Source organism: Canis lupus, chromosome 19 (genome assembly GCF_011100685.1).
Source record: "Canis lupus familiaris isolate Mischka breed German Shepherd chromosome 19, alternate assembly UU_Cfam_GSD_1.0, whole genome shotgun sequence".
In the NCBI taxonomy this organism is placed as follows: domain Eukaryota; kingdom Metazoa; phylum Chordata; class Mammalia; order Carnivora; family Canidae; genus Canis; species Canis lupus.
In genome coordinates, this window is record NC_049240.1 from 15,271,515 (window position 1) to 15,415,693 (window position 144,179).

General features: G+C 33.8%; 1 protein-coding gene and 1 long non-coding RNA gene across 5 annotated transcripts; both read right to left on the minus strand.

The window, feature by feature from the left end:
- Positions 1-8,621: 8,621 nt before the first annotated feature.
- On the minus strand, positions 8,622-11,194 carry LOC483833 (N-acylneuraminate-9-phosphatase-like). Its single transcript, XM_038565226.1, has 3 exons — positions 11,144-11,194; positions 10,718-10,775; positions 8,622-10,093 (listed from the first exon to the last, which is right to left on the minus strand). The coding sequence occupies exons 1-3, from the start codon at positions 11,192-11,194 to the stop codon at positions 9,339-9,341; spliced, it is 864 nt and encodes a 287-aa protein (XP_038421154.1). The 3' UTR covers positions 8,622-9,338.
- Positions 11,195-15,992: 4,798 nt separating this feature from the next.
- Positions 15,993-102,001, minus strand: LOC111091112. 4 transcript variants are annotated; one of them, XR_005373943.1, is made up of 5 exons: positions 101,794-102,001; positions 92,566-92,714; positions 87,721-87,816; positions 16,532-16,705; positions 15,993-16,051 (listed from the first exon to the last, which is right to left on the minus strand). It is a non-coding gene; the product is annotated as an uncharacterized LOC111091112 (long non-coding RNA). The 4 variants fall into 4 exon arrangements; XR_005373944.1 differs by lacking the exons at positions 15,993-16,051; positions 16,532-16,705 and adding an exon at positions 51,808-52,228; XR_005373942.1 differs by lacking the exons at positions 15,993-16,051; positions 16,532-16,705 and adding an exon at positions 58,322-58,818.
- Positions 102,002-144,179: the final 42,178 nt, after the last annotated feature.

A 144,179-nucleotide genomic window follows, 5' to 3' on the forward strand; every position in this document is an offset into this window, starting at 1 on the left:
GACAGTTTTTTTCTTGCCTGTGGACTCAAACTAACCAGCAACTCTCCTGTATTTCTACTCTGCTAATTATAAATCTGAAGACATAGATTCCATAATCATCTTGTGAACCAATTATTTATAGGAAATTAATTAGTATTTATATTCTTTATACTGTCTCTCTCTATATATAAATATACATACTCTTTATGTAGATATAGACATAGATGTAGATATATACCATTTATTGGTTCTCTTTCTCTGGAGAATCCGAATACAAAATGTAATTATTAAATAACCTAAATAATTATAATAATAAATACATAAATGTAAAATGCTTAAATCCTATAAAGGAGGGTACTATGTTGATAAATACAAATAATACATGAGATATATGATGATAAATTCAGAAGCAACAGGAAAAGGAAGGTGAGTCCAGGAGAATTTCAGACATAGAATACTATGGTGTAAATGCTTTGTGTTGTGAAAGAGCATGTGGCACATTCCACAAAGGAGAGGAAAGTCAGGTCTAAGTTATAAAACTAAAAGAACCCATTGTCTTTATGGGTTTGAAATGAAAGCATATATCTGAATTATATAAACTAAATGAAAGCATATATCTGAATTATATAAACTACATAAAACATAATTTCAAAACTTTTTCAAATAAGATATTTGAACAGATATAAGAACTCCAACTTTGTAATCTCACTAACTCTTTGAATCATATCCTCTATGTTATACCAAGAAAACGTTGGAATCTCAGTTTTATTTACTGTAGGTCACAATTTTCTTACTGCTTTTGAAAATCAGTGTAGCAAATCAGTGTAGCAGTGTTTCTAATAGTTCAACCTAGCATGCTAAATTCAAAAATTACAGTCTGATAGATGCACCCATAATGACAAATTTGTTCTAGTCTCATACTTTATTCTTCTCAATGTGATTTAACAGTTTTTTTAGTTCATTCTAAAATATACTCTGTAATATAATATCTCTGTTAATGTAAATTTACAAAATTTAACAAAAACAAAAACAAAAACCTCTCATCCTTTTGCTATGTAACTCCCTTCATAGTTTGCTCTTGTTCCTGAAATCTGCTGCAAACTCATTATAGGTCTGAAGGAAATAAGAGTTGGTAGGAGTAGACAGTGAGTTAAAATTTTCATCTTCCTGAAAGATAAATGATCAAAGCTGGCAAAATGATCTTTATACAGAGGAGGATTAGGCTCATTAGATGGGGTATGAAGTTACTTCTATAGCAAGGGAACATCATCAGCGATTAAGGGATTCGACATATTCAGATTCATTCAAATACACAGTAGCTTCCTACCTCAATATGCAGATTCCCACTCTTTTCCAATCATTTTGCCAAATTGAATATCAGAAATCTGCTGAGACTGTGATGTTAACTGTAAGCCATTGAATCAAACTCAGTATTTTTTTTCAACCTCATCTATCCAGCGTGACAATTCTACAAATGTCATAGAAGATTTATGATGCTCTGACTGTGCCTTGAATGAATAATTTAAAATCATCAGCTTCTCATTTTCTGTCTTGAAGTTCCCCATTGAAGTCAGAAGTCCAGCCTAGAGCTGGATGAAAATATGAATCAGATGAAATTCACATTTTAGAATATAAGAAATATCTATTCACATGCATATAGATGAAATATATTATAAAATAATATAGAAGCATTTCAAATCACTGAGGAAAGATGAACAATTTAATAAATAAAAGATTTTGGGATAATTAATCTGCATTTTCAACAAGATAGTGATAAAGCTAAATTTATGTTTTATATACCATGCAAAAATGAAATCTAGGCAGATTAAAGAAGTAAGTACGTTAAAAAAAAATTTAAAAAGGGCAGCCTGGGTGGCTCAGCGGTTCAGCTTCTGCCTTCCGCCCAGGGTGTGATCCTGGAGACCCAGGATCGAGTCCTGCTTCGGGCTCCCTGCATGGAGTCTGCTTCTCCCTCTGCCTGTGTCTCTGCCTCTCTCTCTCTCTCTGTGTCTCTCATGAAGAAATAAAATCTTTTAAAAAAATTAAAAAAAAAGAAGTAAGTGCAAAAAATACAAGTAGAAAATACAGAATTGCTTAATTTTATAATTTTAGAATGAAGGAATTCTTTCAAAAGAAGAGGAAAAATTCAAAAGTTTTTCATAAACTGAAATCATTGATTACATGAATATGTAAATTTTTGTATGACAAAATATAGAATAGGAAATATTATGACAAGTTTCAAGCTGATATAGAAGCAAACAAAATATATGTTATATGGGGCACCTGGGTGACTCAGTTAAGCCTCTGCCTTTGGCTCAGGTCATGATCCTGGGGTCCTAAGATTGTGTGTGTATATATATATATATATATATATATATATATACACACACACACACACACATATATGTAAAATTTATATATACATATATATAAAGATTTGTACTTATATGATTTGAGCTCACTGTAATCATTTAGAAAAAGATAACCAATTTAATGAGCAAAAAGTATAAACAACACAGAAAATTAATGCAAATGGACAAATAACACATGGAAGAAAGCTCAATCTCAGTAATTAGCAAAATTCAAATTTAAATAAAAGTGGGATACTTTTTTTTTAACTGATTATATTTATAAACATTAAAGAATTTGATAGTAATTACGTATTCTTGCCAGAATACGTATTCTTGCACATGGATAGGTGTGTGTGTCAGATAAGGAATAATTCGAGAAAAACAAATCTATAAAAATAAAACACATGCCCACACATACAGTAAGTATATCATTTATGTGTGTGTGTAGGGTGGGGGGAGAGAATGAGAAAGGAATCCTTCAAATAAAGTGTTCTTCCCCATTTGTCTGCTAGCCTACAAATCATTTGTGGAGGTTGGGGCTCCAGTGGCTATCCTTGACCAGGAATTGATCTTGAGAATGGAATCTGATATTAGGACACTTGAGTAGAAAGTCAGAAAGAGTCTGTATTTTCAGTGACAGTGGAGCTATTTTAGGCATTTTAGACTAACCAGGATTTCTGTATTTACATTGAAAAGCCACAAAGGGAATCATTGGATTATTGTAGCTTTTTTTGTGTATTATCTGCGCTCCACAGACAATGAACACATCCTGCTTTGCTCAGGATAGTACTGGTTCACACTTGTTTTCTGTGTTTTCTAATATAAAGTTATTGTTTTTCTAGTCTCTGGGGTACCACAGGTTGACAGCTAATGTCCATCAATTTTCACAGTTTGGGATTCCCATGCTCCAACACACACACTTAAGAGTTCCAAGTTGCCCCTTATGAAGAAGCTTATCACCTAGCAACAGAAGAAACTCAAGGCAATTAATTAGTATTCTATTTTAAGATATTAATTAATAAAACATTGACAGGCATATTCAGAAAGCAATCAACTACAGAGAGGAGCCAAAAGACAAAAAAGAAAGTCCAACCCTACAGAAAACAATAATTAATGAAAATAATTTAAAAATTAAAAATAGAGCACTCACTAAAGAAATTGAGGAAGACACAAAGAAATATTCCATGCTCGTGGAATGGAAGAAAAAATATTGTTAAAATGTCTATGCCACCTAGAGCAATCTATACATTCGGTGCAATCCCTATCAAAATACCATCAACTTATTTCACAGAGTTGGGACAAATAATCCTAAAATCAGTATGGAACCAGAAAAGACTTCAAATAGCCAAAGGAATGTTGAGAAAGAAACCAAAGCTGGTGGCCTCACAATTCCAGACTTCAAGCTCTATTACAGAGCTGTAATCATTAAGAGAGCATGGTCCTGGCTCAAAAACAAAAACAAAAACAAAAACAAAAACAAACAAACAAACAAAACAAACATATAGATCAATGGAACAGAATAGAGAACCCAGAAATAGACCCTCAACTCTATGGTCAACTAATCTTCAACAAAGCAGGAAAGAGTCCACAATAGAAAAAAGACAGTCTCTTCAACAAACGGTGTTGGGAAAATAGGACAGCTACAGGCAGAAGAATGAAACTGGACTATTTCCTCACACCATACACAAATATAGACTCAAAAAAGATGAAAGACTTAAATGTGAGACAGGAACCCATCAAAATCCTATAAGAGAACATAGGCAGCAATATCTTCTACCTCAGCCACAGCAACTTGATGCTAGATACATCTCCAAAGGCAAGTGAAGCAAAGATAAAAATGAACTATTGGGACTTCTTCAAGATAAAAGGCTTTTGCACAAGGAAGGAAACAGTCAACAAAACCAAAATAGAACCTACAGAATGGAGAAGATATTTTCAAATGACATATATAAAGTCCTAGTATCCAAAATCTATAAAGAACTTATCACACTCAACACCCAAAGAACAAATAAGCCAATCAACAAATGGGCAGAGGACATGAACAGACATTTCTCCAAAGAAGACATACAAATGGCCAACAGAAACATGAAAAAATGCTCAACATCACTCAGCATCATGGAAATACAAATGAAAACCACAATGAGATACCACCTCCCACAAGTCAGAAATGGCTAAAATTAGCAAGTTGGGAAAAAACAGATGTTGGCAAAGATGTGGAAAAAGGGGAACACTTTTACACTGTTGGTGGGAATACAAGCTGATGCGGCCACTCTGGAAAACAGTATGGAGGTTCCTCCAAAAGCTGAAAATAGAGCTATGATACAACCCAGCAATTGCACTACTGGCTATATACCCAAGGATACAAATGTAGTGATCCAAAGGGGCACCTGCATCCCAATTTTTATAGCAGCAATGTTCACAATAGCCAAACTATGAAAGGAACCCAGATGTCCATCAACAGATGAGTGGATAAAGAAGATGTGGTCTATATATACAATGGACTACTACTTAGCCATCCAAAAAAGAAGAAGAAAATAAATCTTGCCATATACCATGATGTGGATGGAACTAGAGGATATTATGCTATGTGAAATAAGTCAGAGAAAGACAATTATATGATCTCATTCATATGTGGAATTTAAGAAAACAGAGGATCATAGGGGAAGAGAGGGAAAAATAAAACAAGACGAAATCAGAGAGGGAGACAAACCATAAAAGACTTCATCATAGTAAACAAACAGAGTTGCTGGAGGTGGGGGTTGGGGTAACTGGGTGATGGACATTAGGGAGGGCACATGATATAATTAGCACTGGGTATTATATAAGATTGATGAATCACTTACCTCTACCTCTGACACCAATAATACATTACATGTTAATTAATTGAAGTTAAATAAAATGTAAACAATTTTAAAATGGTAAAAATAAAAATAAAAAATAATCAAAACTCTCTGAGTCTACTCTGAGAAATTAGAGAAGTTGTTATATTTGCCAAATTATATCTATTATGTTACTACTAAGAAACATTTTGAGAACTTTAAGGAAAGTCCAGAGAGAAGCTGACTAATGAATGAGACTTCTTTACACAAGCAAATTTTCGAGTTGTTTTTTTCACAGTCTCTCCAGTATGAACTGAGCCGAGGATCATCAGGCACTTGACCCATCACCATCAGGGATGTTAATGCTCTGTTGCTGTACTGATTGTGGAGTCTGAGGTTCAGTGAGCAGACTTGCACTTACTCCTCACACCTCCCTTCCACAGGCACCCAAGTAGATCCAAATTAGCTTCTTCAGACTACTTGCTGGTAAACATGAACACTTTAACTTGGATTTGCAGATCATCTGTAAAGCACCTCATATCCAGCCCTCTTTTTCCACCTTAACATATTAAAATAAACAGACAACAAATAGAATCCAGTTAATGTTTTCCTTATATTCTACATGCAAACTTTTTATTTAGTTTTTTGTTTTCCTCTCCTCAAGGCTCACTTTAATGCTCATGTCAGGAAACATCATAGTAAAGTATAGAGTAGTATCTGAGAGTGATTTTTTTTTTTTTTGGTTTCTAATTAAACCCACATTAGATTGATACTGGTAGCGACAAGTATAGACTGGAAAAAGAACAGATTTCAAAGGAGAGGCAGTTCTTAAAAATTTTGGCTTGGGTCCATTGATTTTAAACTTATAACACTGTCAGTATCTTTATTCTCCCTTTTGTACTTACCAAGATATTTTGAAATATTTTAATATCTATCATTTCAATCTAAAATAGTGTCATATTTTGAGTTACATATACCTAAAGTCTATTTTATGTCATTCCAAAAATATATACTTTGCACATGTACTTTAAGTGATTTAGAAAAGGCTTACTTTTTCCATGTCATTTTGTGCTTTTAATTCTATTTTATGAATGTTTACTTTTAATATTCTCTCTTTTTCCCCCTTAGGCCCATGTTGCTGAGTTTATTGCTGAATATGATTTCCTCTATTTATATAAATTCCCCAATCACATATCTACATCTTTGTTATTCTTTCTTTCTCTTTTGTATCCTGTGTGCATCCACCCTTTCCATACCTTCCATGCTTTAACTTCTTCACCGAAATCTCAAGCCCATATATCCATATATGACTCAGCAGTGAAACTGTACCCACTTACTCTGTTCATTATTGATAATAAACTTGAGAACAAGAAATTTATTTAGATGAAACACACTTTATACAGAGCTCACACAAACATAATGTACAATATCAAACAGCATATAATTGCAAACAAGGGTGAGATATTATCTTGAAAATATGTTAGCTTTCTGTAGTTTTCTTCAGCAAACATGGTAAATAAAATCCCTGATGGGGAAATATGTGTCTATTATTTTTAGTTAAAAAGTAAAATAACAGGTTTATATAATGGTCTGAAGTTTTATAACAGGAAAGAGAGTTTTTTTTTTTAATGGAAATCACCATAGGGAAATGTTCTTACTCCTATATTTAGAGTGTATATTCTTCTCATTAGTGAAAAGACCACTGGTATGATATAAAAAATATGATATAAAAACCAATATGATATATAAAACAAGATTTCAGTCATTAGTTAATTGCAATCTGATATATAAAACAAGATTTCAGTCATTAGTTAATTGCTTGATCCTCATCAACAATTTTTTCTTATGCTAGAAATTTCCACATGTGTTTTTTTAGATTGAGTCCTAGATTTGATTTTCCTTGACCTTCATAATCAATAGTTATGTGATGCCTATCGGCTAGCAGGATTTCTTTAGCTGAGAATCAATGACCTCTGGTTTTATACTTATTTCCTCGCCATATTTATTTTTCAGTTCTTCTTGACAGTTTTCTAAGCATGCCTTTGATAATGTCATTTGTCACATTCATTTTCTGATAGTTTACATAATCTCCTTTATTCAAACTTCAGTCATATCTATACCCATAATAAAGCTTCCCTTATTGTACAGCGTTTGTTATTCTCCTTTGAACTATGATAATTTATTCACTAATATATAGGTAACTGGCCTTTTTGATGTTCCAAAATAGCATGGTACATTTCAATGCATATTGTATGTAAATGTTCCTAAACATTTCTTAATTGCTTAAATAATTCTCAAAAAATATTCTTGAATGAGAATCCATGGATCAATTACATTCATCTAAAATTTTTGTGTATATACTGATATATAACATCAATTCTCTATAATTATCTAGTTCTAGGTAAACATAACACAACCATAATTATTTTTGTATTTATTATGCTAAAGAAGCACTTAAGATTTAATTGCTATGAGATTCATCCTTGTGTTCACTTGCATAATTTATCCTTTGTTATTTCTAATATCCCATCATATGTATATATAACTTATTCTTTCTTTCTTTTTTTTTTCCTGCCAAGATCATCCAATTTAATAATTTTTAAATAGCTAAATTATAATCAAGGTCACATGGGCACCATACCTGTAACTATACACATACATACCCTGTTCACAAATGGTTAGCTTTATAGCAACAACATTCTGGGACAGTCAAGGGTACAATCACAGTTTTAAAAATTAAGAGTGAAAAGTAAACACAACAGGACATTTGCACAATAGCAGAGAATCCTGTTCTTGGCAGTGAACAGGAAATGACTGGCTAAAGAAATAAGAATAGGCATAATCTAGAATCTAAGTATTATAATCAGAGGAGTTATAGCTATACATATTCTAACAGCCTAATATTTTACCTTAGTAGCTTCTTATACAAAAGTTAAAAAAAAAAACCTGCCAAAAACCAACCCAAATTATTCTTTTTCCTTAACCATTTTACTCCAAGTTGGTGAAGTCATGAGACTGTCTAGCTTAATGGCCTAGAAAAAGTTTTCTAGTTGCAAGATGTTCTTAGTCATTAATTAATAAGCTTAAACACTGAGTTGGATATAGAAATTGGAAACAGGATATATTTCCTAAAATTTGCAAAATAGGAGATGTAAGGCAGATGGTAACACCAAAAGCCACTTAAATTATATTAAAATGGCACCCTGAAATTATTCATAGCAAAACATAATTTCCTATTAGTTTTCATCATACAGGTCAAGTTATTCAGTCAATAAAGAATTTATGGAAGAGCAGCATAGTTATGCTGTACCTCTGAGGTACCCACACAAGGAAAATGACTTTTGGTGTCATGTGACTTCTACTTATCACCAGCCAGGAAGTCTAGTCCCCTGGACCCATTGTGTACCTGGGAGAAGATTGTAAAAATACTTCTGTAAGAGGTAAAGACTAATAATAATCTATAAGTGCACTCTAGAAAGATGTGAAAATGTCATGGAGAAGGAGCACCATATGCTGATTTTAACAGTTGTTTTACTGGAGAAATTTATTTGTCATGTATACACCATAGGAAAATTATCCCCCCTCCCCTCAAAAAAGGTCATGCAGAAAAACTGGATTCATAAAAGAATGTATACATTCAAAGTAGACAAAAATATGGTAGATGTTTTTAAAAAGAAAATATGCAAAATAATTTCACTATGGAATGCCTTGATTGGCATGTGACTTAGCACTTATTTCCTATTATCCAGATCCAATTGTTCTGATAAATCTCTATTATATATCTGTTTTAGAATATCTAGAATATCTATTTTAAAAATATATCTATTTTTAAGACAGAACATAAAACCTGTATTTGTGCATCCATGTATAAGCTATCTTGTCTGATATCTTCATGGATCCAAGATGCTAAAAGATTAATAAAATAATTTTTCAAAAACCTCAAGTCACAGATTAACAAATAATAGATTTCCTCAAGTTTTCTGAATTACACTACTAATAACTAGTAAGTTGTATTTATTAATGTGCTCTGGATTTTCAGATATAAATGCCAGTCAGTGGTTGGCTGGCTATTAAACTGTAAGTAAAATTATTCTTAGAACTGGGTCTTAATACATGGAATGCCTTAACTTTTCTTAGTTCAAAACCTGTATTTGACCCTAAAATACATAATCATGCCCTTTTCTATACTTTAAGTTGACCTACTGACTGTACAATCAATACTTTGTAAGACAGCAGGTAACTCTAGCACAGATGAAACTATATAGTGTGGCATGGGGGAGGACTTCAGTGGCATTATTCCATTTTTATTTATCCAGACTGTTGCTTTCAGCCCTGCTTTGAGGCCTCCTTGTATATCGGTTTCTAGTGTGTCACCAACCATCACACAGTCCCCAGGCTGTAGTCCAAGGAGATCACAGCTATGATAAAATATGGAATGGGCTGGTTTCTCTTCTTTCTGCTCTCCACCTATAACGATAGCATCAAAATAGGACTGGCAGGCACAAGCCTCAATCTTCTCCCTCTGGGTCTGTCGGTCTCCATTTGTTAATAAAAGTAGGCGGACTTCTTTCCGAAGTTCGGTGAGCATGGCTTTGACATCTTCTGCTAGTATCATATGCTGTAAACGTGTAGATTTCCACAGGAAATAACATTCTTCAGCCAATTTCCTATTGGCTGCACCACCCTTCGTTTCAAGGATTGCTTCCTCCCAGGGTAAAGTCCTTAGGTCAGTAATGCATGTACTGGAAGGATGAAAACATTCCTTGCTGAGTTTAACTTGAGCTTTGTCACAGATGGTTTTAGCCTCTACTTTATAGTGGTATTTTGATTGTAAAAGCTTTATCACCTCCAGCATGCCTCTTCTGCTGGCCGCGGCCGTGTGGATGAGTGTGTTATCCAGGTCGAAGAAAACGGCTCGCACCCGGTTCAGACCATTCCGCCAGCCTAAGGCTCAGGGCCCCCACCACCCGCCGCCCCTCTTTTTTCTTTTTAAAAGGCGAATATGGAATTAAAACTATTAGAAAAATGTATAAGCATCTAAGTGATATACTCTTTCAATTGCACTAATAATGTAATGCAATTAAAGATTCGGTATAATTATCTTCATTCTTCAGTTTGGTTAAGTAAAATCTTTCATATCTTTTAAAACTCAGCCTGAGAAATTATTGTTCTATAGAACCTTTCAATAAAGCCTAATGACGACAAAATTAATCCATTCCATGTATATGAGTGTGGAAGAATGTGTGTATGTCTGTGTTGATGATCTATGAAGAAAAAAAACCTAAAAAAAATTAAATCTGGTATACAATATATTTCATGGTCTGTAGATATTAAGCATATGGAACATATTATGCTAAGATTTAGTAATCTTCACTAGCTCTGTTCTACTCAAAGGGGGTGAGATTATTGCTATGACTTTTAATCTAAACTCTACAGCCTGCCTATACTAACACTTCACTAACACACCATTTTTCTTATGTTATTCTAATATTTTAATTTGACCACATTGTTCATATGAAATTAACATAGCAAGATCACCAATGTTGTAAGAAGGAACTATGAACTCACCATCCTCTCGCTCACAATCCAAAAGCCTTTTGTTATCTTTAAGTTTCATCAACAAAGTCTAAGAAATCACAGTATTTTCGTAATAAGTATCATCAAACAGATGGCCCCAATTTTGTGGAGAAAAGGCAAAATTGTTTTTCACTGCATCACTCATCATTGTGAATGCATAGTCTCCTCATTTGTATCTACTACCTATAGTTAACATTTCATTTCACTAATCTTCTACAGACCCAATGACTTTTTTAACATGTCAGAAACATATCTCTGAATAAACTTTTAAAATTGGAATGCTTTTTTTAAATCAATAATTGATATTTTTAAATAAAGTGACTAGTGAGGGCTGACTATTAATGAGGCAACTGTGGCAGAAAGTAGGCAATACAAATCTGAATACATTACAGTTGCCATGATTAAGGGATTCATTACCTCACGTATTGGTATGATTTCAGGACACAGAGTGTTGTTGAGAAAGTTCATACGCAAATTTTAGGTGATGGCCTGTCTTATTACTGATAAAAAGATGATAGAATAATACTCGTATGTAAGTTTACCTTACCAGTGTATGCTACTTGTCAAAGTATCGTTATACTAAGAAAACAGACAAAAAAATAGAATAACAGTATAAAATAATATTTTTAAAATTTTTAGTTCTTTCCTTTTCCTATAGTTTTAATGGATTAGTTACCTTACTATAGAAATAGTAGGAAAACAGGTAATGCATATTAACAAAATTTATTTGATTGATATTATTCTCTTATTCTCTGTTAATTTTTATTAAATGGTATGAAGACTGTAGAAGATAGGAGGAATGAGGAGAGTATTGGTCAGAGAGGAGGTACATATCAGAGATGAAGAGTAAAAGACAAATTTTCCATTATGAATCAGATGCCTCCTTTATTTTCTCTTTTCTGTACTCATCAATCATGCAAAATATATGTTGTATATTAGATCTTATAAGTACGCTAATTTATTAACATTGACCAGGTGTGTACAATAATTAGTTTCTTTACTGCAACTATTTCTCATTCCACTGGATATACATGAATGTATACTTTCTAACACACTGATTCTTTTTTTTTAACATATTGATTCTTATAAATCCTTGTAAACTTGGTGATGCTTATAAAATATTTCATAAGTGAATCAAAGCAAATGTGCATTATACTATATTATTTATCATTCTTTGTATGTATAGTTGATCCTCATTATTCATGGATTCTATATTTACAGATTTGCCTACTCAGTAACATTTATTTGTAACCCCCCAAAACAATATTTCTGGGTCATTCACAGATATGCACAGAACAATGAAAAATTTGAGTCATCCAATGTGCACATTCCCAGAGGAGGTCAAACAAAGCGACACTCTGCCTTGTTATTTCAGCTTTTCTACTTATACAAATGTTCTTCTCATGGTCTATTGAGCACACTTTTTTTTTTTTTTTTAAGATTTATTTACTTATTTTAGAGAGAGAGAGAGACAGAGAGAGAGCATAAGAGCAGGGGGCAGGGCAGAGGAAGATGAAGAGAGAATCCTGGAACAGACTCCTCACTGAGTGCAGAGCCCAATGTGGGGCTCAATACCGGGGCCTTGAGATCATGACCTAAGCTGAAATTAGGAACTGTATGCTTAACCAACTGAGCCACCCGTGGGCCTTTAGCACAATTTTTTTTCTTTTGCATTTGTATGTGTTTTTTTTTGTTTTAGTTTTTTTTGGTGATTTCACTGCTTAAAATAGCCCCAAAGTATAGTGATGAAGTGTTGCCTAGTGTTCCAAAGCACAAGAAGTATCTTACAGAGAAGATACATGATAGATAAACTTCATTCAGGCTTTATTTATACTTCTATTGGTCATGAGCTCAATGTTAATGAATCAGTATTAGGGTACATCCAGAAAAAAGAAAAGCAAACTTGTGTTTCTGTATGTGAGGCTACTCCAGAAATACTAAATAACATCTATAATGTGAGGTGAAGCTGTGGATATGATGATAAAGAAGCTAAATTGTGGGTTCATGAGATGATGGTGGATAATAAAAGTGCTTTGGACAGCATTATTGTGAAGCTGAAAGACAAAGAAATTTATAGCCACTTTACCCAGGGTCATGAAATTATTAAGCCTTTCTTGGCTAGTACTGGCTGATTTGTATATTTTAACAAGTTATATGGCTAAAAAAATTTAAACTTGTAGATAGATTCTCAGATCAAGAGCCTGTAGAAGAACTTTTAAAAATACCTACTAAGTGCTATACAGGCAGAGATTTACATATAATAGCACATTTTCAATGCTAATAGAATTGATTTGTTTTACAAAAATGTTGGCAAATAAAGTATGTAACACACAAGGTCTCTAAAATCTCTGACTTTAAGTCATTCCAATGCCATGCAAATAATTTATAAGAGGTATATATTAAATAAGAGGCTTTTAAATAGAAACATACATAAAACATGCTTATCTATTGATTAATTGATAAAAATCTTATGGCTAATAGGAACCTAAACCTGTAATTTCCCTAGGATGAATGATTATGTATTTGCTAAGTCAGAATCAACGTAATAGAATGTAACTCCTGTGAATAGTGAGAATCAAGTATATTCTTTTTAATGGCCACTGAATAGTCCACTTTGTAAATATAAACACTGCTATAGACTAAATGTTCGTGTCTCCTTAAAATTCATATGGTGAAACCTAATCCTCAATGTGACAATATTTGGAAGTAGAACATTTGGGAGGTAATTGGATGGAGCTCTCAGGAATGGGATTATTGCCCGTATCAAAGAGACTCCAGAGAGCTCTTCTGCACCTCCCTCCATGTGAGAAAAATAAAAGACAGCCATCTATGAACCAGGAAGCTAGTTCTCATTAGACATAAAATCTTCTGGCACATTGATCTTGGGCTTCTCAACCTCCAGCACTATTAGAAATTTCTTTAATTTATCCAGATATTATTTATATATTTTGTTGTAGCAGCCTGAACAGATTAAGTCAAAAACTGGTATTGCAGGTGAGTTGCTGCTATAACAAATACATAAAAATGTTGAAGTGGCTCTAGAACTGGGTAAAAGGTAGAGGCTGGAAGAGTTTTAGGTGCATGCTAGAAATGTTGACATTCTGGTGTGCAATCACAAAGAAAGAGGAAAGCTAGAGAGCTGCAGCATGGGTTACAATCAGCAGAGCCAAATGTTGACTGGGGCCCTGGCAGAAAGTCACAGTGTGGGGCAGTACCCCACCAAGTTATGGGGAGATATTGATACCACAGTGGGTCCAGTACACAGACCATTAAGCCAAACAAGATTATTATTGAGTCTTAAGGTCTAATGGAATTTGCCCAGTTAGGTTTGGGACTTGCCTGTCACTCCTTTCTTTCCCATTTCTCCCTTTTGGGAATGGAAATAGGTATCCCAAGCCTATTCCACAGTTGCATTTTGGAACCACATAACTTGTTTGGTTTTACAGGTTCACAACTGGGGAGGAATTTTGCCTCAAGATATCATCTATATATGATTTAGATGATGTTTAGATGAAACTTTGGAGTTTAGATTTTTAATGTTGATGCAGGAAAAAAGTTAAGACTTTTGGACTGTTGGGATGAAATTAGTATATTTTGCATGAGAGCAGGGCATGGATTTGGTGGGGGTAGGGATGGGATGTTATAGAATGAATATTTGAATCTCCCCAAAACTCATATGTTGAAACTTAATTCCCAATAAAATGGTATTAGGAGGTGGGATCTTTGGAAATTAATTAGGTCATGAGGATGGAGCCTTTATGAATGGAATTAGTGCACTTGTAGAAGAGGACCAAGAGAACTCCTATGTCCCATTGTCAGAGAGAAGAAGGTTGTCTATGAACTTGGAAAAGGGTCCTCACCAGACACTAAATTTGCTAGCACCTTGATTTTGGACTTCCTAGCTCCCAGAATTGTAAGAAATAAATTTGTTTTAAAATCACCCTGCCTATGGTACTCCATTACAGTAGTCTAAATGGACTAAGGCAACGGCTGATATAATCTTCCCATGGTATCTCTAACACTTTGACCATAGTGTATAAGATTGAGAATGGCAATAACATATGCTAAAGTAACTTATAAACTAAAACACAGCAAAGATATCTTTTATTTCTTTTACCAAATACTTTACATTTGACAAAGGTAGCTAAGACTCATAGACCAAATGCAATCTACCACCTGTTTTTTTTTAATAAAGTTTCGTTAGAACAAAGCGATACCACTTATTTATGTATTATTTATGGCTGCTTTCATAATACTAATACTGAGTTGTATAGTTATAAGAGAAATCTTATTGCCCTTGAAACCTGAAATATTTACAATCTGACACTTTATAAAGTTTGCTGATCTCTGACAAGACTACATCAGATAAGACATTTCACATCTCCCTTTAATCTAGTATACATGTTATCATTAATTTCTTATTTTAATCTGCTTACTAAGGCATTTTTAGTAGTTGTAACAGTAGTACCACCTTCATTCTAGGATATTTGTAAAAATTATGTTAAAAAGGATTTTAAATATCACTGTATCTAATCTCAGTATTCCTATAGGTAGACAGAATAAATATAAAATACTATTAAAGTCTCAGTATCAAATCTAGCCCTAAATTAATCCTTAGCATTTTTCACTTTCTCCATCTAGGTAAGCATGGTGGCTTTGAACAAGGAACATAATCTATCTGAGCCTGAGTAAAATACAATGTTATCTACTGGTTTCTGCTATTTTAAGTGTGAGGAGAGTGTTTAGTACATAGAAGACTATCATAAATGGTTGCAATTGTTATTACCATTCTATATTCTGAGCCTCAGCTCTAAAGTCGTATTTCCTGGGTTTAATTCTTGAGTGCTCCACTTAAACAAGTCAGTTAACACATGTATCTATTGCCATGTAACAAATTACCCTCAAAACTAATGGCTGAAAATATTAAACACTTTTTATCTCACATTTTTCTGGATCTGGTTCAGGATTTCCTACAAGACTGTAGTCAAGTTATCAATTAAAGTTGTGCTCCTCTGAAGGCTTAACTGGGACCAGAGGGTTCACTTCCAAGTTCACACGGATGTTGCAGGAGACCTTGATTCTTGGCTCTCTGTTGGCTAGAAGACTCAGTTACTCACCCATGGCCTCTTCTCAGGGATGATTAAGAGTTTATACAACATGGGTAGCCTGGGCGGCTCAGTGGTTTAGTGCTGTCTTCAGCCCAGGGCCTGATCCTGGAGACGCAGGATCGAGTCACACGTCAGTCTCTCCGCATGGAGCCTGCTTCTCCCTCTGCCTGTGTCTCTGTCTCTCTCTCTGTGTCTTTCATGAGTAAATAAATAAAATCTAAAAAAAAAAAAAAGAGTTTACACACATAATAACTCTTTTCCTTCAGAGCAAGTGATCTGACAAAGAGATCAAAGGGGAAGACACATGTCTTATATGAAGGAATGTCATAAGTCAACACTGTAATCACATTCTCTTTATATTGAGAAAGGCACTAAGTCTGGCCCACACTCTATACGGGGGAATTGGGCTCTACCTTTTGAAGGAAGGAGTACCAAAGAGCATATGGACATATATTAAAATTGCCATGCTCAACTTGCCTCAATTTCTTCATCTATAAAAGTGAATATAAATAACAATAAAATGATTGAGTATTGTTTTGATATTAAAAACATGAAAATCACTTTAAAAAGAGCCTCAAACATGGTAAGCAGTCTATAAATATTAGTGAATGTTTGCTTTATATGTAACTATATATAGGATGTTGAGAATCATTAATATGTATCATTTTCAATTTATACTTATTTCTGTATCTCTTACCTGAACTTGAGATTTTTCTTTCTTTGGGAGAAAATTTGTCTCTTAGGTTCAATTATTGACATTGTGAAGACAAAGCTTCCTTGTTTTTGTTTCTTTCATGTAAGAATTGATAGACCTTTTCCTTTACCAAAATGCTGCTCAATTTCATTCTCTGTTAGTGACCAGATATGTATCCTGTGTTGGATATGGCATAAATAGATTGCTTATCAAGGAGTAATCATAGCTATATTTCTGTATTTATGGCTAAGATGAACAGAAACATTATTTAGGAATACAGTGCCTATTTCTTTGTTTTCTGAAACTAAAAGAGGCCTTTAAAAATAAATTATTGAGGTGTAATTGACATATAATATTAATATTAGATTCAGGTGTACAACATAATGGTTAGGTACATCCATCTTTTATGTCACATACCATATATTTCTCAGTGTTTTAAATTATTTTTGTTATTTATTTTTTATTTTCTGAAATTTCTCCTTAGATTCAGAGTATCACAAACTACAGTATTTGTAGTGTAGTCTCATTCTGTGAAATATTAAGCTAGAAACCATAGATTATGTCATCAGATATAATGCTTCTCTGGACTGATTGTGGAATTATGCAAGCACATATACACTAATACACAAGGCAGGCAAGTCACATTGTCTCATTCTATCCTCCTCCATTAGGCATAAGAATGCTTGAGTATATATCCATTTAAAATGCAGTTTTGGGGAGATGCCACATCCGCTTTTTTCATAACTTATTTAATTGCTTAACACTAATTGTTGCATTTGGTTTGGGCCCAAAAGTCCAAATATAAGAATATAATCAAAGTCTATAAAATTTATATCAAGTATGACTTGGTGAGTAGAAAGGCTTTTTATTATGATTGGGAAAAATTGAAACCAGAGATCACAGTTTATAATTTGTAACAGTTTTCAGCTTTAACCTCATTTTCTCTGGGGAAATTTCTCTGACTCTCTTAGAATGGGCAAGGCTTCCTTGTGTTTGATCTCATGGCACTCTATTCTTTCCTTATCAAAGCACTTACCACACACTCTATTCTTTCCTTATCAAAGCACTTACCACACACTACCACACAGTACTTGTGTCCTTGAAGTTTATGTTGTCTGAATTTCAGTAAAGGATCTCTATCATATGTTGGAAGGCACAGTGGATCCTTTGTATACTACTGTATCATTAGTATTTGTGACAAAGTAAGTAAAGTTAAGATGATGTTTACAATATGGCTAAGAAAGATTTGATCTCCTAGAATCTCCCCTCCTTCCACACATACCCTGACCACCCAAAAATGTTTAGTAGGCTCTGGTTAGGATTCTGGAAGGATTTAAATTTACTAATAGATTATGAAAACATAATTAATAAATAATGGTATTTGAGATTATTACCATAAATAAATTCTGGTCAATTGAGATTGGCAGTAGGAGCTTGAGTACTATACTCGACTGCAACTCTTGTTACTATCAAAAACAAAGTATTGGAATACATGCAATGGAGGTGCAGCTTATTAAACTCTTTTTCTTTGTATATTATATTCATAAGTGTCTTTCTAAAGGATTATATAGTCAGCCTGTAATTTGAGTTGAAGTGGACATTAGAAGGCAAAATCATTTTATATTAAACTGCTCAGAACCTTCCAAAGAGTAACCATTAATTATTTAAAAAGCTTAATAACTATGGTAAGTATTCAATATCTACTATATGTCAGGCACTATGTTTGGTATTTTACAAATGTTACGTCATGTAATCTATACACCATGCCATAATGCAGTGGAGAGACTACCTTGAAATTAGATTTGGATTCATTTCTTTTTTTTTTAATTTTTTTTTTCATTTATTTATGATAGTCACACAGAGAGAGAGAGAGAGGCAGAGACATAGGCAGAGGGAGAAGCAGACTCCATGCACCGGGAGCCTGACGTGGGATTCGATCCCGGGTCTCCAGGATCACGCCCTGGGCCAAAGGCAGGCGGTAAACTGCTGCGCCACCCAGGGATCCCTAGATTTGGATTCAAATCATTAGTTTGCCACTTATATATGCCTGTGATCATGAGCAAGTTAAATACTGTCTTTAAGTATGTTTGTTCATCTGTTAAAACAGAGAAAGTATTGTTTTCTGGTATCTATTAATCATGCACTAATAATTGATAGTAGTTTTTATTATATTTGTACATATATACAGCTAGCACCAGAAGAGATTGCACTCTCTCCACAGCTTGTATAATGTACCAGTATTTCCTCTCTTATGTATGTATATATGTATTTATTTATTGAGGTATTAGTTCCTCTCTTATGTACGTATGTATACATGTATTTGTTGAGGTATAACCAACATACCTTTATTAGTTTCAAACGTACAACATAATGATTTGCTATTTGTACATATTGCCAAATGAGCACAAGAGTAGGTCCAGCTAACATTGTTGCCATATGTAGTTACAGTATGTGCCAGTTTTAAACATATTTTATCTTCTCCATTTCATTTTAAATCATCCATGGCATAACAAATATCCTTTGTTTCATTTCCATTTCAATATCATATCTTAAGTACTTCCCGATCTTGGGAGAACACTCCCACTTTGTATGCCTTTGTGTTCATAAAAACATATCTGCACAATTGCAAAGCACCTTCTGTTTTTTAAAGAAAAATACAGTAGAAGACTCTAAATGGTTGCCCCTTCCTAGGTTATCCAAAGAATGATAAGTACTCCAAAGACTTTAGTATAGATACTTGTGGTCCCCTGGAGTAGTTCAAATTCTACATTTTAGGTCAGTTTTTAAAGAATCACTTCTATGACTTGTCACCAACAAAATCCAGATCTTTATAGTTTTCACATGAATTAAGTTTTTTCACTGAAGACAATTTAATTATATTTTTTCTCTTTTTATTTCTGACATATGCTTATGTTTGGTACTAAAAATATCTTCTGAGAGACTTGTATATCAATAGTGTCTAGAATTTAAATCATTTAAGCAGAAGAATGCAGAGTATGGAATTGTCAGATCAGATAAGATACTACTTACGAATGCACATCATGATTTCCAAGCATATAAATTAAAAAAAAATTACATCTCATAATTCAGAATTTTGAAACTCTACAAGTTTTAAGAATTACAATTCATATTCTCAAAGAACTGAGAATTCTATATTTAGTACTCTATGCATAATAAATAATAAACTAATTGGCCATAATATTTTTAGAATTGATGAGGCATCTCTTGTGGATGAAATCACATACCATATGTCTTTAATGTTGTTCTTATAGTTCTCTGAGTACCTTCTATAAATTATATTTTCAAATTAAACTGGACATAACAGAATATTCCAAATAATATACTTAAACTGATCAGAAATAATATGAAGTTCAAAAATGATGTAAATGTTGGACATACTTTCTTTATAATATATAATATCTATTTTAAACTATTTAGTAACTTCCTTTTAAGATTCTATCATTATCTTTAATTTACCTACAAAATCCCATCATGAAAACCTATTAACTAACTTAAATTGATTCAAGAAACAATGTAAGCTGGTTTTCTAATAAAGTTAAGTAATGCAACTCAGTAGATTTTCTGTGAAGAGAATGAGCTCCAACCTCTTATTAGACTTGTAAATGTAAATTTTAAATGGAAACATTCTTTTGAATATGAGAGCAGTTTATAGTCTTATCCTGGCACAAAGTAACATAATAAACTGCTAGAATTTTAATTTAAAGCAAAGTTTAAAGGTTATTGTGGTTTGCCAAGATTATCCTTCATAAAAATTTCTTGAATGTTTATTTGTCAACAACTTATGTGATTATTCTAAATTAATATGAAACCAAAAGTGAACCCAACACTCTCAAATACTTTTGGAAAGCAAGGAACTTTTTTTTTTTTGGTCATGCTTTAATGGCTATGCCAATAAAGTAAAGGAATCTGAATTAAATAAGGAGATTGGGGGAGGGTAATGAGAAAGCAAGTCAGCTTTTGCAGTAAGAACTACTATTAGAAATTTAAAGAGACATTATTTTATCTCTAGGTTTTCAAAAAACTTTATGAGAGTCAAACTAGTGGTGCTTCTTTTTTCTTTCAAGATTTTATCACTGATAATAATTTTACTTTGGAGCAAATGTTATACATTTTTGATATTTCTATATCGTTTAGGAAGATGACTTGTGTTGGAGACCACATTTTTCTTTTTTTTTAAAGATTTTATTTATTCATTCATCACACACACACACACAGAGGCAGAGACACAGGCAGAGGGAGAAGTAGACTCCATGCCAGGAGTCCAACGTGGGACTCGATCCTGGGTCTCTAGGATCATGCCCTGAGCCGAAGGCAGGCGCTAAACCACTGAGCCACCCAGGCATCCCTGAGACCACATTTTTCGAGTATGTTTTTATTATACATCAGCCAGGGACTGAGTCAATTGAGAGAGGGTAGCTCAAATATCTCCTTTTTCTAAGCACAAACTAAAATCAGTAGCATTTGTCTTCTTTCTAAAACTCAGATCTTTCAAAAGTTAGCATCACTCATATCTGTGCACGTAGACAGATATACATATGGCCTACAGTGACTGAGTTGTGTGAGCCTTTCAAAGACATCATATACAATATTTTGTGTGCCATACAATCAAGAATTGCAGAATAATATGTGAGACTAGCTATAATATCAGCCAAAATATGAAATGTAGCCTGTTGCTACTTTAGCCTGGTAGAGGACATATCCACATGTACCACTGGTACTCAAGCCTAAACTTGGCGGGGACACAGGCAACACAGTAAAAACGAAACTAAACAAAACAAAGAAACAAAACAACTGTGTATTATTCTCTTTCTGTGTATAGGAAAGAGGGAATTAAGCAATCATCCAATGGTAGTCATGCCTTTGTATATATTAGTACAGTCAAAATCTGACTTTAAAGGCAACTTGGATAAATTGGAGAAGTAAAAAGGGTTGAGACAAAAGATTTGAGTTTATACTGTTGGAAGGTAGTCATCAAGCTGAATCACCACCACCCCCCTCAGTCTGTGAAAATTGCAAAAGAAACATTGTTCTAACATAGGATTATTATTTATGTGTCTAAATTGCTTCAAGATTAAAGGAATCCACCTGAAATAAATATGTAACAATCACAACTACAGTCATTGTCTGATTTTAAATAGATTTTCATGAGGCCATTGATTTAATAACAGCTTTTCAGGAAAACGCACGCAGCCAGACTTCAGGACATTTCAATTTTGGAAAAGTCACTTCTATTTTATTATCATGATGTGTAATGTGTCACTCACACTTTGGGGATCAATATAGGTTGAATAGGAAAGACAAAAACAGAAATTTACAACTCTGAAAACTAATGAATGTTCTTCTGATTATTTTTTAAAATATTTTATTTATTTATTCATGAGAGACACAGAGAGAGAGGCAGAGACACAGGCAGAGGGAGAAACAGGCTCCATGTAGGGAGCCCAATGCTGGACTCCATCCCAGGACCCTGGAATCACAACCTGAGATGAAGGTAGATGCTTAACCAGGTGAGCCACCCAGGTGCCTCTGTCCTTCTGATTATTAAGAAATTACTGGGGATCCCTGGGTGGCGCAGCGGTTTGGCGCCTGCCTTTGGCCCAGGGCGCGATCCTGGAGACCCGGGATCGAATCCCACATCGGGCTCCCGGTGCATGGAGCCTGCTTCTCCCTCTCCCTCTGCCTGTGTCTCTGCCTCTCTCTCTCTCTGTGTGACTATCATAAATAAATAAAAATTAAAAAAAAAAGAAATTACTGCAATGTTTATATGAGTGTATTGTATTGAGTGATAAGGACAAATTGTAATTAATACAATGGAGTACAGAAGCCCTCTTAATTATGATTTTTTTTTTTTTACCTCACAGACTGTGTTAAGCATGCATACAAAGACCACAACAGCAAATTTCTTATATGAGCTCTAATATTATATCACAAAAAGCAATCAGGACACATCAAATTTATTCTTCTTTTCGTATATGTACATTTGAGGTCTATGTCTTCTAAGTTATACCAGAACAGCTTTTGAAGTGAAGAAGCTATTAAAGTGGGAGTTCTCCAGAATGTAAAGCAGGTAAAAGCAAACCTGCTCTGATTCAAGTCTATTTTGAACACTCAGAACATTATTTACTTGGCTCTCCAGAAGCCTCCCTCACCACTATAACCAGGGTTGTGTATCTCTAGAACCCTTTTAATTTGTAGAGACCATTTCAAAAATACCTACAGGGATATTTATGTGGCTCAGTTGGTACAACATCTGACTCTTGATTTCAGGTCTTAGTATCAGGGTTGTGAGCTTGAGTGCCCCCCCACCCCCAATTTGGAAGCCTACTTAAAAAATACTACCTAGAAAAATAATGTGCATTTCTTTCTCTTCCTCCCTATCCAAATAATTTGGCATGGTAAAGAATCTATTGGCACACATGAACAAAATCTTTCAGTACTTTCAATGGCATTTGATATGTACATAAGACACCTGAAGCTGCTGGGCCTTTTGCTTGTTTGGCGTAGGCTTTAAAATCTGGAATACTTAAAATTTTATGAAGTGCAGGGAAAAAAATGGAATAACAATGGGATAGCATCCAGGTATTTTCGTAGATTATCATTCTTAGAAAGTTTTACATAAATGTCTTCAAACCATTTTGTGAATTTTGCTCTCCAGGAGGATATAACACTATAAATTTTACATCCGGCCTCTACTTTCATTAACTCTTTACATATGTGAGAAAACACTTTGGTAAAGATGTGTTTGAGGGCTATGACTTAAAATGTAGATACTCACTGGTAAAAATATTTTCTTGTTGTTGCGCACATGGTCATAAGCACAACATTCAAATGTGGCCCACCTGCATAGTACTTATGAAGAACTTAAAGAAAGTCTGTATCTGATAAATGCTATGTATGTGATGTTATGATCTTCTCTGGCTCCCCTAGTGGATTGTTTACTGTATTCCCTCTTGTTATATAGAACACATTGTAGACGGTTTGAAACAGTCAAGTCTTGGCAAAATCCAGGGTCATTACAAGTTGTCCTCATTAATGGTATGCAGGCCTCTGTCTTCTTTTATTCACTCCACCCCCAGCTTCATTTTACAACTTCCAGGATTCGTGAGATCACACATATTTCCCTGGATTAGTGATGAACTACAGATTACTCCTTGAAATCAATGACTAAAAGGGAGGAAGCAAATCAGAATGAACAAACTCTGAAGGGAAGAAAGCTCTAGTCTTTAAACATCAGAAAATAGAGGAGGAGAAAGCCAGGGATACTCTTGAATCTGAAGTTAAATGTGGCTGAGTTACAAAAGCAGGGCAGGGAAAGTAAAGCCCATTTTTGGTCTAACTGTGAAATTAGTGAAGAACTCAGACACTTAATAAATCCTTTTGTTGTATTACTTAGAACTTTTTCTCTTGTGGATGATTTGTTGCCAGAAGCATTCCTATTATATAATTTGTACTTTCACAGATTTCCCCCACCACTCTTGTCTACTCTAAGTGTCCCTTACAGATTCATGCTGAAACCTAACAGGATCTGCTGCAAATTCCTTTTACACTTTGCCCTGAGAATATGGAATGTGCTTTCCCTTCAATTCTCTGCCATGGGAATTAATTACCTGCAGTTTTCAGCACAGTGTGAAAGTCTTATCTGCTTTCTTTGGCAGTAAAATATTACTGCAAAGCTTTAAACTAGTTTTGAAGTTTTATTGTCTTTTTTCCCCCTAGGTTTTAATTATGGATGTTTAAAATATTTTATGTCAGTAGGTAATCTCATAGTTATTATGGTAAAAAACAATGAAAATAATCAGACTGAATTAAACTATGAAAATAAAACTTTATATACAAGGCTGGGCAAGGTTTTAAAGACCATTGTTTTACTGGGTGTTGCAGAATTTTAGTGATTTGTGTAAAGAAGAATCAATATTATTTACTAATAGGCAAAAAAGTGGGTTATTTTCCAAAAATGCATATCCATTACATTTAATCAGATCCAGATGATAATACTAATATTTATGATGGATCCCAACCTCAAAACATAACATGAGAACGGGAAGAAATAATGATTCAAGCCTTACAGTTCCATGGAACAGTATGTGTTCTTGGTTTTAGGGGGAAATTAAAGTTATAAAGTTGGAAAGAGTGAGAAAACAAACAGCAATTTTATGTTCTGAGAGTATACTTTACTTCTTTAGTACATGGTGGTTTAAGTCATGTAATGATTTTCTTTTTCTGAACTTAAAGAAAATAAACAAATCAAAATTAATAAATTAAAATAATTGATATGCTTCCAGATAAACTAGATATTCTAAAACATCAAACTTTATGACAACTCATTTTTAGTTTATGAAAAAGGCAATGCTAAAGGCCAAATTGTGTAAGTCTTATATTTGGCCTGCAAAATTTTAAATATTTTTATTAACTTTTTACACATTTTACCTCTCTTTTTTATGGTCTACTGAGCTCATATTCAATTATGCGTACACTGTCTGGATATTTCAAACTACATGTATTCTCACTGATTTTTTTTTTCTGTAGTCAATCTATACAGTGCATACATTCAATCTAACTTAGAAAATGAGATATAATATTATATGTGTTAGTTTAAGTTGTTTATTTTAGATTTTTCTTGTTTCCTGACTTAGGCCTGAATTACCATAAACTTCCCTCTAAGCATAGCTCTGCTGCATCCCAAAGATTTGGGACCATTGTGTTTCCATTTCATTGTCTCCCTATATTTTTTTATTTCCTCTTTGATTTCTTGGTTGACCCAGCCATTGTTTGATCGCATGTTATTTAAGCTCCATGTGTTCTTTCTATATTTTTCTTTGTGATTGATTTCTAGTTTCATAAACTGTGATCTGAAAAGATGCATGGTATGACTACAGTCTTTTTGAATTTGTTGAGAGTTGTTTTCCGAACTTGTGGTCTATTCTTGAGAATATTACATATGCACGTGAAACAAATGATTATTCTGTTTTAGGGTAGAATGTTCTAAATATGTCTGTTAGATCCGTCTGGTTATATTGTTATGTTCGGTGGGGTTGTTGAGTTCTCTTAATCTATTTTCACTTTTTATTATTCTTTTTTCTCTATCCTGTTCAGTTTGATTGCTTTCCATTATTCTGTTCTTCAGGTTGCTGATCCATTTTTTCATTTCTACTACTGATTCCCTCTATTGTATTTTTAATTTCAGTTATTGAATTCTTTATCTCTGATTGGTTCTTTTTTATGTTTTTTATCTCTTGTTGAGAGTCTCACTGAGGTCCTTCACTATTTTCTCAATTCCAGTGAATATCTTTAAGACCATTACTTTAAATTCTTAAATTCTCTATCAAGCATATTACTTGTTTGTTTTATGTAGCTCTCATCCTATTGTTTTGTCCTGTTCTTCCATTTGAGAGATATTTTTCTGTCTCCTCATTTTGACTAACTCTCTGTGTCTGTTTCTGTGTGTTAGGAAAGTCAGCTACATCTCCTGCTCTTGAAAGTAGTACTCTTATAAAGAAGAGGTGCTGTAGTGCCCTGCAGTGCACATTTTGTAGGTTAGCCAAAGTAAAGCCCCTGGATCAATTCCAGAGAATTGTTCTTCTTGCCCTTCAAGAAGAAAATTTAGGAAGCCAACACAATTTAACTTCTTTAAAACTGTGATTTTTGTTACATGCTTCATCTCATTCCTTTTAATTATCCCACAATGATTAAAATGAAAAAAAAAAAACAACACGTATGCTTGACTTAGTGCATAGCAAGAAAAGGAGTGGCAAATGAGGATGAGTTCCATTCTGCAGACATTTTTGTTTGAGGAATTCTGTAGGTAAAAGTAGATGGTAACATGATTACAGAAAGGGGTTATCAGGTTGAAACTGTCAGCAACGTAGTAAAGAAGAGTTTATACAGCTTTTCTTTGTTCTAAGACATAGGCCTGAGGTCTTAACTATTGATAGAACCATGGTATTTTTTCTCAATGTGTTTGGAAATCATTGAAATGAGCATCTTGAGGTTTAGAAATCTTTTATACTATGAGTGAGTTATAAAATACCATTGAAGATATATTACATGTCATAATCTGTTTTATTTATAGATAAAGTATCATGAAAAATGTGAGAAAAAACTGAGAAAGTTTGTGGAATTTCTTTCATTATTTAGGACTCATTGAAGATACAAAATGAACTGGATCTAATTAAATTAGTAGCTATATTTTGATAAATATATGCATTATTTTCCATTACATAACAAAAGAAAAGCAAAAGAAATATAATAGAGTCCTTCCTGTAAAGAAGAAAGATGAGACATGTGCTCATTTGGGAATTATTTTTATAAAAATATATTTCTTCAAATTTATTATATTCATGTCATGAAAAGCACCAAAACTCAAAACTGCAGTAAAGAGAAGAATGATACATATGTTTTTGTGTATAAAATGCAATTTATTTTATTCTATGAATAGAAAATAACTGTAAAGGAAAGCAAGATTGTAGATATATTATTTATATAGAAGCTTTTATGTTAGTGTCTTAAGGTTTCTAAAATATTAACTTGACCCTTTGTAAAGAAGGATTTTATTAAAACCACCTTTTTTCATAAATGAGGAAATTAGATTGTAGACAGTTTGATATAAGGCTTTGGAACAGAAACTCTGGCTTAAAGTAGTTCCGAATTTTCACAGCTCAATTATTGGAGAGATACTTCAATTTACCATGTAATAATAATGGCAGGAGTAGAACAAAAGGTGAAAAGAAAGAATAGTTCTGCAGTCAATATTACAATCTGGACTTATTCATTTCAAAATTATCTATTGGCTATTATATCTGTCAAGAAGACATGTATACGCACAATTATATAAGATATCATATCAAAATTTGAACAAAATATTATGAAATTATAGATGTGATAGTAGGTAATTTTCTTAGATAATTGAAATTTTTTGAGAGTAAATGGTCCTTGAAGGAAAACAACTTGACTTTCAAAAGCCAATGGCTAGATTATCTGCCTCAGATCTGCTGGTCACAGTGAGGCAATCTGGGAATGCCATTGCTACAAACAGATTCCATTTAGGAAAACTCACTTCTCACCACATGCCAACCAATAGTGTAGCCTGATTTATCTACAGCAGTGGCAACAATAGAACTCAAGTGGCTGACTCATGACCCACTGGTAGTGTTGGATCTGATTAGTTCCCAAAGGTTACCTCAATAAAGCCAGAGAGGGTGCCAGAAGGGCCATGCTAAATCCAAACAGGGCAACTGCCAGCTAAAATTGAAACTTTACATAGGATTAAAAATCTCCTAATGTAATCTTTAATTTGTACATGATACAATTAAAAATACTTTGTCATACCAAGAACCAAGAAAATCACAAATTAAGTGACAAAAGACCAATGCCTAGATAAATCAAGTATTGGAAATATCTGACAAAAATTTTAAAGCTGAAATCTTAAAATAGATTCAATAAGTAATTATGAATTTATTATCAGTAGAGAAATAGAATTTATAAATATAGACCAAATTGAAATGTTGAAATGAAAAATGTAACTAAGTTAAAAACTCATTGGAAGAAATCAACAGTCCAGTGGAATCAGTAAAGGTGAGGACTGACAAATAAAATGTATTCGATTTGAAAATAGAAAAAAGAGCCTGAAAAGATACAAAAAACAGGCTCTTAGGAACCAGTAGGAAAATAAAGAATTAATATTTGTATCTTTGGAGTTCCAGAAGGTAAAGAGCAAAAATGTAGGGTTGAAAGATATTCAAAATAATAATGGTTGAAAATTTCCCAAATTTGGTGAGAGATAGAAACATATACTTCAGAAGTGAACTACAAGTAGAATAAATGCAAAAAATTCACACCAAAATTCATCATAATTAAATTTCTGCAAACTAAAGTCAAAAATCTCAAAAGAAGTTAAGGAGAAGCAAGGCATTACTACAAACACACACACACACAGCAAATGAAAATGCACTTCTCATTAAAAATCATAGAGGTCGGAAAGAAGTGGAAAATATTTTTCAAGTCCTGAAAGAAAAATAATGTATTCAGTGAAAAATCCTTTATGACTGAAGGTAAATGAGGATATCTCAAATTAAGGAAATTAAGAAATTCACCACTTATAGATCTATTAAAGAATAGTTAGCTGAAGTTCTCCAAATAAATAAGAATATAGCAAAAGAAAGATCAGAACTTTAGAAAATAATGAGAAAGAGAATGGGTGAAAATATGGGTAATATAATAGATAATACTTCCTGTGAGTCTCTTAAATTGTTTTTGGTGATTATAGCAGAAATTACAACATCCACTGGGTCACTCATTAATGTAGAGGAAATTGAGACAATTATATTTAAAGCAGGAAGAATAAATAGACTCTGTAGTAAAGAGTCTGACCCATAAGGTCTCTCAACAGCCTTCACAGCCTTTGCAACAACCTTCTCTGTAAGGCAGTCAGGAGCCTACCTTTACACACTGCCTTTGCAGGCAGTACCTTAACCACATCCAACTTTATCTAGAATACAGGTATGATATTTCATTGGTGGTATCCTCTTCTAAGGAGATTTATTTGATATAGTCATTTAGTCAAGGAGCTCACAAAAAGTGATGGGACATTACCCCACACATAGTAGAAGCCTCACCAGCTTAGCTTATACCTGAATTTTTTGGTACATCAAGAGTTGCTCTATCCCTGACACTATCAAGAAATGGCTATTTACCCTCTCAGCATCCACAGTTAAGATAAACTCAATATCTTTTATGTCTTTTCAGATCCTTGTAGTGGCATATTTTTCATTTAAAGAATTTACTTAAACTCATTTAAACCTTTACAAATCAGACCACATTGAATAGGATTTCCTATAATAAAAGTCTCTAGAATTTGTGCAGATTGTAATAAAACTGAGAATCCTATTAGTGTCCACCTTAGGTTCCTTTACTATAGAGGCTTTGCAACTTCCTCTCATGTGTCTTAGAGTTTCTGTACCCATGATGGCCATGAGTTGCTCATGGAATTCTGATGTAAGACACTGCTCTTTTTATCCCCATGTATCATAGTGTTTAATGAGACAAATGCTGTGTCCATGCCAGCCTCACCTGGAAACATAGGCTCCAGCACACTCGAAACCCATGATACTGTGTATCAAATGGTCATTCTGTCCTGTGTATGAATGATGCACTCTGCAAACTTTGCATAATTATCAATGCCTACTTGCTAAAATAAAAATAGTATCTACAGAATAGAGTTATACATGAGTCCTCTGGTACCTACCTATAGGAGCAGATGGTCTCCACTGTCTTCAGTACCTTATCAGATGCTACTCTACTAGAATAGGTCAGCCCTGTCCCAGACCTCTTAGATACTTTAAGAACTCTCTGAATCAAGTGGGTGAACAGCAAAAGCAGTTAGGGGTGCCCCTAATTAATTAGGTACTTAGGGTGTTATTGCCTAATTCTGCTACTCCTCCTACCATCAGCAAAGAGTTACTTCTGCTTGGGGGACCTCAGCAATCATCAAAAATAAAATGACAGCTGATGGAGAGTTGGATCCATACAGAACCACAGGTTAAAAACTAATTATTTCTTGGTCAGAGTGAAGAACTCTAGGGCACCTGGGTGGCTCAGTGGTTGAGCATCTGCCTTTGGCTCAGGATGTGGTCCTGGGGTCAAGTCCCACATCAGGCTCCCCACAAGGAGCCTGCTTCTCCCTCTACCTATGTCTCTGCCTTTCTCTCATGAATTAATAAAATCTTAAAAAAAAACATATCATAACATATCATGAGCTTGCTGGGGAGCTCCTAGTTTTCATCTCTTAACCAGGATGTCCCTAATCAAGGACAAGACCCAATCAATAGTCAGGACAATTGGTCTAAATTTATAAAGTCTTCTTAATACTGGATGCCCTGGCAAACAATAAGCCCCACTGGCACGTTCTTAAGGGCTTTTTGGAAATTTCCACTGATCTTACCACCTGATCCAGTCAATGATATCAACAATTTCTTATCCAAGATTGCTTCCTTTGGGATAAAGAACTCTGGGAAACTCTTGTCTCACAGACCCAAAATATAAGTCTAGGTCATGCATGTCTCTGCAAATACTAAAGCCACAATACAAGACTCCACTAAGACACTACATGTCCCTTTCAGAGTTCCAGACATTATTGATAGTGACCAGCACACATTTTACTTCACAATAACATAAACCTGGGCTCTTGAACAAGATAGTCTACAGAAAATTCACCTTCCATATTTCCTTCCTTCTTTCACATTCCTTTCCAGAATTTGGATACAAATATGTGCCAAAATGGCTTAATGAAATACCTTCAAATAAAACATGGTACACTTCATTCATCAAACATTAAAGGTGAATGCAATAAAGAATCTCAATATATTTTTGATTTTGTTAGCTAACAATGTTTAAGCTCCAACATTCTCTCTCCTGCTCTACATCAGGGGAAGCTGATGGAAGCACAGGTGCTAGATTCTTTGGGAATTCAAACCATATAAGCCTGAAGCACAGATAGAAACCTTCATCCCAAAACCAATCCTTAATCACAATAAAAGCCAAGTCAACATTTTCCCTTGATTTCTCAAGTTATCAAGTAATCACTTAAAAACTATACAAAGTGATACACTTAAAAAAATCTAAAAATAAAGCAATACAGAATCTTACACAAGCAAACAAACAAAAACAAAGGATATTGAAGTAACCAATATGAAGACAAGAGAAAAGAAATAGAGATGAGAAGCAGAGGAAACACACAGACAATAAATAATCAAATGCCAAATATAAGTTCTAACATATCAATGAGTACTTTAAATGTAAATTATCTAAATATATCCTCTATAAAACAGAAATGTCTATTCTCACCATTCTACTTAATATGATACTAGAAGGCCTAACAATGCACTAAGGCAAGAAAAAGAAATGAAAATTCCTATGGATTAAAAAGAAAGAAACAAAATTTTTCCTATTTGCAGATGACATGTCTACATAGAAAATCTCAGGGATCTTCAACAAAACTACAAAAAAATAATAAATGAATTCAACAAGTTGACAAATATAAAATCAATGCAAAAAAAACATCAAAATTGCATAAGCTAACAATGAATATGTGGAGATCAGTATTAAAAACACAGCATCACTGGGACACCTGGGTGGCTCAGTGGTTGTGCATCTGTCTTTGGCTATGGTGATGATCTCAGGCCCTGGGATTGAGGCCTCCATCAGGATACTCACAGGGAGCCTACTTCTCTCTCTGCCTAGGTCTCTGCCTCTCTCTGTGTGTCTCTCATTAATAAATAAATAAAATCTTAAAAAAAAATCAAACACAGCATCACTTAAAATTGCTACTAAGAAAAAGACATAAAGCTAGCAAAACTAGTACAGAATCTATATGTTGATAAATATAAAATATTGTTGGTAGAAATCAAGATCTCAATAAATAGATATACTGTATTCATGTATTGGAAGACAAAATATACTAAAGATATTGTCTGCTCAAATTTATATAAAGTATGAACGTAATTTCTATTAATATCTGAGCAAATATTCTTATAGACAAAGACAAACTTCTTCCAATATGTACATAGAAATGCGGAAGTCCTAGGATAGGTAAAACAATCTTGAAAAAGAAGAATAACATAGGAGGAATAACTCTATCTGACACCAAATCTTGACTATATAACTAGATTAATAAAGTTTGTTTGCTACTGTTAGAAGGACAGACACAGAGATTAATGGTAGGGAACATATAATTCAGAAACAGGCCTACACAATTATTTTCAACTGATATTTGATAAAGATGCAAAAGCATATCAATGGAAGAAAGGGAACCTTTTTAGCAAATGGTACTGATGCAATTAGAAATCCATAGACTAAAAACAACAAAAACTAAAACCAAAAAATGACCTTGAGCTAAATCTTACCTATTACATAAAAATTAACTCAAAATGGACTGTAGATTTCAAAATAAAACACAAAAATATAAATGTTTTAGAAAAAATTTCAAGATATGAAGCTAGGTGAAAAGTTCTTAGACTTTATACAAAAAGCATAATATATAAAAGGGAAATTTGCTAAATTGGGTTTTGTCAGAATTTAAAACTTTTGCTTTTCAAGAGACTCTGTTAAGGGCATGATAAGACAAATTACTGACTGGGAGAAAATATTTTCAAACCTCACAAACTTTTCATTTCACTGAGGAGCATTTACAGATAACAAATAACATAGGAAATAATGCTCAACTTCATTATCCATTTAGCAACTGCAAATTAAAGCCACAATGAGATATATCTTACACACCGACCACAAAGACTAAAAAGAAAAAGTAGTGACAAAACCAAATGTTAGTGACATTGCAGAGAAACTGGATAACTAATACATGGCTGGAATGTAAAATGGTACAGCTATTCCACAGAACAGTATTTTATATGAAACTAAACAAGCAATTACCATATTATCGAGCAATTTCACTCTTCATGTTTATCCCAAGAAATTGAAAACTTATGTTTACACAAAAACCTGGGCATGATTGTTCATAGTAGCTTTATTTGTAATAGCCAAAAAGTGGAAACAATCCAAATGTCATACAATAGGAGCAGGAATGACCACTCCTCTCAACTGGGAGATTTCAAACTTAAAAGTTTCACTGAGAATAAAACATCGAGTTACTAAAGGCATGAAAAAAAAAGGAAAGATGAAAAATTGCCTTTTTTAAGGTATCTAGGGGTTGGAATCACTGAGCAATGTAATTTTCTTCTCATAAAATAAATAACGAAAAGAGAGTAAACCATGCTTCTGTCAATAACTTCATTGAGATCTGCACATTAAAAGAAAAAGGGTTCACTGTGGTTTTAAGACTATGTCAGTAAAGTACACTAAACTTTGATTTCCCTGCTAGAAAAATCTCAATGAGATTGGAGCAGACATGAGCACCCAGAGTGCAAATTCTCTTTGAAGGATAAGGGCATATCACAACAGGCCAGTGTTGATGGGTAAAAATGCTGTGCCTTTCCACAAGGGAAATTGCTGATTGGAGCGTTCTTACCCCCAGTATGCCACATCAGTGTTCACTCATATTCAGTTTTTTACCCATTTACATATTATGTATTTATGGTAAATTAATGAGAAAAGCAGAAAAAGCTCTCCATTTGTGGAGCTTATGGACAGACAATATGTAAAATAAGTATGTCATATAGTATGATAGTATATTATACATGTTACGGGGGGAAAAAAGTAAAGCAAGGAAAGGGAATAGTGAATGTGGTGAGGGGAAAAAGTTTGCTTTATAAACAGATGTTGAGGGAAGACCTCACGTTTTCTAGAAAGTGCCATTTGAAAATAGGACTGCACTGCACTGAAGATAGGCTCTGTGAGTTCGCAGGAAGTTTTATATTTGACTTACCAAAAGCTGTGACAGGAAAGGGAGGCCTTCTCTCAGTCTGCTAAGTTTTGGAAACTGTCACAGAGCCAACCGGGGCAACCAATGAAAGCCAAGATCTGGAGTCCAACTGGAAGGACCTTGAAGACAGTGAATGTCTGGCAGGCACAGACCCAAACCCAGGAGGTTAGAAAGCACAGATATTGTAACTCCAGAGAGAGATGACGTGCTTTAAGTCTAATGACTTCGTGGCAACAGGAAAGGAGCAAACAGGGCGTAAAATCCAAGTTCACAGTCTGAGGTCATCTGCAAGATTTCCAAATAGAGTGGGAAGAAATACAAAACAAAGACCAAATAGACCAATTTAAGTGCCAAGGATTCAAACCAAGTTGCAAGTGAGTGGCAGGAGGTCAAATAAAAAAAAAAAAATAGGCATATGTCAGCACACAGTTGCAGAGAGGAAGTGAGTTTCTATAAAATCAGGCAGGTCCACCAAGAAGCACAAAAGGGCTCTGACAAAGATCTGAGATAGAGATCAGCTGCCCCACCCCTCATATTCAATATGGTAATTTTAGTGTGCCTGCGTGCATGTGTGTGTGTGTGTGTGTGTGTGTGTGTTGGGTTGGGTTGGATTAGAGAAAACACATTCAAATGTTTAGCTCCCTGGGAGAACTATAGATGCTTCTTTTTACAGTAAAATTGACTTGCCACTGTGAGTCAGGAAATAGGAGTGCATTATACTTTTGATTATTGCTGTTACTTTATGTATGTCAATTTCTTATTTTTGTGTATGTTCCCAAAGTATCTTATATGCATTGTTTAATCACAAAAAATGTGACATTTAAGGTCAAAAATATACAGCAAAAATATACAGTAGAAGATTTACATATATTTACTATTATATTCAAACCCAATATTTCATAGTAAATATTATATGGAATCCTTGCCCCGATGAATATAAGTAAATATTATATAAAAATGAATCTAGGAGTAAAATTCACTTGGAAAATATTGAGTTCAACATGTAATTTATTAGGTTTTAACTGTAGGAACTATAAGATAAATATATATGATATAAATGTGTATTTTAATAATATAATTTCATTAACAATAGAACTCCTGTTTAGAGCTGTTTTGGGTTTACAACAAAAGTAAGCATACAAAATAGAGAATTTTCCACATTGAAACAGTCTCCTGTAGCCTACATAACACACTACAATGCTATATTCATTACAAACAATGAGCCTATACTGACATATCCTTGTCACACAAAGTCTATATTTCAGTAAGGTTTATTCTGGGTGTTGTACATTCTATTAGTTTTGTATTCATCATTATAATATCCTACAGATTAGTTTCAATGCCCCAAAAGTTTTCTGTGCTCCATCTGTCCTTCCTGCCCCCCACCTCTGACAGTCACTGATCTTTTTTACCACCTTCATAGCTTTGCCTTTTCTAGAATGTCATATAGTTTGAATCATACAGTGGATGGCTTCTTTCACTTAGCAATAGACGTGTAAGGTTCCTGCATACCTTTAGAGAGCATATAGTTCATTTGTTTTTAGCACTGAATAATATTTCATTTATTCATCAATGAAATGTTGTTACATTTCATTTATTCATCATTCCATCACCGACGGAAGGACACTTCGGTTGCTTCCAGATCTTGGCAATTATGAATAAAGCTGTTATAAATATTCATGTGTAAGTTTTGTGTGTAAAATAGTTTATCTTCAGAGGTAGCTTTGTTAAGAAGAAGAAAGTGCTCTGATGAATAAAATGTTCTGATGTATCTCAAAATGGTACATTTGAGAATGTACCATTGAGAAGAATGGTACATTCTTCTCCCTCTGCCTCTCAAGCCTGAGGGAATTTTTTCTCTTATCACCAACGTAAGAACTTGGTATTAGGATGTTGGATGCAGACTGAGTTAGAAAGTATCCTCTCTGCTTCTGTCTTCTGTATGAACTTGTAGAGAATTGGTTAGACTTCTTTCCTAAATATTTGGTAGGATTCACCAGTGAATCCATCCAGGACTGGGGCTTTCTGCTTTAAAAAGTTACTTTACTAATTATTTATTTAATTTCCTTAATAGGCCTGTTCAAGTAGTCTATTTATTCTTGTGTAAGTTTTGGCAGGTTTTGTCTATCAAGGAATTGGTCGGTTTCATTTAGGTTACCACATTTGTGAGCACATATGTTCTTTTGATTTTTTTTAATGTCCATGAGATATGTAGTGAGTCCCTCCTTTCACTTCTGATACTGGTAATCTGAGTTTGTTCTCTTTTTTCTTAGCCTGACTCTAGTGATTTCTTATTTTCAATTTCATTGATTTCTGATCTAATTTTTATTTCTTTATTTTTATTTACTTGCTTCATTTGGATTTATTTGCTCACATTTTTCTAGTGTCCTGAGGGAGAGTCTTAGATTAGTGATTTGAATGTTTCCCCTTGGGGTGCCTGTGTGGCTCAGTTGGTTAAGCATCTGATTCTTGATGTTGACTCAGTGTCATGATCTCAGTATCATGAGACTGAGCCTTGTGTCAGACTCTGCACTCACTGTGGAGTCTGCTAGAGATGCTCTCTCTTCCTCTTCCTCGGCCCCTCCCCCACAAAGTGAAATAAATTAAAAAAAATAAATTTTCTTATTTTATGATACATGCATTCAATCCTAAAATTTCCCTCTAAGCTTCATTTTGATATTATATTAATCTAACTCCCATAATATATACTCATTTTGAAATAATCTTTTTTTGCAATTTCAAAAATTATTATCCCTAACAATTATAGGTCAGCACATTTCAAATCATTATCTTATAATTAATTGAAATTGGCAATCTAAACTACATTTTCCATGTTACAAATTACTGTGGCAAAACAAGTGGGTTTAAGAAAGGCTAGATCTCATAGAATCCATCATCAATCACATGCCACATTATCATAAGCTATAATAACACATAATTTGTAACATAAAAATTATGAAAAATAACTTATCCAAGAGATTCTTAGATTGTTTAGGGATAGATAAGTTCCTAAATCTGGAAAGAGTAAGTGGTATTTTTCCTTCTTTTAGTATTAGCCATTTTCAGGAATACATGAGGATGCATTTTATGTCCAAACACATTGGCATTTTAAAAGGTATTTTAAAGTTTGGCTGGCGAGTGCATTACATATCCAATGTAGGTGCTGCCACAAAAAATAAACAAAATACAAAAACTAACAAAAGCAAAAACTAACGAAGCCAAATTCTCAGAACTTTTATGCTTTCCCAAATTTCTTTTTATTGTAATATACATTTTGCAAAAAATATGTTTTTAAAATTTTATGGAAGAAGACAGAACTGTAGCCATATTTTATCCTCCTCTCCCTTAAGTCTGTTACCTTAAATTTCAATAGAGTTACCTGTCTCCTAAGACTTGCCTCAGAATCAAATCCTGAGTTCCAGTGCCTATTTTGACACAGATATCAAAGTTCCAAATCTCCTGTATTTAAAGCAACTCCAAACATAGAAAACCAGCGTGTATTATTTTGGACAGTTCATTCACAGAGATAGAAAACATCTATAACACATTAAGTGAATCCAAAATGATTTACTTGAGTTTCACATTTAATAGCCAGAAGTCTAAAACTATAAACCTTGTCTTATATGGTCAAACAGTACCTGGTTCTAATATCACTTTGGCTTATATGATTATCTTCTATGATTTCATTTTCTACATTATAGTATTTTTGTTATATGTGACTTTGAGAAGACTTTCCCTCAGACTCTACATTTCATTTTACTTTTTTCAATGATGATAAAACTTAAGGTAGGTTTATTTAAAAAAAAAAAGCAGAGGTCACTAATGATTCCTACATTTCTAATTTAATGGTATTTTTGGTTCTCACTTGATTTGCATCAACCTTTCAAAATATGGACTTCTCAATCTTTTTTTTTTTTTTTTTTTCTTACTGGCTTTCAGGACATAATGTTCTCCTTATTTTATCTCTACATTTATGGACCCCCTTTTATGCCTCTCTTGCTGGATCAAGCTTTTAAGAGCCTTTAATGCTGGAAGTTCTATAAGGCTCTTTTAATATTTATTTGTATCTAGATGATTTTACTCACATTAATAGTTTGATGTATAATGTAATTACTGACAAATATATATCCTATGACCAGAATTTAGTGGAATCTCCAAATATATAAAATAACTACTTCTTAGTAATCTCTACTTGTATGTTTCTAAAATCTCTCCAGATGTAACATGAATAAGACTAATTTGAGATAGTTACCCAGACACCAATATTGACCCAATGTTTTTATGCTCAAGTAATGATGCCACCAATCATGCAGTTCCGTAAATCCTTGATGTCTCCTTCCCCCTCATACCACATACTGATGAAAATTCCTACCTATTTTGCCCCTCAAATGTTTCCCAAATTCCTCTATTTCTCTCCCTGAGAAAATCCACCACCCAAATCCACCGCTATCATCTGATCTTGATCATCTCATTGGTTCCGAGTGGTTTCCCTATATTGAAAGTTGTTCCTAACAAACTTATTCTTTACATAGAAGCCAGCGTATGTTTTTCAAAATTCAAATGATTATCACTTTCTTACTTTTAGCATATTAATGGTTTCACATTGCTTTCAGGATAAAGGCTGATAGTTCTTTAGCTTGATCTACAAAACCTTGCATGGAACAAAAAGGCCCAAATAGCCAAAGCAATCTGGAGAGACAAATAAAGTTGGAAGTATAACAAATCCAGATTTCAATATGTACTACAAAGCTATAGTAATCAAAACAGAATGGTAATAGCACAAGAAAGACTCATAGACCAACTGAACAGAATAGAAAACCTGGAAATAAATCTATGCTTTACGCAATCAGTTAATCTATGACAAAGGATACAAAAATATCTAATGGAGTAAAGACTGTCTCTTCAACAAGCAGTGCTAGGAAAACTGGATAACTACATACAAAAGAATGAAACTGGACCACTTTCTTAGACCATACCCAAAAGGAATGAAAGAACTCCAATGGATGAAATGCAAAATGGATAAGAGAATTCAAGAATAGACTCAAAATGAATGAAATAACTAAATGTGGGATTGAAACCATAAAATTGGTAGAAGAGAACATAGGCAGTAATTTATTTGACATAGGCCTTACCAACATTTTTCTAGATATCTCTCCTGAGACAAGGGAAACAAGGCAAAAATAAATGACTGGAACTACATAAAAATAAAAAGCTTTTGCACATCAAAGGAAAGCATCAACAAAATACACAAAGGCAGCTTACAGAATAGAAGAGATATTTCCAAATGATATGTCCAACGAGGACTTAATATTCAAGCATATAAAGAACTTATACAACTTCACACACACACACACACACACACACACACACCCCATCCGGTTATAAATAGGCACAGGACCTGAATAGAAATTTTCCAAAGAAGACATTGAGATGGCCAACAGAGATATGGAAAGATGCTCAGCATTACTTACCATCAGGGAAACACAGATCAATGTGTTTTATCAACCATAATGAGAGAACACCTTACATCTATCAGATGGCCAGAATAAAAAAAGATAAGAAATAACAAGTGTTGTTGAAAACCTGGAGAAAAGGGAGGGCGGAAGGATGGGGAAAATGAGTGAAAGGTATGAGAGATACAGGCTTCCAGTTATAAAATGAAAAAAAAAATCATGGGAATAAAAGATACAACATAGGGAATGTAGTCAATGGTATTGTAACAGGGTTGCATGGTGACAGATAGTAGCTACACTTGTGGTGAGCATAGCATAATGTATAAAGTTTTTAAACACTGTGTGTACACCTGAAACTAATGTAGCACTGTGTGTCAACTTTACTCAAAACAAAAGGAAAAACTAAAAGGATAACCTTTGCACCATTTGGCCACAACCCACTTCTTTAAAGTTATTTAAAGGGATGCCTGAGTGGTCCAGAAGTTGAGCGTCCGTCTTTGGCTCAGGGCATGATTCTGGGGTCCTGGGATCGAGTTCCACATCGGGCTCCCTGCATGGAGCCTGCTTCTCCCTCTGCCTATGTCTCTGCCTCTCTCTCGCTCTCTGTGTCTTTCTCAAATAAATATCTAAAATCTTTTAAAAAGTAAAAATAAAGACATTTAAAATTACTCCTTTGCTCCCTGTTTCCAGTAACGATGGGTTGATGTGATTTGTCAAACATGCTATGATTAAACCTACAACATAAACTTAACATATAATGTCCTTTTGCCTGCAATCTATTCTTCCATTGTCTAGGTAATTTCCACTTGTACTTCAAATTGTAGATCAAGTTTTTCAGTCCCTCAGGAAAATGTCTTTTTTTTTTTTTTTTGAAAATCAGTCTGAGTATTCCCCACTTTTAATCAGATGTGCTATAATCCATTTCTTTGTCACATATACACATTAAACTAGGGTCCCTATCTTCCTAACTTAAGTAAATTTTGCAATTATTTCTAGCATACATTTTTTATTTGATGTTTATACCCTTCACTTTACAACTGGTAAATAAAATATCCTCTATACATTTCAGTATTATGATTGTTTCATTTATTCAGCCAATTTTGAAATGAACACCTACCACGTACCATAAAAAATCTAGTTTCTGCTTATTAAACTGTAAATAATACAATACCATTCAAAGAACCTACTGACAAGGATTGTCATATATTGAATGAATGTAAAGAAAAGAATACAAAAAAATGAATATACATTAAAATGGCTTTGGAAATGTACATATGAAGAACTGAAAACAACAGTATATTAAAAATGGAACTGGTTATAGCTTTGTCCATAGGTTAAACAATGCTGGCAAACAATAAATAATTTAGTTGCTTGTTTAAAAGAATATTTGTTTCTGAAAAACAATATGGAAAACCAAGTATACAGCTTATTTTCAATAATTTAAAATTAATTACACTAATAAATTTTAGCATTATACCTAATTCTCAAGCTTGGAATACATTCACTTCAGAAAGTATCTTAATTTAAAGTACTTCTACTTTCTGTGTGATGTCATTACTTTTACAGTAAAATCTTGTAATATTTACCCTCAGTTAAAAAAAAAAATCTAAGTCTTTCCAATAAATATAATCTAACCATTAAATATCTGATATATAAAATTTTGGCCATAGAATGTTTCTAAAAATTAAAAACTAACTTTTACAATTTGACTATATAAGTGGAGTTTATTGCTTATTCTAGTAATGTGAAAGAACCCACAGGAAAAAACATATATTCTGCTACTCAGAGAAATATTTTCCAAGTGTTAGCTTCATGTGTTCATAAAGTTGCTAATCATTTTTTTCCCTTATTGACAGAAGAGATTTGTCTTTTTCACAGATCAATATAATTTTCTAACTTACTGATCATGATCTTTACATTTTCTATTTTTAACATCAGAAATTTAAATGTTACAATCAACAAGTTGGGGGTGGGGAAATGGGCCATAAGGTTTTGGTGAAGGATGAATATATACTCTTTTAGTATATATTAGAATACTTTTTATTTTTGGAGATATTCTATTCAATGTCTCTGGCTTCATATTCTGACTTAGACTAATAATTTAAAAACATTTGGATAACTATAATTTTAAATGAATGCATGAGGGGCATCTGAGTTATGCACTACCTTCAGACCAGGGCGTGATCCTGGAGACCCGGGATGGAGTCCCATATCAGGCTCCCTGCATGGAGCCTGCTTCTCCCTCTGCCTGTGTCTCTGCCTCTCTCTCTCTGTGTGTCTCTCATGAATAAACAAATAAAATCTTTAAAAAATTAAAAATTAAAGAGTATTGCATGATACTCTATTGTACTGATAAACTCTATTACTTCTATCTTTCTAGTGATGTACAACTGAGAGGTTTTTTATTTTTTTATTTATTTTATTTTATTTTTTTAATGTTATTTATTTATTCATAGAGACAGAGAGAGAGAAGCAGAGACACAGGCAGAGGGAGAAGCAGGCTCCATGCAGGGAGCCTGACGTGGGACTTGATCCGGTGACCCCAGGATCACGCCCTAGACTGCAGGCGGTGCCAAACCGCTGCGCCACCAGGGCTACCCGTGAGAGGTTTTTTAATTTTGATATTCGAAGCATGTAGCTAACATAATACATGTACATTACATATGTAAAATATCTTTCTAAATAGTATATCTTACATGTAAAATATAAAATTTCATATTTATGTATAATTTCTACTGGGATGTTATTTTATTTTTAACTCCAGAAACACATAAATACACTATTCTGAAAAATTAGCATAATATCAAAAAAGTAATAGTACCGAAGCAGTAACATTCCAAAGATAGTCATTAAAAACAAATTGAGGTCCATAATTCTGAATGTATTTTTATGCATTTATAAGCATACATATACATAGAAATGCAGAGCTTGTGTACACATTTGACATAAGTGGGTTATACAGCATGTAAGACTTTGTTGCATTATTTTATTGTAGTAAACATACACTGAAAAAATTGCCACATTGGTAAATTTGATGTCCCTCTTCTGTTTTAACTTCTGCCGTGGTATTGTATGATATGAATACACCAAGACTTACTTAAATATTCTATTGACTTAACTTTAGCTGATTTCTTTATTTTAAGTTTTACTCATAAAACTAAACTTATTTTTAATACTTCTTTGTGAAGATGAGTGAATATTTACATAAGAGTGGAAGTAAGAACTAGACTTGCTACTAGAAAGTAATTTAAGCCTCACTAGTTGCAAGAACTCACAAAATTTAGCCTCTCTCATTTTCTAAGCAGCATTATCTGCAATTGCTAAATTATGGAAACAGACTAAGTATCCATCAATTGATGAATGGATAAAGAAGATGTGGTATATGTACAATAGAATATCACTCAGGCATCAAAAAGAATGAAACCTTGCCACTTCCAAAATGAAGGATGTGGATGGAGCTAGAGAATATTATGCTAAGTGAAAAAAATCAGTCAGAGAATGACAAATGCAACATGATTTCTCTTATATGTAGAATTAAGAAACAAAAAATAAAGGTGGGAGAGAGAGAGAGAGGAAAAACATAAAACAGACTGATAACTAGAGAATAAACTGATGGTTACTAGTAAAAATAATATATTGGTGTTACTTATTTGTAATATATTACTTTGTAATAATCACTTGTATTTTTTACCATTTTATGATATTTTCTTTTTGTGGATTAAAATGCATTATTTTTAATTTTACTTTTCTTTTTTTATTTGAGTATAGGTGACACACAACGTTACATTAGTTTCACATGTACAACATAGTGGTACAATAACATACATTATTCTGTGTTCACCACAAGTGTAGCTACTATCTGTCACCATACAACACTGTTACAATACCATTGACTATATTTTCTATGATGTACTTTTTATTCTCATCATTTATTCCTTTCATAACTGGGAGCCTTTATCTCCCATTCCTCTTCACACGTTTTCCCCATCCCTCCACCCCATCCCTTCTGGAAACCATTATTTCTTTCTCTGTATTTATAGGTCTGATTGTGCATTTTGTTTCCTTTTTTATTCACTTATTTTGTTTTATTTTAGGTTGTACGTGAAAGAAGTAATATGGCATTTGTCTTTCTCTATGACATATTTCACTTCACGTAATACCCTCTCATTCCATTCATGTTGTTGCAAATGACAAACATTCCTTTTTATGGTTGAGTAATAGTCCACTACACACACACACAGACACACACACACACACACAAAACCTCCATTCTAATAGTGGCTGTACCAATTTACATTCCTACCAACAATGCACAGGAGTTCCGTTTTCCTCCACATTTTCACCAATGCTTATTATTTCTTGTCTTCTTGATTCTAGCCATTCTGATGGGTATAATGTGATACCTTATTGTGGATTTAATCTGCATTTCTCTGATGATGAGTGATGTTGAGTATCTTTCTATATGTCTGTTGGACATCCCTATGTTTTCTTTGGAAAACTGCTCATGGTATTTTCACTCTGTATATGTATTAATAATAGTATTTTGAGTATTTGAAGATGTTAAAAGGGGAAATATATATCATGAAAGGGAAATTTTATGCTTACACATTCTCACAGAGGATATTAAGCCTGAATATCAGATTTCATCGCAATTGTTAGTCGTCTAAAGATTATTAAGAACCATGAAGTTCAAGTGACTCAATTTGCCAGATCCCTACAGGATGTGACTGAAGACACTTTTCTAGTCAATAAACAATACAAATTATAACCAACTGTATTTACTGATGGACATATTTTATATTATCCAGTAGGTTTGTTTTCAATGTCGACTTAGGAAAACTATTGAGAAACTCCTTTCTCATTTGTAGTACTCATTAATCATTCCTTCTAGAATCCAATCATTCTAAAGAATTTCTTCACTGTCCAGTATTTCCCTGACTACAAGGTTAACTAAAGACTTAAGATAAACGAATTAGTTATTTAGTTGTCTATTTATATTCTGTGATCTTCATTATTTTATAATATTTTAGAACCATTTTTCATATTTAAATATTAAATAAAATATCGTTAACATTTTCATATATTAATTCATAAAGATTTGTTTAGCCCTTTTGCCTCTTTTGTACTAAACTATGCACTATATTTCATATGCCCCAATGTAATCATCTGTTTTGAATTATGGAGAAAATGACTGAAGCTTACCTGGATTTGGAACAGGTCCAAGTATTTGAATTGTGCAATCTTACACATTATTTTTTTTATAATTTTAGACTCCTTGGATAATAAACAGTTGAAAATAGACATATTATTTCACTATCCCCAGAAATTATAGCTCAGAGTAAATTGAAAGAAGCAAGGACTTTTGCAGTGAGATACTGAGGTATAACATGAAGCATATAGATGAGTAAGTAACTCCTTTATTGAATGCATATCTGGACCAACTTAACTATGATTGTTTTTATAGACGAAAGACACTATGTGATAATAGATAATAAGTTTTTTTTCTAAAACAGAGATTGACAGATACATATGATAAAGCAACAAAAATCAAAATTGTATGTGACAATCATATTTGTATATCAATATTATTTGGTAAATAGAATTCTTTTAGACTATCTCAAGCTCAGCTAACTCTATATAATAAGAGAATGAATAAAATGTCTCTTACACATAACCAATATGAAGAAAGTGTTAAGTAAAATGTGTGTGTAGCGCAGAAACAGTATTCAGCACATATTAAGTTTTCAATTATGCTTGTGTTTCCCTGGGTGTGTTTTTTTCCTCTATTAGAGTACTTAGAGTGGAAATTTGGGCAGAGAGAGGTGCCCTTCTTTAAATCACTCCTATGCTTCTCCTGTATCTGTGAATATCATAGATTCTATTTTAATAAAGATGAAAAAGAAAAAACACAGTTGATCTGAAAACTGAAAGAAGACCCTAGGAAGAATAGAAGAGAAAAATGCCCTAACTAGTTCTCATATGAGATGGAAGCAGGCCCCCATCTGTTGACCAGATTCTGAGCCCTTGGATAGTTTCTGTTTACTGGGGCTGATCCCAGAAACATCAGCCAAAGTGGCTGACTATGAAAGAATAGAAAGAATAGCGGTGAGGGCTCAGAGGGTAGTCTGTGTGTGTGTGTGTGTGTGTGTGTGTGTGTGTGTTTGGGGTGTGGGGAATGTCTGTTCTTTGAATTCCAGGTCAATGAGAATGTCTGGAAAATAGATTCCATCTGGTTACATGACTACATGAAGAAGGGAAGGCTGTCATTTTGTACAGACTGGTGAATCAGACCTAAACAAAACCCAGAGTTAAGGGAAGCAAACCTAGGAGAGAAATTTCAGCTCCATAGTAAATGCCAACTATTGGGGTAAGCTTCCAACAGGAAGTAAGGGACAGCAAAAAGGGGGAACCTGCCAGAAATGAATTCCAGCTGGATTATTTCAAAGTGACAGATGTGTGAGGCCCTGTGCCACAGCTGGTTTACTTTTCTAGTTATCATTAGGCAGTTGGACACTCTGGGTGAAACCAGTCATTGCATGGACATCTTGAGGTTCAGTTAAGGACCTGGACAAGGTTAGGTAATCCATTCAATTCCAGGCAAAATCAACTTGAATATTTTCAAATTAGCTAATTTTATTCTTTTTTTGAAACAGTTACTAAATTACTACTTTATAGTATGTCTATCTGATGAGCAATATTTTTTCAAAAACTAAAAAAAAAAAAAAATTTTACCCCATAAAAAACTGTTACTTAGCTTCCATCATCAAAATCACAGAAAACAAGATACACTGTTCATCAGTTTCACTGGAGTGAGCACATGAGAGATAAAGACTTCCAGACTAGGATTGAAAAGACTGAGTTTGAGACAATGATTTAACACTTATTATGTGATTGGTCATGACAAAATTAGCTAACTACCCAAGGACTATGATTCTTCATCTGCAAATTATTATCTCTAAACTACTTCCTGCCAAAGATTTTATTATATAACATTGATCTCCATTTTAAAGTACTTTGTTAAAACAGAACTATAGCTGATATACCAGTGTATATATTATTGATCACCTGAATGCTCATTTATTTCCATGGTAGAGACACAAAACAAATAGCAGATTATCTCACTTCCTCAGTAGTAACAGTTAACTGATGTGCTAGACTAGTTCTTATGTCGTCCTTAATATACTCAAATTGTTTTATCTATCATTAAATCTGATGAAGATAGACATTCTTATCTTTAAAATCCATATTAGGACCAGAAATGCATCGTCCGGTAAATTGTCACAGTGTGTCATTTGACAAAGTTCCATTTTCATCTGTGGTAATGTCTATACATACACGCATGTGGAATGTGTGCATATACTGATGTATAAGTTAAATGTTAAGTCATAGGCTGTAGCAGATTGGAGAGGCTGGGCTCAAATCTGGAAACCAGATTTACCAGGCAGGGTGTTAACAGATGCGGTTAAAAGTAGGACAACAAATCCCAATTAGCATTTTTGTGTAGACGAAGGAACTGTGGTCATGCTCAGGAAGAAATTTAAACTTGGGTCTTGGGTCTCAGATCAAATCAAAAAGGAAAGGAAAAATTGTGCAGACATAAAGCCAAACTGAAATGAGCCCAAAAAGTAAGTTGGAATACTCAGGACAGAAACAGGAGCAGAAGAAACAAACAGAATAATGACTGATCAGAGAGAGGGAATTAGTATCTCTGAGTTCATGGCTGAGGGTCAAATTCTGAAATATTTAATTTTCAGTTCTGTGAAACCTTTGTATTGGTAGGTATGACCCTACTTCCCAGAATATGACAGGGCTCTTGTATTTATAACAGAACACTATAGCTTAAAAGGAAAGTATTATTTTCATGGAGAAATCTTTGAATGTCTTCAAATGTATGTGCATGTATCTGTACGTTTCTGTGAACACCTTCAATTCATCTTATGACATGGTGTAAAATAATAGATAATTGATATCATAAAAATGGCCAGGAACCATTGGATTTTTTATTTGATCACACACTAAGAACTTCCTTTTCTTTGTGTATGATGCCTGCTGAGATCCTCATACTGATGATACAAATTAAGAAATGTTGCTGTCACTGTCCAAAAGAAGAAACAGAGTTTTGAGAAAGATAGGCAAATTTCCCCAAGTTCACATAATTCAGGAAGCCAGAGAGTCAGGATTCAGATTCCAGTCTGACTCCAGAGTCCTTTGTTCCTAATCTCAACACTAATCTCTACGTTAGACTGGGCTAATATTATTTTACCCAAATGCTTCAAAAAATTGTGTTAAATCATGTAATACAGCTGCTAACAAACTACCACTTAAAGTGATTTGAATTTTGCTTTGCTTGTATTCTGGTAAAGGGAAAATAGGCAGCAAAAGGAAGAAAAACCAAGAACTCAATGAAAGAGCACAAAAGAGGATAGGGTCCTACCAATGCCTGGAGAGTATGATAAAATATGCTGAAGCAAGAGGGATGCAGAGAAGAGGACACATTCCCTTTTTCACCAGATTTCACCAGATTTCCTCTTTTCCCTCACTCCTGCTCTCCACTCAGAAACCCTAATTTGTGATTTCTTATATAATAAATTCAGCATTTGTATAGTTAAATTTTGAAAGGAAACAAAATTCTACGTGACAGATGAGACCTTAGGACTCAGATTCAGTTCTGCTATGCCTGAATTAAATTGAGTTGCTTTGCACATAGAACAGCATGGCCCGCTCCGCCCTTTCTAATTTTAGGGAAATGTATGATATATGTTGGTCTAGAAGCCAAGCAAAACTTTAACTTTATGACATCTTCTTAAAATTATATAATTTATATACACTTTTCTCTCTATCACTCTTGTAACCTAACAGTCGGTTTTACTGACAGTAAATGTTTTCAAATTCATAAAATGGGACTTCAAGTTGCAAAGGGAGATTATAATGAAACTAGGAAAATCAGGCAAAAAGTTAGTTTATGAATCTCTTCCCTTCATCTACACTCAGTCCTGTTAAATACTAGAGATATAACTAAAAGTCATTGGTGAGAATCTTAGGTTTACATTTGAATTACACACATGTGGCAATTTCACATGTTGAACTACATAATCTGCACATTCTGAGGAACACAGAAAGCCTTTACATATATTGTGGACTAAGCTATAAAGAGTTAACTAAAGTAATGCCTGATTTGACCTCCCTTGTTCTTCCTTTAATTCATTCAGTCAAATGTGCCAGGTAAGAATGTCTCTAGTTGGCCCAATACTCAAGGTCGCCACCATGACTAATGGTCATTGTCTGGATAAGATTATTGTTATTTTAAAAGGAATGTTAGTGTTTCTGAGTAAATAGAGAGACATATTATTAAATTGTATAATTTAAAAGTTATATTAATTCCAAAGATGCATAATAAACCACCAATTTTTAAATTCACTCCAAATTCACTAGATTGTAGGTTTACTGAACACAAGAATCATAGCAACCAGTTCCTCAGTGCTTTCCGAGACAAGTATGCTATAAATGCTTTTGAAAATAAATGTTTTTATAGCTTTTATTTCTATTTATTTCTCTCTAATGAAAGTAAGCTTTAAAGTAAGCTTTCATGCATCTGCAATCAGGTCAATTGATAATAAAGTAATTAGACTATTTGTTGCAGTAATGCAAAATTGTTCATGTGAAAAGTGAAGGTTTTCTTGTTTTATGAGGCATTTAAAAAAGTCAGGACATCACTTTGGTAAATTATGTCTCTGTGAGAGGTTTGTCTTTAAGTTTTTTATTTTCCCTTTCCTTTCTGTTGTTGGTATAACTTCTAATCTTTCAAATACATTTACAGAGAGTCTACCGTCTGCAAAACACTGTGCTAATTCTGAGACTGAAATGGACATAATGTACATACAGCTAAGAACAAATCTAAAACAAGAAGTGTCAGGTTTGGCAGCAGCTCCTAAAGCTTAGGCAGTCTACTCCTGCCCCAAGTGAACCAACTGAAACATTCTTTTGAGATTAGAACTAAGTAAGAATGCATATAAGAACTATCTAATTTTAATCTGTTAAAAATTAATCTTATTTAAAATTTACAAAAATATTCTATAGATAGGAATCTATATTCAAGGTTATATTATAATTAAATGTATTAAAAATAATATTTTCCCTCACCAGGTAAAACGGTGTTATGAAAAACGTCATATGAAGATATGAAAAAGAACACTGGAAGATGTTTTGGACTTGATTATTCTCCTTAACTATTTGTTGGCTTTAAAATATATTTAAGAAGATCTGGAAAGAGAGTTAAGATTAAACAAAACCAAATGTGGATGAGAATAGAATTATGAGACCCTGGTACTACAAAAGACTTTGAATAGCCTTCACAACCTTAATTATTATTTTAAAATGACCCTAGAGATAATGATCTGAACATAAGTGCATCAATACCAATACTCATTTCTACTTAAAAGCATAATAAATGATATAAAAGACCTTCTCAAAGAAGACTTTTCTGGAATAAATGAAAGAGCTCTCTATTCATAGATAGTATGAGTAATTCCTGAGAAGGAATAAGAGACTGAGAGAGACACACAGAGGCAGAGAGATAATATGATCTGCAGGTCAATAAAACCCAGATAAGACAACACAATTACAAATAGTGAAGACTATGGTGCAGGTTGGAAGAGGTAGGAGTGATTCTTGGGAGCTCTAATTTTGCCATGAGAAGACACAAGAAGGGGACCCTAGGGCACTCTTCAAATGAGTTTAGGAGTGGTACTTGGACCAACTAGGGCTCTCTGCCATCCTTCTGCCCCTATCTCTGGAAAACTGGCTAAACAGGCTGCTAGGCTAAAACCGAAAGTTCACATTCAAATGTGGATGCTAGAGAAGAAAAGCAGTGTCCTACGAAGCTACTGAGACCAGATGCAGTGGAACACTTTGGAAGCACTGTGCAAGAAATCTTTTCTTTCCTCAGTAGGTATCAGAAGGTCCAATAATCCACATGACAAAATGATGAATGGGATTTGTGGACAAAAATGTGTCACAAAACATTTGAGGAAACCATTGCCTTTAAAGAGAGTCAGAAAGTCCCCCAAATAGAACAAGTGACACACAAAGTTACAATCAGTATCTTGTAAAGTAGGCAGTCAGACCCCTTTCTGGGAAAGACTAGGAGATTGGCATTTTGCCTATTCCCTCTTCAATTGCAATGATTTAGTATCTAACTCCAAGAACAGTTTTTGTGTTTTTCTCTTTCATGTCCATTATGTAACTATCATTATACTCTTCTCCCTTTTTAAGTGAATCTCTGCTAATGCATAAAACATACACATGCAATTAACTGTTAATATGTTTATTTACTCTACTCAAAAGGTGTTTAAGCACAAGGAAAGCTGATTCCTTCAGGAATACTCACTTATAATCACATTTTGTACACAAAATTGTCAATTCTCTTATACTTCTTTTTTTTGATAATAAATTTATTTGTTTTGGTGTTCAATTTGCCAACATACAGAATAACACCCAGTGCTCATCCCATCAAATGCCCACCTCAGTGCCCACCACGCAGTCACCCCCACCCCCCACACTCCTCCCCTTCCACCACCCCTAGTTCGTTTCCCAGAGTTAAATTCTCCTATACTTCTAAGACATTATCTTTGTTAAAACAAAACAAAACGAAATGAAATGAAATGAAATAAATACTACAAGGATTTGTATTCTTCCATTACAAGAAGGCAAAGAATCTCCAGTAAGAATTATGAAATAGGCAAATCCTGTTATTAACATTATTTCAGAGATCCTTTATGTTACTCCTTTATTTCTATTCTATGTAAGCTCTAAATGCTCTTTCTACCTTTTTATGAAATGACTCATTACCAATGCACTCTGTGCTCAACTCTTTCAAAGGCGAGACTTTTAACAAATAAGTTACATTTGAATATAAATATCTTAATATCCAAAGATGGCTTTTAGAGATAAAAGTTAAAGAAAAAGACTACAACTTAAACATTGAAGTTTCATTTAGAAGGAGATAGGTCTAAAGGCCTCTGAAAGGTATGAAGCCCTCAAAATTCATCATTAACTTGTTAATATATGATGCTTTAAGTATATTAAGATTCACTGTGAAATCCCTGATGCTTTCTTTTATGTTAAAAAAAAAAAGTTGGAACTCTAGCTGCTAATCTTCAAAACTTGCTATCCCTTTAAAGGTCAATTAAATGTCATTTTAATGAGATGTGATAATAAGAATGTTTCTATATCTAGCCACTACATTGACAGACTGAATGATTTTGATGACCTTTTCTAATGAAGCTGGTTGATAAATAGGCATGATCGATCATGTAGTCAAATCAATCTATACTGATGACTGTGACAGCTGCAGTGATTTGAACAAAGAACTATGGAAACATCTATGCTTACTATCTCAAAGATCCCACTTTATAACTTGTCATTCTCAAGAGGTAAATAACACAGGCTGTTTCTTCCATATTTTTATTAAAGACAGGAGTCCAAGTAGGAAATTAAATTTAGATTCTTTAAGTGATGAATTGTGTAAACATTTATTACATTTTCATCTGAGTAAGACAGCTAAGCTGACCTATTTTTACAGGGATCATATAAAAGAACATAAGGCAATAATCGTGCATGGATCCAAAGGCTCCATCTGTCTTCATGATCTCTTTTTCCATTGGCTTCATGTGGAACTCACTGGTTGCTAGGGTCGGTAGTGCATATTGAAACTTGATTAAAGTTTTAGATGAAATAGCAAGACCTTTTTATTCTTCACAAACTTGATCCATTTAAGACTTCACAAGCTCTTCCACAGATGATTAATGCTGCTCGCTCTGCCTGGATGGCAGTGTGCTTCCACAGCTCCTCTTTCTACTGTAACAGACAGACTTAGATTTAAATGTATTTCCTAGTTATGTGACCTTGGGCTACTGACCCCATTTCACTGAGCTATATTGTTTTCTGTCTATACAATGATGGTAGTATTTACCCTCACAGTGCTTTTGTGAGGGTAAAAGAAAAAATGAATATAAAGCACAAACAGTTCTGGCACATAGTGGGAACTCAACGAATGCCAATCTGTGACCTCTCCACCACAATATTGCAAAAGTGAATATTGAGGCTAGCCATTAATTTTTTTAGAAGCAGTTTGATTCACATTGTGATTGATTTATGGAACACAAACATTATTATCTTTAGCTTAATAGAAAAGTCCTGACTTATGTACCTATATTTCATTTGGCCTAGTCCACTTTTCACTGGAAACATAACATTTATGAAGAATTATCCTAGGAAGAAAGAAATTGGTATTAAAGAACTGAAGTGCTTGTTATATTTTATTTATTTATTTATTTATTTATTTATTTATTTATTTATTTATTTCCTATTACTTTATTTCTTTAAAGAACTTTTTTTTAATTTTATAGATTTATACTTAAATAGATTTATGTATTTTAAATATTTTATTTATTTATTTGAGAGAGAGAGACAGGGATAGTGAGAGACAGCACAAAGCGGGAGGACAAAGAGAAGCAGGCACCCCACTAAGCAGGGAGCTGGATGCGGGGCTTGCTCTCAGGACCCTAGGATCATTGACTGAGCCACCCAGGCTCCCCTAGAGAACAATTTTGATCACTCAGTATCTGGCTGTATTTACAATAGGTTTCCAGGAGAGAGGATACAGCAATCAATACATGAATGTATTTATTTCCCTAAACTCAAATTCTGAAATTTATTGTTACTTTAAATGTCCTCAATATCCTTTCCATAGCACTGTTCCAAGCCAACCCCATTATCTTTTGATCTAGGTTATTGAATATACAAACCTAATTGGTCTAACTCATTCCCATTTTGCTTTAATCTATCTTCAGCAATGTCTGAGAGCTATATCCCTAAGTGTTATTGGATCATGGCATTTCTTTCTTTAAATGATCAAGGGAATATGCTTCCACAGTACCTCTCACTTCATTCTGTGGTGCCATTTTGCTGTATTTTAATGAAAGACCATTTCCTTGTGAAAAAAAAGAATATCCCAAATACTCAGCTAAATATTTTAATATTTTATTTTATTTTATTTATCTTTCTTTAAAGATTTTATTTATTTATTCATGAGAGACACGGAGAGAGAGAGAGGCAGAGACACAGGCAAAGGGAGAAGCAGGCTCCATGCAAGGAGCCCGACATGGGACTTGATCCCAGGTCCCTAGGATCACACCCTGGGCTGAAGGCAGCGCTAAACTGTTGAGCCACCGGGGCTGCCCTCAGCTAACTATTTTAAATGCCATTCCCATCCAGGCATTTAATCTTGTCTAAATGTACCAGTCTCCAAATACCCCTACTTCATATCCTGAGCTAGTAATCTATCTTGAATTCTTAGGAAAAAAATTAAATACCTAAGTCAGAACAAGTACACTTGTATAAATATGACCAGACTTTCTCTGGTTGATGAACATCCTATCTGTACATCATTTTATTGCTTGTGTTACTTAGTCTGGAAATTCTGTTCGTTTTCTCTTCCTATAAGAGCTCATTAATCCCCGAATAAGCAGCTCTAATGCCACTGACCCACATAATTTCTGTGTTTGCCTTCCTGGTAAGCAGTAATTCCTGTAGCATGTCCTTGTATTACCAAACTAACAAGTATTTCATTCTGTTTTGCAAGTATCACTAGATATTTTCCTGTCTGTTTCTCACTAAAAGATTTTCTTTTCAGCACTAGTACAATACCTTAGATGTCCCCTTATTTTTGTACTGGTTTTTCCTGTGTTATGAATATATTCAAATAATACCATTGGAAAATAGATGTCTCTGATGTAAAAAAGACAATAGTGATTTACTCTAATTTGAGGATCTACATCCAAGTAGCTTATTTTGTCTGTGGCCATTCACATTTTGTAAAAGTAAATGAACCTACAACAGAATGTGCACAGATTCAGGATAGTGAATCAGTCACTTAAATCCCGTTATGATCCTGGCCATTTATCTCTGTGACCATTTTTCTTCTAAGGAAAATCTTTTTTTGTCCAAACCATAGCATAGTGTCTATAATATAAAATATATGATAAATATGCTCCTTTGAAAACTCCTTTTCTTCAATTCAGTGCTGGTATGAGTTACAGAATAACAGAACCTCCCCTAAATGGTTGGTTAAACATGATAGAAGTTTATTTCTCATTCTGGGAAATCTGGATGTGAACAGCTCATGGCTGGTTTATAATTCTTGGCAGTCATATGGAACCCAGCCTACTTCCAGCTTTCCTTCTGCCACTGCCAGTGTTTGGCCCCCAATGTCATGGAATGAGAATGATTTCTACCATCACCTCCACATGGAGCCAGCCATGTAATTTCTGAGGCACAGCGCAAAATTAAAAAATGGGGTTCCTTTTTTAAAAACCAGGAAAATAATGCAGTGGAAGGTACTAAACTATAAAGCCACTTGTTAAGGTATGTTTTTATTTGCTTTTAATGTTCTTCTAAATAAAGTCAAGTAAAATATTTAAATTATTAACTTGAATTTTACCAGTCACTTTTATATTATGTAGTGCTAGTTGTAGATGCAAATATAAAAGCATTTGAGTCATATATATGTAGTCACCAAAAGGCACAATTCATATTTCACACATCATACATCTGGAGTGGTGGAACTATTACACAAAATTAACTCAGATGTTTTCGTTTCATTTTTTATATGTGCATAATCTACCAAAGCCCTGTACTACCCTTTATCTTACTGATAAATGAGGGGAAAACTGAAAGGAGAAAGTAATAAAGATTACCTTACTTTCTCTTTTTCCTTCCAAATCATTGTTTTCAGCTGGAGTGTTTGGGTAACTCAGGGAAGTGACACAGTAAGAAAGGATAGGAAAGGGTTCTCTGGTTCTTCATGCTTCATAGGATACTACTGTCTTCTTCCTAAATTTGAAGCAAGTTCTTCAAATACAAATATGGTCTTTCACAGCTGACAGCACGCTCTACTACTTAACTTAAACATGTACCGTGTTCACCTTGTACTCATTTTCATCTCATTGAACTCCTCCACATCATCCACTGAAATTTTTACATCACAGGGCATTGAGAATACTATATATGAGGAACTTGTGAACATCTGAAACGTATATTCCATACACCTCCTCTTCTCAAACACATCCTTCATTGTCCCACAGGATTTCACTTGCAAAACATAAGCTCGAAGGCACAATTAAAGATTTTATAAGGGCTACAGCAGGGCAATTAATCAAGTGTGGGCCCTTCTAAGCAACTGATCCTATGTAATCACACTGTTTGAATGGCCATAGAGCTGATCATGTCTCCATATTCCACTTTCAAGGAGGTTAGCCGAAGGAGAGGATAAGGGGTGAATAACCTGCATCAGCTTTCAACAGTTTGCCTTGCCTTGCCTTGGCTTTCCTTTCTCCCTCCCTCCCTTCTACCTTTCTTCCTTCCTTTCTTCCTTCCTTCTTTCCTTCCTTCCTTCCTTCCTTCCTTCCTCCCTCCCTTCCTCCCTCCCTCCCTCCCTCATTCCCTCTCTTTCTCTCTTTCTTTTGGAGATCTTTGAGAAAATGCCGCATAATACCTCTGCTCAAAACCAGTGGCCAGAATTTTAATACGAGGCTACAACTAGCTGCAAAGGAGCCTGGGAAACATGATCTTTATTGTAGGTAGCCATGTACTTTGCTAAAGATAATAGGTTTGGAGACAGTAAGTAACAATCTGTGCTGGAAGATTTCTTATGTCAAGCCCCACAATAGAGGGGAATTGATCAAATGTGATTTAACTTTTTACTAGAAGATTGTTTTCTTTATAACTTCTAAAACTGAGGAAGAAAGTGAATGAACATTAACTTTCTAGTTGAAGGGAGCTTATTAAAAGCAAAGAAAAATAGCTATACATTAAAATTTACTATTTTGGCCCATAATATCCCTTTCTTTATGAGAAAATCTTGCCAGGTCTGATAATATTGCAAATCGAGTTGCAAGATTTGAAATTTTGTTCAAATCCAACATTTTTCCTGGGTTGTTTTTTTAAAACAGGGTCATAGACAGCATATTCATTATTCTCAGACTTTTTCCATTACTATTTAGAAATGCGGGTTAAATTATAAAATCATCCTTTTATTTGACCTTCACAACAATAACCTTTCAGGGTAGATTCTAAATATCCATTTTGTATGAGGACTTTGAGAGGATAAGAAACCACTACCACAGACAGCTTTCCATCAAATATTAGGTCTGACATTTTAACGTCCTTTCTCTCTTTATTCAACTTTTACTTCAGACGTCATTTTATAAAAAAAAAGAAAAAAAGAGAGAGAGAGAGACAGAGATATGGAGAAATAGAATCTGTATAATTTTGTGAAACGTTTAGTACTCTGAAAGAACCAACATATCTGAGTTCTACATATATTTATCTCCGGGAATAGCTATTACTTTAGAGCATTGTTTTAATCTCCATGGGTATAAATTTCTGATTTTAAATTAAGGACTTTGTTTAAGACCATTAACTTTCAGTTTGTGATCTATGGAATTCTTGTTTCAAAGGTTTATGAATTTTAATTTACATTTCATTTTTAATATACGATTATCATTTATATTAGTTTTGTTCTAGAAAGTTGCCAACAACATTAAATTAGTGAATATTTAAATGATTAAATCATAACAAATCATCAACACATTCTGGTAGATATTATTTTCTTTGTTTGACAAAAGAGAAAAGTGGACTCAGCAGTGTTAAGTTACTTGTCTGAGGCGACCCAACTCACAAGTCCCAGAGTAGAGATTCAAACCCCTTCAGCTGACCTCAGAGTAAGAGTTTCTTGTACTGTACTGCCTCCTATTGTCTTCTTCTGGTCATTTCTGAATGAGAGCTAAAACAAGCTGGCAGAGTCTTTCTCTTGTTTGACTTCAGGCAAGAATGGGCATGTTAGGCGACTCATTTTTTTGATAGCTCTGCACATGTTCAGAAATGACATGAAAGTGCAGTGAGTTTTGATTTGGGAGTTACAAAGAAGTTTTAGCATGTATATGAATTTGCAAATATAGAATCTGAAAATAATGAGGATTAACTGTGTTAACTTTTAAAGCAAATATAAAACAATATGAATAATCAATGTGTTATATCTCATGTTACTACAATGATAAACACCATCTGCATTTTGATGCAAACATTAATATATATTTTGAGTTCTTGAAAATGTGTCATCAATTAGAAAGGTGTCAGTTCTCCATTTCTCTTTCTCTCAATCTCTCTTTCCCTTTCCCAATTCATGTCTGCCTGTGCATGTCCACTCATACATAAAAACGTACCAGGAGTACATTATCTCCAGCACATGCATGACTTCCTCAATTACATGTCTGGCAAGACTCAGATTCATCTGTTTCTTGCATGTTCTTGTCAGGATGTGATGGGCAATAGTGGTAAATTGAGTGAAGAAGAGGTATGAGTTGACAGTGTCTCGTAGGAGATCTGACCTGATGCTGAGGGGGAGGAAGTGAAACAAGAAATGCTCCCTTAGAGGATATGTAGGTGTTAACTAAGGAAAAACTGGTGAGAAAAGAGGGTTCCATACGATGGAAACAGGCAGAAAAGTACCCTCTGGTAGTGTGAGCTTAATGTGTAGGAAGAGTAAAAAAGCTTGGTGATACTGAGGACAGACAGCTGAGGAAAAAAATGAGCAATGGTGAGCCCTTTAGGTCTTCATCAGAAAAGAGATGGAAAGACAATGTGTGTTCTAAGCAGATGGCACTAAGTTCAAATATGTTTTTGGAAAAGGTTAGTCATTATGTTAAATGGATAAGCGATCAAAGGGGGCAAGAGTGGTTTTGGAAAGATTAGTTAGAAGATTATTTCAGTAAATCAGAGAAGGAATGAGGGGAGCCTGAACTAAGGATAGGTAGGAAAGATGAAGTAAAAATTGAGTTAGTGCATATAATTGATTTGTATATAATTTTATTATTTTGACACTTGAATGGATGAATACTTACATGCATTAGACAACAAGTAATTTATATATATATTTTATAATTCCCATTTTATTATTTTTGAGTATAGTTGACACATGTTACATTGTGTTTTAGATGTACAATTTAGAGATTTGACAAGCTTATACATTACACCATGTTCACTGCAAGTGTAGCTATCATTTGTTCCGTTGTATCACTATTACAGTATCATTGACTGTATTCCTAATGCTGTGCCTACTATTCTTGTGACTTCTTCATTCCATAACTGGAAGCCTGTAGAGTACTACCAGAAAATAACCAGAGAATTAAAAGTACAAATGTTGATTATAGGGGCACCCAGGTGGCTCAGTCATTTAAGTATGTGATTCTTGGATTCTACTCAGGTCATATTCTCAGGGTCCTAGGGTTGAGCCTTGCATCGTGCTCCATGTTCCGTTCTGAGTCTGAGTCACATAACTCCCTCTTCCTCCCCTTTTGCCCTTCTCTACATGCTTGGGCTTTTTCTCTCTAAAATGAAATACATGATGGTTATTATCATCAACAGAATATCTTTAATATCGGGAATGTTTGACTATTTGTGGTACTGACACCTGATGGTGTAGGGGGAAGGAGTCTATAGAAGTAATGTAATGGTAGTTACCAAAGGCTAATAAGTTCAATCAAGATCTATTTTTAAATGTGTAAAATAAGAATTCTATATGTGTCATAGTTATGTATTTAAAAAATTGTGCCCATTTCTTATATACTATTTGGCAGAATTGAAAGTTAGTGGTAGTCATTTATCAATAATATACTATAACCAAAAAGGTTGGGAATTATTATCTTAGCTGCTAATGGGTATACTATTTTTCAAAGAATGAACTTAAAATGGTAACAATTTTATGGTCATATTTCTTTCCTGCTTGTTTAGGATTATTTTTCTTAAAGTATCACTAAGCCTGCTTGGCATAAGAACGCCATGTGAACCTTGACAGTTCCGGTCAGATTATTAATATTTCCTGTGTTTTCTTAGCAGGAGATTTAACAACCTAAATAAGGCCATAGCAGGCATGGACTCAGCTCACTTTGTTCCATACTCTTTGTGCAGTAACTATATATTCCATTCAAGACTCTAAAATAGAACAGAACTCTGCCATAGTGTCTTAGCAAATTGTTACTTACAGGTTGTTTGTTTTTTATTTTTTCTTAATGGTACCATTGCAACATTTTCTTTTTAGAATAGAAATACAGAAAGACTTCTGATTCAATCTGAAGACAAAAGCACACTCCATCTCAGCATATCTAGCAGATGTTCTCTTCATAGGCAGAGAAAAAACATGGCAAGTTACTGTATCCAGCTGGTTCCTAAATCATTCTGAAATCCTCCCTGTCTACTCCCAAAAGATGTAAATTGGCCCATAAAGAGAACAGCAGGCAACATGACTATAAATAAAGGCCACAAAAGAACTCATATTGCAGGAAGAAACTAATGGAAGATAGGAAAAAATGACTATTGTTTGAGTAAAGTAGGTAAATTAAGACCTCTCTATGAATTTACTACTATATACAGAGGGTTTAATATTCAATCAGCCAGGAAGTGGTTATCTTTTGCTTCTTTCTTTCTTAATCTTATATTGCTTTATTTTCCAATGTTCCAGATCCTTATTTTGACTTTGTCAAAAGGTCTGCAACAATGAAGTGCAATAAATAATTGCTGTGGGCAGAGGTTTTAAAATTAAGATGCAATCCTTGAAGCTCTAGTTTTTAGTACAACATGGACAGAACTTAAAAGTCATTGCTCCTCTCCTCACACCTAGAAAAAATGTGAACAAATTGAAAATCAACAACTCTTCTTAGGTCAGAGAATTGAGCTCATAGGGTAAATGTCTGTCCTGGAAACTGGAGAGACAGTCAGATGCAGAGAATCACAGTTTATTGAGGAAAAAAGCCCAGGAGCAGAAGCCCAAAGCCAAAGCCAATATCATCAGCAACATATTACATTGTAATTGACAAATTGTTGAAGGCTTAGATCAAGAGTAGACTAATTTGGGGAGCCTCCACACTTTTTTGAGTTTTACTTCTAGGAGTCCTACCTGTTTCTTACTGTGAAGAAGAAAAGGGAGCAGGGAGAGGGAAAAAGAAATTGTTTCGAAATAAGGCTAAAGATCTCTGTTCTCATTAATAAGGACTGTACTCAAGAGAAACTATTTACCAGAGCCTAACCAACTAAGGTTTAACCGGTGCCTAACCAACATGGAGAAAGGAGAATTCTAGCCTGCCCTAGCCTTTGATATCAAGAAAGGAAAATTTTCTCAAGCTTACTAAAACACTAATCATCAGATTATAGGATTATAGACCTAATAATCAGAATATAGAATGCTTACCCCCACTTGCTCTTCACATCAATAAGGCTCCTATATAATAATAGGAGATTACAGCTAAAATTACTGTAACCCTCAGGCTCTATTTTAGCAGTCTTTAGGAAAAGCAAAAGACAATAGGGAGACAAAAAAAGAATATTAGAGGGGCATCTGGGTGGCTCAGTGGTTGAGCCTTTGCCTCAGGTCATGATCCCGGGGTCCTGGGATTGAGTCCTGCATCAGGTTCCCTGCGAAGAGTCTGCTTATCCCTCTGCTTATCCCTCTGCCTCACTCTGTGTATCTCTCATGAATAATAAAATATATATATATATATATATATTTTTTTTTTAAAAGAATACTAGAGGAAATTTTAGTCTCTTATCCTATAGGCAAACAGTAAACATAACCTAACTCCTAACCAGATAAACACAAAACCTCACAAAACCTTAGTTCCTTATTCCCAATACATCATGCCTGGATTTCAACAACAACAAAAATACAAGATGTGGTAAAAAAGCAAACAAACAAACAAACAAACAAAAAAAAAACAAACCAAAACACAAAAACAAAAAAGCAGTCTGAAGAGATAATGTAACCATCAGAACCAGATTCATTTAAGGCAAGGATGTTAGATCAGATCAGAAATTTGAAATACCTATGATTAATAATGCTATGAACTCTAATGGAAAAAGTGGGTGACGTGCAAAAACAGATGAGTCATAAAAGCAAAGGGATGAAAATTCTAAGAATAAAAAGGAAATGTTCTTAAGCAGCAGACTGTGGGTCTCTTTGCTGTGGGCTGTGGCAGTTTGAGAGCAGAGAACCAACTTTGGCAAGCTGGAGTCATGCAGGACAAGCATTAGGAAAGTTTCTTCCCCTCTCTGCCCGAGGTTTAGGCGAAGGGCGTAGACAGAACTGTGACCTCAGGAGGCATTATGCTTCCAGAAAAATCTCAAGGAAAAGTATTTCAAGCGACTTTGGATTGGGCTCTGAAGAAGAAGGTGGAGAGAGCCAACCAGTTAGTGTGAAAGTTCTTCTCCCAGAACCAGAATACGGAGGCACCAGAGTAGTGTTAGATGACAAATATTATTTCTTATTTAGAGATGATGACATCCACAGAAAGTATGCAGACTGAAACAAATCATTATTGAAATGGCATCAAGTGAAGCTGCTCATTCCAGTGAAGTTGTGAAACTATTAATCATGTAAATAATTTCCATGTCTCTCTTTTATAATAAACTAATGGCATCCAAACTAAAAGCAAATGCTAAGAAAAAATATGTTTGATGATTCATCAGTAAACTGGGCAAAAGAAGAATTACTGAGCTTGCCACAGAGATATCAATAGAAACTTCCAAAACAAAAATGTAAGAAAAAAAAAAAAAACACAGAAGAGAATATCCATGAACTCTGGGCAATTATGAAAGGTGTACCTACATGCAGTGGAAAGACCAGAAAGAGAGAATATCAGAAAGAGAAAAAGGAATATAAAGAATGTTTGAACTAATAATGCCTGAGAATTTTCAAAAATTAGTAGGTAACATTAACTATAGATCCAGGAAGCTCAGAGTACATCAGACAGGATAATTACAAAAATACAAACAAAACTAAACTAAACAAAAACAAAACCTACACCTAGGCATATCATGTTTGAATTGTAGAAAATCAAAGCCAAGAAGAAAGTCTTGAAAGACACGGTAGAGGGTAGAGGGACAGGAAGTAGGGATGAACTTGAACTACAGAAGAACAGGGGAAAGAATTACATTGGAATTTAGAAACCATGCAAGCAAACAGAATGGGGTAAAGTATTTTAAGTATTAAATATAAAGTGTTAATGAAGAAAAAAGGTTACCCACCTGGTATTCTGAATCTAGCAAGTTATCCTTCAAAACTAAAGGTCAGATTAAGACTTTTTCAAACAAAACCTAGTGAACTTGTCACCAGTAAAACTGGCTTGCCAAAAATGTTGGATGTTCTTCAGAGAGAAAGAAAATGATAGGTCAGAAACTTGGATCTGCATAAATGAAGGAAGAGTGTTAGAAAAGGAATAAATGAAGGCAAATCAAAATCTTTTTTTTTTTAAGATTTTATTATTTATTCATGAGAGACACAGAGAGAGAGGCAGAGACACAGGTAGAGGGAGAAGCAGGCTCCATGTAGGGAGCCGGATGTGGGACTTGATCCCAGGACCTGGGATCACGCCTTGGGCGAAAGGCAGACTCTCAACTGCTGGGCCATCCAGGTGTCCCGGCAAATCAAAATATTTTATTTTTCTTATTCTTAATGTAATAAATACTAATTCAAGGTAGTAGTATATATATTTGATTATAATTTATATATATATGTGAAATGAATGACAGCAACACTGTAAGGGTTGGGTTAGAGGTACTGAGAATACTTAGTTATAAGATATTTGCAGTATCTGTGAGGTAAAACAGTGTTATTCAAAAGCAGACTTGATGGGATCCTGGGTGGCTCAGTCAGTTAAGCATCTTCCTTCAGTTCTAGTCATGATCCTAGGGTCTGGGAATGAGTTCTGCATCTGGCTCCCTGTTAGAAAGGGGAGCCTGCTTCTCTCTCTGCCCCTCCCTCCTGCTCTGCTCTCTCTTGCTCTCTCTCTCTCAAAAATAAATAAATAAAATCCTTAAAAAAGGGACTCCTGGGTGGCTCAGCGGTTGAGTGTCTGCCTTCTGATCAGGGCGTGATCCTGGGTTCCAGGATCGAGTCCCACATCAGGCTCCCTCTGGGGAACCTGCTTCTCCCTCTGCTTATGTCTCTGCCTTGATGTCTGTGTCTCTTATGAATGAATGAATGAACGAATGAATGAATAAATAAATTAAATAAAATCTTTAAAAGAAATCCTTAAAATGGACTTGAAATAGTTATAAATGTCTGTTGCATACCATACAGCAAATACTTTTTATTTTATTTTATTTTATTTTATTTTTTTTAATTTTTTTATTTATTTATGATAGGCACATAGTGAGAGAGAGAGAGAGGCAGAGACACAGGCAGAGGGAGAAGCAGGCTCCATGCACCGGGAGCCCGACGTGGGATTCGATCCCAGATCTCCAGGATCGCGCCCTGGGCCAAAGGCAGGCGCCAAACCGCTGCGCCACCCAGGGATCCCCAGCAAATACTTTTTAAAGATGCTTTTATTTCTTTGCTCAGGAGACATATTTAGAAAAATGTTTCCACAACTGGTGTCAAAGGAATTATTACCTATGTTTTTCTCTAGTTTTATGATTTCAGGTCTCACATTTAGGTCTTTAATCCCCTTTGAGTGTATCTTTGTGTATGGTGTAAGGAAGTGGCCCAGTTTCATTCTTTTGCATGTGCACAGAAAAGGAGACCATCAACAAGGCAACTTATTGAATGGGAGAAAATATTTATAAACATTGACGAATGTTATATCTGATAAGGGGTTAATATCCAAAGTATATAGAGATCTTTTAAATAACTCAGCATCATAAAACCCCAAATGATCTGACTGAAAATGGGCAGAAGATCTGAATAGACGTTTTTCCAAAGAGGGCGTTCGGTTAGTCCTCAGATGCATGAAAAGATTCTTCACATCACTAATCATCAGGGAGCTCTCATGCACTGTTGATGGGAATGCAAATTGGTGCAGCTACTATGGAAAACAGTATGGAAGTTTCTCAAAGAATTAAAAATAGAATTAACATACTATCCAGTAATTTCACTATTGGGTATTTACCCAAAGAAAATAAAAACACTAATTCAAAAAGATATATGTACCCCTATGTTAATTGCAGTATTATTTGCAATTGCCAGGATATGGAAGTAACCCAAGAATAGAATAGAAACGAAGAATAAGAAACCAAGAATTCAACCCATGGAGGCATGGGTGAATGTATAAAAAGATGTAGGGTGTATATATATATATATAATTATATATATATATATATATATACACATGTGTATGTATATATGTATACACATATATATGCTATGAATATATGCAATGGAATATTACTTAGCCATAAAAATAATGGGAAATTGCTATTTGCTTCAATGTGGATAGACCTAGAAGGTATAATTACTAAGTGAAATAAGTCATACAGAGAAAAACAAATAACATATGATTTCACCCACATGTGCAATTTAGGAAATAAAACAAATGAACAAATAAAGAAAAAAGAGAAACAAACACAAATGGACCCTTAAATACAGAGAACAAGGTGGTAGTTGCCAGAGGGGAGGTAGATGAGGAGATAGGTAAAATAAATAAAGAGGATAGAGAAACATTTATCACGATGAACACCGAGTAATGCACAGAACTGTTGAATCACTATATTGTGCATCTGAAACTAATATAGCACTGTACATTAATTATACTTCAATAATTTTAAGAAAATAAACCAATTCTGTAGCTTCTTGAGGATTTTTCCCTTCTGTTTCCAGAATTATATATATTTTTCTGGTGTCAATACTTTTTCCTATCATTTTCCTCATGGGTACGCAGGATATTTTTCAAATACCTGGTCATTTCTGGGCTCCTATTCATATTTAATAACAAGAGGGGAACCTATCAGGAGATAATGTATGAAGATAAGACTGGTTGAATAGCCTTTGGAATTTCTAAATGAAAGGGCTTTATTCTGAGCCATTAACATCCTCAAAATCTGCGTTTGTTATCCCAAGGTGATTTATTCAATTTCTTTATAAAAGAACATGCCAAGATATTTCCTGGGTAAGTCTTAAGAAGTTAGAAATTATGGCGAGAAAGATGATTAGGCTAGACTTTTTCATTTACTGATCTTTTAGGTCCTACTTCTCTTTCAATGTGTAAATTATTTCCACTGTCTTTAAATTATCTACTCTTGGCAGGTAACATCTTGATTATGGACAAAGGGGAAAATAGTCTTTTTCTACCTTTTTTTCTGCTGCTGTATTTCACCCATTAACCATCCCTCCACTTGATACATACTTTCCAGAAATATGTGCAAGTCTCACATTTATTGATGTCATTTCTCCTATTCTCTTTATAATTAGGCTTATGTATTTCTTTACTATCTTTTCAATTGGTTATCAGACAGAAGGAGATAAATGGAGTATTTTATCATGTTTACCATCTTAAAATGGAGATTCTGTATTTTATTCAAGAAGAAAAATATTTGTAACAAAATAATGCAACTAAAAGTTAGCAGTGTAATTTAATTTAACCAAAGACATTCTGCTTTCATAACCTCATTTCTTCCTTCATATAATTCTGTCAAGCAGACCGTTCTTTTTGCACCTATTATATAAGGTGATAATAAATAAATGGATGAATAAATAAAAGGAATGACTGAAATCCATGGTTTCTAATTCTAAATCCTATGCTATTTCTTTTAGTTGGTGGTATTTAATGTTTTATTCAAAGCAAATGGTCAAACAAAACAGCTTTATGTTCTACTATCTCGCTAAGCCCTAAGAAGGGAAAATTAATAATGGCCAAATTAAATTAAATTAGATGCAAAGATTCAGTATTGATTCTTTGAAGATAATTAATCAGAGAATAACTTATGAAGATCTCATACTAGAAGCTATTTAAGTGTAAAGATTTGCAAAGTAGTGCCTGTTTGGTAGCAGAAGACTATAGTAATAGAAATCAATAAAATAATTGAAAACACATACACTCACTCACTGTATTTTTTTACACGACCTTCTAAATCTGGATAATTTGTTCCCACAACATGGTATATATGGTAATGCATTCTCTGAGATGGAATTTTTTTTTAATATGTTATTTACTTATTCATAGAGACAGAGAGAGAGAGAGAGACAGAGAGAGAGAGAGGCAGAGACACAGGCAGAGGGAGAAGCAGGCTCCATGCAGGGAGCCCGATGCGGGACTCGATCCCAGGTCTCCAGGATCACATCCCAGGCTGCAGGCGGCGCCAAACCGCTGCGCCACCGGGGCTGCCCTGAGATGGAAATTATTAGATAAGGCAACTTCATACTCTTTCCACTCCCCAAAGTTGCTCTTCAAGGAATAATAATAATAAAAAAAAGATAAAGTCTTGAGGAGCTGTACAGATCATGACTTGATGGATGGCCTGAGATTAACTATTTGCATTTTATTTAAAGAGGAAAGAAATGTGGAATAAACAAAATTTTGATAATTTACAGGGTAAATTGTCACCAGATACTAGGGATAAAAGAGGAAAATGAATAGGGTCGTAAATGTAGATAATAGTCAACTGTGCTATTTTATCAAATATTTTAAAGCCATTTCAGAGAAATCTGAAGAAAGTAGATGATGTGGGTGCCAGTTTTAGTGAAACAGAAAAACAACTTGAACTTAACATCTGAAGATATATGTTTGATTTCCTGTGCTCCTGTTTGCTATTTGATTCAGAGTAAATCGTATTTTTTTTGAATTTGACATCCACTTCTATATTATAACAGAAAGTATAGTACCTTCCTTTTATCAGTGTGAAATTTAAATGTGCCAATGTATAGAAGAATTTTATAAAACATTATACATGTTCTAAGTTCTATTCTCACTTACAAAGTATGTGTGTCAGCTGGCCTGGATTGATTGCATGCTTGACTCTTGGCCAAACCATGAAACTATGGAACAAATGATTTCTAGTCTGTCAACATTGTTTAGTAGTAATAGTAAAATTTATTATTAGTATCTGGTTTTTATGGAGTCTACGGGTGGGGGGAGGGAGTTCAGCAGTTAGAGCTGGTGACATAGACAGAATAACCATACACGTCTACAGAAGCAGCTCACCATAGAGATCTACAGCACAAACAAAACATGGGTTTTTTGCTGATGGTTCAAGGTCAGATGACAATGGACATCTTTTTTGACCTGGCCCAGTTGTGAGACGACCACTTGTACCTGAAATCTCTGAAGCATACCTTTCCTTTGTTGATGATATTTGTAACTTGACAAAGGAGATCAGGGAGTAAAACCAGTTGGAGTCTCTTGTGTCTGCTCAGAAATCCAGTACTTAAAGTGATTATTATATAATTAACACAAACCTGATAGATTCACAGTTTTAAAAATGCTTTTCTGGGTCACACCTACCCTACAGCGTAATTTGCAATGCTGTCCTGAGCACACATGGAGATTAAACATTAAACTGAGAGGAAAAAAAAACTTATTTCTACCAATCAGCAATATATAAAGAAAAATACAAATAACAAGTGTTTATTGGTCTTCTACGATGTTCAAAGCACTGTTCAAAGTTCTAAGGTAGAAGAAGACATTCCTCTCATTATTGAGTTCAAAGCTTATCAGAAGAGACTGACATTAAATAAATACACAAATAATCATATTACAATGATTTATATGAAGTAAAATAAGTTTTCTGAGAGGAAATAATTCTGGATAGTGTCATTAATTTTCCATGATCACTACAATTTGTCCATGAGGAAATAGTGTCTCATAGGCAATGTGAAGAATGAAGCAAAGTCAGCAAAGATTGGAGGGAAAACATTCCAAAAAGGAAAGAAAAATGGCATGTGCAAAAAAGCATATTCAAAATCTGTGAGCTGGAAAAAGCTTGGAGAACCCTACACCTGATAGAAGCCCTGTGTCATATATATTCAATGAGCAAGCAGAAGAATGGTGCTGGGTGAATGAACTAATATCATTGCATATGTAAAGATATGTAAATAAGTTAAAATATTTTAGACAGAAGGGTGGAGACATGATACGTACCATTTTAAAATTTCATTTTTGTTGCCATGAGGACAATGGGTGGGTGGGTAAAGTTTTCATGAAAGGGAAAGCTTGATCAGTTGGAGGCTCTTCTACATAGTCTGGATGATAAATGATGGTGATTTGGATTTGACTGATGCCCATGCAGATATGAAGAAATGGAAGGATTTAAGGTGTATTTTGGAGGTTAAATATTAAAATTTTGGAAATTTAGATGAGGGAGATGAAAAAGTATGATTGCAACTGGATGTGGAGGGGAGAGATAAAAGATTGAGTTAAACAAAATTAAGGTTAAGATTCTTAAAAATTTGCAAGTAGAGAGATCAAGTATTTAGTTCATATGCAAATCTAAGTATCAAAGAAAAGGATAGAGAGAACAAAGATAAGGTCCCTTGGCCAAATATTGTAGAATGAGAAGAGTTCAGGAGATTGCAAACGGTGATTTCACAACATTTGGAAGACAAGAGAAGGCTCTTTTAAGGAAAAGAGAAGGCTCAGTTATCCCTAGTGTTGTGATCATCAGTACTTTCAATATGGAAAACCCCAGCATCATCAGGCTTAAAATTATAGACAAAAAAAAAAGTTATAGCCAAAAACTTTAATCAGGGCCAGATCCTAGAATACAAACATATCCACTCACCTACTAAAATAGAGATCAAGAAAGTTGTTCCCAGATGAACATCAACAGAAAGGTGAGAACAGAGAGTACATTTGACCCCTAAGGTACCCATACTCTTCTGCCAAAGGAAAGACTGAAAATAAACTGACGACGATCTCCAGCTCTAAAACCATTTCAAACTTGTTTTCTTACTTAGCACTTCTGCCTTTTTCTATATAAATCTTCAACCTCTTAAATCTTGTACATAGGTGTGCAAGTCTATCAACCTGAGCAATGTGTACTTACGCTAAAGGTCATAGTAAGAGCCACACCGTCCCTATTTCCTTTGCTCTGGTACAGGTTGCTGGCTGGTTAACACATTGCCTGCCTTCCCTTCTTCCTATCACCCCCACCTAGAGAATACTATTGGACACCCACAGTGCAATGATACAGGTCAACCAAATGAAGGAGGATAAGGGGTTACCACACACTGAAACATATAATACTCTCACTTATGTTTCCCACATGTGAAATCTGTCCTTTAAAGACCTGACTTAATGCACATGCTTGTATTGTTTAAGTCATAACATTCTCTACTTTTTATTTTTTTTATTTTCTTAGTTTTTGAAACTAGCATAAGGATGTTATAACACACCATATGCACATTATTACCCTCACTGTAGGTGTCTATTGATAGTATGCATTCTTCTATGATTCTAGAATGGAGCAGAAATATTGTGGTTAGTATATAATCTCGTTGTAACTGAGGAAAATATTGTAAAAAGATTTTATACTATTCATCTGCAGATTAATGTTTCCTGTGTTTTAAAAGGCATGTTACCCAGCAGCAGATGAATGGTATAAAATGTTTAATTAAAGTCAGTCATAGCCTGCTGGCAAGAAATGACCTTACCTTCAACTCAACACTGGGACCAAAAGCATCTATTGTTTTCATTTTAAAGGAATTCAATGAAGAATATTATTTTTTGGCTTAATTCAAAAGCCATTTATTGAGTGCTTATTATGTGCAAGTATTTGAGGGCGCTAGGCATTGGGGAGTTTCAAACATGGATATGAAAGCATTATGTCTAGAAGAAGCTCACAGACTGGTCATCCACATAAGCATGTGCCACTAAGCCGTGGTGTATGATATACCAGGGCAAGAGATGTGATAGAGACAAGAGTCACGTTGAGGATGGGATGGGAAGATTTCAGCAATGCTTTCAAACATGGTATTATTATATCAGATGATCTATATAGAAATGATTTTATTCCAAATAGAAAATAGAGAGGAAACATAAAGTCAAGCAAGTAAATCTGCCTGGTACATTGTGGTGCTGAGCGCATGGAAGATCTTTTATGACTTACCAAACATCTTCTTCTTGGATACCCTGATCTCATGAATGACAGCACCCCTGAGGAATTTTCCCAAGTCAGAAATGTAGCAAGCCCCCTTGATTCCTCATTTTGAATTACTTCCACACAAAATCTTCTGTCATCAAATCCGAGCAATATTACCTTTAAATATCTTTCAAAATTTTCCCTTCCTTTCTAACCTCACTGTCTGCCACTACCTAGGTTCAGACAATTCTAGTTCCTCATCCATGCTACTCAAAACTGCCTCTTAATCATTCTCTCTGTCTTTAATCTATTCCTTGCCACAATTTAACTTCCACATTTGAGCCAGAATGAACCTTCAATTCCAAATAGAACTGTGTCATTATCCTACTCAAAATCCTTTAATGACTTTCTAATGCCTTCAAGGCCCTATTTCAAACTCTTTGATCTGATAGAAAAGGCCCTTTGTGATTTGGCCCCAATTTCCCCACTTTATGTTTTTTACTCACTACTTTTTTACCATCTAGGGTCCTGTGCTCATCAATCTCCAGTCTCTGTTTCTCTTCCCTTCCTTCTCTTTCTCTCATCACACACACACACACACACACACACACACACACACACACACCTTTATATTCAGGGTTTATTTACCCAGAACGCTGTCTCTCTTGCCATTTCACTTAGCCAATTCATGCTTTAAGACTTCCTTGTTCATCACAGATAGCACTTCTTCTGACAGGTGGGAGCTCTATTTAATCTCTGAAACTTACTTCGAGTTTATATGCTTCTCCTATATGTCTCCATAGCACATTTTTTCATACCTCTTCCATAACACTTCTCACAGTGTATAATTTGTTTGATTTTTACTCAGCTGTCATGATTACTTTGAGGATGTTTTCATATTCACATTTTTTGTTTTAGTTTTTATCTCTAGCACTTCGTTCATTATCTGCACATAGTAAATGGGAAGTTTCTTAAATATTAACAAAAGAATAAGTGATCAAATAAAGGAATGGAAGTGCTTACCTGCTTTTGTTTGCCCTGAAGCCTTTCTTTGGAACCTAAGTTTGCCCTATTGCAACTGTATATCTCAGTCCTTCATTTTCTAGATTTAGAGAGAAGCATGCAGTCCAAGCTATTTCATGTAGGAGATATCAATAGATCCTTGATGACCACTTCTTAAAATATTTTAGGTAATAGTCAAGCATCAGAGGTGTCTGATTAAAATTTAGATTGTATGATTTAACAAAAGGGCAGTTTAGGAGAAATTTACCTTGCTTGTTGTAGTAGGGACTGGCTATTGCCTATCCAGGTGTCATTCACCATATCATCCATGTTTGGCTCACTTCAATTTTATTTAGGTGCCCAACCTCTCCCACATGATTTAGACTTAAATTCCTATCAGTCTAAGCCAATCATACAGTTCCAGGTTCCATGTCAGTGATTTGTTTAGAGGTCAGGGTAATACGAGGAAATGCCTCTTGGGGAGTTTCTGAGAAAGATTTTATGTTCTTAATTAGGACAGAGGAGTCCTTTTACATGAGGTAAAAGGTTTTGCTTCTTTCATGTTACTGCTGGAATGGTGACAGTCACCCCGAGATGAGGTATACCAGCCTGAGGCCAAGGCCACACATTTGGAGTGGAAAAGTGAATAAATTCAAAGAAACTGCATTTTTGATGATATTAAGTTGCTGACTTAACTGCCTTGGGTCACCCAATGCTGAGAATTCTTGATATGTGAGATGGTAAATTGTCCTTATTGTTCACTCCAGACGAAATGTGATTTATGTTACTTGCAACAATAATTTTCTTAATTGATAGTGATGGTATTAAATTATTCAAATCTAAAATTAATACTCACATTTAATTCAGGGTTTTAAAGTTTTTTTCTTTGACTGTTTGAATATTTTGATAACCTTCCCCTTTCTCAAAATTCAATCCAATTACTTGAATGTTAAATAAAACAAACAAAAGTTAATAATATAGATGAAATGGTAGGGTATGAAGTGTTGAGAAACAAACTTAGTCACCTGATAAATGTGTGATACATTAAGATTTGACAGAAGTTTCAAATAAATATTTGAGGAAACATGATCTTAATCCAAGCTTCTCATACAATATCCACTTTGAGCTATACTGCATAATCTCACCTCACTAAAATATGAAGTATCACAAAGCAATCAAAAGTAGTATGACTGAGGAAATATAATTTTCCAAACACTAAAAAAAATTATGTCATTTTATTTGTATTTTAAATACAATGTAATAAATATCACAAAAATAATACATCACATACATATTTCCATATTATTAATTAGGGCAAAACAAAAAACAATATTTGTATTGTTCAATATGATGTATGATAATTGCTTAAAGTAATTTGCTATATAACATAACTCAGTGATATATATAATGTTAAACATAAATATTAAATTAACTTTATAGAGCACAGATATATTAATTTAGATTGTTGTCAATTGGGGATATATTATTTTGCAGGAGAAAATAAAACTAATAATAATTGGAACAAAAATAACTGGCTTTGAAACACTAATGATTTTCTGTTTATACACTGAGTTCAGAAAAATTAAGGAAAATGTTGATTTTGATGACGAGGAGCCAAAAGATGAGGTAAATCCGGGTTTGTCCACCTCCCAAACTTACGTACTTTCAATTTATACTCCACCATATAGTAGCAGGTGGAATACCTATTTTTTAGTAAGATCAATAAGAACTGATTTTTATCCCCTTAATATACTTTCTTTGCTCACATTGTAGTAAGAGTCAATCATTATGGCTTATTATAAAGTTGCATTTACATTCAGGAAAGCACCGATTTCATTTTGGAAAAAGTACCCATTTGGACTGGAGAAAGGCAAACAATGATTAAGTGTTGATAAGAAAGATGGTTAAGACATGGGAAATTAGCATGAAATACTACACAGCATTTTAATGATTTTAATAGTCATCATTATTCCAGGTATGCAAGGATAAAGATAGCCAGTGTATGTATCCTGTACAAAATATTTCACTTTCAGTTCCCTAAGATATTCCCCCATGCTAAGATGGTGAAATTTTATATGTCAAAAAATGACATATAAAATGTCAATTAAAAAAACATGAAAAACATGATTTCCCATAAAGAAAATTTTCTAGAATATAGGTTTTCCCAGAAGACCATAAAATAAGGAAAACTGTGCATGTTGAATTTTCTCTTTTAAGATTTTATTTTTCCTTTTTTAAAAAAATTTTTTTTTTCATGAGAGACACACAGAGAGAGGCAGAGACATAGGCAGAGGGAGAAGCAGGCTCCCTGAAGGGGAGCCTGATGCAGGACTCGATCCCAAGACCCTGGGATCACAACCTGAGCCAAAGGCAGACATTCAACCCCTGAGCCACCCAGGTGCCTCTGCATGTTGAATTTTTAACTTAAGTTATATTGGGTTATGCTTTGGGTTGTACGTAAATGGTTGGAAAACATAACATGATTATACAGACTTCTGTTTCAAGGTGGCAGACCTAGCTCATATATTTATCTGACATATACAGTAAAGAAGGGATTCTTTCAACATATCTGACATTTTTGTGAATTTATAGACAATAAAAAGTAAGTGACATTGGAAGTAGATTGTAGTAAAGTGACAAAATTCTACCTTAGATTCTTTAGTTTCTAAAGTGACCATTAGGGTAATAATGAGATTTCTGTGGAATGTTTCTTTTTCTTCATCTATGAAAATCAGTTCCCCAATAATCAGTGATTCACAACTGATTATTTACTAATTTACCATGATAGTAGATATAAAAGGAAAAGTAAATTTCATCAAACTAATAAAGAGTTCACTTATGAATATATTGTGATTGATACGATGTGAAATATCTATGAGAAGACCTCCAGGCAGAGCCTATAAATGGATATTTTGTTTTGGCTCCACTGCCAATTTTATTTTTATTTATTTTTAAAGATTTTATTTACTTATTCTTGAGAGACACAGAGAGAGAGAGGCAGAGATAGGCAGAGAGAGGAGCAAGCTCCTCGTGAGGCTTTCCCAGGACCCTGGGATCATGACCTGAGCCAAAGGCAGACGCTCAACCTCTGAGCCACCCAGGCATCCCCACTGCCAATTTTAGATCCTATAGGTTCCTAGTTCCATTTTTCTTCAGTCCTAAAATAAAATGCATTATATTTAACCTGCTCTGGTTAAAAGCTTGAACCATGCTTTCAAGATTATTCCTTTTAAAATATGTCCATGGGTATCTCATTGTGGTTTTGATTTGTATTTCTTTGGTGGCAAGTGTTGTGGAGCAGTTTCTCATGTGCTTGTTGGCCATGTGTATGTCTTCTTTGGTGAAATTTCTGTTCTGCATCACTTGCCATCAGGGAAATACAAATCAAAACCACAATGAGATACCACCTCACACCAGTGAGAATGGGGAAAATTAACAAGTCAGGAAACCACAAATGTTAGAGAGGATGTGGAGAAAGGGGAACCCTCTTGCACTGTTGGTGGGAATGTGAACTGGTACAGCCACTCTGGAAAACTGTATGGAGGTTCCTCAAAGAGTTAAAAATAGAGCTGCCCTACGACCCAGCAATTGCACTGCTGGGGATTTACCTCAAAGACACAGATGCAGTGAAATGCCAGGACACTTGCACCTCAATGTTCATAGCAGCAATGTCCACAACAGCCAAACTGTGGAAGGAGCCTCAGTGTCCTTCGACAGATGAATGGATAAAGAAGATGTGGTCTATATATACAATAGAATATTACTCAGCCATCAGAAAGGATGGATACCCACCATTTGCTTCGACGTGGATGGCACTGGAGGATATTATGCTGACTGAAGTAAGTCAACCAGAGAAGGACAATCCTTATATGGTTTCACTCATATAGGGAATATAAAAAAGAGTAAAAGGGATGATAAGGGAAAGGAGGGAAAATGAGTGGAAAAAATTAGAGAGGGAGACAAAACATGAGAGACTCCTAACTCTGGGAAATAAACAAAGGGTAGTGGAAGGGGTGGTGGGTGGGAGGATGGGGTATCTGGGTGACAGACACTGAGGAGGGCACTTGATGGGATGAGCACTGGGTGTTATGCTATATATTGGCAAATCGAACTTCAATAAAAAAGTAAAAATAGATTTAAAAATAAAAATAAACAAACAAATAAATAAATAAATAAAATATGTCTATGGGGGTAGTTAGATGGTACAGTCAGTTAAGCAACCAACTCTGAGTTTTGGCTAAGGCTCTGATCTCAGGGTCATGAAATTGAGCACCAGCTCAGGCTCCAGGCTTGGAAGAGTCTGCTTAAGCCTCTCTCCCTCTCTGCCCCTCATCCTTCCCTCTCTGTCTCTCTGTCAAATACGTAAATCTTTTTAAAAAATGAAATAAAATTGCCCATGATTCAGAATCAACTGGAAGTTAATTCTAGAATTTAATCCTGAAGTTCTCTCCAAATTTTCTGATTTGGTAAGTTTGATACATAGTAACCACTCAATAATGGATTGAATGGAATATACCAGATAAATGAGAATAAATAAGAACAAATGAGTGAATGAAATGACATTAGAATCTCTATGTATGTATTTGTACTCTTACAGGCAGTAGATTAATATAGGTATATATACTAAGAGCTATTTTTTCCACACAGAGTTTAGCTTTTTACTCAATAGAAATGACGGTTGTTATTGCTTTCTTTGATGTCTGTGTTATGAGTTGAACCAGAGCATCTTCCAACATAACCAAGTGTTGAAATTACCAACACTATTTACATCCAGAGAGAGCGTTATTACAGCTTGTAACCTGAAGATATCAGCAATCTGATTGGCAACATTTTGTGAGGCAAGCTCTAACTCAATTAATCTCTCTTCAATCACCATAATTGATGAGTTCTCACATAAATTCTCCTTTTTTTCTTCCAAAATTACCTTGTCAACAATAAAAGCAAGGGAAATATGAAAGAACAAAGCACTTTTATAAGTTCCAAAGATTCTAAAATGATTTTTATCCCCTCTTGGTAGACACTTTCTTTGCGCAATACTTCTTTTTAGTAGCACATCTGACACTGGACGTCTGACCTCTGCTACTCTAATAGTTGTTAATGGAAACCTCACCTCATGCAAAGATAAAATGGATTTTTGGCAGCTGTGAGAGATTATGAAGAGTAAGACCAATCTTAGTTGGAATAAGAAGAAAAGAAGGCATCTGTACCTTAAACTCCTCAGCTGGTTTTCATTATACATCAAGCCTACATTTATTACAAAGAGGGTAGCCAAGAGACAGACATTGATAGGTCTTTGCACTTAGAATAAGAAGGCCAGTACTTGATAAATTCTACTTTTCATCTTGACTTGAGTTCAAATGACTCTTAAATCTGTTTGAATTATACGGGATATATCTGGGAAACAAACTCAAGAAGACCTCTAATTTTGTCCTTATCTGATTGGTTTGGCCTTTATTTTTATCTTGAGTATTGTGAAATTTTAGTTCTTCCAACTCATTAAAAGAAATAAGTGGTTCTATAAATCCCTAAAGTTTTATAAATAAAACTCACTTAAAATTGGTTTTATGATATGCTTTATATATTTATGTTTAATATGGTTTTGTTTGATGTCTTGGGAATTTACAATATGACCAAACAAAGAAGAGGGTATATACATAGTCCTGATATAGGAACAGCTTGATTTGAGCCTAATTTCCACAAGTAGAGATCAGTTGCATTAGAATTCTAAGGGTTATTCTTTGTTGTGTTTTGTAATGCTTATGTATTTAAATGTTGGTAAGAGAAATAAAATTCTGGATCTTGAACATTTTCTAAAGCATTAATATAACTGTAAGTCTAGAATACATAATATTTTAGAGGATTAGAAAAGGGACAACAGAGGGCTTATACCCAGATATTTGAATCAAGGGAATAAAATACAGATCTATTCATATTACATATTTGAGTTCAAAGGAAGAATGGTAGTTTCAGAGGTAACATATTTGGAGAAGTTTTAAGTTACTTTGAGAGAGGAGTAAGAGAAAATGAGGGCACAGATCATTGGGAAAAGTCTATGAAGAAAACCAGTTCCATGCAATTCAATAAAATTTAAATAAACACTTGAAATATATATGAAACTTATATATAAGGCATTGTATTTCATAAGTTTTGAGATGGATAAAGGATATGACCCCTATAATCAGTGAGCCTATAAACTAATGACAAGCCAGAAGGGTACAAATGATTTTACCTCACTGTGAATCAAGATGGTGAGACTATGGCTAAGATTCTAGAATTGAGGTGTTTTTAAATTTATTGGCAGATAATGTATTCACATAACTCACATAAAGGATATATATTTACTGAAAAGTCCTCTTTCTGTCTCTGCTCCCCTTTTTTTAAAATTTACTTGTTCATGAGAGACGCAGCGACATAGGCAGAGGGAGAAGCAGACTCCTGGAGGGAGCCTGATGCAGGACTCGATCCTAGGACCCCAGGATCACGACCGATGCCCAACCACTGAGCCACCCAGGAGCCCCAGTCTCTGCTCTCCTTAACTGTGATCAACTTTTAATAATTTCTTATTTATCACCTAGAGAATTTTATTCACATATAGAAGCCAACATAGATATAAACTGTTTTTCCCCATTTTTACAAAAATTATACTAGACCATATACATGTTCTGCATTTTGATTGTTTTGTTTTACAAAAGATGTTGACGATATTTCCATACAAAGCATAAAGAGCTTATATTTTTGTTTTGTTTTGTGTTCCACATCCATGTTATTCTACTATATGAATATGTCATAATGTATTTAATCACCATTGATGTATGTTAAAAACAAAAACAAAAACAAAAACAAAAAACAAAACAACAGGAGTTCCTGGGTGGCTCAAGCAGTTAAGTGTCCTACTTTTCATTTTGGCTCAAGTCATGATCTCAGGGTTGTGAGATTATGCCCCAGCATGGGCTCCACACTCCGCAGAGAGGCAGCTCCTCTCCATCTCCTTCTGCCCTTCTCCCTACTTGTCTATGTACTCTCTCTCTCTCACTCATAAAAACATTAAATATTAAAAAAGCAGCAACAACAACATTGCTGCAAACATAACCTTTTAAACATATTTTATCCTCTTACATACCTGCTGGAGTATTTGTATGATGAATTTTTATATGAAATTGCTGAAGCAAGGGATGTCTGGGTGGCTCAGTGGTTGGGCACCTCCCTTCCACCCAGGGTGTGATCCTGGAGTCCCGGTATCGAGTCCCGCATCAGGCTCCCTGCATGGAGCCTGCTTCTCCCTCTGTCTCTGCCTCTCTCTCTCACTCTCTCTCTCTCTCTGTGTCTCTCATATATAAATAAATAAAATCTTTAAGAAAAAAAAGAAATTGCTGAAGCAAAGGGTATATATGTATATAACGTCAGTAGTATGGTGACGAGGGCTGCTCATCAATATTACTGTTCTTCCTCTGAGTACAAAGTGAGATTGCACTTCTTCATCCACTGAGTGATACCTAGAGTGGCCTGCCACTTCCTGCGATAATTATGTAGCATACAGGATTAATAATCTTTATTATTTTAGGCACTTTCTGTTTCATGTAGATAAGATTTCCAAATTGCCCTTCATAGGGAATATGCCAATATACATGCATACCAAAACCATAGTCTTTAAAACATTGTTTATTTTTTTTAAAGATTTTATTTATTTATCCATGAAAGACACAAAGAGGCAGAGACATTGGCAGAGGGAGAAACAGGCTCACTGTGACGACCCTGATGTGGGACTCAATTTCAGGACCCTGGGATCCTGACCCGAGCCAAAGGCAGATGCTCAACCACTGAACCACCCAGGCATTCCCATTGTTGGTCTTTTTATGTCAGATTTTTAAAAAAGTTGTATTACAATGGAATTTTACTTTGCATTTTCATTAATGGAGTGAAATTAAATCTTTTTGGATATTGACTTACATGTCAGAATGACTTACATGTCTTTTTGTTTTTCTTTTTTTTTTTTTGTAAAATTATTTATTTACTTATTTGAGAGAGATAACGATATCGAGAGAGAGAGAGAGAGAGAGAGGAGAGAGAGAATGAGCAGAAGGGAGAGGGAGAAGCAGGCTCCCTGCCCAACAGGGCATCTAACATGGGGCTGGATCCCAGAACCCTGGGATCATGACTTGAGAACAAGGCAGACTGAGTGAGCCACCCACTAGTATGTCTTTTGGTATGAATTATTTGTTCATTCTTTTATATATTCAAACAAATAATTTTGAACACTTATTATGCAGCAGCCATTATTCTAGGTGTTAGAGAAATTGGAAATGAACAAAATAGTAAAACCTTAACTTATTTAAGTTTACCATTCCAGTGAATGTAGGAAAATAAGAAACAGACCAATAAAATGCAAGTATTTGAGACAGAAATTACTACCAAAGAGAAAATAAACTAGAATAGAGATATGTAACTAATAGGATGAAGTTGGTTTGCAATTATGAAACCTAATCTGGAAGCATAGGGTAAGAGGAAATGAGATGGTGAGTCACGTGGATATTTGGGGAGAACATTCCAGAAAAGAGAAACAGCAAATACAAAACACCTGATGTAGAGTACATTTGGTGCTAAAAGAGCTGCAAAAAATAATATGTCTAGGGAAAAAAAATGATGCAAAAATATGAGGAGATGAGGGCACACAGGGCATAGTTCTGATTATACAAAACCCTACAGGTCATTTTAAGGACTTTGGTTTTTATGCTACTGGAGATGATTGACTCGAAGGGCAATGTTTTTTATGCTTAAAAGGATGATTCTGACTGCTGTGTTCACAGTCCTTAGATTATTCTTATAGATGGTTTTAACATTTTCTTTCTTATGAATTGGTAGCAGGTCTGTTTATCAGGGAGATGGGCCTTTTGTCACATGAATGACATGCATTTTGTCTCACTCTGTCATCTGCTTTTGTCTTTTTAAAAGTTTTTCACTCTTATCTATTACTTTGTGATGCAAGAAAGATTTTAATATAGTCAATTTTATCAAAATTATCTTTTCTGATTACTACATTTTAGTTGGAATTAGCGTCTCCACTACAAAATTGTAAAATATTCTTGGTCCATTCTTATTTATCCATCATTTCTTCTCCCCATCTTTTTTATTTTTATATTTTTAAAAGATTTTATTTATTTATTCATGAGAGACACAGAGAGAAGCAGAGACATAGGCAGAGAGAGAAGCAGGTTCCCTGTGAGGAGCGTGATGTAGGACTCAATCCCAGGATCCCAGGAACACACCCTGAGCCAAAGGCAGACTCTCATCCACTGAGCCATCCAGGTGTCCCTCCCAACCTTTTTTTTAAACATAAAAATCTTTAGGTCACTTGGAACTCATCCTTGTATGTAGTATGGATCTATCTAACTACTTTCTCACAGATTGTTTTTCAGTTCTCTTAACAATTTTTATTCACTTTTACTGAATGGGCAATATTTTTCTGACTAATTTTTAAAGATCGCTTTTATCATAAAGTCTTGTTTCTATAGAGATTATTTCTGAACTTTGTCCTCTCTTCTGTTGGCTTGTCTGCTTAATCATATTATAAGTTAGCATTGTTTTAATAGTGGAAATTTTATAGTATGTTCTAGTAAGTGGTATATCTAGTCTTTATTACTTACTCCTTTTTAGCTGTTTTCTAAATTTTTAGTTTTCTATTTAACTTTAGAATTACTTTGTCTAATTGAAGGAAAAATATATTAATATGTTTATTGAGATCATATTAAGTCTATAACAAAATTCAGGAATATTTCTCTTAGTATGATATTAAATATTATGACCAGGGTTATACATGCCATTTCTCTAAGTCTTTTAAGAAAGCCAAGGAGTTTTTCAAGTTTTCATTGCAATTTTTTCTTCTTGTTAAATTTATGCTTTAGATATTATACATTGTGTATCATTTATAAATTAGATCTTCTATTTCACTATATCTTCTAATATGTATTAGCTTGTGCATATGGAAGTTTTTTATTCAAATTAAATTTATTTATTTATATATATTAAATTTTAATTATTTATTCATGACAGATACACAGAGAGAGAGGCAGAGACACAGGCAGAGGGAGAAGCAGGCTCCATGCAGGAAGCCTGATGTGGGACTCGATCCAGAGTTTCCAGGATCACACCCCAGGCTGAAGGTGGCGCTAAACCGCTGGGCCACGGGGCTGCCCCCAAATTAAATTTATATCAATGTTTTTTTGTTTTTGTTCTGCTGTTTTCTTATGTTATTGTTTATTATGTTTGGATTTTCCATATATACAGTCATATTATTTGAAAATAGTGATAGATATCTTTTTCTTTCCAACGTTATAATGTTTATTTCTTAACTTGTTTAGTCTCAATGACTGGTTTTCAAATATAATATTAAGTAAATGGAAGTGCATCAGGTTCTTATACCTGACCTTGCTGAAAATCTATCTACTAGTCCCCATTAGGCATGATGACAGTGTTTGTGTAGAAATAGATATACTTAATCATGTTAATAAGGTATTTCTTCTTTATTTTTTTAAGTTTTTGTTTAAATTCTAATTTGTTAACATACAGTGTAATATTAGTTCCAGGTATAGAATTCAGTGTTTCAACACATATAATGTTACAAACAAAACACACAGTAATACTGTCTTTCATATTTACCCTTTGCAGTTATCTCTACTAGTGTTCTTTATTTTTCATTTGGGTTCATGCTATTTTCTAGCAACTTTTTATTTCAAAAACAAACATATATAACACCCACTTTTCATCACAACCAGTGCCCTCCTTAATACTCGTCACCCACTTAACGAATCCCCTTGCCCACATCCCCTCCAGCAACCCTCAGATTGTTCTTGATGGTTAAGAGTCTGTTTTATGATTTGCCACTCTTTTTTTCCCCACGATGTTCATCTGTTTTATTTCTTAAATTCTACATATGAGTGAAATCATTTGTCTTTCCCTGACTGATAATAATACATATTACCATAAGTATATGTTTACCATAATACACTCTAGCTCCACCCACATCCTCCATCTTGCAAATGGCAAGATTCCATTCTTTTTTATGGCTGAATAATATTCCGTTGTGTATCTATACCACTTCTTTATCTATTCATCAGTTGATGGACATTTAGGCTACTTCCATATATTGGTTATTGTTGATAATGCTGCTCTAAACATAGGAGTGCATGTATCCTTTTGAATTAGTGTTTGTATATTCTTTGGGTAAATACCCAGTAATGCTATTGCTGGATCATAGGATAGTTGTATTTTTAACTTTCTGAGGAACCTCCATACTGTTTTCCAGAGTGGCTGCACCAGTTTGCATTCCCACCAACAGTGTGAGAGGGCTCCCCTTTCTCCACACCCTCACCAACATTGTTTTCTATATTGTTAATTTTAGCCATTCTGTTTGTTGTGAGGTGATATCTCATTATAATTTTGATTTGTGTTTCCCTGATGATTAATTATATTGACCATCTTTTCATGTGTCTTTTAGCCATCTGTATGCCAAGAAGGTATTTGTATTTAATTTCTTTCTATACAAAATGGATGTTAAATTTTATTAAATTTATTCGTATCTCTGATGATTTTATTTCTTTAAATTTCTAATATGTTATAATAATGTCAGCTGATGTGCCATATTTACATTCCTGGAATAAACTCATTTAAAAAATGTTACAGGGTTCTATTTTGAAATACCTTAGGATTTTTAATTAATATTCATAACTAAAATGTATCTATAATTTTATTTAATTATAAAGTAATCTGTTGGTAGACATTTGGGTTAAATCTAAGTTTTGGCTACTATGAATAATGCTTCTGTGAATATTCATATACAAGTGTTTATGTAGACATTTTAAAATTCTCCTTGTGATATACATAAGATTGGAATTTTTCTGGGTCACAGGGTAACTTTATGCTTAACTTCTTAAACAATTGCCAAACTGTTTTCCAGTCTTTTGTTTGTTTTTTTTTTTGTTTTTGTTTTCCAGTATTAAAGCCTATTTTTGTCTAATAATAGTATAGTTACTGTAGCTCTGTGTATTGCCCTTTGCATGGTATAATATTTTCTAACTTTATTTCACCCTATTTATGTTTTTAAATTTAAAATATGTCTTTTTTTGGACAGCCTATATTTGGATTATAGTTTCTTCTTAACTTTTATATTAATTTCTACCTTTTGAATGGAATGTTTATTCCCTTTTATATTTAGTGTAATTATTGATGATTTAGTATTTATGTCTGTGATTTTGCTGTCTGTTTTCTATATGTGTTGTATCTTCTTTATTCCTCTATTTTTCCATTACTGCAACTTTTTGTATTAAGTAACTGTTAGATAATAAATAGATAATTTATCATTTTAATTCCCTTTTTGTTTATTTCACTGTATCTTAAGATTTATTTTCTTAGTGGCTGACCTGGTAATTACAATTAACATCTTAACATTTAACAATGTAGCTTAGACTAATACCGATCTGATTTCAGTAATTTCACTAATTACAGTAAATTTCAGTAAATACAGAACATTGCCTCTGTATAGCTCCTCTCCCTCCAGCTTCTTTGTTTTGTTATTGTCACACAAATTGCATCTTTTTCGTTGCATATGCATTGCTTCATACACTGTGTCCATCATCACAGATATGATTATTGCTTTATGAAGCTGTCTTTTTTTTTAGTTTTTATTTATCTTTTTATTATTTATTTATTCATGTGAGACACAGAGAGAGGCAGAGACACAGGCAGAGGGAGAAGCAGACTCCCTCCAGGGAGCCTGATGTGGGATTCCATCCCAGGACCCAGGGATCACCACTGGAGCCAAAGACAAACCCTCACCACTAAGCCACCAAGGCGCCCCTGAAGCTATATTTAAATAAGGTAGGAGACAATAATGTTACAAACAAAACACACAGTAATACTTTCTTTTATATTTACCCTTTGCAGTTATCTCTACTAGTGTTCTTTATTTTTTCATTTGGGTTCATGCTATTTTCTAGTGTCTTTTTATTTCAAAAACAAAAATGAAAACTCCCTTTTAGTATTTCTTGTAAGTAAAGTCTGACAAAGATGAATTCTCCCAGTTTCTGTTTATCTGAGAACATCTTAATTTTTCTCCTTCATTTTGAAGGATAATTTTGCTGAATATCAGATTATCAGTTAACAATCTTCTTTTATTCAGCACTTTGAAAGTCATGAAACTGTCTTCTGACCTCGTGGTTTCTAATTTGAAATCTGCTATTAATTTTATGGAGGTTCCCTTATATATGACAAGTTGTTTCTTTCTGTGTCTTTCAAGATTCTTTGTGTTGTCTTTCAACACTTACATTATGATATTTCTATCCGTGGATCTCTTTGAATTTACCTTTCTTGGAATTGTTGGATGTTTTGGCCATTATTTCTTTAGAGATTACTTCTGGCCCATTTTCTGTTGCCTGTCCTTGTAGGATTCCCATTACACATATGCTGGCCCATATGATAGAGTTTCAGAAGTCTCTGTGATTGTGTTCACTTTTCTTTATTCTTTTTTCTTTTTTTTTTTTCTATTCTTCAGACTGGATAATCTCCTGTGATTTCTGTTTAGTTTTTCTTTTTATTCTCTCTTCTGCCCCCTCAAATCTCCTGGTGACTGACTAGTGAATTATTTCATTTATTATACATTATGATTCCAGAATTTCTATTGGAGTCTTTATTTTTCTCTTTGTTGCTAATCTCAGTCTGATATGACACTGTTCTCAAACTTTGCTATCGTTCTTTAAGAATGGTTTCCTTTAATTCTTTGAAAATATTTAAAAGAGTTGATTTAAAGTCTTTATGTAGTCTAGTTTCAGGGATAGTATTTATTGACTGTTTCTTTGTTTTCTAGATCTGTCGTACTGTTTATTTGAATATTGTGTAAATTTTGGTAAAAAGTGGACATTGTAAATAGCACAATGTGGCAACTCTGAAAATCAGATTTTTCACCTTCCCAGGATTTATAGCTGTTTTGATATTGTTATTGTTGCTGCTCATTTATTTGGTAACTTTCCTGGACTAATACTGTCAAGTGGTAATTCTTGGTCATGTGTGACTAATGCTATCCCTGGCCGGCTTGCTTAGGATCAGTTAGTGCCTCCACAGAATTTTCCTTGAATTCCCAGCACTGGTCTCCCAGCTTTTGCCAAATGGCTCTGGGGACATGGTGAGAAAAATCTTTACCATCCAGCTCAGCAACATACAACTCCGCCTTACCCTTCACTTCCTGTCTTCACAGAACTTCACAATGTCCCTGGTCAAATACACTTGTGTGGCCTTCTAGATTTCCAGGAAGACGTTGGATTTTTTAAAACCCTTACTTGAGACTTTTTGACCAGTACCCCTAGGGGAAAATCTGATCTCTCCAAACAGGCAGGGACCAAATCTAAGATAGACAAGCTTTGAGAATAGAGTTTTCTACAGAATTTCCTGTCCTCTGAGAATGGGCCTTTGTAAGAATTCTATTCTATTTCAATTCCTTTAGTGATTGTGAAGCTGCTAATTTTCAACCTGATTGAAAGTCTTTTGAATTATTCCTTGGAGTTTGTTTGAAGAAAACGGTGGGGATAGAGCAAGTTAAAAATGCCCCAAAGCTTGCCCTTGTCAAGATTCATCCTTTTCTTTTCTTTTCTTTTTGTATGAATATTTCTCAGATTGTTATAAACACTTTTTTTCTTTTATTAGATGAGTTACAACCTTTCATATTTTTTGATAATACAGATTTTTACATTTCTAACAAAACAGCTCATGTTTTATTTTCTATGTTTCAATTTTTGTTACCAAATGGTCTCTATGGGTATAATTACATAATTAACACAGTCCTTCATTCTTGTCCTTTTTAATACCCACTAAATTTAGGCAAAAGTAATGTATTTCAAATTTTACCTTTGTAATGTAGTATACTGCATTAAACTATACTTTGTAATATTATTTGTCCAAGCTTTTATTCCTTTTCTGTGTATGATTTTTGATATTTGTGTCACTCTACATTGTTTTTATAAGTTATTTTTACATTGTTTTCTGTGACTCATATCTCCAGTTGATGGACTATTAGTAATTATATTCAAAGCTCACTACTAGTGTTTTACTATCATTTCCCAGTTATTCTTTTATTAACTGAGGTTTTTTCTCTTTTTCCTCAAATAAAGATCATAGAAATAACATTCCCTGATACCTTATATGTTCAAGTTTGTCTTCAGTTTTGATACCTAAAAGGCATTTTTTCTGAATTAAAATGTTTCACATATCCTTTCTTTGAATATCTTTAAGATGTTTATTGATTGATTTTAGATATTGGATTTTACTATAGACAAATTTGAGGCTATCATCATTTTACTTTCATATTTATGTTATTTTTAGCCTACCTGTCTAGAGAGAGTAATTTGTTTAGTTCTGAAATCTAGTATTTATTTTTATTTTTCTCAATGTTGACAATAATGGATCAAATTGTATGGCATATAGTATCCATTTTGGTAGAAACTCATTCTTTTATTTTTAGAATGTTTTTCATATTTAAACAATTAAATATTTGTTCTGTAACATTATTTTGATTTTCTTTTTGAAGATTACAAATATGCATATGCTGGAACATCTTGCCTGCCTTTGTTATGTACTTTTTTCTCTAATTTGTGAACTGCTTTTTACAAAAAAAAAAATATATATATATATATTTCAATTGCACTTATTTTTCTTAATTGTGACTTTTGCATCCTTTACTTTTTTTCTGAGCCTCTCTTCACCTTTATACATATTCTATTTTTATTTTTATGTCTGTGACTTAAAAAATAATCTTGAGTTCTTCTTGATTGTGTTTCATCACCTTCTCATATTCATTCTTACTTCCCTGAGTTTTTCTGTTTTTGTCTTAAGGATTTTCTTCCTATAGGATTTCACTTTATTTTAATACATTTATTTTTCTCTGTTTTTATCTATCTAATGCTATTGTTGGTCTAGTTAGTGTTCTTTGTTTGACAATAAATTTTTCCCCTAATTCCTTCTGTCTCATTGCATGTATTTCTAGGTGCTGGGCTGTTTTTTTTTTTTTTATTTATTTTTTTTTTTATGTCTAGTTAAAGCATGTGTTAGTGTCTTAAAACCAGATATCTAAAAATATTCCCCTCGTGGGGAATGGTTACATAATATTATAAGATAATTGTTTTTCTTAATTTCAAATATTTCTTCTTCAATGCCACAAAGATACTTTCTAGTAAATGCTATTGTGTGAATGATTTTTTTCTTTTTAATTCCTTTGACTTTTCTGTTTTTCTAAAACTAAGTTAAAGAGTTTATTGACATTACCCATTTGCCTCAGTTTTCATCCCTTTTGTTTCCTCAGCATGTGATGCACAGCTTCAGATATATATTGAATTTTAATACTGTCCCATATTCAGCTCTGTTTTCCTCCACTTGACATTTCTTACCAGGTGGTGTTTATATGAACTTACTTGCTTTCTCCAGCTCTTACAAATAGTACAGACATGTCTTCTAGTTTTTTTGAAAATAGATTTCAAGATTTGCTTTCCTCTTCTACTTAGAGATTTCTATGAAAAGAGAGAATGTCTTTAGCTTATACAGTCATATTCATACTGGGAGTCTTATTCATATTTACTTATCATCTATTACGTATATGGAAATGTAGGAAGTTGACATTCCAGTTTTTATACTTTTCTTGTCTAGGAAAAAAATACAAGATGTTTTTAGGAACAAAATACATTACTAGTAAAATTTCCAGCATATAATAACCAGCAAATTATATAGGTTTTCAATGCATAAGGTTTTAGATTGTTTCACAACCAGCTACAAATTTATTTTTAAGATTTATTTATGATAGACAGAGAGAGACAGAGAGAGAGAGAGAGAGAGGCAGAGACACAGGAGAAGGGAGAAGCAGGCTCCATGCCGGGAGCTCGACGTGGGACTCGATCTTGGAACTCCAGGATCGCGCCCTGGGCCAAAGGCAGGCGCTAAACCGCTGAGCCACCCAGGGATCACCTACAAACTGATCTTGAAACATGAGTCTAAGTTACTAAATATGAACGCCTAAAAATAAATTCATTGTGAATTTAAAATAAAAAAATAAGGTACAATTTTAATGTGATTAAAATGCTAAGGAATAAGTTTTATTAAAAAAATCCTGTCTAAAAAATTTAAAGAAAGATTAAATGAGACCTGACCAACTAATTTAATCTACTCTATAGCCAACTCATCTTCCACTCTCAGTTAAAATATCTAGTCATTGGCAATAAAATTTATTAAATAACTATAAGCTACTAAATAAGCTAAGTAAAGGTTATGTACTTGTTAATTTATTAATCACTCACCAGTCATTCATCATATATGTATTCATTCAACAAATAATTTTTTATCACCCATTGTATGTAGCTGATTAAGGTACTAATGGCCCTGCCCTTGAAGAACATAGTCTATTAGAGAAACATTAAGGAAGTAATTGAAAAAGTGATGTGCAAAAAAAAAAAAAAAGAAAAATAATATTAGTAAAGAGGATTAATAAAGAAAAATGAGTAAAATAAAATTATCAAGGTAAAGTACAGATTTCTACAAAAGTATATAAAACTAGTTTTTTTCTTTTAAACTTTTTTCTTACATTTTATGAAAGAAAGAATTAAATTAATATTTTACAGTCATTTTCTTTTGTTGGGCTGAAAAACTACCAAAATAAAAACTGCGGAAAAATATAACATTAAAAATAATCAAAACAAGCTAGGAATTTTATCAACAGAACTTGAAAACAGGGTTTGATAAGGAATACTTTCCTGTTATTTTTATGTTTTTGTCAACCTTTTGATATTTCCTATTCTAATATTTATAAATTCAAAATTCATCCTTTTAAACACTGTTTTTGTTAACTATTGTGTATGGAAGAGTAAGATCTATAGGAAAACTAAACAAATGCCAATTTAATATTAAGTTAAAATTTATTTAGTTTTAGTTCATTCTGTAAATTTCATCTTTTTTACAGACAAGTATTCACCAAAGCAACAGAAACATGTTGTTTTAAAATTATTATTCTGTTGTAAAATGGTTTGTAGTTACCCTAATTATAGTAGTGTATGATTATCAATAATGCATAGCCTTTATTTTAAGCCAGGTTGTCTAACTCTAGAATCTGCTCACCTAATCACTGTATAATATGTCACTTATTATTAATATCCTCAATTGTCTGTAAGAATTAAACAAATTGTACACTCTATAAAAGCAAATTGAGGAACGCCTGTGTGGCTCAGTGTTGAGTGTCTACCTTTGGCTCAGGTTGTGATCCCGGGGTCCTGAGATCCAGTCCCACATCAGGCTCCCTATGGGAGCCTACTTCTCCCTCTGCCTATGTCTCTGCCTTTCTCTCTGTGTCTGTCATGAATAAATAAATACAATCTTTAAAAAAAGGAAATTGAATATATATGTATATATATATATATATATATATGTTTTCATTTTGTTGACAGAAGAAGGTTATCAACAATTATCAACCTTCAGTAGTCCCACCTAAGTTTTCCAAAACAGAATGTATTGCTAAGTACTCTCCTTCTTTGGTGTAGTACATAGCAGTATTAATGACTTCTTTAATAATTTTACTTTTTAAGCTGTGGCTTGGCTGTGTGGTCTTCAACTTTTCTTTCCACGCTGAGTTAAGGGTTTCAGAGTGTAACTTAAACAGTGTAGTTGTAGCATACCAGCACAAGTAGCTCAATTTTAGGTAAGATTCTGAATTTTTTAGTGAAGTTATTTCAAGTTAAAATCAATCAGAATAGGTTCAATCTGTCAGTATCATTATCTGGGAATAAAGAGCTGGTTCTTTATTGGTGTATTTATTCTCAACATCTAATTCTAAGAGTAAGAAGTCTAAATAATATAGATTCTTACCTTACTTAGTAGAAAAAGACTTAGCCAATACTTTTTTTAGGCACAAGCCACAAATACTGATTTTTTATTTTAAACCAGAATATATTTAATGTATAAAGATAAAGGATATTTAGAATTATATTTATTTCAGATTTACCAAGAGAAGACAATAATATTCCTTAGGATATATGTGTGAATACTTGTTTTCCTTTTTACTCTATACCATTCCACATTTCAGCCCCATAAGAAGGGAAATGTAATCACAACTATAACTGCAAATAATCACTTAAATAGCAAATGTATTCTATGTGGTTGTATTATTTCTTTTAACTAGTATTTAGTCACCAACTACAAAATGACAGAAACTCTATTTTTAAAATATTTTTAAAAATTAATTCTGATAATCTGTGAAGGGGTGGTATTAATGGGTAGGATGTAATCATGAAAAAAAAAAGTCAAGGAAAGCTTTCTATGGAAGTGCTGATTGAACTGAGGGCTAAAGAAGGAATAGGAAATAAGTGGTCTTTCAAGAAATAAAAGTAGATATAGGAGCCATATATGGGTGTTGTGTGTAGAGGACTAGAGGAGATTTAGCAGTCCCAAGGATGATGACCCAAGTCGAGAGTGAATCATAGCAATAGTGCTAAATATAGAGAGCACTGTGGTGTTGGGTGCAAAATTAGATGGAGTCTTGGAGAAGGGCCCACCAGCGTCTTATAGGCTTAAATGTTGGACTTTATTTTTAGAGAAATTAGAAGCCACTCAAATTGATCAAGCAAGGAGTGTGTGAGAAAGTGGGTATTATGGTCATAGTCAGATTTGCATTTTAAAATTATCTCCTTCTCTGAAGAAGGAAGAGTGAATATGGGTAAATTACCTTGCCATCCCTGGTGAGAGATATGTGATCTAGATTAATTCCTTGAGAGATGGAAAGAAACTGGACAGATTCAAGAGAGATTTAGCAGATCAACTGCCAGGATATGATGTATTCAGGTGAGGGGCAATGAAGGAGAGAGAATATTGGGGAATAAAACTTCATCTACTGGATTCAGAGGATAATGTTTAATTGTGCAACAGGGTAGTTAACCAGGGGTACCTGGGTGGGTTAGTGGTTGAGCATCTGCCTTTGGTCCAGGTCCTGATCCTGGGGCCCTGGGATCCAGTCCCACATCGGGCTCCCCATGGGAAGCCTGCTTCTCCCTCTGCCTATGTCTCTGCCTCTCTGTGTCTCTCATGAATAAATAAATATTTTTTAAAAGGATAGTTAACCAAAAGGCTAACTGTCTTTTGTTATCATTTGTATAGGATGTGAGAAGAGCATGCTACCTTAGGTTCAGCCCAGGTTTCCAAGTTTGAGCTTTATTTTTCTGGGAGAGGATTACTGCACCTCTGTTTTTGTTTTTGTTGTTGTTGTTTGTTTGTTTTCAAAAGCTGGCTTCACAATAGAAGATAGTTTGTCCAACAAGGGAAAGATAAGTGTTTGAAGGAAAAAGGAAATCCTAGATGATTCTATTTTTTTGAGATCCAAGGGATAGTAGGTTTCAGATGGGTGGACACCTTTGTTCTGCTCCCAGGAAAGGCCCTGAGAACATGATTGCCCCCCAAATGGGGTATTGCCTCAAAATAGGAAACTAAACTACAAAAAAAAAAAAAAAAAAAAAAAAAAAAAAAGAGAATAAGAGCTGTGGGGGAGATTCTGGCAGAAAGGATGCCAAGAATGCAAAATGTGCTTCAAATAAACCATATATTTTGGAAAGTAAGCAATTCCAAGGTAACTGCAGTGGGCTGAAGTCCTGATGACTTACCCCAAGATTCTTAACGTTCTCTTTTCTTTGAAAGAGAGAAAAAGGGGCTCTCTACAATGACTCAGAATTGATTTCCAGCCAACACCGGTAAGTATAGGCTCAGCCAGTCTTGATTTGATGTAGAAAAACCTATTCCTGCAACTCAAATGTCATGCAGAAAATATTTATTGGTCACCATAGAATGACATTTAATGTGTCTGTTTCTACTTAGTAATGGATTCTTTTGTAATTGGCTTTCTAAGAAATCTCTTCTCCTTGTAACAAGTTGAGTATAAAACCCACCCCCCCATTATAATAGGAGCAGAGATCTGACACAACATATGGCAAACTGTAGAGCTTCAACTGGCATTTTACTGATAAACCAAAATAACAGATTAACAAGTTTCAATGAGCAGAATATAAATCTCAGTTTTTGGAAAGACAAAGCACTGAGCAAATGGAAAAAAGTTACTATTAACATGTAATAAGTACCTGGGGGCAATATACTGCAAAGCATATTGGAGAAAAACTCCTTAAAAGTACTGCTTAGGAAACATGGTAATTTAAATTAAAGTTTGAGCAAATGTGGTTGGAGAGACAGAGAAATATCTCTCTGTAAAGTGAAACTAGTATCACCTAGAAGTTTACCTGCTCTCAGTAATTGAGGAAAACTTGCCTTGAGCTCCTCATGGCATAGTCTATTTCCAACACTCTTCCCCTCAATATTTTTAACTCTTGCTTTCATCTTCAGTCTCTGTTCTGGTATCCACATAAGATATTTAGAGCTCAACTTCCACCTGGAAGTAAAATTTTAGTCCTGAATGCTATACCTTGTATCCCCAGGTCTTATTTATTTTATAACTGGAAATTTAATTCCTTCTCCTATTTTACCCTTAAGCCCAACTCCTCCCCTATGGCAACTACCAGACCATTCTCTGTATTTATGTCTGTTTCTTTTTTTTTGTTCATTTGTTTTGTTTCTTAGATTCCATATATAAGTGAAATTATATGGTGTTTGTCTTTCTCTAATTTTACTTAACATAATACCCTCCAGATCCATTCATGTTGTTGCAAATGACAAGATCTCATTCTTTTTAATGGATGAGTAATATTCCATTATATATATTATATATATATATATGTAATGTATATATATCCCATTATATATATCTCACATCTTTATCTATTTATCTATTGATAGACACTTAGTTTGCTTCCATACATTGGCAATTATAATAATTCTGCAAGAAATATAAAGATGCATGTATTTTTTTCATATTTATGGTTTTTTTTTTTTTTTTTAGTTTGTTTGTTTGTTTGTTTGTTTGTACTATGTTGAATAAATCCCCAGTAGTGGAATTGCTGGATCATATAGCATTTCTGTTTTTAACTTTTTGAGGAACCTCCATACTCTTTTCTACAGTGGTTATACCAATGTACATTTCCACTAATAGTGTACAAGGGTTTTTCTCCACATCCTAACAAGAGCTTGTTATTTCTCGTTGTTTTGGCACTAGCCATTCTGACTGTGTGAGATGATACTTTATTGTTATTTTGATTTGCAGTTCCCTGATGACTAGTGATGTGGGGCATCTTTTCAGGGGTCGTTGGCCATCTGGATGTCTTTTTTGGAAAAATGTCTTCAATTCCTTTACCCATGTCTAACTGGGTTATTTTCTCTTAGTATTTAGTTGTATATATTCTTTAAATATTTTGGATATTAACCCTTTAAGGTATATCATTTACAAATATCTTCTTCCATTAGTAGGTTGCCTTTTGGTATTGTTCATGTTTTCCTTTGGTGAGCAAGAGCTTTTTATTTTGGTGTAGTCCCAATTTATTTTTGCTTTTGTTTATCTTGCCTGAGGAGACATAGCCATATATATGTTGCTAAGGCCAGTGTCCAAAAGATTACTGCTTGTGTTCTCTTCTAGCAGTTTTATGGTTTCAGGCCTTACATTTGTGTCTTTAATCACTTTTTGTGTATGGTATAAAAAAGTGATCCAGTTTTATTCTTTTGCATGTAGCTGTCCATTTAAACCATTTATTGAAGAGACGGTCTTTACACTGTATATTCTTACCTCCTTTGTAATAGATTTACTAATCATATAAGCATGGGTTTATTTCTACGTTTTCTATCTTTTCTTTTTGTCTATGTTTATTTTTGTGCCAATACTGTATGGTTTTGGTTGCTATAGCTTTGTAGTATATACCTTGAAATCTGGGACTATAGTACCTCCGGCTTTGTTATTCTTTTCCAAGATTGCTTTGGCTATTTGGGATCTTTTCTGGTTCCATACATATTTTAGTATTATATCTTCTAGTTCTGAGAAAAATACTACTAGTACTTTGATGCAGATTGCATTGAATCTGCTACCCAATTGCTTTTTGATAATTTTAACAATATTATCCTTCCAATCCATGAGTATGAAATATTTTTGCATCATCTTTGATTTCTTTCATTAATATTCTGTAGTTTTCAGAGTATAGGTCTTTTACTTCCTTGGTTAAACTTATTCCTGGGTATGATTTTACATCTTCTTTTGTAATATTTTTGATGATTTCATGTTTCTCACCTTCTATTTAAAAGCAAAAAAGCACGTGAGAGAAATATTATTCTGTTTTTTATCCCTTTGCATTTCTAATTTTGCAAGCTGTTTCTGCCTTTGCTTTGTTTTCTAATGGAAGCTGCATTGTTTATTGTTCATTGTCTATTTATGTGAGGCTTTGAATAGACATAGCAGAATAGAGGATTAAGATATCTTTTAATATAAAAAAGATTTTTATTGAGCATAGTTTGAAATTTGATTTTAATTTATCATCTATTGTCTTGTATTTATATTTTTCTTCTTTGGTGTATTAATTTGATGATATATTAATAATTTTCTAAAATGAAGCTATCTTGTATTCCCAGGATACATGATTCTTGATTGTAGCATCAGGTTAAATAGCATTTTGGGTCATAAGTTAAAGTTTTTTTTAGCATAACTTAATTTTTAGTAGTAAGTAAATAAAAACTTTCTTGAGATGCCTGTGTGGCTCAGTTGGTTGAGCATACAATTCTTGATTTCTGTTCAGGTCATCATCTAAGCATTGTGGGATTGAGCCCTGAGGGGGGCTCCATGCTTGGTAGGGGGTCAGATAGAGATTCTCTCTCTCCTTACCCCACTGCCCTTCCCCCAACTCATCCTCTCTCCCTAAATAAATAAATAAAATCTTTTTTTATAAAGAAAACCTTTCTTCGTTGTAATGCTATATGCTTCAAAGTTGTGTATTAGAGTTGTGCACACATGATAAAAGGAGTTAAAATAAAATTGTGTTACAAAACTGTTTAGTAGCAAAATAATTGTCAGAATTGTTTGAAAGAAATTCTTTAGTATTTTATTTAGAGAGGAAGGTTGATAAAATTCTTTCATGCCATTTCTTCCATTTAGTTTTATATAAATTGACACATTCATTTATTCAAGGGATATTTATTGAATGCAGTTTGATAGTCTTAGTTTTTTTTTTCTTTTTTTAATTTTTATTTATTTATGATAGTCACAGAGAGAGAGAGAGAGAGAGAGAGAGAGAGAGAGGCAGAGACACAGGCAGAGGGAGAAGCAGGCTCCATGCACCGGGAGCCCGACGTGGGATTCGATCCTGGGTCTCCAGGATCGCGCCCTGGGCCAAAGGCAGGCGCCAAACCGCTGCGCCACCCAGGGATCCCGATAGTCTTAGTTTTTAAGTAGAAAAGTTTCCATCTGGTATCTTCCCATTAATTGCCACATTGACCTTTGATTTTTTTGCCTTCAGAAAACACGTTCTTGTACTAATTATCTCAGAAGTACTGCATCCTATCATGGTCCAGCAAATCTCTTAAGCACAACACACACGATTCTCAGGAGTGTTCTTTCTTTCTATACCACTTTTACCTTTTCCCTAAGAAATGAACCAGTGAGGATACATTATCTTCTACTTACCAGCTTCATATTTTTCTGTTATCCTTTCCTTCTTTTCTTTAATACTTAAAACAATTTAATAGCATTAGGCATCACCATTCCTAACAATTCAAGATGAAAAATAAATGGGTGGAGAGTGGAGTCTTCTTATTTGAGAGCTGCTTTATTTGTTTTGATAGAGTTTTTTAAAGAAACAGCAGAATAAAGAAAATGCTAATATGACCATTTAAATTTCAAAATAAATCTCACTGGATGCTGTTACATCTTACCACAGATTTTCCAAACCTGTTACAGAAGTTTATCCCATTGAAGTAGAGCCAATAAAGACTGTTGTACTGTGAGAATAGAACTAGAGTTTTGTGTTAGATGTTGGGAAGTATCCTTTTTCCACACTTACATCACTCCCTTCTCAAAGTTTTGTTCCTGAAATCTCTTATCCTTTACATACTGAGAAACATAGATAAATAATGGGCATACTAAGTATTCTTTTAAGAATATTGCCATTTTCTTTGTCAGTGGTTCAGAATATTTTAAAATTCAATAGCGGGAATAAATTTTTCTTTCTTTGAATTAAAATAACCTCCTGCAAGTCTCTTCTGGTTTAATAATTATTATAATCACTTTTTATTTTAAACATTAATCAAGATAAGTGTTAGTCAATATCACAATAGATTATATAATATCAATCCCCCCCTTCTATTCTTGAATGTAAATATAAATCTGGAAATGACATTTTACATGCAGGGGGAAATTCCTTCCAGAAGAAAAAGTAAAAATTCTGAAATTACTATTTGTTTCTAAGAGCATGAATCCTAGATTTTTTCTAAAATTTTCTTGGGTACTGGTATTTTGCATTTTGAAATAAGCTTTTTAAAAATTTTGACAGTTTCCGAATTTCATTTTAAAATTCATATTAAATGCAGATAAAACACTATTTTTAAATACACGTAGGAACTTTTTTTAGGTATTAGGGCTTACAACTTGTACATATGCCTTTATGTGCAGCTATTTTTTCATACATATTTTCCATTTTTTACTTTATGTTGTAAACTTTTGATAAAATTTATTTTTGTAAATGTACAAAACATACATTTACATGCTAGTTAACAGGCTCTTATAATAAACATTTCTTAAAGTTAATTTAGGTTTACTTACACATTTATTTTTACCAACTATTATTCTTTTTTAAAGTGTTTTTTTTTAAGAATTAGGATATATTTTTATTTAAGAAATCAAGAAAACAGAGGAAAATAAATGCTTTCTTAAAGTTCCTAAATTAGGATATATTTTTATTTAAGAAATCAAGAAAACAAGAAAAATAAATGTTTTCTTAAAGTTCCTAAAAATGGCCCGCACTTACTTAGAAGGCCAGTGCTATATAAAAACCTATTTTAAAAGTTTCTATAATCATATCTATGCTTATAAAGTTAAACCGATATTTTTCTTTTTCAAGTTTTTCCAGTTAATTAACATATAGGGTTATATTAGTTTCAGGTGTCTGATACGATGATTCAACACTTCCATACAACACCTGGTGCTCATCACAAGTGCACCCCTTAATCCCCATCACCTGTTTCATCTATCCCTCCACCCATCTCCCCTCTGGTAACCATCAGTTCATTCTCTGTGGTTAAGAATCTGTTTCTTGATTTACCTCTCTTTCTCTCTTTTTTCCTTTGCTCTATTTGTTTCTTTTTTCTTTTTTGGCTTTTTAAGTTTTTATTTTAATTCCAATCAGTTAACATTCAGTGTTATATAATCAGCTATCATTATTATGCATGCATATAAAGGAAATTATAAACAAAATATTTGATGAGATTATACATAAGACACCTCTTCACATTCAGAAGTGGCTATTCAGAGTGACGATTTACTCTGATTCATTGATGTCTCTTTTTTCACACATTATTTTCCTCTGGGCCAGCAGTTCTACAGAGAGTGCTGCACTATTATCTGTTATTTTCTTCCAACTCTCTGACAACCATTTTGCAATTTGATAATCATTTGATCCCCACACCTTCTGGATTGCCTGGCAGATGTCTATGGAAGGTTTTCAAAAAAACTTGGGTCCATGGTCCTTTCTCAAATGTTCTTTCAGTAGTTTTATCTAAGCATGGAGGGTTTATGCTTCTCTGGTAATGCCTTCAGGAAAATATCCAAGTCAATACACTATTCTGTGAGGTTATTGACTGATGAATTTCTTTAATCCTCAGGCAGTATCAACTATCATGAATCTTCCTAGCCAATAGCAATTTTAAGATGCAGCACAATTTTGGATAAAATATAATACCATATGTATCCGGGACTCAGTAAAATAAAACAATAGTTTTTTGCCAACAGCAATGTCCTGTAGAAAACCGTTTTATGCATGGTAACCAGCCATCAGTGATACTAGATATTCAAACCCATTGTTTGTAGCAGCAACCACAACAACAAAAAACTGCCCTTTGCTGGCGATTTGGAAACCCATATGAAACAAAAGGAATGCTCTGGAATGAGCTGAGAGTCTGTGATTTGATTGATGGACATAAACCAAGCCATTCATCCGTAGCTGGTGTTACAGCTAAGCTCTTGAGTCCTTCTGGATGCAGTACTTTGGAAAAATACTATAACATTTTTTAAAAAGACGCTTAATTTTTATTGCATTTCCACATTTGCATATCACAGCAGTGTGACATTTTGGTTCTGTTAAGTCACACTACTTCTTGAACAATTTGCAACAATATTTTCTACTTCACTTCAGATTTGTATTTTTTATTTTATTCTGCCTGTGATAAAAAAAAAAATCTAGACCTAGCCATAAATATTTATTTTCAAATTATATTATTTTACTATTTCAGTTATTTTTTTTTTCTTTAGATTCTTTGGGGAAATTTGTTGAGTCTTGAAACAGTATAGCTCTTAATTAAATTATAAGAGTTTAAGTACCAAAAGGCAGAAGTAATCTTTAAAAAGAAACATTTTATAATACAGTTCTTCTCAGGGGAAGTGATGGGGCTGAGTATGAGAGAAATAAAAATCACTTGGGAAACTTTAAAAAATGCCTATGCTGTTTGCCATCCTTTGAGATTAATAATTAGCATGTAGAGAAAGAGCAGCAAGCATATATATATATATATATTATAAATATATATATTATATATAATATAAAAAGATAAATATAAAATACATAAAATATATTTAAAATATATATTTTAAATATAAAATATATAAAATCAATTAAGAGGTCCAGTTTATAACTTAACTTTTCCCTTCTGATTAAATCCTTTGTTGTGTTTTGTTGCTTCGTTGTGCCTAATAGGGGAACCAGAATCATAACTAACATTATCAGGTAACATCCCCCTGGCCCAGAATCCAGGCATGAAACTAAATGGGTTTCTTTAACTTGGGATCATTCTGAACATTTTCTGACCCAAATTAAACTATTTTAAGAATAAAAAAGAAAATTTACTGGAAGACTATTAAGAGTTTATAGGCCTGAGAAAAAAACTGTAGGATCTGGGGCAACTTTGGGACTTCAGGAAGAGGGAACTTGTGTTGCCAGGATCTCTCTCTCTGTCTGTCTCTTTCTTTTACTCATCTATTTGTTACTCAGCTTTGTTTGTCTTTACCTAGATGAATTCTTTCCTTCTATACTCAGGTTCTTGCACAGATTTTATCACTATAGGGGCAGCCTTGTATTCACATCCTAGCTTTGTAACATAAGAAACAATGGCATTTACTTCACTGGGTTAAGTGAAAACAATCCTAGGAAATAATATGCATTGGTCAAAATTATGTTGCGTGCCTCCTTGTATGAAATCGGGTGGACCGTAATACTACTTGGCCAAGCCTGAATCATATGGCCTCCTCTGTGATCAAGGGTATGTGACCGGCCTGTTACTGGGGAAATGGAGAAAGGAAGCATGTCAAGAAGATTAAGTAGTAGCAAACCCAGGAGTTTAAGATACTTAAAATATTTGTTGAGAATAATATAGCCCACCATTTAGAATAAAAAAAAAATCCACTTTATTAGAATTAACATAAGTGGGTAACACTTTTAAATCTAAGTCATGAGATTCTGCTAACAAGTCCCAGTTTCTTTTTCCCTCTCCTTACTGGTTTCTTTAGCTTCTTTTTAGGATCTTCTTTGGGGCATATTTCACTGCAGGATGTATTCTATCATCTATGTGGTCCCACAGCTTTGATTTCTGTATACTGAGTGGCATCCAGTAGCTAATTTTTGATCAGCATCCAGTGGCTTTTCCTCTTATACCCTTTGCCATAACCCCATGAATGTAAAGTTATATTAGTCTATTTAGAGAAAATACTTCACCTAGTCTTCTATCTTAAAAGTTAGCACCATGTAAAAATATGGGTACTGTGGCAATGTCTGAATGTCAAGAAACAGGACCATTATTCTCGCTTGCCTTCAATAATGGCAGCTGAATGCGAAATAGGCTATTTACCCAACATAAAGCACCAGCCAGATTTAAATCCATTTTGCACATACCTCCTATTTAGAAAGTTCTTATTGTTCCTTTATCTCTTATCTTTTGATATTTTTTTTGCTTTCTCATTACTTAACAGATTCTATCTTTCCTTATATCTCCTTACCTGAAACTCCCTTTATCTTTTTAAAAGTATAATTTACTATATTATATTTATTTGTAGTGTTATTTTCTTAGTTGGAATCAGGTTGCAAAGTTATGTATATTTTAAGTGGCTTGTCCATAGCTCTGCAACATGCTGTGCTATTTTAATTGCCGATTGTACAGAATGTTCAGGAATACATGTATCATACACTAGAAGAAATGTCTGTATATATACCCTTAAATTACAGAGATATTATTATAATAGCACACAAATAAATAATAAACATCACAATATGTTAACAAAGGTAGAAACATTGGACCTGTATTAGCAACTTGGGATAGAAAGATAAGAAAAAAGTATCATGACTTCCATTCTAATGAAGACTGTGTTCCATTTTCTGAGAATAGATCAGTCAGTCAAACAAATAAACATAAAATGTCAATAGTTAGAGCTTTGGAATAAATCAAGAACAGAGTGGCCAGAAAAGAATTATACCCAAGAAAGTCTGTTGTATGAATGTCTGAGATTCCTTGTGTATACCTCAACCCGATTTTTCTCTGGTAAAGACAATTCCCACGCACTTCTGGCTGGTTTTCCCTGGTTACTCTTAATGAGTATATCTTGTTGCCTAACATTTGGAATGGCTCATGTGTGATATTGATGGAGCTTCTCAAGATGCCAGATGTGCCATCTGTGTTAGTTCAGGTTGTGAAAATCCAATTAATTTTGACATGGTCATTGGTTTGGAGTACTTTCATGTGAGTTTTAATTTAATGCCAGTTTGATCTGAGCCTCTGTCTGCCAGTCTCTGAAAGAACATGGTGGTGCCCTTTCTTTGTTTACAGAATTTATCACATAACATCACTGAGTGGAATGCTTTAAAGGATCAGAATATGCAGAAAACTTTCAGCTGTATTCTACCTTTTCTTATCTATTGACTTACTTTAAACCCACCTACTTTTAGTAATTAGCCAAATTGATTCATGTTTAACTTTTTCATCTGTATTTCCCTATTTCAGTGATAATTAAGTGAAAATTCACAATGAAATATTTCCAGGCCCTTTTGATGCATAATAATATAACCAAAGGCACTTGAGTGGCTTAATTGGTTAAGCATTTGACTCTTGATTTCCACTTAGGTCATGATGTCAGGGTCCTGGGATAGAGCTCTGCATTGTGGAGTCTGCTTGAGATTCTCTCTTTTTCTCTCCCTCTACCCCTCCTTCTGCTATTTCTATCTCTTTCTAAATAAACAGATACAATCTAAAAGAAAAAAGTATATATAACCAGACAAAGCAGCATCTCTGTCTTTTCTCTGTCTCTTTCTCTTTTTTCCTTCCCAAAACAGAAGTTAACCTACCTCTTTAATTAGGCATGGAGAAAATGTAGTTGCATCAGTTAAAATTGTTCATGAGTTTTGTGTGGAAAAAAGATGAGTAAAAGTATCTTTACCTCATTTTTTTCCTGAAACCAATCAAAAAGAAGAAATAATATTTTTACAGTTCAAGTCACAAACTGCAAAGAAGAACTGCCAAATACATGAAAAGCAGACCCAATGAAGGGACAGTTCAGAGAACACATGCATATTAATAGAACGTTGACATCACAAAGAGTTTTCTGAAAGTATGTTTCATGACCCCACGGCTGTCCAATGTGTTACTTGAATCCATAACCTAGGAATAAGTATGAACAACAGAAGTGCCCCTAGATTTCATGCCACAATACAATATAGTATGGGAAGAGAGACTAAACAACTATAGAGGTAGCAGAATGCCAATGAGTACAGGGGTGGAGTGTACGTAGATGAGATGGTAACTAGCTTTTGAGCTGACAATTATAGGTAGCTGAAGGGGAATACATAATTGTTAAATTATTTCACAGACATACATGCACACACACACACACAAAATAGTTTACCGACTTTAATTGTGAGTTAAGCTAGTTTCCTCCACACTCAAAAGCATGGGAGTTATGAAGAAAAGCTCATTGGAATGATTGAATAGAAAAGATGATTAAGACCCTATTAGAAATGATTAGGACTCCATACATGATTTGAAGATTCCTGTATTCCCAGCTAACTTTTGTGACATATTTTTATATATTATTTGTCAAAAAATACCTCCAAATGTCTCTTATTTAAAATAATAGCAATCATAAGGAGACCAAGAGGAAGCTGTTGTTGGTTTGGCTACATAGCAAAATAGAAATTTTCATCCACTCACTTGAGTAAAAAGAACCTGGGTAAAATATTGTTTAAATATTTTTAATGAGGACTGTGGGCCGCTGGGGTCGGTGAAGGATCTCAAGATGGCTGGGCGAAAACTTGCTCTAAAAACCATTGACTGGGTAGCTTTTGGGGAGATCATACCCCGAAACCAGAAGGCCATTGCCAACTCCCTGAAATCCTGGAATGAGATGCTTACCTCCAGGTTGGCTACTCTTCCTGAGAAACCACCTGCTATTGACTAGCCTTACTATAAGGCCAATGTGGCAAAGGCTGGCTTGGTAGATGACTTTGAGAAGAAGTTTAATGCCCTGAAGTTTCCTGTGCCAGAGGATAAATACACTGTCCAGGTGGATGTTGAGGAAAAAGAAGATGTTAAAAGCTGTGCTGAGTTTTTGTCCCCCACAAGGCCAGGATTGAAGAATATGAAAAAGAACTGGAGAAGATGAAGAACATAATTCCATTTGATCAGATGACCATTGAGGACCTGAATGAAGTCCTCCCAGAAACAAAATTAGACAAGAAGAAGTATCCCTATTGGCGTCACAAGCCAATCTAAAATTTATAAACTTGAGTTGAGGAGCAAGCCCTGGCCCTCATATTATAAACGTTGGACATTAAAAATAATGATATGGTGAAAAAATATTTTATATGAGTCATTGTGTTGGCCAAAAAAAAATCAGATATAGACCAATAATTTATCAGTAATTATATTAAATATAAACAGAGCCAATAATTATTCAAAGACAAAAATTGTCAATTTTAAGCCAATTGATAACAAATTACAAAAACCACTACTAAATACTGCTTTTAGGCATACTTCACTAAATATTAGATCAATGAGAATTTAAAATGTAGGGAAGGTTAAAAATTTTTCTTTGTGCAAGAATTAAAGTTTAAAAAACAAAGATAACAGTTCTGACATAACTGACCTAACTCTACACCCAACACTGACATAGTTCATACCTCCTCAATTACACATGGAACCTGTATCAAAATTGATTTTACGCCTTAAGGAAACACTTAACAATTTCAGAGGATAGAAATCATTCAAATCTTTTTTCTGACTAGAACTGAACTAGAAATTTAAAGAAATAGAAAGTAAAAACAAAAGTGTAACTATGAAATGCCCAAATATTTGGACATTTATAAACTTCCAAGTAAATGATAGAAAAAAAGAACAAATAAAAGAATAATCATGAAAATATTTTAAAGTGGGCAGCCTGGGTGGCTCAGCGGTTTAGTGCTGCCTTCGGCCCAGGGCCTGGTCCTGGAGACCCGGGATCGAGTCCCACGTTGGGCTCCCTGCATGGGGCCTGCTTCTCTCTCTGCCTGTGTCTCTGCCTCTCGATCTCTCTCTCTCTCTCTCTGTGACTATCATAAATAAATAAAAATTAAAAAAAATAAAAAAATAAAAACAAGATACTTTAAAAACTAGAAATGAGGTGATAAATAGATTTTATATGATTCTTCCTTTTGTGAAGCTTATGCTTTAGTAGATTAAAGAGATAATAATTAACTCATCACTTTTAAATCTAATTAATTTAATTAATCATAAATCAAGTTAATATGTGCATGTGAATAAAATTAAGTAGTACAAATGAGACTTAGATGAATACTGTCTCTGTCCCTTCCATCTGTCCTCATTCCCTATAATAGTCCTAGTGGGATTTACTTTTAGCTCTTATTTTTTTTTTATTTTGGTGGTGAGTGGTAATAAATGCAATATTTTCCCAAATTTTTCCACACTTAACAATTAGCATTATTCTTAAAGGTTTTCTTCTCTATTCTGAATTAACTTCTGTTTCCTCTGAAGTAATGTTTTGGCAACTGTTCAACATAATCTTTAAGCTTTTACAAAAGTTCAGTGGCCACTCTTTGGCCTTTATACTTAAAATAACGCAACATAAAACTGACTATGAACTCTATCCGTGGGTTAGGTTTCTTGACAGGTAAATCTTCATTTGAGAGTGATAGAAAAGGAAACTGATATTTGCATATTTAACTCAAGGAGCAAATACAGATACCTTGGTGTAGCACATCAGGTCCACATTAGAACCCCTAGTTCTCCTGGAAAATCTGTGATTTTTTTTTGAGGGGATTGGTTTTGGGGAGTTGATACTTGTTGCTCTTAGACCTGATGGTTAAGTTTGAGTGGGTAGTGAGCAGTTCCAATTGTTCGATTTACAAACCCTGAATTAATCTCTGTTCCTTGAGACTCATTAGTTCACATCTACCAGTTAGCACACTTAACATTTCGGAGTCAAGGTCCATTCAAGGGGAAAAAAAAATCATATAGGGGCTTTTCTGGACAGATTTTTTACTTCTAGGTCATAATCTCTTCTCCATTTTGTAATCATGATTTTCTCAAAACTTTCTTTTAATTACCACACCTCCATTCTCTTTCTAAAAGTCTACGTTATCTTTTCTATGCTAATGAAAAAAAAAATGTCAACAGCAGATGATTCACATTCAGTTGTCTCCCTGGCTGTGTGTTCAATTTATATAGTTACCATTTTTATTCATTTCCATCATTGTAATTGATTTATATGAGAGATAGTGTGTATACAGTTTTGAATCAGACACATTTATATTTATTGACATAGATTACTTTTGAGTTTTCATTGTTTTGTAAGGGATAAGCATTTATAATAAAAAATTACTAGAACTCAGAAAATAAAGTTATAACTTCTATATGCAAAATTTCTCAAATCATGCAACACAAAATAGTCTATGAGACCAACCTATCGTTATCTATATTATTTCAATTCCTGGTCTTTTGCTTAATAGATAGCAGGCACTCAATAAATACTTATTGGATAAATAAAAATATATGGAAGCATTATTTCGAGACATGTTTATAAAAATTCTTTATGTTACAATGCAGTCTCTTTCCTTAGTTAAATCTTATGCAGTCTGAGAAGTCTGGAGCTGTTTAACAGAGGTAATTCTAGTAATGTACCTAAATAAGGTGGAAGCCTTAAGGTCAAAACATGACTTTTCATTTTTTAAAATTCCTCCATCAACTCCAAAGACAGAGAAACTGACATAACAAAGTTTTGCAAAAGATATTTTCAATAAAAAAAGCTGTATAATTATACAAAGAGATTTTCCACTAAATGAAATCAGGAGAAGCTTAAAATTAAACTTTCCATTTAACAAGAGCAATGTAACTGAAGACACGGTTTTAAAAATCCATTAAGTTACTTTGGAAAAAGGCAGTAAACACAACTTCTGGAGACTAGTGAACTGCATTTGGCAATCTATGCCATTAGTGATAGCATTTCCATTAAATTACATACATTCATACCCTGTTCTACATCCTTTCTTATAAAATACAATTTACACAAAGTTGTTTTGTTTTATTCCTAAGCATATGCTTGAAAGGATTTGCAATGAAAATGAGTACTCTTATCTATAGCAATTTACATCGGAAGAAGTCATGTATGTCAGGACTACTTAAGATGCAAATTATTTTTCATTGTTTCATTGAAGTGAGGTTCATTACAGTAATGTTACTATATTAGGATTTTCAAAAAATCAGAAAGAAAGTAACAGACAAGTGGTTTGTCAACTAATTTCGTGCTATTCTTAATTATAGAAATGGCAAGGTATACTATTAATGTATTCCTATTTTTTTCCTTTTTTAATAGTGAGAAGAATTGGTGATACATATGTTATAAGACGTTAGCATGCCATATATAACATTTCAAATCGGGTCATGCAGGTTATGGGCATTATTTTCTCCATCAAGCAGAATCTGTCCTAGGAATGCATTTTTCTCCAGAGCTTTTGTGTAAATGACTTATCAACTCACAGTGAGATGACTGTCAATAACATTAATGATTTTTACACTTTTTGTAATTTGATCATTAAATATTGTATAGTATTTAAAATTTTTGTTTTCACCAATACTTGCCTTTGGTCCAAGAGAAACATCTCCAACATACCATTTTATGTATGTTGCTTATTATAAAACTGATTTTCACATGGTTAAAGTACAAAAGCTTCACTTCATAGTTATGTTCTACAAATGCAAATGTATTTTCCAATGTTCCATATCTCTCACTCCAATATTGTGTGATCTAAAATATAGTCCACTCTATTGACTTTGCAAAAGATTAGAAGTTAATGGTTGGTGGTTCATAACACTACCTTGAAATTTTATTAAGGCCAATGTATGGAAACCTATTTTTGTTCTTGACCTGAGCAATGTATGGATATTAACTATAAAAATAGTTATTATATTTAGATCTAGATCACCTTTTCCCTGCAGTAATGCCACAGGAAGGGAAAATAAATCACAAAAGGTAAGCAATAGCTCTTACACACAAATAAGAACTCAATGTGGTATTAAACTTTAGTTGATTTAGTTAAAAAATTTATGGATTGGAAAAAATGCTGGAGAATGAAGCAATTATTCTACAGCTTAATGAAAGTTCTTTATTTCTTCCCATTTTCAATTAAAGTACACATTTCATTATTGTATGTGCAATTCCTTTTTATACTTTGTGTTCAGTTAAAATACAAGTACAAAAGTCAAATAATTGTTTCATTGATTAATAATGAACCAATAATACTTAATTTCTTATACAACATAATTCACTTATACCACTCCACATTTATTATTTAAAGAGTAGAGGAGTGAAAGGATTGGCTTTCCCATAAATGTCACTATACTAAAGATGCAAATATAGACAATATTACTTATCACCATTTTACCTCATAGTATAATTTTCTGACAAGTACTCAGAGATTTTTCCAGTGTAAATTTAGCCTTCATAGAGTTTTGGTTACTTTGATATTATCCAAGAAAAGCAATGAAATACTGAGATCTTTTATATATTGAGCCAAAGATAAGAAATGCACATGTATGTGGTATGAAGTTTATACCTTATTAGGTCTCTGCCTTCATATCAATCATACGGGGAGTTGAGTTAAATAACAGGTGATATATATTTAATATAAGTACATATTATTGCCAATAAAAGGGAAATTAGTGTGAGCTGAGGTAATCTAGGAAGGCCTTTTAGACAGGATAGATGGACAATGAAAAACAAATGTTCATAATAATATGAACATTAATGTATAATTTATTTTTATAATTACTACATAAGTTGATATTATTATTATTCCTATTTAAAGATGGAAAAAATGAGGCACAGAAAGATTAAAAGTAATTTGTCCAAAATCACATAGGTAGTGTTTGTCTTGGTTCAGATTGCTATAAAAAACTACCATAGACTGAGTGGCTTTTAAGACTAGAGATTTAATTCTCAGCTTTGGAGACTGAGAAATTCAATATCAAGGCACCAAAAGATTTGGTGAGGGCCCACTTCCTGGTTCATAGACAACTGTCTTCCTGTGCCCCCATGTGGCAGAAAGGGGCGAGGAAGCTCTCTGAAGTTTCCTCTATAAGAACTCTAATCTCATTCATGATGGCTCCACCCTCACGACCTAATCACTTCTCCAAAGATGGAACTGCTAGTACCATAACATGGAGGGTAAGGCAGCAACGTATGAATTTGACAGGAGTGAGGGGATGCAAACATTTAGTCTATAGCAGTGTTGAACGTGGAATAATAATTTCAGGCACTGTAGTTCTAACTGATACTGCATCACAAACATGTAGAGTTTGAGTAAACACAGTTCATAGTTCACAATTATTTCAATCCTGTATGACATACTGTAAGAGTAAGAGAATTATTCAGGGTCCTCCTCGTGATAGTTTTTCCTTGTGTGTGTCTGGGGTGTGTATGTGTGTGTTTGGTTAGAAATTATTCCTAAAATTTATAAATTATAATTCCCTTTAACATATATTTTAATAAAACTTTTTGCTGAAGGCTTATATTAGTTAATATAAAACTACATAAATTATGTCTCTCACTGTAGAAGTAAATTTTATATTTTTAAATTATACATTTTTATATATTTCAAATCAAGTCTTGATTACATTTTTAAGGTTGTAAGCTTGTTAGATTTTATTTAGGGTGTGTGAAACTTCTTGAAAATAATATGTGTGTAATAATGGAATTTGCATTGAGAATTGTTTTGTGAAAGAAAAAAAACTTCAATACAAACTGAATTCTTATTCTCTCTAATACAAAATAATAATCTTTTAAAAATGTTCTAAAAGAACAGTTCTATTGTTAGTATAGAACTTCAAAATATTTTTATCAATGACTACAGATTTTAAAATATCGTAGTATCAAATGGTAATTCAGGGAGGTATAAATTAGCAATATGGAAACATTTATTTACTAGTCAGGTAATATCTGTAAGTGAAATGAAATGTACTTCTCACCTATGCCCATTATTTTTATTATTCCATCTGTCAAAATATTGTTCTGGCAGGGAATTTTAAAGAATAATAGAATAAATGAAAATACCTACATATAATTTAAATATTAAGATGATGTATGTGATAGAATTGTAATTACCATTCCAGGCTTTGCATCTTACAAAAGAGAGGGTAGAGGAGCATTTGGGATTTCTAATGACTCATAACTATATTCTGATTTTTAGACTGTGGCTGAGGTACACGTGTTAGTCCATCAATTTCATTGCAGAAAACAGAAATACTCAAGAAAGTTTAAGCAGAACAAGAATTAGTACAGGAATTTACATGCTATAAAATTATTTGGAGGTCTGGTGGAAGATAACTTAGATGGCTGTTATTTGACTATTAAATCCAAACTGTAGTGCAATGTAGAGTTAAGATACAAAATAATACCCCAAAATGACATATATTTTTAGTCAGTTTTGGCCATATTATTGACCAAAAATGCTAAATAATCCAATCTATAGATATTTATTTAACATCTATGTAACAATATGATTAAGGAATTTGATGATGATGACTGATGATGAGGATAGCAAATGCTATAAAGAAATTTCTATGTGACAGGTACCATTCTTTATATGAAACATTTTACATAATCCTCACAACAACCCTGTGAAGTAGGGAGGGTAGTTATTGTTCTTATGTTATAGAAATAAAACTGAAGCAGAGAAATCGACTGTGTTGCCCATGACCACAGGCTAGTAAGTGGTGAAAGTCATATTCGAACTCAGTTTATGCTTTTGTTAAAAGATTTTATTTATTTATTCATGACAGAGAGAAAAAGAGGCAGAGACACAGGCAGAGGGAGAAGCAGGCTCCACACAAGGAGCCAGATGTGGGACTTGATCCCGTGACTCCGGGATCATGCTCTGAGTCAAAGTCAGATGCTCAATTGCTGAGTCACCAGGCATCCCTCAGTGTATGCTTTTAACTACTGTTTTCTACTAGATTCCAGGTGAAAAAACAAGACAGAAATATATTAATTAAATAAAAATACAGAAGTTATTTAATTCTTAAGAGACAGGAACTGTGGATATTACTAATGATTATGTCAGAACCATAAGGCAATCCATGGGCATATGTCACTTTATCTTCTGGGGCCAATGTGTGATATATGAAACTCTAGAGAGAAGTGGAAGGAATGGGAGATTCTTATGTTTGAAAGGCATGACTGAAATTTGAATAGATGCTTTCTGACTTCTTTTCAAATTTCCTGGCCCAGAAATTATTCCATGACAACTACCTTCAAGAGAGGTGGCAAATGACGTCTTTATTCTGGAAGACCATGTGCCAAGTTTAAAATAATATTTTGCTTGAAATATATGAAATGCAAATGGTATGATATTAGCAATATCCACCATACCATCTGAAAATACAGATAACCAATCATCAAATTCTATATTTATAAAAAGAAGACTTTTAAAAATCAAATGTCACCTAAAATCGGAGAAATTATTTGGTACATGTACCATAGTTGATTTAGTTCCTTTACTACAATTTGAGCTTTCTAAACTGACTGGTCACTGTGTCTATTAGAATGGGTATCCAAGAACAAACTATGAGTAGGATTTACTAGTATTTATAATTTTCTCTTGAAAAACTGACCACAAGGATGCTGAATACTTCTCCAATTTTGCATAGTTTTTTTTGTTTGTTTATTCCCATTTTTTAAATTGATGTTCGATTTGACAACATATATTATAACACCGTGTTCATCCCATTAAGTGCCCTTCTCAGTGTCCATCACCAAGTCACCTCATCCCCCCACCCACCTCCCCTTCCACTACCCTTTGTTCATTTCCAAGAGTTAGGAGTCTCTCATGTTCTGTCTCCCTCTCTAATTTTTCCCCACTCATTTTCCTCCTTTCCCTTATCATCCCTTTCACTATTTCCTATATTCCCCGTATGAGTGAAACCATATGGTGCTTTTCCTTCTCCGATTCACTTACTTCATTCAGTATAATACCCTCCAGTTCCATCCACATCGAAGCAATTGGTGGGTATTTGTCCTTTCTGATGGCTGAGTAATATTCCATTGTGTATATATAGACCACATCTTCTTTATCCACTCATCTGCCTAAGGACATTGAGGCTCCTTCCACAGTTTGGCTATTGTGGGTGCAGGTGTCCCAGAGTCTCACTGCATCTGTATCTTCGGGGTAAATCCCCAGTAGTGCAATTACTGTGTTGTAGGGCAGGTCTATTTTTAACTCTTTGAGGAACCTCCCACACTGTTTTCCAGAATGGCTGTACCAGTTCACATTCCCACCAACAGTGCAAGAGGGTTCCCCTTTCTCCACATCCTCTCCAACATTTGTTGTTTCCTGTCTTGTTAGTTTTGCCATTTTCACTGGTATGAGGTGGTATGGTATCTCATTGTGGAAGAGAACACAGGCAATACCCATTTTGAACTCGGCCACAGTAACTTCTTGCAAGATACAGCTATGAAGGCGAAGGAAACAAAAGCAAAATGAACTACCGGGACTTAATCAGGATAAAAAGCTTCTGCACAGCAAAATAAATATCCAACAAAACTAAAAGACAACCTACAGAATGGGAGAAGATATTTGCAACTGACATATCAGATAAAGGGCTAGTATCCAAGATCTATAAAGAACTTATTAAACTCAACACTCAAGAAACAAACAACCCAATCATGAAATGGGAAAAAGACATAAACAGAAATTTCACTAAAGAGGACATACACATGGCCAACAAGCCCATGAGAAAATGCTCTGCATCACTTGCCACCAGGGAAATGCAAATCAAAATCACAATGAGATATCAACTTTGCATAGTTAGTAAGGAACTATAAAATTATATTTAGATCTGAAAGACTCTGGAGTTTTGCCAGTAAACTTTACTCCTCTCAATAATATGGCAATAATAAAGACATAAATAAAAAATTGCTTTGAGGTACTCAGGGATAAATTTGTTAGGATATAATAAAATTGATATGGAAATTTACTGTTTTCAAAAAATATTACAAAACTACAGTATTGAAATAGTATGGTGCTAATATAATGAGTCATTTAGTCTAATGCAACAAAATACAAACTCTAAAAATAAACCCATGCATAAAGTGTCAACTGATCTTCAACAAAATTCCAAAAATATGCAATAAGGAAAAATAGTCTTTAACAAATGGTGCTGGAAAAACTGGATAGCCACATAGAAAAGGATGAAACTAGACCCATTATATTGCACCATACAACAAAATAATTTAAAAGGTATTAATGACTTAAACATAAGATGTGAAATTGTAGAATCCCTAGAGAATAATATTAGAGAAAAACTTCTTGACATTGGCTTTGGCAGTGATTTCTTGAATATGACACCAAAAGTACACTCAACAAAAGCAAAAATAGACAAATGTAACTACATCAAACTACAAAGCTTCTGCAAAGCAAAGAAAATAACCAAAAGAATATGAAAGCAACTTCTAAAATGGGGGAGAATATTTGCAAACCATAAATCTGTTAAGGAGCTAATGTACAAAATATATAAATGTACAAAATATATAAAGAACTTCTACATTCAATAACAAAAAGCAAATAAACAAACAAAAAATCATAGAATGGGCTAAGAGTTTAAATGTTTCTCTAAAAATATACAAATGGCCAACAGGTATATGAAAAGATGCTCAACATCACTAATCATCAAATTCAAAATCAAAACTAAGTGAGATACACCTTTAATCAAACCGCAATGAGATATCACCTCACACCAGTTAGGATGGTTATTAAAAAAAAAAAAAAAAAGACAACAATAGTTGGTAAGGATGTGGAGAAATTGGGACAACTCTACACTTTTAATGAGAATGTAAAATGGTGCAGCTGCTATTGACAACAGTATGGAGAATCCCCCCCAAAAAAGAAAAATAGAACTATCATATGACTCAGCATTTCCACTTCTTGATAAATATCCAAAAGAATTTAAATCAAGTCTTGAAGAGATATGGGCACTCCATGTTCATTGCAGCATTGTTCACAATTGCCAAGATATGGAGAAAATCTAAATGTCCATTAACTGATAAGTAGATAAAAATGTGATATATACATAAAATGGAACATTATTCACCCCTTAAAAAGAAAGAATTCCTGTCATTTGCAACAACTTGGATGAACTTAGAAGATCTTATATTAAATGAAAAAAGTCAGTTATAGAAGGACAAATCTCTTACGATTCCACTCATTTGAGGTAACTGAGATAGTTAAATTTGTAGAAAAATATAATAAAATGGTGGTTTCCACCTGGGAGAGGAAATGGGAATTGTTCAGTGGTTCAGGTTCAATGACTATAGTTTCAATTATGCAAGACAAACCAGTGCTAGAAATCTATGGTAAAACAGTGCCCACAGCTGACAATTCAGTGTTGTACACTTAAAATTTTTTTAGGAAGTGTTCTTACCACACACAAAACAAAAAAAGAGTAAATAAAAGGAGGAGAGAAGACTTTTGGAAGTGATAGGTATATGCTTATTACCTTGTTTGTAGTTATAGATTGGTGGATATCTACCTATCTCCAGACTCGTCCAATTGAATACATTAAATATGCCCAGGTTTTCTGTATATCATTTATATGTCAATAAACAAAAGAATATAAAAAGATTACTTAGAAAAAAAGAGGAAGAAATATTTTACATTATATCCTTAATAATGGCATTACCTTATTCGAATTTATTGTGGCTACAGGTCACAAAGAACTAAACCCAGACTTCACAGCTTACTAGTCAATATCTTCATTCAGTCGATCTTACCTTTCTATTACTAAGCCAAACTTAATTGATCCAGGCATATGTTAGTACTCTACTTCATTAAAAGTATTTTATTTCTTCCTCGATATATTAAGCTCACATTTTTCACATGTTTATAATTGCTATACATATGGATCCTTTGTCTTCTGTTTATTGCAGTTTAGGAACAATAATATATTCATCTGACAATTTAACAAAATTCCTGTTATAAAGTAGGCATCCATTAAACATTTATTTAAAAAATTTACAAGCTCAATTTACTCCATTCCCCATGAATTTCAACATCATAGCGATCTACTATTTATGTAGAATTTTCTTCAAATTTATGTTCACCATAAATTCTAAGGCCTTGATCACATAAAAGGCCTGAATTTACCATGATATTAGAGATTGTAGCAGCGAGGCTTCAGAGTAGCTAGTGTAGAAACAGATAATAGTATCTAAAGGAAGTTGGCAGCCTTGTCTAAAACTTCTTGACTATGTGTCTGTAATTAGTTATTTGGCTATAGAAAACTACCAATGTTATTGTAGAGTATTTTATAAACAAACAATCCAAAAAGGACTTTCTAGAAGAAATTTTTAAAAAGCTAGTGGTTTTTAGTTTTTAGTCTCAGAACTTATATGAAATTTCTGATGACTAGGCACATGGGATGCTCAATAGTGGCTGATTAAAGAGTATTGTTTTATTTTGCAATTCTGGGATTATTCAATGTTGTCATATCTCCTACGAAACTATAACTATTTTAGTGGAGGGATTTATATATTTTTTCTTTATTCATGTGTTTTGTAGTCTTTCTATAGAACTAATAAATTTATTTTGACAGAGCATAGCCTATAGGTATAAGCATACAATGTTTTCTGAATAATTTTTAACCAGAAGGGAAGTCACTGTTTACACAAAGGACAAATAGATATTACTAGTTAAATGAGAAATCATTTGACTGAGAGGAGATGAAATTATTTAAAAACTGATTTCCCCCATAATTCAACAAGACTGAGTACAAAGAAGGGATAACTTCAGATGCTGTCTGCTGTTATAAACATGCAATTCACTTCATTTCAAAGTGAGGAAAGACATAGTGATAGAGAGCTGAGGGCTTGGGGCGAAAGTACAAAAACTTTCGCTGGAGATTAATCCCTATAAATTAGTCTCTGTTCCAAAAAATGTGGCTTATTATTACTCTATTTTACTATTTGATAGGTGGCTTTACAAATCTTTTTTTTCCATTCTCAATAAGGAATAAATAAAATTTGGCTCTACATTATGTTCTGCAAGTTGGTCCTTAGCAATTTATGAAAAACGCTTTCCTTAATATTTCATTAATTACATCAACCAATGTGGCTTGGTGTGAACTATCGTCTCATTTTTATTTTTATTTCTTAATAAAGAGACTTCCAGATAATGACACCATCATTAAACATGTTCTTATGTCAATCAGGTCATTTAAAATGTCCTTAATAATAGAATTCCTATCATTAGCTCTAATAAAGCTAATAGAAGTACGAGACTTCTAAATAAAAATACTATAAAATGCTATTAAGGAATGGCTTTTTAAAAGATTCTAAATAACTGAGAGATATATCATGCATACAAAAGTATTTAATGGTGACAGTTCTTCCCCATTGATTTGTTCGTTCAATGTAATTACAATAAAAATATCGATGGGTCTCTTATGGAAATTGACAGAATGTATCTAAATTTATATGGACATGCAAATGTCTAATAATAGCCCAGACATGGCTAAAGAATTGTGAAGTGAAAGAATTTGCTGTGATAGATGACACAAAATATTATAAATCTATGTTAAGTTAGGCCAGATAGTATTTCCAAGGAATATTCAAATATTTCAACAAACCATGCATACATCAATTTGATTTATGATAAAAATGTCACTACAGAGCACCAAAAGAAGGTGCTTTTGATAAATGATGTTGAGTCAATTGGATATGCCTAAGGAAAACGAACTCAAACCACACGTACACACACAGACATAAAACAAACTTCAAGTGGATTGTGCATTTAAACATAGAAAACAAAATCAAAAAGATTTTAGACATCAGTGTAAGGATATATATTCATGACCTCAGGATCAGGAAAAACTTCTTAAAGGAGTCACAGAAAAAAAACTAACTTCCAGGAAAAGATTGATAATATTTACTACATCTAAAGACATTTTTGAGAAATAGAAAAGAGAGCCTGAATATAGAGGACATTTGAAGAACTTATTGTACAACTTTTCACCAAAAGTGTACCCAGTTGCCCACTAAATAGATGAAAATTTGCTCGTCATCATTATTCATTATGAAAAGGCATATTAAAAACACAATAACATGTCTGTAGCCTCACAGGAATAGAAAATTATAAAAACTAAAAGTATCAGTGATGGTGTGGAACAACAGGCATTTTTATACACTGCTTGTGGGAGAATAAATTGGTATATTCCCTCCAGAAAAGTATTTGGCATTTTCTGTTTTGTTGAACATAGTCACAGTGTAAAACAAATACCGGCAGTTAAGTGTATACTAACAGCAATGCATACATATGCAAAACCAAAACACATGTAAAATATTCATACCACTATGATTTTAATAGCTGAAAACGCTAACCATCCAGTTATTCATACTCGCAAAATGGGGAAATAAATAAAGAACTATTTGTAAAATGTTGGTACTATACAGCAATGAAAATGAGTTCACTGCAGCTGTATGGACAGCATAGATTAATATTATAATCATAATATTGAAAGAAAGAAGCCAGAGACTAAGGTACACAGTTTGAATGACCCCAATTATATTAATTCCCAAATAAGCAAATTATCATACTAAGAATTAGAATAGTAATTCACTTTGGGAAGAAATTAGGTTATTGATCAGGAGGTGGCACAAACAAAGCTTGGAGAATGAGGTCAATAGTCTGCTTTTTGACCTGGTTTTGGTTATAAGGTGTTTGCTTTGTGAGAATTCATTGCCCTCTACATTCATGTATGCATATTTTTTAATGTGATAAGCACTACAAAAACAGGGTAAAAAACCCCAGCTAAACTAGCACTTAAACATCATTGTGTTGGCTGATTTTACTTTAAAATGAGAATCCTGAACTTTAAGCCGAACATGAATTCTATCAGGCAGTTTTATTTTATGTTTTCCCCTTTGATTAGGAGGAGAAATAATCATTTTCTTTCCTGGGTTTTGCATTTTCAATTGTCTTAATCTTAGTAAGTTACAAAATAATATATTCTGATGAAAATACAGAGTTTAGGGTGCCTGGATGGCTCAATCAGTTGAGCCCTTGTCTCTTGGTTTTAACTCAGGTCATGATCTCAGGATCCTGGGTTGGAAATCTGCACTGGGCTCCAGGGTCAGCAGGGAGTCTGCTTCTCTGCCTTTATCTTTGCCTCTCTCTCCTTCTGCCCTCCCCCTGCTTGCACTCTCTCTTTCTCTTTCTCTCAAATAAATAAATAAATCTTAAAAAAATACAGAGTTCAATATGAAACATAAACTTGGGGAAAAAGATTTAGAATCCTTGGTATGGGGTTTGAAATAGGATTTCACCTTGAGATAAACTAAAGTAATGTCATTACTATCGTATAACATACTTCCTAGCTTCATTTCTAATCATCTGTGGGGGAAATTCTTGCCAGTATCGATAAACTAAACTCCTTAATGGAAAATGCAAATTCCTGTCTTCATTCTCTTCTCTTCTCATTTGGTTCATCCCAGAGTGGGCACTAGATTAATCTTTTATCTATAGCTTAATTTGCAACAATCCAATAGTGTATATTAACATTTCTGGAACTCTCTAAGCCTTCCCCTGAGGCTCATCAGGTTTTCTGCGTCCTCTTTGGATTGACTGAAGTATATTCCTTCTTGAATGTTAAATCCGGTTCTTCCACTTAATAGAGATCAGCTTTTTCACACCTTTTTTTTTTCCACACCTTTTTTTTTTTTCTTAATTGTTTATGACAACAGTTATTTTCCTAGGAGACTTTCTTACTTTTTTCTTAGAGATTCTATTTATTCACGAGAGACACAGAGAGAGTGGCAGATACATAGGCAGAGGTAAAAGCAGGCTCCCTGTAGGGAGCTGGATGCAGGACTCCATCCTAGGACCTCAGGATCAAGACCTGAGCCAAAGGTGGACACTCAGCCACTGAGCCATTCAGGCGCCCCCCTAGGAAACTTTCTTAATTATATAATCAGCACCCTTTTTTCTGAGCAGACATCAGTGTCTTCATTTTAAAAAGCCATCTAAAAAGATAAAAATAGGGGTGCCTGAGTAACTCAGTCAGTTAGGCATCTGCCTTTGGCTTGGGTCATGATCTTAGGGTCCTGGGATCAAGCCCCATGTCACCTGACTCCCTGCTCAGCCTGTCTGCTTCTCCCTTTGCTCCCCCCCATGCTCGTGCTCTCTTTTTGTCTCTCAAATAAATAATTAAAGTCTTTGAAAAAAGATAAAAAATAATAGAAATAAAAATAAAAAGCCATCTACAGAAGCAAGCACAATACAGTTTAAGTTTTTTAAAAAAATCCTGGTTAAATACAATGTAGTGTCCTGTGCTGAATCTTGGAACAGCAAGAAGACATTAGTGCAAAAATTAGTGAAATTTGAGTGAGGTCTGTAGTTCAGTTAACAGTACTGCATCATGTGAATCTCTTACTTTTAGCAAATGTACCATGGTTAGATACGATCCTAACAATAGAGAAAGGTGAATGAAGGGTCTATGAAACGGATTCTCTATGCTGTCTTTGGAACTACTTTGTAAACCTAAATCAACTCCAAAATAGAATTTAAAAAGGAGGGCCTGAAAATCAAACTACCTGTACCTTGTAATAATTTTTAAGAAAAAAATTAAAAATAAATATAATTAAATTGGAAGGAAACATGTTACCAGATGAAGTAACATGATTTTTGTGTTTGTTTATTTTTTCTATATTTTCCTTATGTTCTACAATGAACATGTAACATTTACCAAATAAAAACATAAACAGTAACGTGCAAATACATAAACACACATAGCCAAAAATCACATAATTTACTAGATTAATCTCAGAATTAATATTTCTGAGCTGAGGGGTTGTTTTCAAAGCAGAGATAATTGGCACAATGTTCTTCAGCCATACCACCCACCCAGTTTACTTCCTCCAGACTTGCTGAATCTCTCACACAAGTTTTCTAATGAGTGCTAAATGTTCAATTTTAACAATATCCAAATACCTGACTTTTGAATAACAATGGCAAACATGCAGAAAAAGTAGAGTTGTTTTTTAATAGAACCAGCCCTGATTTTTAAATCAGTGATGTAACCACAAACTGCATGTAGTAGAATCTCATATTAATGCGTTAATACTTGTCATTTTCTAAAGATTATTTCCTGAAATTGGAATATAGTTATACCTTGTTTTCTTTGCCAGGAATATAAATGCCATAAATTACTTACAGCATTAGGACAAAAATTGTATCTTTCTCACCAGTGTAGTCAAGGAATCAAGTATATTAATATTTCATTTTAAATCCCTAAATATTTCACTATTGAAGATGATGAGATTGATTATGACTGAAGTTTCTAGAAATATATCATCCATTGGAGATTAGTTATTTCCAAGAATATGTGAAAATTTGTCTGCAGATACAAACATTTATATGTCTTTAATAAGAACATTTTTGAAATTAACTTTTCAATGATAAGTCAGAAATTCAGCTGAGAAAAATGTGCACTTCTCATTCTTCAAAAAAAAGTTGATTAGAAAAGAGCTATAAACTATTTTCTTATGTCTGTGACTCTGGAGTGTAACAAGGGTTTTCTTATGTCTGTGACTCTGGAGTGTAACAAGGAGAAATGCAGTTTATCTTTTTTTAATTTATTATTTTTTAATAAAAAATAATCTAAGGAAACCAAAGTATTTTCTATATCATGAGAAATCTTTTCTTTTTGAAGAGAGTGTTCTCTGGCTCAGGCAATTTAACTTGGACTTAAATGTTACTTCACTTTGCACTTTCTGAATGATGTTTTTTTTTTTCCTTTTAAAGAATGATATTAAGGATTCTGTTGTATTTACTTTTTGTTTCAAGACACATTAGCAATATGTTCCTTACAAGGAAAACAGTCATTATAGTGGTACTTTTATTTTTTTCATTTTGTTTTGTTTCATATCCACACTGATCTATGGGCTTTTGTTTCAGACATTTCTAGCTAAAGTTCTCCAAAGATGTTTCTTTCAAGCTATGAAAATGAAGAAATTCAAACTTTGTTTTAGAAATTAGATTAAGAAAGAAGAAACAACTAGAACCTAATTTACTGTTTGTTTTAATAACTAGCATAAAACATGAGTATATATTTCTTTGAAGTAAATTGTGTAGAGTGACATTAAGTATTTTATCATGAAAGCACTGTAACCACATATTGACCTCATTCTTTGGCTATGTTCATAGCTATGTCTACATATCTCCAAAACACTTTGTTTGATTTCTTTCACTGATTTATGGATTTAAACAGCCCCATTGTTTCAGAGTAGTATAGTAACTTACACCAGAGTTACTGTAAACATCCTTTTTGGCAAAGACTAAATTGTTGCATATGGTTGTAGGTGGTAATGTCTAATAAAAGAATTGATCTTACTAGCAGAAACTTTTGATCAAACTTTTACTTGGAATGTTCTACTATGCTCTACTAAAGGAAATGTCTTGTCAAATGGTTCTTTGCTACCATTTATACAGCTAAGAATGTTACTCAAGAATCCCTAAGATTTAACCTGGAGTTTTCTGTGCAAATTTCTCCAGACTCTGTGTCTAATATTCCTAACTGTAGGAAAAATATTCATGAATTAAATACAATAATAAGTGTACAAACACATTGTTAAATAAAAAGTTCATTTTTACAATATACACCATTATCATGAAGTTTATTGGATCAAGTATAAGAAAGTTAAAATAAAACCTAAGAGCATGGTCAAGTTGGCTATATAAGAAGTTGATGTAAATCTCATCAAGCATATGGTTTCAATGATTGCCATTAATAATATGCATACAATGGATGAGAGTAGAATTTATAGGATATTATGAAAGGTAAATGATATTTTCAAATCTATCTATAATCAGTGTCATCATATCTCTGCACAATTTCTTCCACCAAAGACAACTTTAGCTATATATATATATAGACAAATACATAGACAATACATATTTGAAATATTGGATATTATGTGGCTGACAAACACAGTTTTAGCTGTGAGGCTTCTATTAAAGAATAATGTATAAGGCATCTCAAATGTCGCATTTCAAATCCTTTGAGCCTACTTGTCTCCTGGGCCCTTTATCTTCCCATTGTTTTTTCCTTCAATGTAGATATGCTGTAATGACTTTCTTCCAGACTATTAGCTCTGTCCTTTGCTAAATCCAATCTACTGTTAAATTCATTTCTTCAGATAAGAATTTCTTATCATGCATATTTTAGTCCTAGAATGTCTATTTTTTATGCATTCATATTCTCTGTTGAATGATTTCATCTTTTCATCTATATTGTTCATTTCTTCTTCTATTTTCTTAAACCTGTTAGTTATACTACATTTTTAAAGCTCTTATACGCAACTGCAGTATTTGGATCAGTGTTGGGTTCAAGAAAAGTATTTGAAAAGGAACAAATGAAGGTGAAATAAAGCTTTTTTTTTTTCTTACTTTTAATTGATTTAACAGATCTTTCCAAACTAATAATAGCAGCAGTGTATTTGGTAAAATAGATAAGTAAGATGAAAGCCAGCACTAATATAGCATAGAGGAAGAAAACAGGGTTTCTTTGCTTTAAGATACCTACATGATCTGTGAAGTTATAGTGTTATTTGGAATTAGTTATAAATATACTGCAAACTCTAGGGGGATCACTTAAAATTTTTTAAGTATAATTGATATGCAAAGAGATGAGATAAATGAAAACATATAAAATGTTTAGTTAAAGTAGAGAAGGTAGAAAAATACTGGAAGAGTTTTTTAAAAAGAATAAAGACAAGGCACCTGGGTGGCACAGTCCTTTGAGCATTGGGCTCTTGGTTTTGGCTCAGATCATGATCTCAGAGACATGGGGTTGAGCCCTCACACTGGGCTCTTCACTCAGCATGTAGTCTCCTTAAGATTTTGTTTTTCTCTCCCTCTGCCCCTTCCCACTCATAGTCTTTCTTTCTGTCTCTAAAATAAATAAATCGTTAAAAAAAGAATAAAGACAGAATAGAAAACATATATTAGGTATATTAAATATTAATCCAAATATGCCAGTAATCCTTTTAAAACTTCAAATATATTTAAAGTGATTATTGATGTATATTGATATTTATATATCTAAATATACAGATAGAATACATAAACTGACAACGTGGATAAAGAAAAGACTAAACTATATGAGATCCACAGGAAAAGAAAACAACACCTTAAATATAAAGAGCCAGAATAATGAAAATTAAAGGGATAAAGAAATAGCACACTGATACAAATCAAAAGAAAGCTGAAGTACTTATATTAATTTCAGACAAAGCTGACTTCAGAATGAAGAAATTTATAAGGGAATAAGGAAGGCCATTACATAATGATGAATGAGTTAGTTCTCCAAGAAGTAATGTGTATGTACCTAATAACAGAGCATTGAAATAAATTATGTGAGGCAAAAGTAATAGAACTGCAATGAGAAAAAAAAAGAAATCCACTATTTCTGAGACTCAAGAGAGTTCTATCAATAATAGACAGGAATCAGTAAGGACATATTTTAACTGAACAGCATCATCAATCAACTGGCTCTAACTTACATTTATAGAATATTACAGTAAAAGATACATTTTTTATTATGGAACATTCACCAAGATAGACCACATTCTAGACCAATAATTTTAAAAGAACAGAAGTCATACAAAGTATGTTCACACAGACTACAGTGAAATTAAAGTGGAAATCAATAACAGAAAGATTGCTGGAAAATCTGCAAATATTTGGAGATGAAATACCACACTTCTAAATAATACAGAGGTAAAGAGGAAATCTCAAGAGAAATTAAAAATATTTTGAACTGAGTGAAGATAAAATGCAACCTATGAAAATGTGTGGGATGCAATAAATGCAGTGCTTAAGAGGAAATTTATATCATTGAATACATATATAAGAAGCAGGAAGATCTTAAATCAATAATCTAAGTTTTTATTTTAGGAAACTTGAGGATGAAAACCATTGTAAACCTAAAGCAATCAGAAGGAATAGAATAATAAAAATTAGAGCAGAAATTAAAGAAACTGAAAAAGGGAAAACAGAAAGTTAATGAAACCAAGAGCTGGTTTTTGAGATGATCAATAGAATTGATAAATTGCTAGCCAGGCTAACAAAGAAGAGAGATGAAAGAGAGAGAGAGAGAGAGAGAGAGAGAGAATAGACTTAAAAACTGATATAAGAAATAAAAGACAGACTATCATTATTGATCCCATGAATGAACATTAAAAAGATAGGAATATTATCAACAAGTCTCTGTTCACAGACAAGATAGGGCACGTTCAGGGTGGTATGGCTGTAGACCAAGTCTCTGTTCACAAATTTAATAACTTAGATGAAATGGACCAATTCTTTGAAACACAATTTACCAAAACTCAAAGAAAGAAAAATAGATAATCTGAAGATGCCAATCTCTATTAAGGAAAATTAATCAATATCATAACCATCTAAAGCAGAAAACAGCAAGGCCTAATGATTTACTGGTGAGTTCTGCCAAATATTTAAGGGAGAAATTATACCAATTCTATCTAATCAGTTCCAGAAAATAGAAACAGAGGGAACAGCTCCTAACTCATTGTATGAAGCCAGCATTACTGTAATAACCAAAATAATACAAAGACATTACAAGAATGAAAAACTACAGATGAGTCTGTCTCATGGATATAGATACATAAATATTAGCAAATTGATTCCACCAATGTATACATAGAATTATAATCTCCATCGAGTGAGATTTATTCCAGGTATGCAAGGCTAGTTCAACATTTGGAAATCAACTAGTGTAATCCACCATATCACTAGGCTAAAAAACGCATCATATGATCACACCATTGATTCAGAAAATGCATTTGACACAAAACTCTCAGGAAACTAATAAGGGGAAATTCCTCAATTTGATGAATAACATCTTCAATAACGTGCAGGTAGCATCATAACCAATAGTGAAAAAAACAGATGCTTTTCTTCTAAGATCAGGAAAGACGCAAAGAAAACCTGTCTTACCACACCTATTCAAAATCATACTGGTGATCCTAGCTAATGCAGTAAGACACTGTAAGTAACTAAAAGGCATGCATATTAGAAAGAAAAAAAATAAAATTCTCCTTATTCACAAATGACATGGCTGTTTTTTTAAAATCCCAAATAATTAGCCAAAACACTCCTATAAATTATGTTATTGTAGCAAGTTTGCAGGATACAAAGTTAATATGGAGAAGTACATTGTTATATATAAGCAATGAACAATTAAAATTTGAAACAAGAAACAGAACCTAATTGACATTAGCACCAAAAAATAATAATGAAACACTTAGATATAAATCGAAGAAAGGTATATGTATATTATATTATATTATATATTATAAAACTATTATTATAAAACTATAATAAAGGAAATCAAAGAATTTACATAAATAGATCTTCCATGTTCATAGATGAGAAAGCAATATTTTGTAGATGTCAGTTCTACCCACTTGATATATAGATTCAACCAAACCCTAATCAAAGTCTGACCAAATTAATTAGTGAAAATCAATGAATTGATTCTCAAGTTTCTATGGGAAGACAAAAGACCCTCGATAACCAATATAATTCTGCAGAAGAAAAATAAAGTTTAAGGAGTGACCTTACAGACTTCAAGATAAAGTTATAGTGATCAAGATATTGTGGAATTGGTAAAAAAACATAGACAAAGAAAGAACACAAAACTATAAATTATAGGATAAAATCAAATGTGACTTTGTAACCGACAAAGAGTTATAGCTACAACACCAAAACACAATCCATGGTATAAAAGCTTGATATTGTGTGTATGATTAAAATTTAGAACTATTGCTCTGTGGAAAACTATTTATTTTTTTTTATTTATTTTTTTTTATTTATGATAGTCATACAGAGAGAGAGAGAGAGGCAGAGACACAGGCAGAGGGAGAAGCAGGCTCCATGCACCGGGAGCCCGACGTGGGATTCGATCCCGGGTCTCCAGGATCGCGCCCTGGGCCAAAGGCAGGCGCCAAACCAATGCGCCACCCAGGGATCCCTGTGAAAGACTTTATTAAGAGAATAAAAGAGAAACCTAAGACTGGGGTACAATATTTGCAAAACACATATGATAAAGGGCTTTTATCCAAAGTATACAAAGAACTCTTAAAACTAAACAATCAAAAAAAGAAACAACCCAATTTAAAAATGGGAGAAAGATCAGAACAGACACCTCATGAAAGAAAATATACAGATATCAAATAATTACATGAAATGTTCAACCTAGTATGTCATTAGGAAATTGCAAATTAAAAGAAAAATGTGATTTTGAAATGACTAGAATACTGTCAAATTCTTATTTCTGGTGGAAATGAAAAAATACTACAGGCTCTTAGAGATATTTTGGCAGTTTCTTGCAAAATGAAGTATAGTCTCACCATGTGATACTATCCTACATTTGTAACCTTAGGTATTTACATAAATGAGCTGAAAACACAAAAACCTGCACATTAATGTTTTTAGCAATTTGATCCAGAGTTTCCAAATAGAAACAATGAAGATATCCTTCCGTAGGTAAATGGATAAACAAATTGCTACATCCAATCGATGGAACATTATTCAGTGGTAAAAAGAAATGAGCTACCAAGCCACAAAAAGACATGGAAAAAAAACTTAAATGCACATTTCGTAATAAAAAAAAAAGTCAGTCTCAAAGGGTACTTATTGTGTTATTCCAAGTTTATGATGTTTTGAGACAGGCAAAATTATAGGGACAGTGATCGCCAGGGTATGTTGACAGGGGAGGGATGCATACTCAGAACAGAGGGGTTTAGGGCAGTAAAATTACTCTAAGATATAATGATAAGTACGTGTCATTATGCATGTGTCAAAACCCACATAATTGTACAGCAGAAAGAGTGAACCCTGACATAATTGATAAGTTTCAGTTAATAGCAGTGCATCAATATTGGTTCATCAGCTGTAAAAAATATACAGCATTAATGCAAGATGTTAATAATAGGGAGGCTGTGAGAAGGAGAGGCAAAGGGAGTATATGTGAACTTTCTGAAGTCTGTTCAATTTTACAGAAACCTAAAATAGTGTCAAAAATGTCTACTAAAGGGACGCCCAATAGTTAAGCCTCTGCCTTGGGCTCAGGGCATGATCCTGGAGTCCCAGGATCAAGTCCCACATCGGGCTCTCTGCATGGAGCCTGCTTCTCCCTCTGCCTGTGTCTCTGCCTCTCCCTTTCTCTCTGTGTCTCATGAATAAATATATAAAATCTTTAAAAAATGCCTATTAAATTAAAAACTAAGATCTTAGTTGATTAAACTAAGGCTAATATTGTTTACCTTGTCCAGTATCACCTAAATAATAAGCATTAAGAACTTATTCTACATTCTCCTGTGACCTAGTAACAGTCATACAAATGTAGGTGATATCTTAAGCTAATGGTAAAGGATTTATTTCTACTAAGAAATACGTACACACGTGTGTGTATGTGCATGTGTGTGTGTAAATGGATGTGTGTAGTGAAGAGAAGGAAAAACAATAATCTTGAGCCTTCCTTGAAATAAGCCCCTTGATTTGCTTTAGGGTTTTATTTATTTTCATATATTGGAAGACAGTAAGTCCTCTGATTACCCTGAAGAGGAGAATTTTGGATAGAGTCAAAATATTTTGTATTAAAATGTATCAAGAATTATGTCTCTTTAGTCAGTAATTTTGGGTAGAAGGATAAGGGATCCATTACACATGAATGAAAAAAATCTGGTTGTGATCCAGAATAGATCAATTTGACAGTGGTAGTGGAGGTCAGAGAAAAGGAAATAATGTCATGATCAAGAATTTAGTAATTTCAGGGGCACCTGGGTGGTTCAGTCTGTTAAACCTCTGCCTTTGGTTCCGGTCATGATCCCAGGGTCCTGTGATAGAGCCCTCCATTGGGCTCCCTTGCTCAGTGGGGAGTCTGCTTCTCCCTCTGTCTCTCTGCCTGCTGTTCCCCCTGCTTGTGCTCTCTGTCAAACAAACAAATAAATAAATAAAATATTTAAAAGAATTCGGCAATTTCAGGGACCTGAATTAAGTGTAACCCCTCACGTGAGAACATCAGTGGACTTTGTATAGAGGGCAGAACACTGAGCACTCTAGGGAGTATGGTGTGGGGGCTCCAACTACCCAATTCTGATATGAAAGTAACAGTTATACACAGAATAGAGGAGAACTTAGGGTCATCCTTATGGCATACTCTTGACTTCCAAATTTACTGAAAGCGTATTAATTTTATCTGCTCTAAGATTTCGACAGAAACATTTCCTTCCATGACCTTTGAATAAACCCCAAGGTTTTCATTCACCTTTCACGAACACATATACATAGGGGTGAATTTAAAGTATTCAGCTAAATTTATATACAACCATAAAGACATGTTTTTCTGTCTTTTCTATGACTTTTCATAATACATTGGGAGTGTCAACTGGACACAGATTTTTGTTGTTTTGTTCCCTGCTGTATTCACAATGCCTAGAAATGGACAAAGGAGTGTTAAGTAAATACTCATCAAATGATGCTATGTGTTAAGTTGCTTCTCTTTGTAAACTCTATAATCTTGAGTGTCTCTTCCAAATAAACACAATCAATTAACAAGATGTTTTTTTTTCCCCCTCACTGAAGCTCTAATTTCTGATGCAGAATCTAAAAGTTGAAGCCATTTCTTTTTAGCTCATAACAACTGAAAAGATCCAAATCAAAATGGAGCCGACATATTTGTTAACAAATCACAAGTAGACTGGAACTAACCACAACCCCTCCAAAGCTGTATTGTTTTACACCTTACCACATGTTCAAAACTACTCTTGTTGAAAAGAGTCAAAAGAGAAATTACTTTAAAAATCAGAGATCAGGATTTTACAACTCAGCATACAATGAAACACATGTGTTGGCTAAAAGGTCTCATTTTGTCTCATCATTTTAACTTCTGTGATCACATTGAACATGAAATGAATGAACCAGATACTGCGGTATCTTGCTTGATGGTTATCTAGTCGTGTCTCTAACTTTGCTAAAATTATTTTGAAAGGAAAATGTTTGCAAACACAAATGACCAAACCTAAAAAGGCATTTTCTTTTGCCTTCTTTTGAAATTGGTGTTAAGGTACAATTCAGTTGAAGATTGGTAAGGTAATACCAGATGGTGAGACGCTATAGGAGTTCTATGGTGAGATTCGACTTCACCAACAATTATTTCCTAAGTACTAATAATACTTTACACATGTGCAGTACTTTCCAGTTTTTAATGTCCTTTTGCATTTGATTCTTAGAACTCAGAGCAGCTTTTATTACGATAGAGACTCAAAGAAGTTAATAAGCTTTGGACCTAACATCACATTAAAAAGTGGTAAGGCCAGGTCAGACGTTGGCTTACAAGGATAAGGATATTTACAGTTGAATCTCATGTTATGCTATTATTTTGTATAAAAATTCACTTGAAATAGGTGCTCTTATTACTATGTCAAGCAAGGTGTACTGAGATAATCATGGATATTTGTGTAATGATGGTAGTAATAAAAATAAAATACATAGTAATAAAATACATAGTAATAAAAATAAAATATATAAAAATAAAATAAATACAAAGTCAATCAAAGTAAAACTACATTGATCGAGACCTGGGACAATACTGAGCACATTAGGTGGTTATCCTACAAAATTTTCTGAACATCCTCATCAGGTAGGTGCTAGTGTTATCCCAATTTTAACAGATAAAGGTATTGAGACTGAAACCACAATTGACTTTATAGAAGGTCATAAAGCAAAAAAAAAAAAAAAAAAAAAAAAAAAAAGAAGGTCATAAAGCTTCTTAGGAGGTAGACCTGGGACTTGAATTCAGGCAAGAGGCCAGGTCTTAACCACTAGGTAATTCTGTCTTCTGAATACAACTTTTAACTACATATCTCCTCTTCATACCTATCACATGGATGTGATTATAAGTCCTGCTTACTGGGAATAGCATTAAGTTTTGAATAAGAAAATGGTTGTAAAAACCATTTTCAAACTGCAAATATGAAACAAATGTCAGTGTTTATGAGTTAAAATTCAACTTTTGGGGTGTTTGTCAGTAGTGGTTCTTTTCTTTTTGGTCTGGTTGATTGCTTTGCTGTGCCAGTGAGTGTAGGTGATAGAATTAGGTTTCCTGAGATCCAGTCAGCTTCCCTATGTCCCATGATACAGTCCCCAGTCAGCAGCTTCCCAATGAGAGTACTTGTAAATTAACGAATGTAAATTCATCATCATTGATTGAAAAGAAGTCAGTGGTACATACTACATTGAAAGTGGACTGTTAATGTTATAGTTGTGTATGGAGTACGGTGTATTACTTATTTTATATTTTCATCTAAGTTATTCTTTAATAACTCTGAAATTTTAGAACTCAGACTTGATTATAACATGGGAAAATCTTCATTGGTGTTTCTTTCCCCACAAATTTGTTAAAAAGAACCTACACATTCAAGTTAAATATGGTGAGCTGTCATCAGCTTCTAATTGTAGAATGAGAGTCCTCAGTAAAATTGGACAGTGGAATAAATCACTTATGGCACTTTATTTTTCCCCCCTTTTGGCTCTGAATCTATGTTGACAGGGCGACTTAACATTAGTTTTATGCTCACAGAAAAATGTGGCCCTATTTGCATTTGTTGCCATTTTTGTTCTTGCCCAAATGCAGAAGTGTGCCTTGCAATAAGACCACTAAAAATGAAAACTGATATCATAAAATGCCTCTTTTCATAAAAATGTTGAATAACCACTTGCATTGAGGACTAAAACAAATGACATGTGGCAAAACCTAATCAACATATAACTAAATGTCTTATCTCTTTGTCATCATCTATTAACCTAGTTCATTTTCTCCTTTTCTCCCAAGTTTAATATTTGTTACCTTGTGGCTGCACACATGTTGGTGATCAGCTAATTTATGCCTTATGTTGTATATAGAATTTAACGGCTGCCAATAATTACAGTGGTAGACAAACTAGAGATTTTTCACTTCTCTGCTCAAAACTAACCATGTGTTCTGCTTTAAAGCAATGTGGTTTTATTTTATGAATTTTCTGCAAGAAAAATAAAAAGAAAATCAGAGCTGTGAAATTTGCCATTATTCATGAAAAATTATCTGTTGGAAACTTGAGCCTCAAAGAAAGAGAGTAGGATTTTTTTTTTTAATTTGACTTTAGCATTAGGTATGTGCACAGAAAAGATGGTATTAGAGTCTAAAGACCCCATCTTTATGTCACATTTTAAGGTGATAGTTCAATGCTGGCTAATGGGAATCCTGTTACTTAAAAGACCTATTACTTGCTTCTCATTTGAACTCCTTACTTACAGATGAAATTAGAAATTTCAAGCTCACTTAAAATTTGACAAGCTACAGAATGTCACAGAAGCTTGTTCTTTTAGTCAAATGTATCAGTATTTCAAACATGCAATCCAAAGAAAGAAAATGTTATATTGATATTAAATTGAATTTTAAAATACTTTCAAAAATAAATACCAACCTATCCTTTATAACTAGTTGCTTTATGCCTGCCTTCATACACAGTCTACATATCTTCAATAATTATTAATTTAATTGTCTAGGGCAGCCCTCGTGGCTCAGCGGTTTAGTGCTGCCTTCAGCCTGAGTTGTGATCCTTCAGACCCAGGATTGAGTCCCACATCGGACTCCCTGCATGGAGCCTGCTTCTCCCTCTGCCTATGTCTCTGCCTCTCTCTCTCGTGCTCTGTGTCTCTCATGAATAAATAAATAAATAATCTTAAAAAAAATTAATTGTCTAATGAAATAGAGTGTTCCCCCTCCCTGGATTATATGAAGATAATTTTCTGCTTATGTTTTTAAAAAAGCATTTAGGAGTACATGAAAGGTTTTTTTTGGGAATTAAAATAATTGTTATTTAAATTGTTTCTCTTCGCATAGGAATATTTTATATTGCTGTCCTTTATTTTCTTAAAGATTTATTTATTTATTCACGGGAGACACAGAGAGAGAGAGGCAGAGACACAGGCAGAGGGAGAAGCAGGCTCCTCACAGAGAGCCTGATGTGGGACTTGATCCCGGATTCTGGGATCACGCCCTGAGCTGAAGGCAGATGCTCAACCACTGAGCCACCCAGGTGTCCCTGCCCTCCCTTATTATACTGAAATTTCAAAATTATATAACATCCCACTTTCTTTTCTTACTAATTTGTTTCTTTACCTCTCTTATTATTTCCATCTCTGCTTTGCTTTTCATTCTTGGAAAGCCAAATATATTCAAAGGCAACTGATATTTGCAATGTAGAAAAGCTTTAGCATTATACAAATATGCATCAAATTTAGTAACTTTCAAGATATTTGTATTATACACTAAATATTTATAAATATGTTTTTCTATTAGTAATTGCACTTGATTACTTTATTAGATTGAGTATAAGTTAACCTGCTGTTAAAAAGAGACTCTATAATACTGTATTTCAATATGGAGAAAAATATTTCCCTTCTATATAACAGTCTCAATTGGCAGAATGGTTCTGCCATTTTTACTACTAAAATTCCAGGGATGCCATGCCTTTCCCCAGGCATCCAGGGAGAGAATCTTTGTCTTCAAAGTGATGCCATCAAAGTTGCTCACAACAGTATTTCCTGACATACTAAGTGTATACACTTGGCAATGTCAGCCTAAGTGTATACACATGGCCATGACGGCCTACAAGTCAGTTAAAAAGTGGTTACTCGCTGGATTAATTAGGAAGTTCTATTACAAAGAGGAAAATTGAGAGAATGGATACTAACCTATAGTTAACAGTCCACCCACAAAAGAATATTATTTGTCTTCAGAGTTGAGTAAAATGGCTGCTTATTTGCTTAAAACCCTGCATTTCTCAATATAATACCATTTAATATGTATGAAGAATATTAATAAATAAAATATATATTTCTCTAAAACATTTTCCATGATGAGAAAGAAGAATTAAAGCTCATTTTTTCTTACCTTTTCTGTCTTTTTTTCCTGTTATGCTTTACATTCTTAAAATGTAAGCAATCTGGTGTTCTCAAAAGTGCAGCATATATTTTAATCTATTTCCCAGTAAACCAACATTGATTCACAAGTAGCCTGGAAAGAATTAAGACACTAGTTTTGAGCCTAATTTTCAAGCATAGATCTATTACAGAAGTTACAAGCCTTTTCATCAAAATTTCATTTAGAGTAATGTAGTATTTAAATATGGTTCTATTAATATCATGAAAATTATTAGTAATAATTAGTAATTATTAAAATCTATACACAGAGCAAAAATGTCAAAAATAAACTATAACTACTTGCAAATTCTTCAGTAAAAGACAATAAAATATATACTTTGGAAACAACTAAAAACCTAAGCTTTTTAAAGACTGTTATCACCTTTTTGATGTTTATTAATATATTTCAATTGTATGACATACTTTCTCCAGAAGTAATTATACTCCAAATGTGTTTTGAATATTTTATGATATAGATTTATTGCTACAATCACTCACCTTCCATTTTTATTAATGTAGATTTTTTAATCTATAACTAATACTAGATCCCCAAAAGAAAATATATAGCCATAAAAATTATTAATTTTAATTTATACATATTCACTATACATATTCATAGGAATGTTTTACAGTTATACAATGTTTCATTTTCTCTCATTGGGCTGAACAGAGGAACAGAATACTTTGTTTAAATTTTTTCCCAGTAAAACTAACTTTTTCTAATTTTGAATCATCAGGTATATTTCATATTTACTTATAATTACAGAGAAAGAACCTTGAGATTTTATTTATTTATTATTTATTTATTTATTTATTTATTTATTTTTAATTTATTTATGATAGGCACACAGTGAGAGAGAGAGAGGCAGAGACACAGGCAGAGAGAGAAGCAGGTTCCATGCACAAGGAGCCTGACATGGGATTCGATCCCGGGTCTCCAGGATCGCGCCCTGGGCCAAAGGCAGGCGCTAAACCACTGCGCCACCCAGGGATCCCCGAGATTTTTTTAAAACTAGTTTCTCTTAAAATGAAACTTGTCTTTCATGTGTATCTTACCCCAAATCATCAATCCCTGTCATGACTATAATTAATAACAAATTGTACCTAAAAGTTGTTATTTTTATGAGGAAAACATTATGAGGAAAATATGTACTGTTACTATAATTTTTGGTGTGTCTTATTAAATTCACTCTAATAATAAGATAGAGTTAAAGAATAAGTCATTTTTTTAAATTATGTTACTCTTAGGAATAGAATAACGAAAAAAAACGCGTAGATGGTCTTCCTATTGCAAGTGTTGAAGGGTTTTTTAAATTTCACTTTGTTTTTGGATACACACATGGTATCTCTTATGGACACTGAAACACAGATGCCTTATAATTTCTCCAAAATGAAAATGGATATTTTCAAATACTCTTGGACATTATTTCATTTGTCTTATTTCAAAAAATTGGACAAAGCAAAAGTCTAATAAGTTTAGTAGTGTCATTTACTCAGAAGAAATAACAAATTTAATTTATAATCTTGAAACCCTACTGAAAGGAGAATTACAACTCCTAACCTACCATCTATCATGACAGCTAACTGATTAATTCAGAAATGATGTAATTTTAGCTTGAAACTAGGGAAAGTTATTCATCCACCCTACATTATATTTCATTCATATGCTACAAAAGATTGTAGCTACTGATTTTATTTATAGATGACATGAGTTAAGTCTATGTATGGAAATTCAATAATTGCTTCAGGGTATGGAATTTCAATTACTGTGTCTCAGAAATCACACACTTACGTATACAAAACTTTAAGCTATGAATGATGCTTGTCGTGTTTTTCTACTCCCATCACATGTTTAACAATTCTATTATCTAATTTAAAGGTGCAGAGAAAGAAAGAAAGAAAGAAAGAAAGAAAGAAAGAAAGAAAGAAAGGAAGAAAGAAAGAAAGACCCAGAGTAGTATAAGGGGAGGAAATGATTAAGAAATGATTAGTTTTATAACATCTACTTTCCAACTAATACGTGTATTTACTAATAACAGCTGGTATAAACAAGGAGGGAAGGGAAATACTAAGTGTAAATATTCCTAGAAGAAAAATTAAAAACAAAAATTATTATGACACAGTTTAAAATTATATTTCATCTATGCATTCTACAATCACATGCTAAGTTGATATTTATACCCCACCAAGAGCAAAGCTAAGCACAGCACTGAGTTATTAGGTCAAGATACATTGTCAAGGAAGTCTTTGTCAACCATGATGGGAATTATGATTGTAGTAGGAGATAGCAATGAGTTCATCTTGGGTGAAGGGGCTATCCAAAATACAAGACATAATAATGATCTCCTGAACTTGGGCAGAAGTAGCAGAATGAAGAGAAAGCTAAATAAAAGCACTACAAACCTGAGATACCTAGTACTCAGTACCTCATTACGGATAGGATTGGGGAAGGGAAAATGCGAATATGCTTCTAAGTTTTCCTTCTGGCAACTGGAGAGATGTGAAACATCATAATTGGATAGTATGCTATTAAAATAATAAAATATAGAAGAAGAGATTGGATGTGTTTTGTCATGGCCTTTGCCCATCTTAATCATTTTGCTGGTCATACTATTCCAGTTCTAATGTCAGTCTTCAGTTCCAATCTTTGATATTGCTGCTGGATTAAGCTTACTTACCTACAATTTTAGTCATGCTGTATACTTTAATTTGTCCATTTAACTATCCATAAAGTCTGAACTATGCTGATTTTCAAGACCCTCAATTCTCATGTCTCAAGCTCTTTCTCTTTTTATTTCCAATAGATCTTCAACTTAATTCTACTTATTAAATTAAAAACAAAATTTCCTATAGCCAAGTCCCTTGCAAGAGACGAGCAAGGAAACAAAGAAAAACATGAGAGCTATTGGCTATTCGTCATACATCTAGTTATAAGAGGTGTAGGTACCAGAAGTCAACAGTGGTTTGAAGTAATCGAGTGTCAATTGGAAAAACGCATGTTTATTCAAGTAGCACAGGCCAACTGTAGTCAGGGGGAGGTAAAGCATACCTGTCCCTGATAGATGTATAAAGCCTTCTCCATGCTATGGTCTACTCACTACCCAGCCTTATTTGTTATCAGCATGTCTCCACTGACTCTGTGCTCCCGTCATACTAAACAGCTTGCAGGTTCTAGAATATACTGGTCCCTCGGAGGGTGGAATAGACATTCCAGATTTAATCTTCCCAGAGGAAACTCAGTTTCTCAACACTAATCTTATCATCCCAGTAAATGGAAACACTGTTTCAGTCTCTAAAACTTGGAGTCGGGTTTGAGCTCTGCCCTCCTCTCATTTTCCATGTCTGTTATCCAATCTTGTTAACAATATCTTCAAAATGTATTCTGAATTGGACTGATTCTCATTATAGAAGTGCTACTCTTTTGGTTTTAGCACTTATTTCTGTCATGTGGATTATTAGGAAAACAGTGTTTGGTCTCCCGGCTTCCTCCCCTTCCTTGTACAATCTAAGCATACGCTGGCCAGAGTTCTTTAAAACTTAAATCCGATAAAAGCACAACTTTATTCAAAACCCTCCAGTTGGTATAAAATCCTGAGTTCTTCCCATGCCCTAAAAGGCCATTAATGTTCTTTCCACTTCTTTTCCCCTTTCATCTCTCCTTCAGGTCCTAACTCTCCCTCTCACTCATTTCCTATCAGCTGTTTCTTGAACATGTCACCCAAACTCCTGCCTCCAAGTCTTGTCCTTACTATTTCTTCTACTTTAAAGCTATTGTACCCTGTTTGTTCTCTCATTTCCTTCGGATCTTTACTCAAATGTCATCACTTCAATGGACTAGCCTTACAAAACACTACCACTTCCCCAACTGCCCTCTATCCCCTTACTCTGCTTTTCCTTATATAATTATCCACTACCTGAGATTTTGTGTTTATTAGTCTATTGATTGATTGGTTTGGGTGAGTTTTGTGAAAACAGAGAAGTTGAATGTTTTCTTCAGGACAGCATCTACAGGGTCTGGCATTCAGAAATCACTTGCTGAATAAATAAAGGAATGCATCATGCCTGGCAGGTAGTCTCAGCCTTTATGTCTCTCTGCCAGTTTTTCTCACTGCCTGGAAATTTTATGTCATTCCAGATCCTGGCTCTCTGATGAACACATCCTACTAAACCTTTCCAGGGAGTTGGAATACTATCTTCCTTCTGGGGCTTCTTGGTGGCCAGTTGGTTAAGGGTTCCATTCCTCATTTCAGCATAGGTCATGACCTCAGGGTTGTGAGATGGAGCCCCAGGTCAGTTCCTAGCTGAGGGCTCCTGATTGTGGACTCTGGGTTCAATTTGGAGTCTGCTTGTCCCTCTCCCTCCCTCTTTGACCACACCCCAACTGCTTGCATGCACACATGCTTGCTCCCTCTCTCTAAAACACACAAATAAATAAAACTTTAGAATACTATCTTCCTTCTAAGAACTTCTCTGGCATTTTGCTCATGTCAGATTCCTCTACTCTTTCTTCTGGTAATCTATGGTAACCTCTGTGAACATCTTTCATATCTCCTGTAATACTTAGGTGTCTTTAATAATTTATATGCCTAGGGGCATCTGGGTGACTCAGTGGTTGCGAAGCTGCCTTTGGCTCACGTCGTGTTCCTGGGGTCTTGGGATGGAGTCCCATATGGGGGTCCCTGTGGGAGCCTGCTTCTCCTTCTGCCTATGTCTCTGCCTCTCTCTGTGTCTTTCATGAATAAATAAATAAAATCTTAAGAAATAATTTATATGTCTAAAAGTACCTTATGGATGAGATAACAAATTTTACTCATAATTGCCACTCAAAATGCAATCCCTGGGATGTAGTAAGTATTTAATGATTATTTGTTAAATCAATATGTAAATGGAAATCATCCCTACATGTTTAATATTCTTCTTTTGAAATGTTAATGGATGAAGAACTAAAGCTAAAGACCTCTGTTGTTTTAGCTTTATGGCCTTGTCTCTAATAACTTGTATTTAATAATAATGACTTTAGCAATGAAAATAATAATGTCAATGACATTGTGCATTTCTTCTTTATGGGCACTGCTCTAAGGGCTTTTATGGTAATAACTCATTTATTCGATCTGTTGAACTATTATGATCTTAATTTTACACTTGGGTACTTGTGGTACTGGGGTGTTAAACAGTTTGTCCTCACTCAATAATAAAAACACTCAGGCAGCGTGCCTCCAGTCTCTGTCCTTCATTGTTGATTGACTGATTGCCTTCCTCACTGTGCAAAACTGTTTCTTTTTATTTTGACCCAAGATGTATAAGGAAAAAAGTTTTTGACAAAGGTACCTGTATATTGACTACCAAACTAAAGCTCAGAGGAACATTCATGAGTCTTACATAATATACATCTATTTCTGTGGTTCAATATTTTTCATTAAAAAATTGTACTTTATTGGTCTCTAATGTGTATGTATCTTATTAAAGGCATATTCTATGTGACTGGTTGTCTCATTAATTTTAAAAGCTTTATTTTATATCATTTTAATTTCTTATATGTATGTAAAATTTTGTAGTTAATTATTTACTTACAGATCAAACCAGGAATTATACAGCTATGACTAAGGTCTCTCTCAGGGGTAAATATAGCTTATTCTATTTTCCTATAAAATATTTTTAAGGAATAATTGTCCTGAAGGGAAAGGTCCTTAATACTGGTCCTTAATATAGAAGCATTAATTATCTTGTTGCATTAAGTTGTTCTAAATAGGGCAAATTTGAGGGATTATATATGGCTATTGAAATAATTTCCTTGATTTGAGCAATAGGAACCCTATTGTATCTAACTTTATCTGGTTATTACCATCCTAAAGAAGCACTTGACAATCATCTTACTCACATCACCACAATAGAGAGCCATTGAGAAAAGAGGGATGATGATCTGTTGTATTTGGAGAAGATCCAAAAAGAATGTATATAAAAATTATCAGATATAATAGGTGAATTTAGCAAGGTAGCAATATATATAATTATTATACGTATACAAATGTATCAATTTGGAAAAAAAATAATTATATAGTGACTGTTGAACAATTCGGGGTTAGGGGGACTGAGTCCCCATATGTCAAAAATCCCTGCATAACTTTTGACTCCCTAAAACTTAATTAGTAATAGCATATTGTTGACTAGAAGTCTTACTGATAACATAAAGAGTTAATTAACACGTATTTGTCATGTATTATATACTGTATTCTTAAAGTAAGCCAGAGGAAAGAATATATTATTAAGAAAGTTATAAGGAAAGAATATACATTTACAGTATTATACTGTATTATTGATACTGTAAGTTTATGTCATCTGTTTACAAGTTGAATCATCTGCCAGTAGTACCTACATCCATTTTTGTTGTTAGAACAACTCAGCAAAAATGTTTTAAAATTGTTTTCTGACTTTTCATTTTGCTGGTGTCATGATGACTCATTTTGGTCTCTATTCTGAGTCTCTCTTTTAAAGACCAGCTAATTTTTTTTTTTCTTTTACCTTTTTTTCAGAAAGCTCTACGTCCAGTGCGGGGCTTGAACTCATGACCCCTAGTCTCATGCTCTACCAACTGAGCCAACCAAGGCACCCTAATATTTTCTTATATGATACAAAACACTGTAGATGCCAATGTATTACTAACTATATATCAAAAATGTAAAGATAACATGAAAAATAAATTCATATTTCCTTAAAGATACAACTATTCATGCACTGATAATGAAAAAGCATTAGTATAATTGCTTTATGGTAGCCTAGCCTATACACTAATGAATGAATCATTATAAAATGTTTAGGGAATCATATTCATTATATTCATAATACAGTGTTGGAAAGAAACATTGTTATGTTATTAAAAAAAAAAAAAACACTTCCCCGTGATGATAAGTTGACGTGCATTTTCTCTAATTGCAAAAGAGAGAGGCATACTGTAATGCATGGTAGTGTTATTCTTAGAAAGCAGTTATAAAACAATAAGAAAACTAACACATTATTAATGTAAGGATAGGCTATCCTCTTCCACAGATTCTTGTACATGGTGTTCTACATGATGAATACTTAGGCAATGATGATGCCTATTTAGTATTAAAGATGAATACTTAGGCAATGATAACACAGTTACTGCTGTAGTTATTAGATTTTCACTTGAAGATACACACATGCACAACAGATAAGTTTATGAACTGTATGGCATGATGATTATTTACTATTCATTAAGTAGAAGTGGATCATCATAGAGATTTTTATCCTCATCATCTTCAGTTGTGTGGACTGAGGAGGAGGAGGGGTTGGTCTTGCTGTCTCAGAGGTGGCAGATGGGAGAAGATGTGGAGGTGGAGGGGAAACAAGAAAGGACAGCACATTCAGTGTAACTATGGAAATACGTCATAATTTCTGAGTTTTCTGCTTTTTCCTTTCTCTAAAAGTGTGCCTATATAGTACCAATCCTTCCACCATTTGCTTTAGTTATCAGAGCCCATATCATAGAAGAATCTGTGTCATAAAAGAATTCAAAAGCGGTCTTGAGCAATCGGTACCCTCCTGCCAGTTTGTCTAATGTCAATTTATTTTCTGGCTCTGCTTCTTCTACATCTTCTTCCTCATTGTTTGGCACTGGTTTAGAAGCATTCATCTCTATCAAGTCACTGTCACTGTTCAGTCCTCTGATGTGGTGTCTATGAGCTCTTGATTTTCTCCAAGATCCATATATTGAAACTCTTCACCCTTTACCTTTTTTTTTTTGCCATATCCACGATCTCTTTCATGATTTTTTTTTGATTGGCTCTGTCATAAATCCTGTGAAGTCATGCACAACATCTGGACACAGTTTTCTCCAGCAGGAATTTGTTTCGGGCTTGATGGCTTTCACAGATTTTTCCACAACAATGATGGCATCTTCAATGGTGTAATCCTTCCAGACTTGCATGGTGTTCTCTCTTATCAGGGTTCTCTTCCATAGTGTTGACAATTCTTTCCATAGAGTACCACGTGTAACGAGCCTTAGAGATCCTTATGACTCCCTGATCTAGAGATGAAACTAGATACATTGTGCTTGGGGGCAAGGCGACCACTTGAATGCCTTTGTTTTTGAATTCATGGTGTTCTCGATGGCCAGGGGCTTTAGCCAATATCAAAAGAACTTTAAAAGGCAGTTTTTCACTGGCCAGGTACCTTCTGACTTCAGGGACAAAACACCCTTGGAATCAATCCAGAAAGACAGTTCTTGTTGTCCAGGCCTTCTTATTGTATTACTAAAAGACTGGCAGTTGTTGTTTATCTTTTCAGGGTTAACAGCTTTATAGATAAAGGCAGTCCTGATCATAAACCCGACTGCCTGTGAATGAAACAGTAGAGTTAGCCTGTCACTTCCTGCTCTAAATCCTTGTGCTTGCTTCTCTTCCTTACGAATGAATGTCTTCTGCGGAATTTTTTTCCAGAACAGGGCAATTTTGTCTGTTAAAAACCTCTTCTGGCAGATATCCTTTCTCTTCAGTGATTTTCTTAATCCACAATTTACTGGAGAGACAAACAGCTGATGCAGAGAGGGTTAGTGTCCCATGGTGTTTTAATTAAGGCAGATTCTCCCAACTTTTGTCTCAGCAATAGAGACAAGGTGACTACAAAATTACTACAGTAATATAGTGTGTACTACAGGTAATTTTATGCTGTTATTATGGAATACTACATCTTTATATTTGTTTATAGTACTGACTGTCAAAGGGCCATATATGGTCTGTGTTTGCATAAGTCTTTTTTTTCAAGATTTTAATTTTTAAGTTATCTTCACCCATTGTGGGGGCTTGAACCCGTGACCCTGAGATCAAGAGTTGCATGCTCTTCTTTTTTTTTTTTTAAAATTTTTTTTTAAATTTTTATTTATTTATGATAGTCACAGAGAGAGAAAGGCACAGAGACACAGGCAGAGGGAGAAGCAGGCTCCATGCACCGGGAGCCCGATGTGGGATTCAATCCCGGGTCTCCAGGATTGCGCCCTGGGCCAAAGGCAGGCGCCAAACCGCTGCGCCACCCAGGGATCCCAAGAGTTACATGCTCTTCTGATTGAACTAGCCAGATGCCCTTTTAGGTTTTGATAAATTTTAACTCCTTTTACTAGGTTTGTGTATAATTTATGGTAGTAAGTGATAAAAGAGATTATTATGTACATATATTTTATGGATTCATGACATTCATTTTCCTTAATTTTTTGATATTTCTAGGCTACGCAGTTTTTGAATTTTTTCAAATTCTTACAAATCTCTAAAAATAGTTCCAATATATTTATTGAAAAAACTGCATGTAAATGGACCCATGCCATTCAAATTGTGTTGTTAAGGTCAACTTCATTTCTATACTGAGCAATACATTTTTAGTAAATGTAATATCTGAGGCTATTTTTAAGGTTTATTATGGAAAATTTTAAATATATAAATATGTAGAGACAATAATAAAAAACATGTACTATTTGTTCTTATCAACTGATGGCAAATCTTGCTTTCTCTGTAACTGCCAATTCCAACTACCTGTGGTTTATTTTGAAAAAAAGTTCAAGAATCATATTGTTTTACCTTTTATAATTCAGTATAGTCTATAAATAATAAATACTCATCTTGAAGCATAATCATATGTCTATTATCATAAATAAATTTCTAAGAATACTTCTCAATATTATGAAATATCCAGCTAGTGTTAAAATCCTGTAATGGTTTCAAAATTTCTTTTACAATATATTTGTTTCAATTGAGATACAAATAAGATCTATATATTAAAATTTTATTAAATAAAATTTCTCTTATAATATCAAACCCCTCTTTTTCAAACTTCTAGGATTTTGTTGTTGTTATGGTTTGTTGTTGTTTTAGAAGTTTATGTACAGAAGGGTTCAGGACATTTGTCCTATATAATTTTTTGTTATGAAGTTTGCTAGTTGCACCCCTTTGGTATTGTTAGGTTATATTCTCTTTCTTTAGTTCTCTATAAATTGGTAGTTATATGTAGAGGCTTGATCAGATTCTGGTTTATAATTGTGTTATAATACTTTGTAGGTGGCATAGTACTTCCATCCTAATATACATAATACAGCAAGTTTAAAAAAGTAGAATGAAACTTCCACATATGTAACTTTGCCTCGTAGATTATTCTGAAATTACACTGAATCTGTTTATTGTTGCCTTATTCAAAGTACAAAGCATCAATTAAAAAATGTTGTCAAAAAATAATAACTTAAAAAAACGTAGCACACAGCTTCTAATTTGTTTTATTGAAAACTGACTAAAATATAGTAAATTATGTCAATTTGCTAGGAAACTGTTAAACATAAGTAATCAGAAAGACTTTTAATCTTAAGTTTATCTATTTTCTTTTATAAGTGACCTTTGTTTATTTCATTTGCCATTGACCATTCTTTACAATATCATACATATATTTAAAAACTCTTTTGATCCTTAATTTAGTGCCTGAAAACCCTAAGAGAGGAATGTTCAAGCATCTGAAATCTTAGGGGTAAACTGAGATTGTTAGTCATTTAGTTTTCTTTATAGTTCCTGTTCAAAGCAAATATAAATCCTAAGATGCCATTGCTTAAATTTTTAAAATGTCCAGGATAGTTCATGTCTCTCTCTGAGTTTGGATTTCTTCTAGTTCCAGATTATTAATCATGAAAAATTTAATTATGAAAACACGTAATTGGAAAATCATTTAGGTCTCCTTATGAGTAATTCTACTCTGATAAATTCGATGCCAGTGTGTGGTCACCAAACTTTATTAAAGCATTCTGTATGTAGTCACTTTGGATTTTTTTACAAGTGGTGTTTACTGCCAGTTCCAAATGGACCTTGATAATTTGCATGATTTATTCAGGGTATCACTTGGAATCAAACTAAAGACTCTTTAGAGACTACAAATATGAAACTGTATTCCAAAACATTCAGCCTAGCGGTACAGAGCACTACATCAGGTGTACAGCAAATATAAAAAGAAATGTAGGGTGAAAGTCTAAAAATCAAAGATAGAGCAACTGACAAGATATAAGGGTATAGATGACGAGAGAACTATAGAAGATGCAGAAATACGGAAATTAAAAACATTCGCTTTACATTGCAATGGGGCATAAGAAATTCAGCCTATAGATGAATTAAATTTAAGAGCAGTTTGAAAGAGGAGGATATATTGATATAAAAGAAGAAACTGGGCTGAAATAAGAAGAAAATGAAAATGTTAAGACCTGTTTTCCAGACCGGCTGACACAGTTAGGTCTAGATTACTGGAATTTCTGTTTTTTTTTTTTTTTTTCTTTTTCCAACTTGTCTTCTTAGTTTCAGGGACCCACTTTACCTTTTGTATTATTAAGTAAACAAAAAAACTCTATCAAACTCTCTAAAACAAAGTCTGTCTGACTCTAGTTTCATGCTTCAGGGACTTCAGTCATAATTCTAAAACCTAGTCCTTGAATCTACCCCAGTCAGTGACAGGCATTCTCCGTTTCTCTCTCTCTGACTTTAGACATTTTTGTAACTCAAGGAACAGAGTCTGTCGGCCCCTGTGGCTGACTCAGGCTACTCAGCAGTTCCTCATGGAAGAGTCCTGCCTGTTTCATGTCTCCCTTTCTGCTTGTCTATGTAGTTGGAGTGTCACCTAGTCTTGGACTTCCAGTCAATGCTGTGGAAATCCCTTACTGGTATTTCTCTGATGCCATGTTCTGTTGTCATTTGTGTTTAATATTGTGTTCTGCCTGCCAGATCCGATTTTCACCTGCAGTTGTATCTGTCCCCAAAGACTTGTTTCATTTGAATATTCATCTGGATCCAGTTTGAAAATGTCATGCCTTCTGAAGATGGCAATTTTAAGCCACTTAAAGAGTATGCATAACCGTGGTCAATAAAATGACCATTTTCCCCATTGCCCCAGGAAAGGATCCATGTTTTGGCATCTCAGTGACGGTGAATTGGAAATGCTGCTGCTAGAGAAATTGCCCTCCCACAAACACCCCCAGAGTAAACTCCACACCGGCTATCACTGTGTATAACCAAGTCCTGCTGCTCTTCCAGTGATCTACCCAGCCTACTGCTTTTTCCCAAGACACTATCATTTTTTAAATATTTTAATATTTATGTATTTATTTATTTGTTTATTTATTT

Bases quoted from the DNA above. Each gene is read 5' to 3' on its own strand.
- LOC483833 (XM_038565226.1), bottom strand. From the start codon at position 11,194: ATGAACTTTCTCAACAACACTCTGTGTCCTGAAATCATACCAATACGT. The intron at 10,776-11,143 runs GTAATGAATCCC...GTGATTTCTTAG, and splicing joins AAATCATACCAATACGTGAG to ACTTTGTTGATGAAACTTAA. The intron at 10,094-10,717 runs GTGAGTTCATAG...CCTGAGCCTTAG, and splicing joins GGATTGTGAGCGAGAGGATG to GCTGGCGGAATGGTCTGAAC.